Raw genomic sequence first — 143,886 nt, forward strand, 5'->3', positions numbered from 1 at the left:
AAATTAAATGAAGTATTATTAAAATGAAGGAAGCAGACACTGCGCCATGCCTAATGATCACACTGTTATGGCATGTGAAAGCGCATAGGGTAATTTATCAGTTTCCAGATAATTAATGAGTTTCAGAAGAATGCAGCTTACACCGCAATTTAGTGATAGAATGCATACAGTACCTGCAATTTTACACCGAGATAAGCAGGGGAGCTATCATAAAAAAAAATAACGGGAATGAATTGAAGGTTACCGAGAAGTCATGTAGTGTGTGGTAAGTCAGGTCGCGCAACATTCAAACGCAATGGTTAAGCACAGAGTCACTGATAAGGGAAATTAGACGTATACTCTATGCCGGCAGAGCACTCAGGTGAGATTTGTGAGACAAGAAAAACCTTAATTTACAAAACTAAATTCACCGATAAAAGACGACTGCCACTGCACTTTCTAGGTGCTTTCTGTTGTAGTCGGCAGTGGACCACAACGCAATCTGCTCGATATGATTTGAATGGCATTTGCAGAGTAAGCTAACTCTCGCGTTTCCACCTTATCTTTTGAATAATACATTTTGTTCGACTCCATCGTGCTTAAAGTTATTGTATGTCCACGTCTGTTGTGAACAATGAAGATAAGAGAGTTCAATTATCATCAGTATTCCGTACACTCACAATGTTTGCCAAGGGGCAGGCGCTATGCCCAAAAAAAGTGCGGAACTTAAGCAAGAGGGAAAATTCAATGATGAAGAAACGTTCCCCCTCTGCTGCGGGCAGACCACACTACTGGACACGATACAATTCGACCGAGAAAAGAAGTCGTCTTTCACCTTTGAGTCGTCTTCTGTAGACAAATGCGAAAGGCAACATGTGAGCAATTAAGCGATTGCAGTCCTATTTTGGGAAAGGGAATATGGGGGGGGGGGGGCTGATTATAATGTTCGAGGCTGGCCGTCTGTCGTAAATATGGTCGGTCGGGGGGGGGGGGGGCTGATTATAATGTTCGAGGCTGGCCGTCTGTCGTAAATATGGTCGGTCGGTTAGTTCCTCGGTATCTTGGCGCATCCCACTCTGGAAGAGATAGGCCATAAATCAGACGGTGTCTTGTTTAGGATACTACACTTCCTGTAGCGAAAGGTTGGAATGAAATAGTTTAGCCATTACAAATTTACCATATAATATTATCATCATAATAATACGTGCTCTCTTCTAAACTGTTGTCTTCTGCCGTGCGCGCATTTCTCCAGCGTGGGATGAGATAACTCGGATCGAGGACTCAGATCGGAGAGAATGAATACAGAGGGAGAAGGAAAGAAGAATGGGAAGCCCCGCCGTGGTGGTCTAGTGGCTAAGGTACTCGGCTGCTGACCCGCAGGTAGCGGGTTTGAATCCCGGCTGTGGTGGTAGCATTTCCGATAGAGGCGGAAATGGTGTACGCCCGTGTGCTCAGATTTGGGTGCACGTTAAAGAACCCCGGGTGGTCTAAATTTCCCGAGCCCTCCACTACGGCGTCTCTCATAATCATATGGTGGCTTTGGGACGTTAAACCCCACATATCAATCAAGAAGAATGGGAAGAAAAGAGAATTAATGAGGAGGACAGAGAGAGAATGAAAAAGATAAATTTTTTGGCGAGAGAAAGAGTTGTCCTGTATTGTACAGTTGTAAAAAGAGAGGCGAGAAAGTAAAAGCCCACCCAAACCAGGGCTAGCTAGGCGACCAATAGCCCTGCTGTGATCCAGCTTTGCGTGTCTTAGTGCGAGCGACGCCGATTTTTCGTTGGGTACAACCTTAGCCATAACCAACACAATCAAGCCAGGCAGAGTACTGGAGAAGTCAATTGTAACAAGTGTCATATACATGCGTAAAAATTAATGTGGACAAAAGACTACTTGCTGGAGGCAGGAGTTCGGCATGCAAACGTTGAATAACGCCTCCGATGATTTACCACTTAAGCTAAGGCAAAGCTTATCAAAATGTCGGCCATGCCACTTTTAGAACTACGAAAAAAAAAAGCACGGGCCTGTCCAGTGTGGCGTTGCTTAAATTCTCTGTATGTAGATAATATGAATCAAATATAGAGACTGTCATGTGAATATTGAAAGTGCATTTATGTGTTATAATTGAATGTATTTAATATCTTAGCTCCGTTTATTCTTTAAATATATTACTTAACAATCGTCTAAATATCATTTAGTAAAGAAACTAAAGACTGCTTTCCTATAAATGATCTTTTTCATGTATCCTTTTTACTTTTTCACACATTGTACTGCTACATTATTTATGGCCGATCCCCTGTGATGTGCTGAGCATTCTCCCAGTAACCAACAAATCAACCGTGACCCGACGGTACCGCTGAAGCACAAGCTACTTCGGGCTACAGCAGCGCCGCCTTGCAATCATACACGTGAAGCTATTTCTCCTGCTGACCACGCTAGTCAAACCGCGCGCTCTAGGCTGTAGACTTTGCAGGCAACCCAGAAGACATTCTACGAGAGCCATCAATTCGACGATCATTTCTCACTCGGCCGCGGTGGTCTAGAGGCTAAGGTACTCGGCTGCTGACCCGCAGGTCGCGGGATCGAATCCCGGCTGCAGCGGCTGCAGTTTCGATGGAGGCGGAAATGTTGTCGGCCCGTGTGCTCAGATTTGGGCGCACGTTAAATAACTCCAGGGGGTCGAAATTTCCGGAGCCCTCCACTATACGGCGTCTCTCAGAATCATTAGTCGTTTTGGGACGTTAAACACCGCATATCAATCAATCAATCAATCAGTGATCACTTCTCTTCCCAGTTCTCCTATTGAATCCAGTTAATGTTGGCTTGTCACAGATTTTATATACGGTAAGGACCCATTGGTAAGGACCCATCTCAGTACATGGGTCCTTACCGTATTACCCTTCAGATAACGGACGTCACCTATGATATCGTTCACTCTCTGAAGCTACCCCACGTCCTGTCGCACCCATAGACTTACTGCGCAAAGGTTGACTTGTAGCATACCACGCCCCTTCTGACGACCATTATTATAGTGCACCGAGACGACCGTTCGATTTCCGGGACTAATGATAGGTAGATATCGCAATTCAAGCGTAGAGTGAGGTGCTCTGCCTTCAGAAGACAAGGAGAGCAGGCCTGCATGGTTCGCGTGCTGTCCTCCTTCATCAATGCTGTGCGCCTCAGTGTAAATGCACGTTGCAAATAGTCACGCCTCAGTTTACGTAACACCATGTTCGGAAGCCCATTAGAGGAGCACAGCTGGGCGCCTCTGGAGCGGCAGTACAATTACAACATAAAATAACGGAAATGGGCAGAGTGGGTGTCTGTACCACGGCTTTTGCGGCATAAACGTGAGCCTTTTACTCAGTCGCTCACGAGCGGCGGAGTAAATCATGGTTCTCATTTTCCTCACCAACCGTTGAAGGTTCCTGGGTTAAGGTGCGTTTGCAAGAGTTTTTGTTGTTGTTGTTGTTATTGTTGCTGTCTAGGAGGAGAGCTACAACACTTCCATCTCATTAGTGGTAAGTGACGGACGTAATAGAAAGTTGACTGTGCCGGTGAGCGATTACCCTTCGCAAAGGTGACATTATACGTCGGCGGTGTATATCCAAGAACCACCCACAAAAACAAGCGGGATGGGCCGAGAAGGCTATCTCCTATTTGAAGACCACACGATATCCTTGGCTTCCTTATCTGTTGACCTTGCGTGATTGTCTATAACAGAAAATTGTAGCTGTTCACTCTCCTCGTTCGTGGTGCGTTTTGTCCGCAGCAGTGGTGGCACTCGTGCAACGATTTCAATTGCGCTCTCTCTCTATATCTCCATATCTTGACTGGACACCTTGACTAAAATTTCCAAAGAAAAATTGACAGGGCCTAGGCGACCAATATGCATGCATCCCCCGAAATCACGTGACATGAGGCTACCGTGACAGATAAGTTGATCTCGGAGAATTATTGAACGACATGCACAAAAAAATTAAACCATTTCAGCTGTGCTCTTAGGGCCTCTTGACCTTCCAAATTCCTAAAGGAGTGTGTTGTTTCTCTCTCGCCTTCACTGCTCTTTCCGCTGCTTTTATTCTCTTTTCGCCACTTACTTCATGAAACACGTGGAAAAATATTATGCCTAAGCGGTCGGCCGACCGGGATTTGGCGCTTTTCTGCCACACGCTGCCTGTTGTTCCGCTTGCGCAGCCGAAAACGCACAAAACGAAGTGACACCAGTTGCTTGCGCACAATAGTCACGCTAGAGTCACGCACAATGGACGTGTGACTGTATCGCGAACCACCGTAGGTGACGGTTCATCACTGATACCCGGTGTATAATCACTAATCGGGATCTTATTTCCCCAAGACTTCACGTGAACAAACAGCTGTCATTATGTATTGCGCTTAGAAGCCGCTAAACACCGGGAGAGAATCAAACCCTCGTTCACCGTATTTACATAAGTTGTTTGCAGGCCTTTTAAGAGAAATTTTTACACAAGGCGTTCTAACTTGAAACTGAGTATAAAACATGCTAATATTTCTTTTTTTTAAATGTCTACCGATGCAGTAATTGATGGGCTGCCCATGTTTGCGCAAACGTCCTTGCTGTGCAGCTGTTCGGGAAAATTCTGCCAAGCAACAGTGACGTCATATATTGCATATATTGTAGTAGCGAGGGTGAATGGTCACTACGAAATGCCCCTCATGAATTAGAGGCTCTGTGAATATAGCATTCACTGCGTCGATAGGCGATGCTAGGTTGCAGCTCAATCTCAAGTATCCAGATTATATTTGGTGTGCAAATAGTTTCCACATATCACCTGGTTGTGGCCTTTACCTGAGTTTCGAAGTATATGGTTTCATGCTTCGCGAGCTATGTGGTGTAAGTGCACGCGCATTCGCAGAATGAGTAGTAATGGACAGTGTAGTGACGTTTAGCAATCCTTTAATGATACCGGCACGTGAGTAGAGATTCCCGTGGGGCTGGAAGCCTGGCACTTGTGAAACGTATTCTTCAAAGCTTCGCTGAAAGAGAGAGAAAAATGAAATGAACAGTGCTGACCGTTCTGGGTTGCACCACTTCTAATTTTTGTCAAGACGACTTCAGGTGTGAGGCCCTCGGGATGCCTTTCAGCACTTCCTTAGGTAGAGTACCAAGTATTCTAAAACTGTTCACCACTTTTCTTAAACACAGTCGAATACTCACAGTTAGAATTATTTGCAAGTGTTCACGATTCAAACGTGTTAACAGTAATGAAGACAGAAAACCTTACATGAAGCAAATAGCAGATATATACTAAAGCGCGAGAGACTTTCCGCGCTACGCTGTTAAGAGAATACAATGTGTGGCCACTCAAAAAAATAATTTCATAACATAGCTCACCTGATTCCTGTTTTCAAACGATTTAGCAGTGCTGACTAAATGAAACGCGACATCAGAAACTTCAAACAAAACGAGTTATACAAGAAATTTCTAGAAATGATCGCGCCGTAAAGCTGCGAATGTGACCTCCGAAATAGATATTGGCTTTGCTATAAATGTCCGATCCACTGTTATGCCAATGTGACACGAACCGAAGATGGTATGAACGAAAGTACTTACAGCCGGCGCCAGAAGTTTAGATATCACTTAGGCTGAGGAAGCTTTGAATTTTCCGGAAATTTACGACTATTCGGTTTACTGCAGAGGGCAGTTCGTTATTGCGTTTTAGAACAAGCCGAAATTCATGGCTGCCTCTCGAAGTTGCGGGAGTATTCAGCGTGTTCCGTATGCCTCGTTGCCTCTGAAGTTCTGACGCTTACTGTAGAACACTTAGCCCTTAAGGGACGCGTCTCGGTCAAGGAGCACAGTACGTAGCTGTATGCGTCCTAAATCTGTAATGTGCTTTGTTAGCTACTTTGTACAAGGGCGATATTAGGGAGGTAAAAAACTTCTCCAAAATTAAGGTTTTGTTTTCAGCGCTCGTAGTAAGTAAATGCAGAAGTGCGATAGTTCATGTTAAGGCATTGCAAGTGAGGACATCAAGATTTCAAATGTAATTCAACGGCTTATTATTATGATTGACACGATTTGATGTCGGGGGTCTGAACTCTTTCATTTATTCTAAACATTGTTTCATAAAAAATACGACATACAAAGCGTTCTTCGATTACATGACTTAGTTTTGTTATGATAAAAACTTAAGTTTATTGAGTGAGATTAAGTGGTTCGCGTCGATGCATGACTTTATGATGTCTGCGTTTTAATGTCAAGACGCCAGTCGAAATCCGAAAAAAAAAGCAGGAGTCAAGGGAAGATGGAAACTCGTGCTGGGAGCCGCATAATTGACGAAAAGTCCGCTTTTCGAAACCTCGTCTTCAGCACACTACGTGTTGAGGAATTTTTCAAGGCACCGGTGGGCACCGATTATTGAACTTGTTAAATCGGGCAGACGGTTGTCCACAGAAAGCTTCGCTTTATAGCTACCTTGATGGGCTTTGATTCACAATTAAATGCGTGACTATCTGGTCACACGTAGACTTCGATCAGCTGATCGAAGCCATCAGAATTGCAGTGAATACCGATATTCCTTCATGGTTCCGCGTTGACATTTTAGATTCGCACAAGGCTCATTTAAAGTCATTGGCGAAAGTAAAAATAAAATAGAAAACCACACAAAAAGTGAATGTTCTGTTGGTATGTAGGTACAAGGAGAATTCTGTTCAGCTAACAAGAATAGAAACGGTGGGCGTAGCGTGTATTGATAGCGAAACCACATTTGGCTCATCTTGTCGCTGACACTGTTATCCTGAAGGACTAAAGTGCCTTACACTGCGGATCATTCTCTAAGTGTTCATCACAAGGGCTCAAAGAGAATATGCAGCATCTTTCCGAGTTGTCATAGAATCACCTTACTTATGGACTCGGTCCCTTTATGAGTTTCCTGCCACCAAGACATGTAGCTTAATTCAAGTATAAACGGAGTTCTTATGAAATGATCACATACTTTTATACTTTTCAAATGGTGTTCAAGTGCAGGGCAATATTCACACTTAATGTAAGACGATTCCCTACTAAAACATCCCGCATGCCGTTCCAATACTTCCACATTCTTACCGTGTTATACGAATACTTGCTGAAAACATATTACGTACACGTTTCACATATTTGTCGCACAAGATTCCACAAGAAGTGCACTGAAGCATGTGGTGTCATAGGCACGGCATGGAGAAGGTTTGAATGCCTAGTGTGCGAATTCTAGTATTCATAATTATACCAATAAAAACATAGAAAGAACCTCAAGTGCAAATAAGTGAAGGGTCAGAACCTGGCTGGTTGAGCTCCCGGTACTTACGTGGTTGACGGATATGCATGTTCTCTGGAATAATACTTATTGTGCTTTTTTCCCCTAATTTTTGTTCGTTTGGGCACCCTTTACAATTTTAGAATACTCTTGAGGTATTTGTAAAAAGAATCATGCTGGCGGGTACAGGCTAGTTCATTAAAAAAAGAAACGAAATCGAATAGCACACCATATGATTCGACTTCTGAAATTTCGTATGTTGATTCAATCCTGAAAAAAAATATAAGTATGCGTCCGTCCAGTGTAAGAGGCTAGAACAAGGTGACTAATAGTGTTTTTCAAGCACCCCATACGTGTTTGAGCCTCTCTTCAGCAATTCATAATTAACTTCAACATTGTTCCCACACTGTATATAATTTACATCCACATCTTTGAGAAAAAACTTTTGTTGTATCTCTAGTGATCCACCGAATAAGCTTTCGGTTTCGTCCATTCGAGTTTTAGAACACATTTTTCCAGCACTAAACATTGTATAATAATGCTTGTGATTCCTAACATTGTGTTCCTCATTCCATCGTGCTTCGTTGTTTGATAATACCCTTATTGGGTATTGAATACCAGTCATTTATTTTCGTATTTCTCCCTATTTTAATTCCCACCTTCCGAAAATTCATCCATAAAATTGGAGTCTCTCATGAATGGCTGGATGGAAACTGTTCAGCTTCTTACGTCTGTAGCACTTACCTCTCTGTGTATGGGGATGTCATCGGTCTGAAAGAAAGTCGCACTGTAGGGATGTTGTAGCTTAACAGCACTTGTGTGGTCCTGTACTCGATCAGCAGCTTGCTCTCGGCGGTTAGCGGTTTTGATGAGGTAACCAAGAACGTAAAGTTTTGGTGCGGATTGAAATCCAATGCCCTGTGCGAACAAGGTATCGATTAACTGAGTCAACTTCAAGATACCGTGGAGTCTGGCGTTGCTGACATGTACTGTAAATTCGGAAAATCTTTCTGATCAAAGTTATTTTAATGCGAAGAATTTTGTCAAGCTGGTCGGAAAATTTCGCGCGATGCTATAGGTCCCTTTGGACGCAGCTTGTATTGAAAACGAAAAAAAAAAGGTTTGGTACTTTATGAGAAAGAATCATTCACAGATAAGCAGGTAAGGAAAGCCGAAGTATAATAATGCGGCCACAATATTGTTAATATGGCTTCATTTGTAGTTGTTCTTCTTTATTTCATAATTTGGAATTCAGTTTTGTTTTTGTAGCGATTGTCTCAATATATGTACCACCTGCTGCCTTGTTCTAATTTGGCTTGACCATCACGACTACCTCTGCAGCCAACATCACACCACCAAATTACGCACGCCTCACTCAGTAAGCAAATTTTGCTGAAATAAGTATCGTCAAAAGTTACTCTATGGATTTGAATATAAAATACTCCTTTGACTTTTTTAAGCTACTTGTAGTGGTTCATAAGTCTTACCTAGCTTTGTTCAAACTAATTCTTGCGCCAGTGCCTTCCTCTATCAGGAAAATATGGCCCCTTCCGTTGGCATATTGCACTTTTTTACCAGTGCTTAGAGTAACTGCATACTGGAACACTGCAACGACGTGGCAGGGAAAAAAAGACAGTAAATAATTAGGACGACGTCCTCTTCGAACAAAATAGTCGGTATAAAAATGACTAAAATACTCTTAAAAGTTATTCAATAGCAATACTAATTACTTTTTACAATTTTTTTCTGAACACCATTAAGTTTTGTTACGAAGAACAACCGGCCCAAAGCAATGGCAACATACTCCTATTCTTTTTGAAAAGTAAAGAAATTTGTATATATCTACTAAAGTGAATGTTCGTTATTCATGGACTAATTAATGTAACTTGCAGCCAATATGTAACTAATTATGTAACTTCCAGCCAAGTCTTAGATATTTGTTCAAGTGTCTACGCAAGATGTTTGGAACTGATATTAACTTATTTTATTTGTTTTTTGCCAATTTTGTTAACTATGAGGCTACTATACATAATATGTTTCAGAAAAAATAATTGGGAAAATCGTCTGTATACTTCTAGAGCTAGACGAGAAACTTCAATAACGGTAAGTCTGCCTGGTTACTGTAGGTGTAGCTTCGGGTCCCGGAACCCACTGGCTATTGCTGTGCCCTAAGCCCCCTTCAAGTTATTTATTGGACGAAATTTATGACGTTGAATGGTTAATTTATACCTGGTGGCGTAATAAATTGTCATATAACGTTTACCCCGATAACAAGGTAAAGGTAATTTAATTACATTAACTTCATTGCTCTAATATCTGGCTGGTGTTGTCAAATGTTCAATACAATTGATGAGAAAAACACAAGGCAGGGTGAACAATTCGCAAGAAGCTTCAACTTCGCTTTGAAGAGACGAACGCGATATTTAAAGGAACCAAGTGTGTCTGTATGGTAAAGCTTCAAAGTTATCGCAGCTTTGAAGCCTTTCCGTGCAGCTTTGGGGAACACAAGCCCGCTTACAAAACATCGGCTCCTGGACATCGCCCCCCCCCCCCCCCCGCTTCCCGTTGACGAAATTTGTCAACGCGAGGGCCGATCTCAGAGCCCTAAGTTTTGCATTAGACTTACTTCACCTTCAAAGCGAAACCCTTAAATGACTCGTCAAACACGGAAATTGGCCGCTGGTGCATCGCGGCTTAGGCACCAACAATCGTCCTTGCGTAATAAAGACGTTAAAAGTTCTGACGACGTCGTGGCATCGTTGACGTCACATCAAGTGCCGTGACGCGAAAACGTTATCGCGCGACCTCATCTCTTAGAAAATAACGGGCCAATTCTGGAGGTAGTGAAAGACTAGGTTGGAATCGAGGAACATAGCCGTTCACAAAGCACGCACACCAAAAAAGTATGAAGACGACATGCGCTGGGGTCGTAATACTTCTCTATTATTGTGTACGTGATTTTTGAAGGCTGGGTGCCTCGATTCTAAGCTCTGTAACGATAGGCCCAGCGCCAAATTCTTCTAAAAGCTAGGTGATGTGCTGAAAGCCTCTAATGCTTCTGATTTAAGAAGCAATGTGAAACCATGGTAAGCACAGTAAGGTGTTAGAGGGGGGTTGACATGGATAAATAGATTGAGAAGAACACAGCTCTCAATTTCAAGTCATCTTAGACTAACGATTAGCGTACCCTCTTAGTTTTATTGTGCTCGTGTACACAGAACCCCCTCCCCCCTACACAATCAGCGCAAAAACAATTAATGACAAGGTGAAAAAAATATATTAAGGACGTGCCACGTCCTGTCCGTTTTTTTTTTTACCTTGTCCTTTGTCTTTCTTGCGCTTTTTATTCACGTCTGAAGCTGATTCGCCTGAACTAGGCGAAACGGCATCTCTGACTCCACTCACCACAGAACTTGCTCTCAGAGTTCGTCACGGTGAACATTCGTTTCGGCTCGCTCTTCTTGAAGCGTTTCCACTGGACAGCTCGCTCACCCATTGCTGCGCACCTCGAACCGTCCGCACCGCAGTCGGAACACTGTCCCCTTTCGTACGCCTCGATGGAAGGGCACTCGTACGCAAGCGGTAAGCAGTCGTGGTTCCAGATTGACTCCAACATGTACTTCACGGCGCGCTGGTGGTTGCAGCTGACGACATCGCGGACGCCTGGCGCATGAAAACAGAGCGTGAATCCAGTGTCATAAATTATCACCGCCAATGTTAATGACAGAATGGTGACTTACCTAAGGTATACATGATTATATAGAACACACATTACCACAGGTGTGTTGCATCTATTGAAGAAACGAACGACGCAGGCGCTTAGTCTGTGCGAGTGCAATGCGATGGAGTTGTTGGTCCGTTTCGCACCACCTTTACAGTCGCCTGCCAAGCGATCGCATCTCGTTTGATCACTGAAGCGCCTTTAATCATGCCGAATCAACTGGCATAATCAGCTATTTTGGCCTTACCTATGTCTCACCCATAAAGTCTCCTAATACTAACTGGAGGGGTCTCTGGTGCTGCGACCGTTCAGCGAGCCTGGTAATTATGGGTAGTACATGTATTTGCCTATTCTTCGTACTTGCGGGCTTCGAATTGCACTTTTTTCTTCGTCTATAGCTATGTTTTGGTTTCGTTGCGAACAAAATAACAAACCGTTTCGAACATCATGAGCGAATTTGAATCGGTGAGTCAAAAAAATTAAGGTGGTCAAGTTTAACTGATAAACTACTCATCGTCGTTTCATGACAAAGGGACTCCAAGCCAAGCGAAGCTGGAAGGAACGTAAAGTACGAAGACTATGCAAATCCATGTACTACCCATAATCCCCGTGCTCGCTGGAGCGCCGGGCGTTGCAGCTCCCATAGACACTAGCGCCAGAGTTCCCTCTGGTGTATTTATGGGAAACTGTGGCCTCACCTTTGATGAGGCCGTGAGTGAAAATCTTCCAGACACGGTTGACCGAGTCGCACCCGGGCATATACTCTCCGCCGTTTGGGTAAAAGTCGACGTGACCGACGGGGTCCCACATTCCCATGCCTTCGCTGCTCCCTGCACAAACGACATTACGATGTAACTTGCCATCTTTGGAAATGTGGTCGCACTGTATTTCAAGGTGAAAGCATTACACGCTTTATCGAACGCGAAAACTATATGACCGGCGTCCCCCGTGGCCACGTCGACACGGGTGATGAAAAATTCATCATCACGTGATGACATCATCATGACGTCACACGGGGACAATATAACGTTGATCAAAGTTGGGCTGATCCCAGAGGCAGTGCCAAACAGTGAGATGTAGAAAGCGTAGGATGTCTGCGATCTCGGAGTCACTGCAAACACATGTTAGTTGCAGAAATCTCTCGCGGGGTGGCGCTAGGCTCAAGATTAGCAAAGCTTTCACTAATTTGCGCACAAAAGGGGGGAGGGGGCACGTTTCAGCTTCTCTTGTTAATGTTTCGGTTGTCTTGTTGACCGATGGAACGAAAAAACGAACGACCGATGAGATCAGACTGACAAAATAGCAAATTTATAAAACGTCACTTTGTTAACGAACGTGTTGTGTACTCCCTTCTCGTCATTGTGTCACTTTGCATGCAATATTGCCTAATTATCTTGTTAATCACCTGTACAAAATGATTGGGTGTTGTTTGACTGGGTGCCGATCATGATAACGATAATTTTCGCTATCGCTCAATTTCTCGCCTACCAAAGTGTCTTCCAGCAGCGAACGAGGCGTTCTTTGTATCGTGAGAGATGAGTTCAGTAATACGAGAAAGAAATGGGACAGCTATGCGTTGGTGGTGTGAAGACTGTACAAACAGAGCAGCTGGTGGCCATTTCCCCTCCCTTTGGCTCCTCCTCACGCTCGTCCCATTTTCCCGCCCCTTGCTCTGCAATACTACGCGCAGCTATATTATTCTCCACCCTCCTCCTTTCCTTCCTTCTCATGCTCACGTGAATTTCCAGTCCAACTTCTCTTTCCTACCCCCCTGCACTGAATGGACTATACAAGGTTATGTTAACGTTTATCGATCTGTCGTTTTGTCGGTCTTTCATGGTGTCGGACTGTCTGTTGGTCTGTCGTTTCGTCGGTCTGTCCTCTTGCCGGTCTGTCGTACTGTCTCACTGTTTGTGGGGGTGTGACGGAAACCGTTTAACTAAGGTATGCAAAAACTGATCGAACATACAATGTTACGTGCGTTTTTCATGTCATGGAAGGAACGTAACTTGTGTAATAGAGCATTTATAAGAGTAAAATGACAACCAAGCGTCACTAAATGTCAACTGCATAATCAGTGTGTTGTTGATTGTTACCAACCCACTGCAAAATAATCAGCTACAATTATTTATCGCTATCAGGTGGCTAGCGGATAGCATCTCCGAATGTTGGCACTGTGAACAGCTTCCTATAAAAAAAAAAATCGTGATGTATGGCGAAGTGGGCACTTCGCAAATGTACTGGAATTAGTTGGCAATGATTGACGTTAGCATGTTATTTCGCGTGGTTAGAAAGTAAAATGATGACTGGACATTAAACCATACGAATTATGTAACTGGTTGGTCTTTTAATGCTTTCAACCCGATGCAACGCATTATATCACAATTCTTCATGCACCTTCATGGGTGCAGCCAAGTGGCTCAGCTAGCGGGGCCTCCCGTCGTGTTCAGCGACTCACTCACTCACTCACTCACTCACTCACTCACTCACTCACTCACTCACTCTGTGTTATCAAACACCGCATCGAGAGTGCACATGGTGCCTTAGTTATGTGTAGCGGGTACCTCGCTTCTCTGCAGAATAATGAGTAATGGCTTTTTTTTTATTGATATGATATATATAAGATGTTGGCACACAAATATGGTGCCGGCTACTCCTTAACCCTTGAGTGAATCTTGAACACGAATGGCTTAGTGGGTGCTTCCCAAATATCAGGAAAGTTGTGTTGATTTATGGCGATGCGGTGCCATGCTAGTTTATTTGCAGCAGTTGCGCAAAGAACGTTTGAAACGTGCTCTATACAGACTTCCAGATAAGAGCGATCAGCATAAAGGAAACAAAACGAACGTTCCACATAAGATCCACTTATATGTCTCGTTCCACTTATTAACAGTTCGGATCCAGACAAATTTATGTGGATCACCTTTTTTAACTGGAACATGTATGGAAACAAGATTAAGAGTGTAGAAAACCGTTATCCGAGTTTTCGTCGTGACTATTGCGTGTTTTGCGCAGGCTCGTGGCTTTAAATGCAAAGCATTTTTTTTTTTGCGCACTGCAAGCACTTCTGACGTCTATCTACGTATCTATCTATATTGCCGCTTACGTCTCGATGCTCCAGGGTCACCCTCTTAACTTGGCGCGAACCAAAGTTAGTATGGGAGGTAACGATGGTTTGAGGAATATGACACGCTGGTCGAGACAAGAATGTCACAGTCCCGTCGCGCACGGCGCCAAACACTTCCCGCGGGAAAGTGGCACGTACCTGTGGGTGAGTATGTGCCACTGGTATGCAGGTACGTGCCACAGGAGGTTAACACTTGATTGTCGGTCCAGGCAAGACGAGAACATAGGCAATTTTAATGCGTGAGCTTTAAAAAAAAACGCGACGTTGGCAGCGTTGACCCAACCATTGCAAATAATAAAGGTCAAGGTCACAGCAGTAATCGAACCCAAGCATTCTGCGTGGCATTCTTCAAGCATTCAAACACAGAGCCCGGTCTCGAAACTATTAAAATTGACGTTAATGTTCGTGAAACGTGAATCGTGGTTGCAGTGCTGGCTCTCAAAATTTCACAAATATTACATAAGTACTCCTATGATACAGGCGTGACGTCCGGTTAACGTCAATTGTATTTTGGTGCCATCCGCTGGTGTTTCTGAATAAAGCAGTGCCCTGGGCTACATCCTCGCGAGCGCCAGCGCTTTATATCTGCATATTGCTTCTGGTGATGCTAACAGTTATGTTACTGTTGGCATCATTGCGCCAGTGCAAATAACTGCTTATGTACACATCTGCGACAGTTCAACATGTCAGTGCGTGCAAAATTTATACTTCTATTTAGCATCATTTCATAATGTGGCGCTCAATACAAAAATTACGACACCACTTTCCCTCCGCATGCTTCGCTCAACTTTGATTTCCAAGGTACGTGGGATCAGCTGTGTTTTTTAATAATTTTTTCTCTGGTGTTCTTTTAGGGAGACTGACAGTTGGGTGAGACTGCACAGATTCATTGTGACGCCGGCAGTTTTTCGGCTTTTGCTTACTGGTAACAAAGACAGTAGGTCATTGCCAACCTCCACAACTTTGTAACTGCTACTTTTTTTGTTCGTCTCGACGCAAGCGATGAGTTCTACATTGTGATCTCTTACACAACTTGGCGAGATATGGGTGGCTGTCTGTGTGAATGGCGTCCACGAATTCGGCGTCCGAGGGGTCCAGGCGCACTTCGGGAGGCATCTTCTGAAAGTTCGGCTCAGCAGGATCTAGACCTGCGCGAGAAGCAAGAACGGGAAAAGGTTCGACTTTGTTTATGGCATGAGCTACAAGATTGTTGTTTATCTTTCAGGAACTTCCAGTTGAGAGCTTACCTCCGGCTTTCTGAATAATCAGAATATTGGTTAAAAAAAAGAAAATGGGCACAATATTGGCGGTTTTTACATCGGCACTACGAAAATTTTCACATCGTCACTGCATATCATATCGATTACGTCGTGAACGCGTCATACACATACCGCTTGATCGGCGCAGCAACAAGTTCGGCGGTCACAATGACACCAGAAGCGCAGAATTCACGCAGTCGTTAAAATAGGGTAGATTGCTTCATTCATTCTCAAAGAAAAATTTGAAAGGCTTGCGCTGCATAAGTGGTACAGAAAACAGTCACGGAAAGCAGCGCGAAGTTTTCTCAACTTTCGTTTAACATGTAGGCTATAAAATACCCCCCCCCCCCCCATGTAGAAGTGCTTTTCTGATAGAACATTACATCGTTCAATTGGCAAATAAATCAGCTGTGCAGTGACTCATTGGAGCCCATCATATCTAGTCCAGCTCCAATATAAATATAGTAGCAGCCCAACAGACGGCTATATCGTGTCTACACTTGCTGGCTCACCCGTAATTCTCCCAAGGGTGGTGGTGTTGGCACCCGCGTAACCAGCCACATGCGCACCCAAGCTGTGTCCGATTATGTGCATCTTTCGTGGGTCAGCACCAAAGGCCTCCTGCAAGGGACCCCATCGAAACACTTTGCGCAAATGCCTATACATGACGATCACGAATAGGATGTAATTAAGTGAAGACTATATCAAGTGTCCAAAGAAATGCATTCCAAAAGCTTCAAAATTATGGAATTACATTACCTTTTTAATCACGGCAGTTATTCTATAAATCAAGATGATAGGCATTTTGAATAGATGAATAAGGAAGCAGGGTCAGTGGCCCCACCGCGGTGGTCTAGTGGCTAAGGTACTCGGCTGCTGACCCTCTGATCGTGGGATCGAATCCCGGCTGTGGTGGCTGCATTTTCAACCGAGGCGAAGATGCTGTACGCCCTTGTGTTCAGATTGGGGCGCACGTTAAAGAACCCCAGGTGGTCGAAATTCCCGGAGCCCTCCACTATGGCGTCTCTCATAGCCGTATGGTGGTTTTCGGGACGGTAAATACCACATATCAGTAAATCAAGTAGGGTCAGTGAGCTAATTTGAACTCCTTCGTACGCAGAGCCCGTAACTACTTTGATACCCCCGCGGTGTAGGCTAGCAAACCTGGTGCTCGGCTGGTTGACATACTTGCCCTTCCTATTCTTGTATTATTCTCGTCCCTAATCATCCAGTAGAAATTATTGTAGACTAATGAAGTTCTACATAACACCGACAAAATAAAGCTATCAAAGCTTTCAAAGTTATTCGATAAGCGTAAGGTAGCCCGCATCAGAAGGTATAACATGGATAGAATTGAACAGACTGTAAAAAGCGCCAGAAGCCTAAACGCTGCGAAGGCAAACTTGTGCATAGGTAAAAATCGGATGTATGCATTAAGGGACAAGGAGTGTAATGTCATAACCAATACGGACAAGATAGCTGAGGTGGTGGAGGAGTTCCACAGAGCGCTGTACAGAAGCCGAAACAACCAGGATGATATGGTAAGAAGTAATGATAGCCCATAGAAATTCGACATCTTACCAGTAATGACAGGTGAAGTAAGGAAAGCCCTAGGAGGAAGGCAAAGCCCCTGGTCAGGATAAGGTAACAGACCTACTGAAAGATGGCGGAGAAATTGTGTTAAATTGACCAGCTTATATACGAAGTGTGTCTTGACGATAAGTGTACCATAATCTTAGAAGAACGCCAACACCATCTTAATCCATAAGAAAGGAGACGTCAAATACACCGCAAACTATTTGCAAAATTAATAGCTAATAAAATCAAGGCGACATCAGAGCTCAGTCAACCAAAGGACGGAGCAGGATTTCGTACAGACTACTCCGCAATTGACCGTATATATCTATACTATAAATCAGGCGATCGAGAAATGGGCGGAATACAACCAACCCCTATACACAGCCTTCATAGATTACAAGAAGGCGTTTGACTCAGTCTAGACATCAGCAGGCACTTTGGAATCAGGGCATCAACGAACCTTACATGAACATACTGGAAGAAATCTACAGTGGCTCCACAGCTACCATTGTTCTCCATAAAGAAAGCGACAGAATCCCAATGAAGAACCGCTGGTAATCGAGGGTAACTGACTGAATTTCCAGTCTTGAACAGCTGAAGCGCAAAAAAGGGTAACAACGGACCAAGAGAACAACGCTTGTTCCCGTTGTTCTTAGTCCGTTGTTACCCTTTTTTTTTTTGCGCTTCACCTGTTCAGGACGTGGAATGCCAACTAGCCTGCTTCCAGACCTTGCTTCAGTGGATTCCCAGAGAAGACAAACGCATGAGGAGGAGACAGAGTTAATGGGCCGACGATACTAAAAAGTTCGCAGGTATAACGTGGCAGCAGAAAGCTCGAGATCGGGTTGCTTGGCGGATCATGCGAGATGCCTTTGCCAAGCAGGGGGCGTAGTCGGGCTGATGATGATGATACATTAGTGGTGGCAAGCCTGAAGGCACTGCGTAGCCGGGCAACCTTTTTTTTGCTTCTCTTCGGTCTGCTGTTTGTTTCCTGCTTTCTTTCTTTTTGTCTTTTCCAGATTTATTTCAGACTTTTTTCTCTTTATTTCTGGTTATATAATCATTAAGACGAAGTCTTCTTTTAAGTGCGAGCGACTGCTCGATAGTGTGTGTGGTTTTGCCTGTGTTACGCCAAGGTACGGCAGCATACAACGATGATAGCATATAGCAGCGCGGCCTCGCTAAAGTGCTTTGCACTTAAAATTCAGAGCAATCATTGTGCAACGAGACTGACGCCTACTGTGCAGCCAGAACACGTGATCGAAGCGTTAGAGCACGCGATATGTCTTGGCACTTCCGGTTAAATGTGTGCGGTTTACGTGCAAAATTGGTATAATTGAGGCACACCGTAGCGAAGGGCTCCAGCAATTGTGTCGCCTGGAGTTCTTCGACGTGCACCTAAATGTAATCATACTGGCCCCTAGCGTTTCGCCTCCATCGGAATGGGAACGCCACGGCCCAGGTCAAAGCCATGACTCTCGGGTCAGCAGCCAAGCACCATGTATATACCACCACTGGCGCCAGTACTCTCAATAATGTTTCTGTTCTCTTTTCGTTTCCAACCTCGTCTATGAGCTGGCTGAACAAGCGCGCATCGGTTGAAATCTGCCAGGCGCTATGGTCCGAAGGGTCGGCAAGTCTCACTCGCGCCATCCGCACGAAAAAGCTTGCTTATTGACAGCGTACGCCGCCGACTCCCCGGACTACGCGACCGCTTATAAGCGTGCAAGGGACAAGGCCACATGTACCCAAACGTTGCCCTTCACTTCTCTCTTTCTCCTCTTTCAATCCCCTCGCCCCTTCCCCCAGTGCAGGGTAGCAAACCGGACGTGCGTCTGGTTGACTTCCCTGCCTTTAATTTCTTCCCTTCCTACTCCTTCCTGTTTCTAAGACAGCCTTCGTGACCTAATGCTACGTCATAAACTTTCTTTCCTTCTTCCTGCATGCCGCTTCAGCGGCGGGCTGTATAAATGTATTTTTTGATTGTGTAGACCTGAATTTCGTGAATATGTTTGACAAATTTAAGTCACGGACCGAAATTCACTGCGGATGTAGCTTCCGTTTCCCTCCATGATTATCGGCAAAGTTATCCTTTAGTGCATGAGAAGTGGGGCCCACCTTCAGTTTCCTAATGAAGAGTGCCAACTCGGCGCCTACTATCCTCGCGTTTGCGCATGCGCTGTCGTAGATGCCCACGTTGGCGTGGCTCCAGTCGACAATGAAGACGTTCACGTCCGCGCTGTTCAAGTAAGCGTCCTTCATCTCCTGCAACCAATAGTGACATCACGAATGACGTTAAGTACAAAACGAAACCACAGAGCACTATCAATATCTTTGGAGTATGCATACAATCAACAGAGAAGAAACAAAAGAAATTGCTTCCGCCTTCCAAATGAGTTCTTAGGCGGATGGTTGCGAAATCCTGTGACTTTAAATATTTACTCACTTGTATGTGTAAATATAGGGAGGTAGACTTTGTTAGAAGCAGCCATTCCAACAGAATGCAAGTGATTATGAATCATCAATCAAGCAAGATAAAGGAAGAGGGGGAGAAATAGATAATAGAGGAATACAGTGAATTGATCATGTTGGTAACGTTAAAGAACCCCAAGTGGTCAAAATTTCCGGAGCCTTCCACTACGGCGTCTCTCATAATCAAATAGTGGTTTTGGGACGTTAAACCCCACAAATCAATCAATCAAATCATGATCATGTTGGTACTGGCTCATGATGTTGCAGCGCGACAACATCGAGGAAAAAGCTAAGAAACGCAAATGACGTGACACACCACTACAAACTGAAATTGTTTACATATATGTCCACCGCGGTGGTGTAGCAATTAAGGTGCTCGGCTGCTGACCTGCAGGTCACAGGTTCGATTCCGGCCGTGGCGGTATCATTTCGATGAGACGAAATCCTAAAGGCCCGTGTACTGTGGTATGACACACAGATGTTCGAAATTTCCGGAACCCTCCACTACGGCTTCTCTCATAACCATATCGTAATTTCGGGACATGAAACCCCAGGTATTATTGGTATTATCATACATTTTGTGATTGATCATATCATGCGTCGCAATGAAAAGCGCTGGCTTCCACGCTGACATGAATCAGTGTGGCGACACTAAGAGAAAGTGGTATTTAATCAGCAATGTGGAATAAGTCGGTGTCAACAACTGTTACAAGGGCAGTAAAAGATCCAGACTGTTCCGAAACCAGAATGTTACGTGGTTATTGTATATACACCGCACTCTTTCCTCTCTCTATCGTCACCCTCCGTTAGCTCTGTTTCTGTTCCATTTCCATTCTCACCTGTGCTAACTAGCAGGTTCAAGCGCACTGGCTCAAGTCAATATCTTTGCATTTTAATAAGTTCTTTCTCTCTCTATATGGGGTGAACCGGTCAGTGTTTGAAGAAAAGGTTGAGTGAACATCAGCGCAATCCGAAGGGGACCACTGTATTCTCTCACCATATGTGATTCCATGATAACGGGGGCGTCATACGGGGGCGTCTTTACGTTATGATGATTTCTCGCATCACTCGCGTTGACGCAACTACCGCGGGATGCCGAAGGCATTTCACGATAACGTCACAATATGACGACGCCATGGCGCCACAGATCGCCAAATTTTTTTGCATCCTCGTGACAGAAGTATATCACATCACATGTCCTAACGTGATTACGTCATCACATGACATCGTCGCTTGGTCATAGGTGGGCCGATCACAGAGTCAGTGTAAAACCAGGTGAGGTGCAGAAAGTCTGCAATTCCGCCGTTCCTAAATAGGCAGTGCAAAAAAAACTGAAGGACACATTGTAAATCCCAAAGTTGGTTCAGTGAAAGCCTGTGGTCGATCTACTAATTATGCCATGTCGTTTTCTTTTTTTTTTTGTTTCTCACTCTCTCGGCTATCGCGTGATTGATGAGAGTGTGCACGAAGGTGAGGTCACAGCTGTGGTGGCGCAACTGTTGTTCTCTGCCACTGTGCCATCACGTGATTGCTGAGAGGGTGCGAGGGGTAGAGGTTACAGCTGGCATCGTTCCAGGGCACAGACGGAGGAATGGTCGGACGCGGCGAGTATGAGCCATCAAAGGGCTTTCGTCTTAAAACCACAAGTAATCTTAGGGGACGACAGCTTTCGTTCGTGGGTGGGGAGGATAAGTACAACGGCTTAGAAGAAACTTGAGAAGAAAATTGTTTTCGCTTTGGAGTCGCTTTATACAAATGAATAATAGACCCTGTCAGTTTATAGATATATTAGCGCAATGATTTCATTGTTTTTTATCCATCTATGCCGAACATCGCGATAAAATTCACTCTGAGGACCAGACCCAGGTGGGAAACAAAGAGGTATAGGAACATACTGTTTACGTTCTAACATCCATAAACAATGACGTGCAACACTTTCTTCCCTCTGTCCCCGTTACTTAATGTTACAGAACACAATCGATGAGCCGTTAATTCATCATATCATTGTCCTTGTATCACTGCGCACAAGCTGATAAAGATGTGCAATCGGAATGTTCACGCCACCCATCTCTCGTTCGATAAGTATTCTTTGCGTTCATAAGATAGCGCCGTGGGCCGACATCAATCTACGAACAATTTTTTATTGGAACTTTGGGTGCCATGCTGGACATGTTGGGCTCTTACACGAATGGTTTCTTAGTTTTGAAGGTCGTTCACAAAATCAAGTGCCATGAAGCAGAAGAACTTTGAAGGCTTTTTTGGGTACCACTTCGTTAATGAAAACTAGCAGATAATGAAGCTAATGGATGTAAATTGTACGGTAATACTACTGTGCTGAGTATGAATGAAAGTACAAACTTAAGGGCTCTTTTTTTCTTGTAAACACAATAATAATGGATACGAACAGGCAATGACGCCAGGGAAAGTATAGGGGATGGTATTAGAATTGTAATGTAAATGTGAAAACAAAGTGGACAAAAAAATAACTTGCCACAGGCAGCATCTGAAGCTGCGACCTTTTAATAACGTGTTCATACGCTGTCTAAAATGTATTTTAGAAATTGCGATTAGATGTGAAGAAAATCTATGTCCCAATTACGCTACACTTAAGACAGTAGAATTTCTCTCCTCCATACATTCATTGGCTTAGGGTTTGTGTGAACGCCTCTGACTTGCGGTGGCATTCTACATCGCTGCAGCGAATTCACTGCCTTTCTCTCTTTTCCCGCTCACCTCTTCCCTCCTTTCTTTTTCTCATCTTTCTATTACCCTTCTATATTCCACCATTGTACGCTAGCCAACCGAAAGTCCGTCTAGTTGTTATGCTCCCAGCGGATCGTTCAATGCTAATTTCCCACAACTCTCAATGTGAGAAATATGAACCACAAATAGAGAAAGTGAATCCACAAACCGTCATCCAGGCACCGAAGAACAGTCTGTCCAAGTAGCCGTGTACGATGAACTTTGTTTCCAGGGATCTGTTGAAAGGCACCGCACCAACCGCTTCCACGCTCGAGTTCCACCAGAGTTCTAGGAAGCCCGGCCGGTTGCGTCGGTTGTAGAAGAGGAACCTGGTGTTCGCCACGTGACGATCCACCGGCACCAGGTTTCGGGGACGGTGGACGGGGTGGTGGAAAGCGCCATCCGTGTCCATGCAACCGAGCTCGCCGTAGCATTTCACCACGGCGCGCACTGCAGGGACCACAGTTTCCAACATCGCGAGGTGTTTCTAAAATATATGTTCCCGAGACGCCAGAAGATAGAACAAACCACATGATCGCCTTTCAAGTCGGTTTTCATTGCCGAGAGATACGTTCTTGCGGTTTCTGTTGTTCGATATGTAAACTTACCGTCATCACTATTGTCATCGTCATTGTCAGCCCCTTTTAGTTCACGCCCCTCCGTGGTGGCCTAGGGGCTAAGGTACTCGGCAGCTGACCCGCAGGTCGCGGGTTCAAATCTCGGCTGCGGCGGCTGCATTTCCGATGGAGCCGGAAATGTTGTAGGCCCGTGTGCTCAGATTTGAGTGTACGTTGAAGAACCCCAGGAGGTCGAAATTTCCGGAGCCCTCCACTACGGCGTCTCTCATAATCATATGGTGGTTTTGGGATGTTAAACCCCACATATCAATCAATCCCCTTTTAGTTCACTGCTGGATGAAGGTCTCTCTTCCGAATTGTCTCCAGTTCATTATAACCTGTGCCATTTGATTCCATTTGATCCCTGCAAGCTTATTAATTTCGTGACTGCATCTAACTTTCCGCCTTCCCCGACAGCGCTTCCCATCCGTTGATAAACCATTCTGTAGCGCTCACATTCCACTGCTTGTATGTTCTACGCATTACGAGAACAGTCCTGCACGCTTTTTTTTGCTTGAAAATATCCGCATACCCTTGTTTTAAAACTAACGCATTTTGCCGTTCTCCGACCTCTTAATGTTACTACTATTATTTTGTCTCCCAATGCTCACTGCGTGGCCCTCAGTTTTCTCTCCAGTTGCTTTATCTTCTATGCTTTGGTCATACACGGACATAAGCGCATAAGAAGCACCATGAAGAATTGGGAATGTAGCGAGTGGCCATCTGCGCCTGCTTCCGGGGGTACAAGAGTAACACCCTTTCTTCCCTCCCTAAGTTTTCAGGAGGAGGATGTTTAAGACGGAGATGGGTATTACAAGAAGAGAAACTATTCAATAACCATATCAACATATGCCGGAAAATAGAGAAGTAATGTAGTAGTTCGAAAATGAGTTCTACAAACTGAACTCAGTTTTATGAAGTGCAATCGGGCCCCGATCGCATCACCCAATTTTCGACACAGAGAGGGGGGTATTCCGCGAATGACTAGCCTGGATTCATTTCTCGGTGGACAACTCGACCGTGCTGCAAGGAACGAAATGCCTGTGTGCATTACACAGGCAATTTCATGTTATTCTAGAATGCCTACTGCTAGTAAGCTTGTCAATTGCACCATAATTTTTTTATTTTACGATTTCACCAAGTACCTAGTGGGCGTTCGTAAGGCAGCACCTGTGCAGGTGCCCACATTGTTGATGCTGATGATTAATTCTGCCTGAGCACTTTGTTGTGAGTGGGCCTTTACACCAACCACCCGTAGAACAACTCCTACATGTTCACCCCTCGCGGAATTCTACGCCACTGTCATGCAGGGTTTCACGTATAAGTAACGCTCCTCACGCTACAAAGTATTCATCTAGTTCTCCGAAACAATTTTGAGCATCGGTATGACCTGCTTGCCACACAGAAGACCTGGGTTCGTTTGCCTACTCAAGCCGATTATTATTTATTTTATTTGCATCAATTTCAATTTTTCGCTCACGCACAACGCTTGATTTTCGTTCCCAAGCAACGACGCCGACCCCCATATCGAAATTTCTACCATACAAGCTCTCTCGTTAGTAAGTCAACAAAACCTGATCAGCTGGCAGCGTCGAGAAGCACACACCCAAGCTCTCTAAAACAAGCAATGGTGGAGGGCCGTACACGTTAGTCTGAAAAGACCATAACTATTATATTGCTGTATAAGCTTGGGTGAATTGTTGATGCGAATCTTGTACAGCACGAAAAAAAAAACGTGGGACGCAGAGCTGTAAATGGTCGGAAGGGGGTACGTACAAATTCATAGCGCGAAAGAACGCTTAGATAAGAGGAAGTTTGCTGTGGAAGTGTTGCTCATGGAAACACATCTTGTTTAGCTAGTGCTGACAACTTCAGGTCTCCAAAAACATGCAGCAATGTGCCTGGTTTATATTTACTTCTGTGGCAGGCTTAATTAGTGGGCAGCTCTAAAGAGTGTTGCCCGCTTGAATAATTACCGAAGTACACGTATTCCTCGCGCTTAGCTTGAAATGGAACTACAGGTTGATTTCAAGCACAAATAGAGAGACGCTCGCATTTCCCTTGACACGTACCTCTTCCGACGAGGAGTGTGGAACAGCAAAAAAGCAAGGCGGCCGCTGTCGGCGACATACCACGATTCGGATCCTCTGCTGCCAATAACACAACGGTTTGGATGATTGCGAGTGCATCTCGGAGTCTACGCACCCTCGTAATATGAGCACTGAGCCACACCTCTAGCGACAATCGCCCTTGATGATATCGCCTTTGTTCTGCGATAATAATTCCTAGAAGAGAGGTGAACAACGGGAAGATGACGTCATATGGATTTTATCGTAGCTCACGCGAGTTCTGAGAACCACGCGTGTACATAAAGCCCTAAGACTGTACTCCTGCCCCCCCCCCCCCCCCATCCTCAATCCTACCATTCTAATTTATATCTATTCGATTGTACATTATTGCACACAAAAAGTAAGAACAAAGGGAAGTGAAGCGTTGGAAGTGGCTCCTTCCGCATGGGACAGCAGCTGTCGTGCAAGCCATAATTACAAACCGGAACTCTTGCTTCGAAAAACAGGTTCTGATAAAACCGCACCTAATAAGACTGATATCAACATTATAATTTAATTGTATTGCTCACAGCATTCCTTTGTTTTCAAGGCACGTTGATGCTAGTGGAGGGGTATCACCAGACCACCGGATAATGAGGGTACAGTTCTTGTGTATGAAGAATATACTGCCCTCATATGTAATCGCTAATAGGCAGGTGATATTTTACTTTCACTCCTTTTTTGGCGTGCGTGCTCTAATGTAATGCGTTCCTGATATGTCATATCGTCGTCATTAAGTGCGAAAGAGCTGTGCCATAAAACCTTCGAAGGAGCAGCTGGTATTGCAATGACGGTTAGAGAAAATTGAATATAGCGTATCTATTGCGCAGTGTACTGCACCGCAATCTATACCGCCTCATACTGGCGTCGATCAGCGCTTGCATTGAATACAGGTTTACTGATAGCTAGAAACACCACCGAAGGCAGGAGGAAGAATGCACGTCATAAATACTTTTGTGGGGCGTGGTCGATTAAGTGAAGCCTGTGTTTAAAAAAAATTAACGATTTAGGGTACATGGTACTCTACTATGGGAGAGCATAAAGCCGTCCCGTGGGCACCATGTATACTTGATAAGTCCGCGTTGGCAAAAATTATGCCCGAAGAGGAAAATATATAACAGACTTAAGGCAAATAGTGGTTTTCTAAACGGGGAGGGGGGCGGGGGGGGAATAGAGAAAACGGTTAACGAATTTGAATACTTGGTACTATACTGTGTGAGAGCACAAAGGCGTCCCGCGGGCCTCAAACTTGGACGTAGGGGCCGTCTATACTGTGACGTCGTTTAAGAGAATTTTATTTCCGGATATATCTTACGCATCTTATGGGCACACAGAAAAATGGACAATGGTGATGAATGCGTATGTACACTGCAAGCTGTTATATACAGCGAAAAGAACTTATTGCGTATGCAGTGACGTACAATACAAAAATTGTACAACAAGGACAGGACATTCATGACATCGAGATGATTAAACTTAAATAAACAGTAAGGCTATGTGAACAAACAAGAAGGGGGGGGGGATCGTTCACACTGTAGGGTGATGTTTTGCATTCACCTGTGGGGACAGTTTGTTCTCGTGCTCAAGGACAATGTTGCACAAAAAGAACATGTGACGTCGTTGTTGCACATTTTAATTACAGCGGTGGATCTGCACGCGAAGAAACACGCCTTGCAACAGTACAAAACTGCGGCCCTTGAAAGTGCACTGGTCCCGTGCATGTCCGCAGGCGTCGTAGTCGAATAATGCTTTCTTGATCACTGGCCTATTGGTGATCAGCCCTTCCTGATATGGCAACCTGATCTTTTATTGAGGCTACTTGTCACTTTACGTTGCCACATTTTGTTCTTACCAGCATATGCACTCAGTATCGTCGTTGTTATCTGTAGTAACTGAAGTGTTGCTCTGCTAAGGACGTGGATGAAGACACAAATCTTAGCATGGAGGAAGGAAGCAGGATGTATCACTACACTATGTGATCCAAAGAAACAGAGAAAGAGAATAAGAGATAGGGACGGACGTTTAAATGAAATTTGTTTTACGCAACTACGCTGCGGAGTTCAAAAATTGAATTACTTCATGCATAGAGCTGGTCTGGCTCCTCCCCTTCATCGGTCATTGTGTAACAAGAGTGAAACAATCGAACATTATGTTTTATTGTGTAGTCGCTTTAAGTTACTCAGGAAAACCAATATTGTAGCGGCTTTTAATTCAAGCAAATTGAATTTTATTATTTTTAATATTCCCTCATTAGGAGCCTCCTCATTAGGTCATTGTCACCGGGATATCTGTTTTGCTGTAAAAAGATTCCTCGTCGAATTAAGATGGTTTTGATTGCAAACCTCTCGATTAATAATTTTTTTTCTTCTGGCCATTTTTTTATTTCAGTAGATTTAAGAGTATTATGCGATCCCTTGTATATATTACTCGCTTCTTGGCCAATATTCTAGAGTGGGTGTGAGTCATGCATTTAGGTCATCATCATCATCATCACCATCACCATCATCACCATCATCATCATCATCCGAATTTATCACTGCACCTCCCGGCTGCCCGAGCCACTCCCGACCGCAGCTTGGCTGTTGATGGTCCGTGTAGCCAGTGGCACAGCATCAGGACAAGCAGCCCGAGATCTACTGGACGCCATGTCCGACATATTCAAGGGCAAGTCGTTCATCAAGAAGGGCCATAAATCGTTTCCGGCCGACACGGTGCTCCGCGACAAGCAGCTGATCTGCCTGTACTTCGCCGCCCAGTGGTGTCCGCCGTGCCGCATGTTCACACCCGTCCTGGCGAACGTCTACAAGGACGCCAGGGAGGACAACCTGCCGATTGAGGTATATGTGAAGCGTGCTTATAGGCACCCCGTACGCTATTGGTATTTTCCAGTAGGGCAGTAGGGTATAACTTAAGCAAAGAAAAAAACACTTCAAGTTCCACCCCACCCCCCACCCCCCACCCCCCAAAAAAAAGTTACAGTGGGCCTGGCATTCATCTGCGCAAGGTAGCCGTGATGAACGGTTTTCGTTGTAACTAAGAGCTTGTAAATTATACGCGCATTTAAAATGAATTGCTTGATGGATTTGTGGTGTTCAACGTCCGAAAACGACCTTATGATTACGAGAAACTCCGTAATGAAGGGTTCCGGAAATTTCGACCACCTGGGGTTCTTTAACGTGCACCCAAATCTGAGCACACGGGCCTACAGCGTTTCCACCTCCGTCGAATAATGCAGCCGTCACACATTTAAAATGAAAGGTTCGTCGTTGCTGTAATGCAAATGATAATGTAAATGAAAATTATATGCTCACTTAAAATTGCGTAGTTGCTCCTAAAACACACGCTTGGTTGAGCATTGATGTCCGCATCGTCGCTGAAATTTGTCAGGTTCAAGCCCTAGACATAAAACCAGAGGCACGAACGTGTCTAAATGTAAAAGTCCCACTTGAGACATTCAAACCTATGTAACACGTGAAATGAGCTTGACATCATAAAAATGGGTCACTGCGATCTCGTAGTAAGTCGTATATAGTACCCTAAACTGTTAACGATTTGTTCTAAACAAGTGTAATTGTATCTGGTATCTATTAAAGTTTCGTGGGCGTGAGGCAGCAACGGCTTTGGGTGGGACAGCAACAGCTTGCACTCATTCTCAGGTCCTCACCGACTATAGTACCAATTACCTCCCATCAAATTCAACATCACACGCAGAAATGTTGCACGCACGAAGTGGGACATAAATGTAAAGTGTGGCAGCTTGGGCTAGTTGGTATGGCATGACGATAGTTATAGCGCGAGAATAAAACGACACAATTCATCACTGCACCTCCCTCGTGTCTTTCGTGTCCTTCTTGTCCCTGTGTCGTCGTTGTGTTCTCGCGCTATAACTATCACCTGTTCCGTCGGTCTCGAGCTTCTTGCCTCTCGATACTCCCTCCTAACAGTTTCCCTTGGCATCACAGACGTGTGCAGGGTCCACCATTGTGTGATCCAACTTCCACAGCAGCGCATCCCCCCCCCCCCACCTTCCAACCACTTTTGGACAAATCTGAAAATAAGACTCGCAGTCAACAACAAAAAAAGTGATACAGTGAAACAGTAAATGAAACAGCTGCTCACAACAACCTGCATTCTTCCCCCGCATTAACGCCAAAGGTGGAGAGAAAACCACTTTTGAAAGACAATCTCAACGGTCTTCGACCGCTCTTATCACACAAAAAAAAAGCTTCATGGCCCGGCAGGTGCCTATCGCCTTAGTCTTCGTTCATTCTTGGTGACTCTCGTTCTGCGACTAAAGCCTTTTCGAGCGGAGTTGTTACAGAACCGGCTTACAGACTGCTGCAGGGTAAGGACATAACTACGCATACAATCACTTGGTTTGCGGCGCACATGGGGTCAGCGGAGGGAGCCCCGCGTAACCTCAACGAGGTGGCCCACGAGGAGGCACGAAGATTAGTGGGCCGTGCAATCCCTGAGGCGGTTGAGTCTTCTGCTCTTGAGATTATGGACCTGCTGTTAAGGTACAGCGAGATAACCAAACATTATTACTTAGGGCGCAGAGAATTCGCCTTGCCACATTCTCGACTCAACAGGCTACAGGCGGTTACATTAAGACTCCTGCAGACGCAGACGTATCATAATCCGGTCGTCGTGAATAAAATTACTCTGGTCAGCGGGGCTTCGACCTGTTGTAGTAAGTGCGGGGGCCTACTCGTATTTGACCACATGCTCTGGCGCTGCTCGGCATTGACCAGTGAAGCTTCTCACGGTGAACAGTGGTGGTAGACACTGACGTGCTGGCGGTCCAACTCAGGGCTGTCCACAGGGCTCGTGTGGCGGTCGAGGGGCTTGGCCTCTCTGTCCCGGCGTGGAAGCAGCCAACATGAGTCTTGACTGATCCTCAGGACCTTCATGAAGTTATTCACACCATACCATACCTTGCACCATGAACCATTTCGGGGCAGGTCTGACTGCCCAACGATATATATATATATATATATATATATATATATATATATATATATATATATATATATATATATATATATATATATATATATATATATATATATATATATATATATGTATGTGTGTGTATGTATATATGTATGTGTGTGTGTATGTATATATATATATGTATGTATATATGTATGTATATATATGTATGTATATAATCGGCGCCTTCTTGCACCCTTTTTACACAGGCAGCATAAACTGCGGTTAACGTGACCGAGGTTACGTCTAACCGAAGTTCGCCTATGTTACACGGTACATGAAATCGCGGACGTTGTCAACCGAGCTTGACAGCCTCAGCCAGGTGGTTAACCGAGAAAATAGCGGCGTCTATGAAGGATGGGCTATAGGCGACTTAACCGAGGATGCTTTTGCGCTGTGTAACACCGTCGTTCAACGTGGTTAACAATGGTTTGTGGTAACCGCGATTAGCTTGTCTATGTGACGAAGGTATTAGATGCCTGAAGTAAAGGGTCCAATTCCCCGCCCCTTACTTTATGTGCGCGCCTAATGAGGGGTCGTTAACCAGGAATTTGTTTACCATACAGCGTCAGTTTCTGCGTGATAGCTATATTAATGGTCTTACTGGTTTACTCGCCCCTCTTGGGGCTAGGTCGTGTTCATCTCGGCCGACCGGAACGAGCAGGACATGCTCAACTACATGCGCGCCTCCCACGGCGACTGGTACGCTCTGCCTTTCGACGATCCGCTCCACGGGTGAGTGCCGCTCGAGGAATGGGCCAGGTCAAGTTCAGTGAATCGCAATACACCCGTTCTGACTTGTCACCCACAAAACTGTTATGTCACAGAGCTCTCGTGTTCTACGCGGAAGCATGTGTGCCCCCGCTTTTATGGTTCGCGACGTTGGCGTATGAGGCACGTTTAAATTATGGATAAATATTGGCAAGTATCGGCTAATGTTGGGCAAAGTATGGTTAGATTATCGGCAAAGTTCGCAATGCGCCTTCGCAAGACTAAACTAAATAGAATAGACTCGCAGGGTGACTAAGAATCACTTGAGGCAACTTGAAGGTAAACAATATGTTCTATATTTTTTCGCCGTCCATGTACTGACCCTCATGTGGCGTCGTTGCATGACGACTTCCCACGGTGACGTCACCATGCCACGGTGGTTTTTGCATCACTTATGTTCATGCCAACGCCACTGATGGTGGATTCGGGGCGTTTCATGACGCTTGTATGGACGTCACCTATATACCGTTTTCGATCCATCTAGTTCGAATTAGTTTTTAACCATATCATTTGCTCAATTAGCATCCAGTTGCGATATTAAATAGATGTGAGTTTTATCAAAGCGCTGAAGTTGAGCCTATTAGGAACATATCTGTATATCGACCTTTGTTTTTGTTCCGTGATGTATTCAGCGAACTTACAGAGCGCTTCAAGGTGGCCGGCGTACCCACTCTGCTGGTGATGACACCCGATGGCACCGTCGTCTGCCCCAACGGCAAGAAGATGGTCCAGGAGCGCGGAGTGCAGGCGTTTCGCGATTGGCTCAGCCACTAAGACGTCATCGGACGTGCTCTTAGATGTGACGCCCTCCGTGAAGCCCGTTACTATTTCGAACGCTATTTGCTTAGTTTGTGGAGCATTGTGTAACATTGTTCTGATTAGGGGCAACAGATCAACCACTTGTTATTCAGGTATAATAAACGTACTTATTTGATAGTTATCTATTGTGCTTTATTGTGTTATGGCCAGTCGTAGAAAATTTTGGTAGCTTGTGCGCGTTGGTATGGCACGTTCAATATATACAAATCTCCCAGTCTGACACCTACAAAAAGAACACACACACATCAGATACACAGTTGCTATGACCGTCCTTTGTGTTTCTGTCCTCGTCTTGTTGTGCGTCTTTAATTCATTTGACAAGCCAGTGTTAGCCGAAGGGCGCCACGTCATGATACCGAGTGTTGTCGCTGATGTGACTGTTTGGGGCCTAGAATTCTTTGCACTCGTGCATCGTGAGAGCGATTTAAAGTTAGTGTGGCAATGATGAACAACTAGTCTTCACAATGAAATATAACACTGGGGTGGGCCTGGTATCATTGCTTTCTTTATTGCTTACTTTAATGCCTGTGAATGTGGTATGAGAACTATAAAGTTTCTTTAAAAATGATAACATTTTTACGAAAAAGAAAGCTGTTTCTTAATTAGTGAAATGACTGGATAAAGTGGGATTTGATGACAGATTCTCGAAAATATTTCAGAATTTCTTTTATTTCCGGCCATACAACAACATGAACGTTATATTTCGAAAAAAAAATCTTACGAGAAGTGTCCTTCTTCTAGGATGCTTTGAGTTCGCACAGTCCTGGGCCCTTCGCTATGGTCCTTGGCTGGTCGCCGATGACTAAGCAGTCTTTACAAAAGCTCATTCGTGTGGTTTAATGGTTGAATCGTTATAAGCTTGCAGCCTACTGCCGTATATCGATGCGATCCTAGTTTTTCTCCAAAGGGACATTGTGGAGAGCATTGTGTAGAGGTCCATGGGGCCTTTGATTACGTGTAGAAATGTGCTAATCTGTACAGCGTGGACTGGTTTCCAACTCTCTAAATAATGACTTTTGTAGAAGAGCGACCGTACTGTGGGTTAGTTTGTAATACCACGTGATTTTGTGGAAATAAATCCTTTACGTCTTTTAGATGTTTACGTTAATGTGGTCATATTCATCGCATCTTTATTTCGGCATTTAAAACCCGACATAATATTTAATATGGTCATTTTTTTTTTCGGTGTAAAAAAGCTTATATGCATCTGAAATAAAGCACTGAGTGTGCCACTCGTGCTGAACTTGAAGCATAGGGTAGGCTGTGTTTCTCGAATGTCTTTTTGTAGTGGGAATCCCGGTCCATTAGCTAAAACGTTACAAACGATTTCCTAAAAGCTATTATTCTCCTTCATCGTTTAGCCAATTAGCTTGCGGGAATTTCGCTCATAATTATCTAACTGAAATTTAACGCGCACCGAAGTACAACAAGAGCGCATGCCATGGTGTTTCCAAACATTGTATGTACATACGGTGCTTCGAAAACGGGGTGTTGTAAAACGTTTTAGCATTTCATAATTTGACAAAATTCAATTTAAAAGAAGGAGTTAACGATTTAGAGTACTTCGTACTGTACTAAGCATAAGCCGTCCCGTGAGCCTCACATTTGATGAAGCCCTGTCGGCAAAAATTTGTCGTAACCACTTCTGCTTAACGGTCAGCGGACCTGGGCTCGACATGTGCAGGTAGGTCACTTTCGTAAGAAACTGAAGAAGACTGTGACAAATATATACATGATGACACCAGCAATGAGTGCCTATTCTGTGCGGATAGACATATTGAAACTGTCAGAGTACCCCTCATTTGCAAACAAGTGTCTCTCATTTCACAATAGCAGCCTGTAGGCAAATTATGTTCGCAATGCCTAGTCAAGTAAGCTTATGCACTGTAAAAGTGTTTAATGCTGACTGTTAGCAAGAACGACAAAATTGTCAAACACAGATTTGATTTTTCTTTAGTGCTTGCCCGGCATTTGACGGGTTTCTTCAAGGAAACCCCGTTCTCGCTCATGCAGCTTCCTGAACGAAACCCACGTTCCTGAATCATACACTGCTTTTTTTAATGGCAGAAAAAGGGCCATAAATATTGTGTGTGAAAAGCCATTGCACCTTAACTATTCATAGCACTTGTGATGACTACCGTTCATAAAATAAATTAGATTGTTTCGACAGGATAAGTTTTCGCATTGATTATAGGCCATAAATGAAGATTCCAAGTGTACAACTGAATATGAAATTACTGTACTGCCAAACTTGTGGTGTATCTAGATGATGGCACACCGCACACGTAGCCCTGTCGAAATAATTCTGCTGCGGGATACAGAGGCTCGACCTCCCACGCACTTGAGTGCCCTCCACTTCAGGTCGAGGAGGTGACCTCCCCAAAACACATTTCTGCTACGTCACTGCATGAACCATCACGCCAACCTACGCTTGGACAAAGGTCACCGTTATTCATTTCACCATATATAAAACTCAAACCACTACCATCTGTAATCGATATCGTTCAATATGTAAGCCACGCTAAAGGAAACCAATAAGCAGAGAGTTGTCAAAAGAATCGGGCGTGTGTTCACAAAGCCTTGACTCGGCAAGTATCAACAAATCTATGGGCTTGCTATGAACTCGCGCACAGCGGATATAATATCTGAGGGAAGAAATGGTGAAAGTCAACGCCAGCTCGTATCATTGAATTGCGTCCACGAATTGCGTTGGGTTATGGTGCCTTTACAGTCTTGGTCATACTTGTGTTAACTGTAGTGAATGGCCAGGAAGGCTTGAATAGAGAATAGCCACCCACGAGCAAAGTAGCAATAACTACGTTCCGGTGGGTGGTATGCTGCGTTTGATCTGCAAAGCTTCCTTGCAAAAGTTCGGACGGCCTCATTTGGTTAGAAGTGTTGCGTAAGGGGGTGAGCCAGTGTTACGAAAAAACGTATTCGTTCGATATACAATCTTCTGCTGCCATGGTGAAACGTTCACGTGACCTGCCGTGATCGAAGAGGTATCGGGGAGAAGGCTTGTCACAATCTTTTCAGTATGGAGTACGGAATAAGGCGTGGGACTTCTTTATCGTATGTAGATTGCGGTGCACCGCTCGTGTCGACGTCTTGCGACTGTTGTCGTTTCGTGGCGTCGCAGCTCCCGTGTATTGCTGTAACAGCTATTCAGCGCGCCTCTTGGATCTCGTTATCGCGAACGTGGCTAGATCTCCTTCACGCCGTCGTCTTGTTGATGCTCCTAGCTTCGAACTGTTCCGTTGCCCTTGACATCAGCCGTGCTTCTTCGGCAGCTGCATCGCTCACGCTTGAATCGCGGCTTGAGTCGAAGGTAACGTCAATAACGGTTGCTGAGAAACCTGCAAGTATACGAAGTTTTTCTTTCTCGAAAACTAACCAGATTTAAGAAAATCGGTGTACTCTTTGAAATCATGGGAGGCTTACGAACGAGGAATCACGGGAAAAATCACGCGATGGCAAGCGCTGGTTTCTATCAGCTAAGCGTGGCACCCTCCTAATCACACCATAGTTTTCCATGAATCCACTAGAGAGAACTCTGGCGTTAGTTTGTATGGGAGCTACAACGTACGGTCCTTCAGCGAGCATGTGAAACGGGGGTGGTGCACAAAATTTTATAATCTTCGTTCTTGCGGCTCCATTTGGCTTCCCGTGGTTCTGAGCGGCTTTGCCACTAGACGAGAACCAACTTAACCTTTAGTGTCACCAATGCAAACTGGGTGACGAAGTTCACAATTGCTTCGTTCATTCGAAACAAAAGCAAAACACATCAATAAACAAAAACCACGAGTGTCTTCGAAGCCGGCAAGCACGAAGACTAGACAAATTTGAGTACTACCCATCGATAACATGTTGGCTTAACAATCACTGCTTCAGAGTCCCCTAACCTAACCTAGCCTTGTCGGGCGACGGCCGTGACACATGAGGCATCGTAGTATAGAAGTCACAATAGAGCTTCCTCAAATTAACTTACAAAGGAAGACTCTCGCGCTGCCATTGTTCAGCGACCAATGATGGATAGTATATGGATTTGCCTAGTACTCGTGCTTGCGTGCTTCGGACGCACCCGTGACATTGTTTATCGCTGTGTTTTCATCTTATTTTGAAACAAAAGAAGCAACCATTTCGAACTTCGCGAGTCGATTTGGATTGGTGAACCTAAGAAGTGGTGAAACGTAGGCCTTGGCTGACTGTCGTCTCGTGACAAAGCAAGTCCAAGTCAAGCGAAGCCAAATGGAGCCGAAAGTGCGAAGATTAGGCAAATCCGTGCACTACCTATAGTTCCCATGCTGGCTGAATAACCCTGTGTCGCAGCTTCTGTAGCCACTAGCAACAGAGTTCGCTCTAGTGTATTTATTGGAAACTGTGTGAATATCACCCGATGGCAATGGGTGTTTTTCACCCGGTATGGTGAAAAAATGGTGTTTTTCACCCTCCTAATCACAGCCCCGACTTTCCCAAACGCTCGCGGAAAGATCCTATGTAGAAAGGAAAAGCCAAAGATCTGCGACAGAAAGCAAACTTCTTGGGATGTTTCGCAGTGCCTAACGTTCGTAACACCTGAATTGTTCCGGCTTTTTTTTTTACTATGTCGTATACGTGAACGATATGCATGGGTGTGTTCGAAAATAGTTTGATATAAAGGGTAATTCGACTTTCCCGATTTTGACATAGTTGTGTTCCACTGCACTATTATTACGTAGTTTGTAGGTTGTTGTGTTAAAAAGTGTGTTTAGAAAAAAAAACTATCGCAGCATATCGACGGAGTGATTGATGAGGAGCGGGGAGAAATGCTGGAGTATTTCCTCGCTAAACCGTGCACCGAGCGCGAATATCGCCCACTACATCATCAAAGACGTGACAAACATTGTATATGCTTAAACAAGAACTTTTATTATTTCTAAGTGGCAGCTATACGTCGCACGTAGTACGAGGTACTCTACTATGGGAGAGCTGAAAGCCATGTGTTTAGGAAAAAAAGGGTTAACGATTTAGAGTACTTGGTACTCGCCTACGGGACGGCTTTATGCTCTCCCATAGTAATCACACACTTGATGAGTGTGAAACGGCACTCAACACCAAATGTTGCCGTGGAAGAAATGTGTGTAGAAAATTTTGTTAACGATTTAGAGTACGACGTTCTCTACTATGGGAGAACAGAAAGCCGTCCCGTGGGTCTTACAGGAACACTTTAGAAGTAGGAAATGACCGCGAACGGAGTCGACTAAAGCACTCAATGATCAACCACTTTATTCTGGTATACCTCCATAATTGTTCTGGTGAGACCGCCGACTTCTGCAGCATTTCTGGTAATCATTCGCACCGAAAGCCTATCATCTAAGTCAAATACGGAGTCTTTTTACAGTTACTCCGTGTATATTTTTTTAAATGTTCCTCACGTTAGGATAGCTCACCCAACAATAGCATGGAGATGGCAAAATAGTGCCAAAGGTCAGCACTAAAGGTATATATTCAGTTTTTGCAGCTCAACAATCACGAACGTGCAGAAAAAGGAAAAAAACATGGTTGTCCCTCTGTGTTATAAGTCAGTACAATGCAAAATTAACACTAAGTAATACTTAAAGGTGGATTCACACAAAGTAACGGAGGACGGCGCATCACGTGACGTTCGCGTCATCGAAACATGCCGTCCTTGCTTCAACCGCTCTCCCCCGCTAGCGGCACGGATGGAAATGTGTCGCCGCTATTTCGATTCCTCCGTTTGACGGTCGTCTGCTCTCGATTGAGAGAATTAAGCGTCAAATGTGTCAGCATTGGTCGGATTGGCATGGCTAGGATTGGCACTATACTAGGATACTCTAGCTAGGCAGCAGGCAGCCTACGCGAAGTAGTCCCTTTTGGCGCGCGTCTCGTAACGATGTGGAAAGTGACGGGGGCGCACCATCAGCGTTTTATGTATACGTATAGACGCAGGCGCCGCTTAGCATTTGAGGCGCATGGAAAAGGCGGGACTTTCTCACGCGTTCAAAAACGCGAAGTCACAACACATGAATTGAAGGAAATACGAATATCTTGCTGGTGTCAGCTGCGTCCCGTCTCACATAGCTCCACGTACAGAAATTAAAGGCGGAACAAGCGCGCTGCACAAGCATAAGAGTCGAGAGTATGCGCGAGTGGGTGAGTGAAAACATTTATTGAAAAAAAAAAAAAGAGGAGAGGTGCAGCCCTTTAGAGGCTTCATAGTGGGTAAAGTCCTTATTCGGGGACCCCATTGGTGACACTTGCTAACCTAACCCTCTGGACCAGGGCCCAATATGCACGAGAATTCCGTGAGCGTAGCTCCGGCTGTGTGCATGCGACGTGCCCGCTGCTGCACCGGATTAAACTAGTAACGCGGTTATTCGGTCCGTGGAGCAGCGGTATTTCATCCTCGCGTGTGAATCTGGCTTAAGCTACACGTGTCTTTACCGAACGAGTTGAATGTTTACTATACACTGATGTAAGTGAGCTTGCAGAATGTCTGTTGAAGTCGGGCAGCTGTAGCTCCGTTTCAGGTAGATGCACCCATGATGCTTGGCGATACCACTCCGTTCGGACGAATAACGTGCGTGATAAATTATTAAATAGACCCAACCCTTGTTTTGGCAGCTGCATTAGTTAAAGCCGAGAACTGTAACCAACGAGCCGCTGTGGCGACGTCAGGAATAACAAGTGGTTTATTAACTAGCGGTTGTTTGTTTAGATAATCGTACATGCGCGAATACATAACGGTGAGAGCGCACGTAGTGGTGTGACAGCCCGAGAAGCGTCGTTGATTAAACGCTGAAGTTGGGCTAAAGTCGCTGTGTTAGTTTATTGAACTTATTGAAGAACAATCCGTTTCGCTAGGTCAATATTACTAGCCTTAGCGAAACTAAAACCAAGAACAGCCCTGTATTCTACGCGTGACAGTAAACTCTGCCAAGTAACCCATTTCAAGAAACAAATGCAGTCAGAAGGTCCGTATTCCTTAAGGTGGATAACCTTGACTGACCTTCTACTGTGGAAGACTCATCATCCTCCTGTGCAGTGTCCGTGAAGGGCGTGGTACTTTCGGCGGACTTCTGGTCGAGTGGCGCTTGGGACGAGTGCTTCGGGGTCACTGCGGACAATGGTCAAGGAAGTGAAGTGAAGCTACCTAAGTAAAAGAGTACTGAAACAATTTTGAGATCGCAAAAAAAAGGACATTTTTCGTCTCGATGGTATGCACACTCCACACTGGAGTCGGCACATCCGGAAATATATCGTTTGATTTTAAAGATTCTTCACTCAGCATCAGCAGGCCAGGCCGCCGCAACGGACATTATCCCAATGAGTCAACGCAGTTCCATTGAGTTTGTGAACTCTTGCGTCCTGCATGCCTCAATATCTGAAATCGGTGTCCGGGCCACTGGAGACAATCCACTCATCATCGTTAACGTGTACTACGAGCCGATGACAGATCTGCCGCTGGGGCGCCACGAATTGCTACCTTCCTCTGACGTCACACTGCCGTAAAACGTAAGGGAATCTAAACCCGCGATACTGAAACCAAAAATGTATATTTAAGGTAGCGGTAATAAGAATATATCCTCTGCTTTCCCAGGTGCCACAGAAACCTTGAAACCCTTGAAAACCCTTTTGAGAACCCTTGAAAGAACCATCCGAAAATATTTAAATTTCGTGTTAGTACTCTTTTCAATGCGGATCTGACACACTCTAAGAAAACATCGAGTAAAAGGGTGTCTCTTTGTCTCACAACAATAATCATCTATGTTACGTTTTTTTTTTTTTTTTTTCAATCACTATCGCCGAGTGCCCGGCTCTTTCAGGGCACGAACAACATGCGCGTCATCAGGGTTACATAGCGTTCTTGATAAGAATTGAATGGTCGGTGCCCAGTTTTTAAGAAAGCGCAAGCTGGACGACGATTGTTGTTGTGCGACAAAGAACTTCTTTTTACTCGAAATTTTCTTTGAGTGTGCTCTGCAGGGTCTGATGACAGATAAGTGTCCACGTCGCATATGTCGCGTCTAGGCCTCCGAGATGGGGGGCGTGCCACGCACCCGCCATATCTGAGTCCATGATCATGCTCTCGTAATAGATAGAGAGCAAGTGTCTCGGCCACCGAAGCTGCATAGAGAAATTTCCCTATGCACGCTGTTGTAGCCGCACAGTGAGAAGGGTGGCTGGAGCGTAAGTTGGGCTTAAAATCACTGTAGCCGGGCTTTCCCGAGCATGTTTACTCTACAATTCGTCCTCCCTGGCACCAACACAAGTGTAGAAGCTTGAGCTAATTGGTCGGGGTTCGTGGTGGTGAAGCTGCGCAAGCACTCCATCCCTGGTGCTGTCACCGTTTGAGCTTATCACCTGGCCGTGCTGATGGCCAATCGTTAACATATGGTAGATATGACTGTCAATGTATTGATTCCGCGGGCTTGTGTTTATCCTTATCTTTGCGTACATATTTTCAGACTTTGCAAATTAAACCTGTTGGAAGTCGATGCTCCTTTCTACACCGTCCCATTTTTTTCGTATGTTCACGCTCTGTAACATTCCACGCTATATATCGACACGAAAATCGCAAGACATCGCAAAAACTCACCAGGGAAACGCCGGAGACAATCAGCTCTGTAGTTTCTGCAGATTTCGCACTACAGTCACAACTCGATTTCATGAAACTAGATTTACCGAAAGTCCCGATTACACGAAGATACTCCGATTGCCTTTCAGACAACAATAGGTTCGGTGCTTTAACTCACTAGAAATAATGAAAGAAATTTCGTGATCTCTCCAGATTTAACAAACCTTTTTTTTTTCATGAATGATAGAAAGTTGATCAATTTTTCATTTGTTTCGGGCAGAATGCCACGGCAACGTCACAGAGCTGCTTCACCCAATTTAAACACCGCGGTATAAAAACAAAGTTTCAGATAGCATTTACCAGACGACGCTAGCAGCAAAAAGGTTCGTGTCGCATACCCGAGATGGCGCCAGCAATAGTAACGTTTGTGTCGCATGTCTGAAATGGCGCGCATGCTGCCGGTTTTTGTTCACCTATTATTCCCGACACTTTTCTCCTGTGGCTATTCCTTCGTTAAAAATCCGTGCTGTCGTTGCTAACATAACACGAGCAAGCAAAGATCACCGACGTCGGTCATTTTCAAAGGGCGCGCTTTCGTCTTTGGCGCATTTACGCTACGCAAATATGATGTCATAGTATACCTTTCTCGATGCTACCATATCATCGAATGTACCGAACTAGGTGACCGCCAGAGGCCTCATTCCATTCAACGATTTTCGATTCACGCCCCGCCGTGGTGGTCTAGTGGCGAAGGTACTCGGCTGCTGACCCGGAAGTCGCGGGATCGAATCCCGGCTGTGGCGTCTGCATTTCCGATGGAGGCGGAAATGTTGTGGGCCCGTGTGCTCATGTTTGGGTGCACGTTAAAGAACCCCAGGTGGTCGAAATTTTTGGAGCCCTCCACTACGGCGTCTCTCATGATATGGTAGTTTGGGGATGTTAAACCACACATATCATCACTATCAACACTTGATTCGCGACTGCCCCCAATTTCACTACGTCGAGTTTTAAGTGTATGTAACGCTAGTGTGAATTTCCAATACCAACACTCTCCCCCCCCCCTTCACCCAAAAACTCTAATGCTATCATTTCTGTAAATAAAACTTCATTCACTCTTGAAGTAGCACGTATTTGTGACGTCTGCCAAATGATCACATTGAACACATTCACACACGTGTATCGAACAATCAATGTAAGTTCCTTTTTTTTTTTCCACGCCACTCGTATACTCAGACATCAAACGTCGAACACATGAGTTCTATCATTCCGTTTGAAGCAAATATTTTCTACTACAGGTATCCAAGTGACGTCCTACTTACGCGCTGCTATAGCACTGAAGAACCATCCTGTGAAAGAAAAACAATGCAAGAAATTATTACATGTTACTGCTGCTCCAAATAAACGTAACTTCAATTAAAATAATGCTTATTTTCAGTCAGCCCCGCCACGGTGATCTAGTGGCTGAGGTACTCGGCTGCTGACCCGCACAGGTCGCGGGATGGAATCCCGGCTAGGGCGGCTCATTTTCGGTGGCGGCGAAAATTCTGCAGGCCCGTGTTCTCACATTTGGGTGCACGTTAAGGGACCACAGGTGGTCGAAATTTCCGGAGCCCTCCACTACGGCGTCTCTCGTAATAATATGGTGTTTTGGGTCGTTAAAAAACACATATCAATCAAATCAAATCAACATTATTGGCAGTCACGCTGGCTCTGTGAAAGATATGGCGTCTCGAGATAGCGTGTCGCCGTTCGTGGCGCTGTGCGGGCAAACAATGTAAAGGGGTTTTTAAACCAGTTGGGAAGCGACACTGCAACGCCTCTGCACGTGCTGCTCTGTGACGCGGTGTCGGCGTGGCTTGGAGCCACAATGAAGCAGCACGAAGGAAAAAAAATCTGGCAGACGTGTAGGACATTTAGTGGGAAACACGTCTATCGCTCCTACGGGGGAAAGCCCTCGCGTGCACGTGTGATGCAAGCAGCGCTACCCATCATGTAGCGCCACATCACGATTACTCTCTGAACTAAGGCGGGCCGATGGCTCCCGTTGAGAAGCCCGCGTTTCCACTGGCATTGACACAAACAACGGAGGCAGGCGTTGGTCTCGCGTGGCTACCGCGCACGATTAAGCGATTTTGAGTCGTTTCATACGTTTTCGACTGTGCAAGTGGAGGTACCCCAGCGTGTAGCCTTATAATACGAAATTCTGTTATAGCCCGAGCACTTACTGTCCACGTCATCACGTGTTTTATGCAAAAAATAAGCGGCGAAAAGAAGATAGCGCTTAGGAATGGCAGTGTAGGTGTTAAAACAAACGCATAGCCCATAGTTGTTCAAAGGCCATTTGAGAAGAAAGCTCGTTTCTTTTTCGTGTTTTTCGTGTTTCTTTTTCGTGAACGAAGACTCGTTTCTTTTTCGTGTTATGGGCAATTTTCAGGCAAGAGCGATTGATTTCCTTTTTTTTTTTGCGTACGCTTTCTGATTACAATCTGGTGGGTGGCAGTTTCCTCAATTATTGGTGAAATAGTGGTATTGAAACTCACCCTGGTTTGACAGGTAGACGTACAGTATCGTCAGCAGCAGCAAGATGATGAAGACAGCGCAGCATATCTGACACGGTTCGCCTCCGGCCTCCTTTCTCGCCCATTTGCTGAGAAGGCAAGAAAGTTGCGCGCGCTTTAAGCAACCACATAGGACAGCCGCTTTTCTAGCGGTTGTCATGTGACTTTCTGTGCGCGTTCACCAGTATTACGGAAGCATTCAGTCGGCGCACATAAGCCAGGCTAAATACATGATCGCTTCATGCAAGTTGGTACGCCGTACGACTACACCTACACAGCACACACAAGAAACTTCAAAAGAAACTCATTCACAGAACGACATCATGTAATTCGGTTCACTCACTTGTTGACGCGTATGCTTTAGCATATATGTAGACGACGATCTCTAAGGCAGCCAATCACTCAAATAATTGTTATATCTCTACAAGTACTAGGCGTTGGGCAACCAATCAGTCAAATAGTTATTTTATCTCTACAAGTATAGGACAGCTTCAATGGGCATCTACCGGCTTACAGAAATCAGAAGCGGATTGGATGAAAGCTTATGAAATTACTCGGGTTTGGAGGTTAGTATAACTATATACTTCATTATCAATGTAAGGTAGCCCAAATATGGGTTCGCAGCAGTAAAGTGAGCACAAGCGTCTGTTATTGCCTACCATTGATTACTTATTCTTCTACAAAAATTCACGTATGCCCTATATTTATATATTTATTCTAACTGCGAAAATCCTCAGGTCGATACATGAACGAACGCCTCCGTTCTCGCTGTCCTTCAAAGATCTTCAATTGTTCTTGTTTTGTGTTCGTTGAGAAGGCTGCCAGGCTGGCCGAACAACTCTTAATTAATCACGACTCGTAATGTTTAGGCGATTTGGGTAAGACCACGTGTCTGGAAACATTACCGGAGAAGTGAAGGAATGGTACAAAGAGTTTCCTGAAATTGTTGTATAGTGCTCCTCAGCTTAGCGCATTTTACTGAGTATAGATTCAGTCAACTATATTTATTAAGGCGAAATCGACAGATGATATATCAAACGTGCACTTTTTTTTTACGGGCGCCTTTAGCACACGCGCACCGGAAATACTCCCACGGGGCCACCCCGAAACATTTTTGGTGCCTCGTGAAAATATTCAGTGAATTTTCCCCCTTATAGTTTGAGCTCGCGTATTAGTTTGCGAACATTTGAAGCTACACACACGTAACTTATATTTGAAATAGCACGCATGCGACAATGTTCCTGCATATCCTCCTTTCAGCCTGCCTGCTTACGAAGACTGTCAGGCAATTACAACAACGACTGATATGTGGGGTTTAACGGCCCAAAACCACTACATGATTATGAGAGACGCCGTAGTGGAGGGCTCCGAAAATTTCGACCACCTGGAGTTCTTTAACGTGCACCCAAATCTGAGCACACGGGCCTACAACATTTCCGCCTCCACCGGAAACGCAGCCGCCGCAGCCGGGCTTTGAACGCGCGACCTGCGGGAGTACCTTAACCACTAGACCACCACGGCGGGGCAGGCAATCACAACACCGAATACGTCATTCGCGAAAGTGGCTGTGTATTCGCATTTATGTAAGTGAGCAAAGACAAGCAATGAAAAGCTTTGTAATGGAGCCATAGTTTTTATTTTTTTATCGCACCATATTTCATACAAACTGGTAGAAAGAGTTTCTTCATCAAACACTTCTACTCTGTCGCTTATTCGTACAGATTAACACACGAAGTTAGGCACTGAACTACATTTTTGCCCTAGATGTGTGATCTCCTAAAATCGGCGTTTACGTGCCCAACAACCTTCTAGCCGCAAAGAAAAACGTAAAAAATACAAAAAAACACAGGTTTTATCTCTCTTCATTCGCTGAAACGCCAAGTACTTTTGGGAGTGATGTGCGTCCGGCATGTCGTGCTCTGGTGTCCAGATACACCAGCAGATGACTTCACTGCCTCCGTCGCGAACGAAAAGGTATTTCTAGTAGGCGTTGGCCGGAGGGACTCGCCGGGAAGGCGGAAACTATTAAGAGGCCGTGCCAAGCATCGGAAAGTCTCAAATCCCAGCAGTCGTCGAAGGGGGTAAAAAAAAAATCGACTCTGCCGCTGCTAAAGAAAAACATAGTGCCTCCCATCAAGTCCTGCGGAATCCTGCCCTCGAGAACGCAAAGTCTTCCGCCGGAGGCGCCGTAGTAAGCGCAATACTTAAACGCGGCGAGAGCCACCATTTTCGCAAAAATAAATAAATAAATAATAATGACATGTTCTGCGTCGTATACTTATGAACACTAAATTTGTTCTTTAGCGATCGGGGTACAATAATATTCAGCATACGGTGACACATTCAGCATCGTCGGCCTGCCTTGTGACTTCTACTCTAGATTCTTTTATCAGTGGCGAAGCAGAAGACCTGCACCGCTGCTGTGCGGCGAGAGTAGCTGACGCGCAGTTAGTTCCCATCCGATGATTGGCGTGGTCCTCGGCGTTCCAGTTTCTTTGTAGCATTTTGTTTTATTCGCTAGTGTAAGCCATTGTACTTATTTTAAGTAGTCGCCTTACTGCTGTATATATGGTGCCACAGGAGCTGTCATACCGGCGAAGGCATCGATTTCTGCAGGTTCCACGGCTATGACATGTAGATTCATTTTTGCCAGCGCTCACATATTTGTTTTCTGTCGGTGATTTTCTGAGGCCTTGTTGCCACTGTCAGTGTTGTGTATTTACGTACACTACGTATACTACAGTTGCACTGATCCTACGCGTCTCCGAATGCTCGCACTTCGCTAGACTTTTCACTCCAGCTTAATTTCCTTGCGAAAAACCCCACCTCCTTGTGTCCTCGGGCCACACCGTGGTAGTCTAGGGGCTAAGGTACTTGGCTGCTGACTCGCAGGTGACGGGATTGAATCCCGGCCGCATTTTCAATGCAGGCTAAAATGCTGTAGGCCCGTGTGCTCAGATTTGGGTGCACGTTAAAGAACCCCACACCAGGTAGTCGAAATTTCCGGAGCCCTCCACTACGGAGTCTCTCATAATCATGTTGTGGTTTTTGGGACGTTAAACGCAACATAACAATTTATAAATTGTGTCGTCAGCTTGACCGCAGTATGTTGTAACGCGATAAAAACAGGTGGATGTTAAGCCTTGGGCGGCGAAAACAAGAGCTGAAGTTCGAAGTTTCACTGAAGCAGCTTATGCTGATTTTTACGACCGCTTCGTATTGATGGTGCCCACATACGAGACATGCTTTTATTTTCTTAATATTTTGCCTCTGAATATACGAGGGCGTGCCGTTAGCTAACTCCTGGTGGTTTTAACCCGATATATTTAATTACCTTTATTGTATTGAAACAGCATCACTGGTTTGCTGACAATGAATATTATTATCCGTAACCACTTGTTTTAAAGCGCAAGCTGTTGTGAGATCACAACTCGTGTCTCGCGCAGTTGTGATTGCACGAGCGGGTCGTGCAATCCTTCAACCTATTACAAAAGCTTGTTTTTGTTCCCTTTAAACTGTGGCGCACGCCCACTTCAGCGACAAGTCCTCATTATGGTCAGCCACTGCGTGAACAATTGGCACAAAATTCTTTGCACGTGTTTAGCGGATACGACGCTTTTCATAAGAATGACGATAAATAGCATAGCGAATGCGGGCCTACTACTCCGAAAATTTCATTATTAATGCCCTCGTGGGTATCAAGCAAGCGTACTTGCAGTAGTTACCCAATGAGTGCTTTGAAAGGCTCTGAAAGGCCGCTCTTCTAGCTTTCGCTGTGACTGTGCTGTGCCTTTCGCACAGGCCTGGCTTTTTTTTTTTTTACTGGTGCCAGTGGCCAATGTATGCTTTTCGGTTTCACGTAACCTTCGTGCGCACAGATACTGCGTTCCGAAGGGCGCTTTGGCGAGCTGCTGGGCGTATCGACGCGCTTAAAACAAGCGGGTGAAAAAAAAAAAGATAACGAGACACCCATAGCCCTATGCTAGTCTCGGCTTCTTTCGTTCTGTTCAGTTTAAAAACGGGTGGTCATATAGAAGGACGAATCAGCAGAGGCACCCGCCTACGCGCATGCGCACCCAGAACAGAATAAAAATACCAGCCATTTTTTTCTACCTAAAGCAAAAAAAAGAAAAAATCAAGATCTTTTGCTTTCCGCTTCCTGTTTGCGCAGCGCCATCTCTTGGGTGCCCTCGATAGCTCCTGCGCTGCCACTGCTTATTTTTCGTACCGATGTCAAAGCTTCAGTTTCCGTATCTAAACTGGTTCTTTATTCAATGGCCGTGCTGGGCGCTAAGAAATGGACGGCGTAACGTTCGCGGTGCTTGCCGCATTCTGCGTTGGGCCATCAGATAAGATTCCCCGCTTGCTGGGTTATCTTGTTTTTTTTTTTTTTTGGCAATTTTTTTTTGCCATCCTCCGATTGGCTGTGTAGCGCACAAAAGCGCGTCTCAAGATTAGTAAGCTCCGATCCGTCTTCTTGGCACTGCGTGCGTCGTCTCTTGGACCGACGGTCGTCCAGCCGTTGGATACGCAACAGCCGATGGCAGCAGGGACGGCGGTATGGAGCGCGCATCTGCTGGGGTGGCCTTGGCATCGGATCCGGTTTGGTGAGAGCACGGCTTTCTTGACTCGGCAGCATTTGCTTGGTAGTCTAGGTTACTTGTTGATGACATTGCTAATTATAAGTAGTAGATATCGAAGTGCCACTTGTTAACAGCACTCATGATGCTCGCATCTATCACACCAAACCTAGTGTTGCTAGCTGAAGAGTTGGGTCGCTCTGTGCAGAAGTAGATGCGGAAGGCTCAAACTGTCGAATTCGTGAGATTTCACGTCCCACAACCATCATACGATTATGAGAGACGCGGTAGTGGGGGACTTGGGAATTTTCGACTACGTGGAGTTCCTTAGTGCAGCTAAATCTAAGCGCAAGGGCTTCAAGAATTTTTGCCTCAGTAGAAAATGTGGCTGTCGCGCCCGAAATTCGATCCTGCGACCTGCCGGTCAGCAGCTGAGTGCCTTAGCCACAAATCCACCGTGACGGGTTGAAATTATTGAATCAATAAGCACATCAATACGCATGTGCGCAGCAGAAGACAGCGGAATTGAAGAGTGTTGAAAGGCAGTCTCCGAACTACTTGAAGAAAGAGACGTGAAGCTAAAAGAGGTTATGCATCTGCATAACCTTGAACGCGATGACAGTTACGATATGCGCGGATACGTGCTATCTTTCAAGGCAGGCTATCACATCACTTCGTATCTCGAGAACGTATACTAGAGCAGCCCTTGCAAAAGAGACTTGGTCGCAACTACCGTTGACATTACTTCCGATTGAGGCTGCCGACGTAATCGCGACAATGCCGTACGATGATGCGCGTGATTACGATCGTCAAGCTTCAGCTGACGTACACTGCACTAAGAGAGGGTAGTGAACTTACTCCGCTGCTTCTTTGACGCAGTTGGCGTTGCATGTGATAGGTGACGCCACATGCAACTTTAATGGAAGCTTCACTTGCAGAAGCTGCTCGCCACTGGCCGTACACGAGTTGCGACGCGGGACTCTTTGCTATTTGGAACATTCTTGCCTGTATTAACTGTTATTTGACTATAGTGAGGGCGAATGTTGCTCTCGGTTTGTTTTTCTTTTATTTTCTTCTGCGATATAAGAAGCTGAAAGTCGGCCCGATGGCAGCCAACGCACACCGTGCTTTTCTCTTTCTTTTTTTTTTCTGGTGCGATGCACTTCAGGTATGAAGCCAAGTGAAAAAAGATCAAATTTTTCAATGTTGTTTTTGTTTTTATGTTAAATTCGCCATTTATTGCCCGTCATTTTGCTGTCTAAAGCGTCCATCTATAGAAGTGTGGCAGCTTGGGCTAGTTGCTATGGCATGACAATAGTTATAGCGCGAGACCAAAACGATGACACGTGCACAGACAAGAACACGAAAGACACGAGCGCTAACTTCCAACTGAGTTTATTGTGCAGAGCACGAAAATATATAGAGCAGGTCTCGCGCTATAACTATCGTCAGTCCATCTATAGACGCAAGAAATCGTTAAACCATCCACCCTCCGTTAACCCGTAACTTGAAGTGCCATTTTTCTGTGAGCCATGCAATTAGCTTGATATGTAGTATTTCGTAGGTTATTTAGCAATCATATCATGTAAAAATGTCATAATGCTCTAAAAGCGTCGTCCACACAAAATTTTCAATCATAACAGTTGCAAACTTCTCACTAGGTGCACACGTATGTCAGCCTGCAAACCACAAATTGGCTTTCTTCTTTTTTTTTTTTTTTTGAAGACTTGTGACATTTTAAACAGATTGATTTGTGGAGTTTAACGTCCCAAAACCACCATATGATTGAGAGACGCCGTAGTGGAGGGCTTTAACGTGCACCCAAATCTGAGTACACGGCCTACAACATTTCCGCCTCCATCGGAAATGCAGCCGCCACATTTTAAACAGAAGCACATTAGATAATGTTAAGAAAACCGGGAAAGCCCTATACCCGCCATGTATTTTATGTAAATTTTATGTCCCTTCGTTTTCATAACCATAAAAGTTACCGTAATTACTGAACCATCACTGTGATCATAAGCCCTTCTTACTGAAGAATAATCTCTCAAACTCGTAATGCTAACTTGTATTTTTTTTTACTTGAGGCACCTGATTATCACCCGTTAATCGGTATTATATGTCGTGTTAAAGTCCTTCCTCGCACAAGACTTCGACACTTGCTCACACCTTCTCAAAATGCTCGCTGAAATCTGTTTCTAGATGCATTGGTTGCTGGGACAAACGGACTGTAGCGATAAAAATTGTGGAGGTCACAGGAGCGGGTCACGAATAGCACGGCGACGCCTTCTCTTATCCCGATTACCAGAGAAGCTCGAGAATCCTTTTTTTTTTTTTGTTTATTTGCCAGCCTGCGTTTTCGGCCCCTTCAACTGCGTGCACACCGGAAAGCCAGAAAAATCGCAAGGTGTCACTTTTGCAGGCACCCCGGAAGCATCGAGTGATAAGCCACTTTTAGTTGGGCTTGCGTAACGAGCCTATACGTACGCAGCATGGCTACGGGAAGAGAGTGCGCATGCGCAGTACGTAACGCATCTATTCCATGTATGCGTGCGTACGCCCGACAAAAAGACGTGGCGTTCGCAAACGTGACGAGGCGGAGCATGTGACGTGGGAACCAGATGACAAAATGGCAGCGATGGCGTCGAATGCAGAGAGCAACAGAGCCGGCCCAACTCGAGTATATTTCACTTTGAGGGACGATGTTGAGCTGCTAGCGGAAGCACAAACCAGCGATCCGTTCAGCCATCCGGAACAAACCGACGTACACCGTGGATCCAAAATTATTCGCCTTGGTTTGGGTGCTAGTGGCCATTATGACAGCCGCTACCCCACGAGTGTGCTAAAGAGCACCCAAAAGCTGTTTTATTTCTGATAACATACGTCTAGTTGAACCGAACGCATCTCGGTACGGTCAATACGGTGAACGAAAGGTGTCGTTGAGTTCTTCGCACGCAGCGTACGCAACGTATCGTGCCGAGTACGTAGGCTCGTTATTTACTTATTTTATTTATTTATTTATTTATTTATTTACATATACTGCCAATCCCAACAGGGATTATTGCAGGAAAGGCACATACACTGTGAAAGGCCAAGATTTATACAGAGGGTACTCACTGAATTATTATAATAACGAGTGACAGAAATACATTTGATGACTACATCAGTACCACTAAAATACATTCAGTAGCATAAGACATCAATTCCAACTATTACTGGAAAAAAAAAGAATAGTGAGCACTTCTAACAGTGGACAAGAAAAAAACAGAGTTCGTCAATTCTGATGACAATAAATAACATTCGAGCAGGGATGAAAAAGTTTCCAATGATTGACTGTTTGTTATACTGATTGGCAAGTTATTCCACTCGCGTATTGCTAGTGGAAAAAAAGAATATTTCAGACAGTCCATCCGGCACTGATATTCATTCAGTGTCTGAGAATGCTGTTGTCGTGTTGGCCTTGTTTCTTTAAATGACATGTACTTTGAACTGTCTATGTTTAGCTGTTGTGAACTAACTGATATAGGAATTTCTGACGTGCCAGTTTAGCGCCGTTTTTTATTGTTAAGAGACCTGCTTTTTTTAAAAGTTCTGTGGGTGAGTCAGTTATTCTGTACTTGTTATAGACAAATCTTATCGCTTTTCGTTGTATTCGTTCTAGGGCATTTATGAGATGTGCGCCCGAGTAAAACTGTCTGATATCGCGCGTTCCGTTTCATATATGTACTAACTTGCAGAGGCAGTGCTCGGTGCACTCCGCTTCCTCGCCTTCCTTCCAGACGTTCCGAGGCGGCGAAAACACGTATGTGGAAGCTTCGCCGAGAGGCAGCACTGGTCGGAAGTCTTATCGCTTGTGCCGATTAAAAAAAAAAACTGACGTAATGTGCTTCCTCTCGCCACCGCGGAGCCTCTGGAACCAAGGCGCAGAAGGGGAGTGCACTGTTCACTGCCACTACGAGTTAAGATATTTCGTTAGATATTTTGTCGTGATATCACTCGATGCTTCGCGGCGCCTGCAAAAGCGACACCTTGCGGTTTAACTGGCGTTCCGGCGTTCGTGCAGTTGAAGTATGGTGGCTACCATAGTTGAAGGGAGCGAAAGCGCAGGCTGGCAGGTAAAAAAATAAAAAGGATGCGCTTGCGCAGTGTGTACCACGGCCGGTCTGGAGGCGCGCGCTCCAGACTGGCCGTGTGTACCCTCGAGCTTCTGCGGTTGCCGTGAGAGGGCGTCGCGGTGCTGTTCGCGACGCGCTCTCGTGGCCTCAAATTTTTATCGCCACAGCGCCATGGCCTCCGAGATGGCGGGTGCGCGCCCCGCCTTCTCGGAGGCCATGGCGCTGTGGCGCGCGCTCCAGACTGGCCGTGTGTACCCTCGAGCTTCTGCGGTTGCCGTGAGAGGGCGTCGCGGTGCTGTTCGCGACGCGCTCTCGTGGCCTCAAATTTTTATCGCCACAGCGCCGTGGCCTCCGAGAAGGCGGGGCGCGCACCCGCCATCTCGGAGGCCATGAAGGTACAGTACATAGGTACAAAAAAAGCACGTTTTGAGATAATCGCGTATAAAGTGGAAAATACGCTTTCTTAAAAAAAACCGCAACGCAGCCCGCCAATTGAAGGACATTTTTAGTAGGCACTAACCATATACTCATCACCGATATCACTTTTTCTTTTTGTGTTGAGGCGTCTGGCCTGGCGGGGCCTTCTTTGTCGCCTGCTTTGCAGCCCTGACAGCGAAGTACTGTTGAGGCAGGTCAAGTGCGCGTGGTCATTTCACTGGGTAGTGACCTGGCGAAATTCCAAACGAGGTCAGCGCACTCGCACGAGTTATATTGCTATCACTAAACGTGATTACAGCGTCAAAACTGCATATTTTCAGTGTTAGGCGTCCGAGAACCTTTTTTTTTTTTAACGCGCTCCCACATGACATTGTTGAATGACTCTTTGGGGTTTTGAGTTTTCCCATACAGGCATTTCACTATAGCAATTCGAGATTATTAAGTTGTTCCTGAATTTGCTTCATAGCCTCAAGCACAAATGCCGGAAGGTGTTCTTTGTGAACATATGGTTCACCACTGAACTGGTCTTTGTTGAAATCGCACCAGGTATCGGCGTCCTTGGGGGCAAAGGTCGTGGGATGGATTGGTATCCACTGATGCCATGTGGAAATATGTGGCCCCGACAGCATTTCACATGTTCTCGAAGCTGCCCATATTTCTTCTAATGGCTAAACCATGTTACTTTTGGAACTCTGAACAACTCGCGCAAACACGTGCAAAAAAAAAAAAAAAATGTGCCCGCGAAGTATTTTTACCTGCGGCTAAAAAATGACTCGGCAGCTGAAGTATTTGTTGCCAGACCAAATATCATTACCACTAAACTTGTCCGAAAATCAGTGCCCTTCCATTCGGCGCTTTTTTCGCTGCCCACGTGTGCACTCAGCTGAAGCGTACCGGCTTCACCTGAGTGACATAAGTGTGCAGACCACGGGATCACGTGACCGAAGGCATATTACGCGCCATCTAGCGATGTGACGCCTTCTGCGGTGCGCATGCGCGTCCCGTCGAATCACTTGACCTCTCTTGTCCCTCTCTCCGATGCGCTCGTAGCCAAACCGACAACTGGGTGTCGCTGTATTTGCTAGATCAATTTAGTGCCGTTTTTTTTTTCCTTTGTGGTTACCGGCTGCGACAGCGCCGAATCTAGTGCCGGGCTCGCGTCGTTATTTATGCCACCTTATTAGCATATCTAAGAGTAGCGAGCCTCGCAAAACCTGATGAAGCCCTGCACACAGTTAAGTTTTTTTTTTTTCAGCCCAGCTTTCCTTTCTGGCGTTAGGTCAAGTTGAATTTAAAGGAGCCTAATTATGATGAAACAAGCGCAATAAGTACGAAGGAATACTTAAAATTAGTTTTGGATTTTATCAACCTTATTATAGCCCAATGAGACTATATTCAGTGATTAAATTAGTATCTTCATCTGATTGAATTCTCCGAGTGGCGGCTGCATTTCCGATGGAGGCGGAAATGTTGTAGGCCCGTGTACTCAGATTTGGGTGCACGTTAAAGAACCCCAGGTGGTCCAAATTTCCGGAGCCCTCCACTACGGCGTCTCTCATAATCAAATAGTGGCTTTGGGACGTTAAACCCCACAAATCAACCAATCATTGAATTCTCCGAGCACATAGAAATTCAACTTCAATTACGTTAATGGATCTGTTAGAACTTCTTTAATTGCACCGAAGTATAACCAGAACACTTTAATGATGCCATGACCAACCACACTTAGACAGATTTTTCTGTTTACCATGGCGCTGCCTCATTAGCCTAGTTAAGTGTAAATATACTAATTATGCCACGTGAAACTCCTGTTGGCTTCATGTGTGACTGGATATCTGACGAACTAATCAGCCATAACTAGTACCCGTCCTAACGCTAGGCCTAAATGAGCTTAATTCGACAAGGAGTAATTAGTGCCTACCAGGTTTTGGCGCCTCTGGACTCGCGGGGAAGTCGACTTGATTCAATTGGCCGCGATATGATTTGCCTCATTGGAGATAATTTTTCTTGGCTAAATTAAATGATAGCATGACCAACCATGCTTAACCGAATTTGGCTGTACTTGTATTTTCTCGACCCATCTAGGTGCATTGAAGCATCGCTACGCTTAGCATAAAACAGCAACATGGACTGGGCTTAAACTTATGTATACGCCCGAATTTATTAGGTGATACCGCCCTCAATTAGGCTACATTAGATTTGGCTACACTTGCGTTCACTTAACCAGGCTCATATAGGTTCAGCTCGCCTTAACGCGACAAAGGCAAGCTGATCTCAGAAGATTTAAATTTTGGGGGCTTGGCTTCATCGGGTTTGGCCAGGCTGGCTACGCTTAGTTATGAATCGACCGGCTTAAATAACTACGTGAGCCCGGCGTTGGAACCGGCGCCATCGCGGCCGCTACGTAAAAATAAAAAAAAAACAGCATATCCACGGGGTGCGTGATGATGAGTTGGGCGAAGCATCCCTGCGTTTGTTCGTGCGTGCGTCCGTCCGTGCGTTCATCCATGCGTCCATACATCCGTCCATTCATCTGTGAACACTCCATGTACCGCCTTCTCGCATCTTTTCATCCTATACAAGTACCGCCATCCAGTGGGCATTCCAAGGACTAAACGAGAGGTTGCATGGCCGGACTAGAGGAGCGGTACGCGCGCACTGTCTCACGGCCTGCGCTTAGTGTCTAGTTCCCGCCTATCACCGCCGCTAGTTCATGGCACTGCGGCCGAACCCTCGCTAAACCAAGGAGGCTACGTCCAGCGAGTTTAACGTGGCAACATTTTCTGGTCAGATATGGCTCAAAGTGCGTCCTTATGTTACTAGTTTCTTTTAGCAAGCATCAAATTCAAGGCAAATTTTATTGGAGATTAGGTCGCCGATACTCGTCTCTGTGGGTTATTTCATCAGAAACAACCATCTTTTTATATTTGCATAACGTGCGCAGGTGCCCTCATCAATTCAAAAGGGTGCGCACGTGCAGCTCCTCTGGTCTGGCCGTGGAGGTGGCTACCTCCTCCTCCTCCTGCTACTGCTACTACTACTGCTACTAATTGCATGCATCGCGGATGCACGACCCACTGCTTAAGGAGTTTCGCCCCTAAAACGGCACAAGTGGTGATGGAGCAAAGGCAGTGACACCCAGGTGTCGCTCTGGCTACTAGCTCGTCGTAGAGGGCGATGCCAACTGATACGACGGGATGCGCATGCGCACCGCAGCAGGCACCTCGTCGCTAGATAGGGAGCCTTCGGTCACGAGATCCCGTGTTCTGCGCACTTATGCTCACGCCAGTACCTGAAGAGGGTGAAGCAGGCCACCGCAGAGCTTTCGAAATATTCAATTTTCAGACAGAAAGAAGTCATGCTAGAACAAACAAATGACTAATTCTGGTTCAGAAAAGGCTGCAGATTTCAAATGGTGCAAAAAAATGATCTTTTTTTTAAATATTTTTGCCTACATTGAGATCGAGCTGTGTGAAAGCGCCCCGTCGTGGCACTGATGCTGCAAAACAAGCTAGAAGAGAAATTTCAACTTGCCGCTTGGGAAAAGACCTACAGTAGTAAGATCCACGATGAAACTGGCAACAAATATAGTGAATTTTAGCCTTCCTGATCATTCTGTGTAAGCGCTACAACTCTTTCAAATATTTTCTATTGTTTTTTTTTTTCGGAACTTGTATTTGTGGCAGTTTTCTGCACGTGGAGCACTCTTCTGCTACTGAAAATTTTTCATGAAAACCTGGCACGATTTCTTATCATTTGAACAGGCGTACAATAACCTGAATTTAAGCAAAATGATGCCAAAAGATTTAATATGGCTGCCTGTTATACGAAGGTGCCCATAGTTCTAGTGCATGCATTTGGTTATTCAATTACTGTTTTTATCTTTCACCCAGATCTCATTCGTTTTGGTTGCCCCGCCGCGGTGGTCTAGCTAAGGTACTCGGCTGCTGACCTGCTGGTCGCGGGCTCGAATCCCGACTTCGGGGGCTGCATTTCCAATGGAGGCCGAAATGTTGTAGGCCCGTGTGCTCGGATTTAGGTGCACGTTACAGAACCCCAGGAGGTCGAAATCACCGGAGCCCTCCACTAGGGCATCTCTCTTAAACATATGGTCGTTTTTGGACGTTAAACCTAACATATCAATCATCAATCTCGGTGCGCTCCCGCATTGTTTGCAAAAGGACGGTACGGTCAAACGAAAGCCAAATCACCTTTCGTCCAAAGGCCTTTGATTGATGAACCTTTTCATAGATTAGTAGTCAACATTGTGGGACCTTTACCAGAACAAGCGGCGGACAACAAATACATGCTAACACTTGCTTGCCCTGCCACAGGGTTCCCGCAAGTCGTGCAGTTACTCGCATTAAGCTCCACAGCAATCGGGAACGCGCAACTCGGTCTTTTTGCCGGAATCTAATTTCCCATTGAAATTGAAGGTTCTGTGTTTACGAGCGCGCTTACCACTACGTTTAAAAAAGAAGGGGTCGTCCAGCCACCGAATATGCCACAGTGGTGGAGAGGAGGTGACTGGCTGTGACAATAAAGGTCTGACCACGTGCACGTGTTACCGCGTGACAGCGCATACCTTTGTGACGCGGTGCCGTGCGCTCTCCCTGTAGAGAGAGGGCATCGTGCCGCGTCAAAAAGCAACGCGCTGTCACGCGCTAACGCGTTGCTCGCTCGTGACCGCATGCGAGCGAGAGTTCATACGCGCTTCGCGCTTTCCGAAGATGGCCTGACTTCTCTTGCGCCCGAGGAAGACGCTCCTTGTCGCGAGCGGCTGCGAGACTTGGCACGAGGGCGCTTCTCTGTTTCTACAGCTTCCATTGCATGGAATCGGCATTGCTTTTGTGAATGCAGACGCCAACAAGCTCGCTCTAGGGCAAATTGTTGATCAACTACATCCAAGGAATACGTATTCTTGATTACCGAATGTACTTGTTGCGGTATCGGATGTCCACCAGACGACCGCTGGGTAACTTCAGAGCCTTGTAGAAATAACTGCGTGGCATTTCCTTGCGCTCCCGCTCGTCCGGGCCACTCTGGGACGAAGTGTCGCTGGACCTGGATGCGGAAACGTTTATTTGTCCAGTCTCTTTTGTATATGCGCTCTTGTCAAGTTATACTGTTGTCACCTTTGCGTGCAGTCCTGCTATAATAATTAGACGTATACTATGTCATATGAATAAAATCATTGATTGATTGATTGATTGATTGATTGATATGGGGGGTTTAACGTCCCAAAACCACTATATGATTGAGAGACGCCGTAGTGGAGGGCTCCGGAAATTTAGACCACCTGGGTTTCTTTAACGTGCACCCAAAATATATGAATAAAATCGGATATTTTATTCTGGGCAATTGAAGTAACTCGCCAACTATTAGACAATTTCAGAATGACACACAGATGCCGATACCTGATGCCATAGTCAGGAACTATGTTGCAACGCCCCGCCGCGGTGGCCTAGTGGCTAAGGTACTCGGCTGGTGACCCGCAGGTCGCGGGATCGAAGCCCGGCTGCGGTGGTTGCATTTCCGATGGAGGCGGAAATGCTGTAGGCCCGTGTGCTCAGATTTGGGTGCACGTTAAAGAACCCCTGGTGGTCGAAATTTTCGGAGCCCTCCACTACGGTGTCTCTCATATTCATGTAGTGGTTTTGAGACGTTAAAAACCTACATATCATCAACTATGTTGGAACCTCCGGACTGTACTCAATATGAAAAAAAAATGAAGCGATCGACATTAAAACATATGAACAGTGATGAACATCTCCTATGTTGTGGAACTGAATAATAAACTAGCATACAACAAATTATTATATAAGAATGAACTCCATGTTTATGAAGACCATATTCGTGCAGGCACACATGTGGCGAACATCCTATTGTTGCTATCACAAGGCGTGCATTTCGGTGCAAAACGAACTGGGCAAGACTGTGCTTGTAATTCTGTATACACTTTAAAGTAAAATTAACTCTATAGAAAAACACCCGAACGTTGATAAAATCGTATAGGGTTATTGTAGAATTCTCAGAAAGTTTTGCCGTAGCAGATGTGTCGCAGGCCCTGCTCAAGTTGACTAGCTGTGTCGAGTAGTATAAGCTGCGCTCAAAGAACACATGTTCGCTTAAAGACGGGGTAGGTTATTACAATAGTGTTGTTACGGAGAATAAATGCTATTAACTTAACTAAAGAGTGCAGAGAACGAACTAAAATGCGTACTTAGATTCGTCTTCCTTCTTCTTCTTGCGCTGTCTCCTGCAGAGTGAAATGGCAAGACAGCAAACGTATGGCATCTTCGTCACAGAAAAGAACGCTAACAGGATATAGTTACAGGTGAACAAAGGAAAGCGTTCATTCTAGCCCTCGTTCTCAAAAGCGTTAGTGTTGTATTGGTGAGTCGCAAGTGCCGCTACTATGACACGACTTAACCACTTCTGACGAATATACAATAATAACAATACTAATAATGGTGGTGCGTCGTAGTAGACGGCTCCGGAAATTTACACCACCTATAGTGTTGAGTGCTTGCACTGCAGGGCACAGTACACGGACTTCAATAGCATTTCACCTTCCTCGAGATGAAACCCCCGTGGCTGTTAACAAACCCACGACCTTCGAGTCATCACAAAGTACCGTAATGGCTGTGCCACCTCTAGGGATCAATATACAAACTAAGGCAGGAAGTGTAGTATATAGCTGCCACAAAAGATCAGTGTCTGTTCTGTTCTGACGCTTAGCTTGATTCTAGGATCATTTACAGTATGCCTGCAGGAGCGAAATAAAAATGATATCGTGCACTTGGATTTGTGTGTACATTAAAGAAATCCAGGAAGTCTAATTTAACTCAAAATGATCTACTGTGGCGTGTTTCTCAATCTTGCACGAGTATAGTGCAAAACACAGGTTACGTGCGCTCTCCCACACACACACACGGCACAATTTTACAGGCATGCAATTTTCAGGAGGAATGAGATATCTTGCGGCCGAATATGACTCAAGCTGGAAACAAGTTCGGTTTTCGTAGGAAAGTGCTGCTTGTCGCTGAAGACACTTGGCGAACACTGTGCCATCCAGAACTACCCGTCCGAAATGACCATGCATATCTAGTCCCACATTCAATATATTCCTAGTTGGGCGAGATAACGGACGTCGATGAAGGTGGCAATGCACTAAAAATTGCGAGTACTTTCTCGTATGAAAAATGTACGGTGACATCAGAAACTCGGGGCCGACACTGGCCAGAAACTTTTTTTTATTTGTGAGTTAACTGCGGCACACGACGCGCTGTGAGGAACGTTAGGGTAACCATGGGATGGTTTTCGGGTTCAGTCGCCGGCAACGCATCACCAAAGTTTCAACATTATGAATTTTTGTGTATAATATATGTGCACACTTGCACACACAAGCACGAACTTGCATTAAGAAAGGTGGGAACCCTCACTCCGGTACAGTCATTGCTAGGCTCTGCAAAGCACCCGGTTCCAATTCGCATCCTATAAGCGTGACACCACCTATAGTCGTCTAGGGATAATAGTCTAGGGATAACCCTGAGGTTGCGAAATCAAATTCAGCCATGGCAGCCGCATTATCGCTGGAGGTGAAGATGCTTTAGAGCCCTGTACTTAAATTTAGAAGCACGTTTAAGAACCTCACGGGGTAAAAAAAAATTTCGTACAACCACCTACCGTAACCCTGATAATGATACCGTGATTTTGGACGTAAAAGCCCAACAAATATCGATATTAAGCCTTACTGCATGCCATGCTTAAGGTGACTCATACTCGCCTCTTCTTCGCCTCCAGATAAGCCTCGTAGCTTCCACAAGGGTACACGGCAGAGGGATCGACCAGGGTTCCCGGCTTATCACGTGACATGAGCGGAGGCGCGAGGACAACATCGCGATAAGGAATTGAAGCAAGTCGTAGCGGGTACCTGCACCATGAAAGAGCCACATTCAGCAGTTCCGAGAACCCTTGTGAAATATTTTAAAACGTAAAGTATAAGATGCTTCATCGATCGCGAGAGTTGGCAGTCCGCGTCCTACGTCACTGGCTTCATCACGATTGATGCAAAAAAATATCTCGCCTGATGACGTCACCATGCGAAGCACGTAGTGACAAAATCTAGCGTCACTTTCATCACATAACGCGAGGTCACGTGTCAAAGTAGTCGCATGCTGTTGACTCGAAATGCTCAATGCGGTCACGTGGCTCCGCCGCGGTGGTCTAGTGGCTAAGGTACTCGGCTGCTGACCCGCAGGTCGCGGGTTCAAATCCCGGCTGCGGCGGCTGCATTTCCGATGGAGGCGGAAATGTTGTAGGCCCGTGTGCTCAGATTTGGGTGCACGTTAAAGAACCCCAGGTGGTCAAAATTTCCGGAGCCCTCCACTACGGCGTCTCTCATAATCATATGGTGGTTTTGGGACGTTAAACCCCACAAATCAATCAAATCAATGCGGTCACGTGTAGGAAGCTGGCAATGCCTCCGATCCTGGAGTCAGAGAAAGCACATTAGCTGCAAAAAACTTTCGGGTGAGAGTGGTGTGGGATTAGAATTTTTTTTTTTGCCTTCGAGTCGTCTAAGGTTAGGATGATTGCCTAAAACACTGTTTTTTTTGTTTTTTTTTTAGAACACGAATTCATTTACCTTATGTATCCGCACAAGGATACTGGATGCAATTTTGATTCACTGAGCGAAAAATATGGGCCCATCATGAAACCAGTGTAGGTTTTCGAAGCACCTCACTAATTTACGCACAGAACGAGCACGCACTTAGAAGGTAGCTCACCGCGCGGAGGTCCTGGGCATAGGTACCACTGGACGAGACTGCATAACAGGGGCGTACGCCGGACGGTTTTGCCACATGGCTTCTGGATGACCGAGACTGCTTGTCTGTTGAGGCTGAAGCAGGCGGTAGTGAGCCACGTCGCCTGCATATCGTCCCTGGGGTATCATTAGACGAACGTTTGTACAACTCCACCAGGCCTCGTGGAGATCATCTTCTTCAGCTCACAGTGAACAACCTGGCAGCTTCGAGCCAAAATTTCTGTGGCACGTAGACGATGATTATGATGATGGCCTCTGTGATGATGATGATGATGAATCCACAGCCATGGCTCATACCCACTCAAAAGGATTGGCTAAAAATTGATTACTTAATTTAGTGAGCCATTCTTTGTATTTAAGGTATGTACCCCTCCCCCTTATTCCCCCCCCCCCCCCAAAAAAAAAGAAACCACAGATAGAACGGCAGGAGCTTGTTACTTATTATTGGCTTTTGCCCGCCGCGAGGAATTCGCCATGAGACTGGTGGTTACTATATAGGGGTATCTAGAGAGAGAGAAAGAGAGAGAGCGAGATGAGGAACAAAACAATCTGATGATGACTCTTTGTGAGTTCTAACGTCCCAAAACCACCATATGATTATGAAAGACGCCGTAGTGGAGAGCTCCAGAAATTTCGACCACCTGGGGTTCTTTAACGTGCACCCAAATTTGAGTACATGAGCCTACAACATTTCCGCCCCCATCGGATATGCAACCGCCACAACCGGGATTTGATCCCGCGACATGCGGGTGCGCAGCCGAGTACCTTAGCCACTAGACCACTGTGGCGGGGCAACAGAACGATCTCCACAAGAATAAAGGAAAATTTAAGAAATACCTGTCTACTGAGAGTAATAGAATATGCAAAATAAAGAAGTAATGAAAGGAACTCTTTTTGTGTTGGTGAGAAATTCGCACCTGGCTAAGCAGACATTCCTGTTGCTGAATCCTACAAAGATGTTCCAGGGGGAATGATGTTTTCAGAATTCATTGTTTTTGGATTGCAAAACTATGGAACGCCGCCCCCCCCCCCTTTTTTTTTCATTTGAATGAGATGCTGCTGTCACTCGTTAGGCCCTTGATGTAAAATCTGAAAACACTGTAACATTGTTTGCCATATACATGGCATTAAGGTAAGAAGCCGCGGTTCTCTCGGATCTAATGACCAGCAAACCTTCGGATTTCTGTGAGAACCGCTTTTAGGTGAGCAAACTGCTTACAACAATTCGTCTGTGGTGCGTCACAGCACTCAAGCCGGCCTTCGTTATTTTGTAACGTGAGCACTGTTGCACAGTTCATCAGATTTCGACGTTCTAATCGAAGAAAGTTGAACATCTGTTCAATTCTCTTGAGGAACTTGAAGCTATAGCTTCTAAAGCATGGCCTCATTATCTGTACACCGGGACACCACTAAAGGTTGCACGCATGCTGTCCAAGAATAGAGTGGTGCTACGGAAGCACAAACAATTGGGGGGGGGGGGGATGTGATTATGCCATTGGGTTGCGCATATCAATTAGCTTGCCTGGTGACATGTGCGTAAAGAAACGCAATACTGGCCGCATAAAAAGCTTGCCCGGCTCATTTCGGCGGCTTCACCTCTCGCTTTCACTTCGTTCTATTTACTTTATTGACAAAACGTTCTCTTGCCAGGCATTTCTGTTTTTCTTTTACTATAATCTTCCCTTCCCCCATCACTAAAGGCGCTAAGCCGTGCTCCCGTAACGGGAGCAGAAAATAGCTTGTTTGTTTGTTTCCTAGAAATTATGACTCATACCCACTTAAGGGTATTTCTGTGAGCATTACGCCTTTTTCTGTGAGCAATAAAATTGTGTATAAGAATTTGCATTATAACTTGTGTAAAGACGATCAAAGAAAAAAAAGAGAGGGAGATAAAAAAAATGTAAAAGTCAATTTGAGAGATTTCGAGGTTTCAGGTGTTGAGGTGACCCCACAGCTGCCTTACTTCACTCTAACCATTCAGAATAAACACTTTTTGACGATGCACAATAAAAAATATTTGATTGGCGATTACAATGGGATACGTCTGGATGCCTGAATAAAATCGCAAACGGCATTGAAAGCATCCCTGGGGAAATGTCCCAAAGTTCAGTACAGTTTCCGCCATCAATGTGACGCCTATTTTGAATAAGAGAATAGACAGAAGTCTTTTTCTAAGCATAAAGTATCCCGACAAGATAAAAAATTAAGTTTAAATGATTCTATTTCTTTGCAGAATCCACAGAGGGGCGATATCACCTGACCATATTTGTATAGATATAGGTCTAGAGGGGGGGGGGGCGGGGGGGGCACGGCGTCGAAATCTATAGTAATCAAAACTTCAAGCTTTCTAGACTGACTGCACTGGTGTCGCCATAAAAACTGGAGGTGGATATATTCAGTCCATGTAGTTATTGTTTCTATCATATCAGTGCTTATGGTGATTTTCTATATCATATTGCAGTAATATATTCATCTTCTGGCAGTACGGATATAGCATTGGGCCACCAAGCGCGGCTCGTGCTAAGGAATTCGTGCTAAAGAAGCCTTAGTGGGACCACCATGAAATCTTCGAGCATTTATATAAATATTGGCACATGGGGCTGCAGCATATCCTCCCTCAAAAGGGAGCAGCCGAGCGGGGCATTCGCTCCCGCGACCATCGGCACAGCATCCGTTCAGTGTAATCGGTAGTCCAGTGCTGTGGGAAGCATATGAAGTTTCGAGAGTACTTTGCGCCAGCCAATAGACGCATTTGTTAAACGTTGAATGAAGTAAACTCCAAATATTAGATCCCTACATCGATTTCAATAACGATTTCTAATCTAATAAAATCTGCAAACATACGTCAACCAGTCGTGCGTTTTATTATATTGACCGATATAGAAGCATGTATATGATTCTACTGTGAACTTGCATTCGTTGCATAACATCAGCGTTTCAAGCCGACTAACGAGTAAGTCGGGTTCGGTGTGCACGTGAATATCCGTGTACTGCAGCCTGCTTGAGGCTGGGTCCATTTCCCTTCAAGCCAACGCTCGTCTGCCGTTCGGACTCGTCAGACTAGCCTCCTTTTCATGTCGTCTCTGGCGAAGACAACACCGCGCGTTCCAATTCCGTTTTCGGCGACGTTGGTCGTATCGGTGTCGAAGTCTTCCGTAGTGTCCTCTTCGTACTGATCGACCGTCGTACCTGCAGTTACAACGACCGGTGTTAGGTCGTCGATTTGAGTTGCGATTATGCGCCGCATTCATAAAGTCACTCATGAGCTAAGATGAAACTACGTTATCGAGAGACCCTCACAACTTGCTAATGAAGTTGCTCGTGATTGTGATTTAAATTTAGAGAAAAATCGGCCGCGCATCTGCACGCATCGCTGCAAGTGTCCTCGAAAGACTATAGTCGTCTGGCGGTCATGCATAATGTCGCATTTTCAGCGCAGCTTAAGAAACACTAGGGCGGCATTAGTTTTTTTTTTCTCTTGGCAATCACTTTTTGATCGACAATGTTCACAAGCTTGAACACAGCCACCAGTTCAAGAAGATTGGGCATTCAGCACGTGCTCAAACCTTAGCTGGGTGGCTAAATTGTGTCAGACAGGCATGTTTCTACGTTCATATATCCCAAGAGTGACTATTGCCTTTAATAAAATGAACGAAAAGACAATGAGCCGCTGGTAAGGACCCCACCAGCAGTCTTTGGATAACTCGCCCGATGCTTTCCCAATCGAGCCGTGACAGTGGTTCGCCTCTAGTCCACATCATTCGGCATTTCTGAGCACGTAAACTTGGTAGGGCATCTGACGCGTAAGCTAACGGTTGTAGGCTAGGGATCAACGGAAACTTGCCTTTTATTCACTTTAGTTATATTCATGTCACTATTACATCATTACAGTTGAAGAGCTGCAAATCCTTGCTCTCCTTGGCTTCATTGCTCTCCTGCTCTCCTTCTCTTGCTTGCTTGCTCTCCTGCTCTCCTTGGCTTCATTTGTCTGCTCGTTTCACCGGGTTGTACAGTAAGCCACAAAAGTTTGCGAACCGCGAAAGCGTGTGCCGAACTGACGGTCCATGGATGGATGGATGGATGGATGGATGGATGGGTGGATATGGCTGTACCCTTTAGATCGGGCGGTGGCTAGCGCCACCAAGCCGTAATACTTAATAAAGCAAAGACTAGATTTATTTTTTTTTCTTTAAAAAGTGAGTTTGAGGATTCGTACTTTCCAGTGAAGGGTTTAATTTTCACTCGTGCCTTGACTTTAGCCACCAATCAGATAACCTCCTTCTAGTTAAGTCTACCCGCTTAAAGTCTATTTTGCCCTCCCGGTCCCTAAACCCCAGTGCTTTGAAAAACTCTGCGCCATCATCCCGAACTATAGGGTGAAGCCCTTTACAGAACATTATCAAGTGTTCGGCAGTTTCTTCTTCCTCTCCACACGCACTGCATACTGTGTCTACCCCTTCGTATTTGGCCCGATATGTCTTGGTTCGCAGTACTCCCGTCCTGGCCTCAAACAGCAGAGAACTACCCCGAGTATTATCATACACGCTAGCTAGCTGTGCGCCATCTACAGTTGATCGCAGTTCTAGGGCGAAAACGGCACTTATTGATGACTAGCCCTTTCATTCTGTACTTCCGCGTAGCGCATTGGTAATTGGCAGTTTTCACGCAGAGGGCTTGCCTGGACCATCGAATTTCTGTTTTCATAGGCAGCATCAAAGCTATCACGGCGTGCCTCGACCGGCGTTCCTTTGGCCACCTATCACTTTTGTGATAAACGTTGCCACTGATATCAGTTATGTGCATGGACTGCTCTCAAGGTAGCAGCACGTAGACGCAATGCCAAAAAGCGCGTCGCGTTGGAAAGTGGAAGGTGAAAAATGATTTAGCCTAGTCGGAAAAGATACAGGCCATAGACTCGAAGAGGGATGCTGTGAGGGCGCAGCGGTGCTTTCGATAACCGCTGGCGTAGCGTAATTGTTGCGACGAAGCTTTTGGCCATGCGCTTGCATGTTCTGTAAACTTTTGTGGTCGACTGTAGAAGGCGTAAAAAATGAACCTTTGGTCGAGTTCCCTTTGTTCGCTTACTTATGAGTAGATTGCATTGCAGCAGTTATCTTGCCTTCGCGCTACGTGCCCAATAGACTCTTCACAGACGTATGCGATTGTACTCCGCAACCACCGAACAAAGCTGCAACCACTTTTATGTAGACTTTGATACTTTCACGTTGGGACCGACTCTTATGACAAGAGGGTCAGCCATTTCTTGGTACACTGCACCCCGTGTACTCAGATTTGGGTGCACGTTAAAGAACCCCAGGTGGTCAAAATTTCCGGAGCCCTCCACTACGGCGTCTCTCATAATCAAATGGTGGTTTTGGGACGTTAAACCCCACAAATCAATCAATTGGTACACTGCATACACTTCAAGGGTGTAAGCGAAAAAAATTCTTTCGGGGAGGCACCACTTTGTTTTGAAGTAGGGATTGGGCAGGTGTATGTGGTCGAGTGTCATCTTGTGCTCTGCATGCTATGGCGAAAAATATTCAGGCGTGGGGAGGGGGGCAGGGGGGGGGGAGTTGGTTGGCACGGGCCCGGCAGGCCACCCTATATGGCTACGCCAGCGATACGCATTACACCGGTTAAACCACAGCGGGCTCGGTTATGCAAATGTAGGTTTGTGAAGTCGCTTACCAGCCCTCCATTGAACGTTCACTTCCTGTGGCAGGCTAACCCGCCCTTTTTGCTCTGTGGTGCCTTCAGCGACGTCCCGCACTGCAAACACGTACAAGTCTTATAAACAATCACTCTCTCGAAAGCGATAAAGAAAAACACATATGCGGCAAGTTTCACTTCGCGAACACAGTCGAAACAGCAAAGATGGTGCACCCTTCGTCAGGCTGACCCTGACCCATATAAGAATGTCTCCAATCGATTCATCTTTTCTGCCGGGCAGTGCCCTTGCTCGTCATGACGCAGCACAGTACCCTTCTTTCTAACAAGTTCCACTCTAGGCACAGTGCAAGGTCACGTGATCAGGTGCCAGCCATCATCGCAAGGCTCGACCAAGAACGACTTAGCTGTTAGAAAGAAAAATATATATCCACTCGCACCCGAAAACTTTAGGTTAGCGTTTCTCTGCTGATGTTCATTGCGAGATGCACTGTGGAATTCCATTTTCGGTCCACCCCAGAAGAGCCTGCAGTGGTTCTTTAGCATTGGTGCCTCTAATTCTGCTAACTTTTTGTCAGTCTTTTTTTAATGCTGCCGGCTAAACTTTGTCATATCTGCAATTTTCTCTTATGTGCCGTATTCAATTCGGATTTTGTTTTGCATTGCAGTTTCTGCTATGTATTCGTGGCATATAATTTTATTCCCATCAGGCTAACGTCCCTGTGAGCGCTTTGTGTATTGTAACTTAATAACTATCTTTTTAACCATTTAATCCCTGAATTAGGACACTGCCGAGCAAAAAGAAATTATTTTCATTTCCTGGTTCAAAATAGCAACCACAAATTGATTCCGCAGTCAAAATATCTCAAACCCAACTTTATTGCACCACTCTGTGTGTCGCGGATTATCCATATGCGGCAGAACCGAGGACCTTGCAGCGAAAAACGTAGCTCAAAACATCGCACCATGTTGTGTGCCACCTCTTGGGTGACCTAGTAAACCAAGTTATTGAAGAGGGAATTTACGTCACCCACTGAGCGAGAAATAACGAAGTGAAAACTGTTGCAAGCACCTCGCGTTCTCAATCATCAACTACAGAACAATTTCTGCTAGCATAAAGTACCGCCCCGCCACGGTGGTCTAGTGGCTGAGGTACTCGGCTGCTGACCCTCAGGGCGCGGGTTCGAATCCCGGCTGCGGCGGCTGCATTTCCCATGGAGGCGGAAATGTTGTAGGCCCGTGTGCTCAGATTTGGGTGCACGTTAAAGAACCCCAGGTGGTCTAAATTTCCGGAGTCCTCCACTACGGCGTCTCTCATAATCATATAGTGGTTTTGGGACGTTAAACCCCACATATCAATCAATTATAAAGTACCTTAGACGAGATGGCGCTACGTTTTTCATGCTGCAAGCTACGTTCCGCGTGAATACTTAACAGCCAGCATCAAATATGGCACATAATCCGTGGCTTGCTTGCTCGAAGGTTTCCGGCATCTAGTAAATGGTTAATTAGCCAACTCTGGCTATACATCTATAGTACTCGCAATGCAGCGTAAAGTGGGGCATTTCCAGAATGCGATTGCTCTTTAAATGTGCATTACGATCAGATGGAGGTTATCGCACGAGCGTCGGCGAATAGCTTGAAACAGCGCCAGATCCCAGGATACTCTTTCGAGGAGAGAGAGAGAGGGTGGTATCGCGCTGCAGCCTTCACTCACTCTACTTGCTTTCTCACTGTCCCGTCTCAGGATGCTGATTAAGCGGATTGCCAAGCACCAGCTTTAACACATCTTTTCCGGCGATTTTCGTGATCACCTGCGGAGATAAGAGCGCACTTGATAGCAACGATTGGAAAGCCAAATGTTGAGAGAAAGGGCTCAGTTTATCGTAGGGGACAATTGTTGTAGCATGAAACAGCCAGCAAGGAAGAGAATAATGCGCAATTCTAATTCTCACCCTTCGGAAACGTGTCGCTTGGCCCCTGGGACGCTAGGCAGGTCGACGCTCGTGCAACAACTTCAATATTGCCCACGACGGTACTCATAGCGTGCGTTTTACAGAAAATAGCAAGAACTAAAATAATTTTTTGTTTATTGGTAATAGCACAACCCATATGTATTCTATTGTGCTAACAAGTTCTATTTTCCGCCTTGTTTCGGTTTACGTCAGTAATGGAATAAAAGTTTGACAGATCCCACGTAGTGGAAAAATCGTTGCAATGCGATGCAATCAGGGAGTATGGATGCGCACACGGCATAGTTTTTTTTTTGGGGGGGGGGGGCAAATTAAGGCGTTCATCATGCGAGCGTACCATGAGCACGTGACGTAATCTATATGCCGTGCGTAACAAGCATGTCTGGATCTTTCAATTTACCGTCTGCATTACTTTTTATTATAAATAGCCATACCAAGCCACATGAATTGTGTTGCATATCAAGCCAGCTAAATGGCCACGAGCGCACCATAGACTTGGCATCCAAATCATACCTCACATGACATGCGCATCTTGACCTTCATGTACCATCTGCCATTCATCCAATAATGTCATGCCATACTAATTTTGGTATACATTTTATTTAAGCAACGGCCACGAGAGCACATTTGTGGGCGGCTAGATAGACAGACACGTTGAAAGTCCCAGATATTATCTAAAGAATTCTTCGCATTTCACAACATATTGGACACAACGCAGGCGCACTCTTGTGGGAAAAACTTATAGCCATGCACCTCCCGTAAGAGTCTAATGATAAGTATCATTTATGCGTTATTTGTTTCAAGTCGTCATGACATGGCTGTGGTGGCTAAGTGTGATGGCTCACACTTGGCGGGCGACTATGCGTAGAGCGATGGTTTTCTAGATCTCTGGCACGAATCTTTCTTCACAACGGTAAGAAAAGAAGTACTCACATCCGCTGAGAATGTTGTAGAGCCAAGCTTGAGCCAGGAGACGATACGACATGCAGAAAAAAGTTTGACAAATGTTATATTCATCGAAGGATCAAAATAATAGTTGAACTGAAGGCTGGTTATCAGATTAAGCTTTGGTTCACTACAGTGATATCCTTATTGACCACTCATCTGAGAGGAGACGATAAAAGGGTAAATCACGTTTTCTTTTTGTTGGTAGCTTGTTGGTTGCCAGTCTTTATGCAATAAAAAGTTTTTTATGCCCATTTACTCGATTGAAGTAGAATATTAGAACAAAACAGAGTAATAGGAACACGCAGTGAATATTTTTACTTTATTTTAATGACATAAAATACCGAAACTTGGCCAACATCAGCCATTATTTGGCAGGCAATAGCGAGCAGTATATAGCACTCGGTGCTATAGCGGACGTTGACCAGACCAGCCCCGAGTTATTTGGGTAACTTAAAAATTTAAGTCAAATCGAAGGGTTTAAATGACTTTTTAATTCGCGTGAGCGTCGACAACTAGGCATGGTATAACGAGATTCGCCACACGAGAGTCGCCACACCATGCGCAATTAAGCACAAAAATGCCACTCGTGTGTGAGTGTAATCTGCTTCGTTGTTTACTTTGTGATAAGTACCCGCTATCAGCCTTATACGTGCAATCATGTTCTCAGAAAGCCGGTGTGATGTTGATCGTCGAATCACTCACCTAATGATTCTCGCGGGTATTAGAAACTACGATAACCTGAGGTTAACGTTCACAAGATGCATGAAAAATGGCCAGGGTGTACATAAATTCAGGTGCTCGTAGTAAAAGCCCGGGTAATCCTTACATTTAATAGTGTATTGCTATTCTATCCGTAGTACTCCGGATCTTAAATATGTCGTTAATTGAGGAACTGCCATGAAATGTCATGCGAGGAGTGCGCGCTTGGGCGCATTCGCCCCGACGGGGCCATAGTTAGAGCGTTCTCGTGGTTAGCCTGTGTCGCAAAATTTTCAGCAGCGTGGTCCAACACTAGGCAGTTTTAGAAAATGGGTTGGGAAGATACATTTCATTGCGTACGCACGCTATTTCCGCCATATAACGAAGGTATGCAACATGATAGCGTAAGACGCGTGTGCAAGGGCCACAAATGCTAGCGCAAAGCTTTGTGCACCCTATTTTAGCGCTCTGTATTTGTAGAAGAGAGCTCGCAAGGCTCCACGCTTGTAATTGTGTGTCATTCCTGGGCACGCTTCATACGCTAACCATTCTCGGTGCTATGTAGTCAAGCGTTTAACGAAAGTTGGTTCAAGTGCCATGACAAGGATGAAGATGCAATCACTGATCAAAGAACCCGTACGGACCCCAAAATGTCTGTTTTTACCTAGAATCGATCAGAGTGGTATCAAGGAACCTGTACACGTTGTAGCGTCTGTGTTTCGGGACCTGTACAGTCATGCACATTATGAAGGTTACCGCACAAGCGTAGCCCTGCGTAACGTCCCTGGCGCCTACCGGCACGTTTCGGAACTGTAAAAATCAACATTGTGCATTCTGTTCTCCCTCTTTGGCTCTTTTTTGCTACAACAATCGCCGCTACAACGAACTCTACACCATTTTTTTTTTATGTTTTGAGCATTCCATTCGTTGCGATCAAGTGTATTCTTCGTCGGCTTTTACCTCCGCATGCAGTTAGAAAATGGCTTGGAAAGATGTGTTAAACCCGATGCTTGGCACTGCTTCGTTTAATCGGCTTTCTAATACAGAAGTGATCACCAGTAGAGGAACAGCCAAAAGATAGTAAAGCTCGCGCAATACAACCCTCTCCTCGAGAGTATTCTGGGGCGTGGCGCTGCTGTACTTTTTGGTCGAAGCTCGCGCGATATGAGGATTTTACCTGTCAGTGACTGCATCTTCATGCTCGCCCTCGGCGTTCGCATTCCTGTCACTATCTTACTAAAAAAAAAAACGCGTGCACAGTGCGTTTTCGGTAGTGCAGTCAGCGACACCTGCCTACCCCAACGCAACGCTTGGCACGAGCGCAGTAATTCATTCATTCATTCATTCATTCATTCATTCATTCATTCATCCATCCATCAACACTAGCAACACCTAGGAAGTATCTACACTTACCCACCACATACTTGATGCACATGTGAAACTAAACAGCCATATAAATATATCGGTGCATTGTGAAGTTAAAACCAAATCTGTTGTCACATCACAAGTATACACAAAAATGGGATGAAAATTTTTCCATGCATGCTACGCCATTCTACGATTACCTTGACCGTGTAGTAACACTTAATCTTTTTTACTGAATACAAGAAGAGGGGAAGCCATCGTTCAAAAGTTGATTGAACGTTTGATGGCCATGTAACTCAAAGGCTGTGTACAACCGTATGTCCCAGGGAAGGGTGCAGCTCGGCGTCCCTTGGATCATGCGTCCTTATTAGACAGATTTTATTTCAGGTTCGCTAAAGACATACTAATGCAGTTTTGTTTAGGTCCACGCCAAAGTCGAGTTAATCTGTGTCGTGGTTCTTAGTGCGCGCCATTTCTCCCTGCTCGGAAGATGTATACTGCTCACGGGTTCGCACGCGAAACAGGCCACTACGCATATACTAAAAAGTAGCACTCACGCATGTTCTTCTTGTAGGCGTATATCAGCAGGCAGATCAGCAGAAAGATGCCACCGAGGACGATGAAAGGCTGGTATGAGGTCTTGACCTTCTTGTCTCGCCACTTCCTGGGGAATGGCGTATTAGGCGGTCAGTGAAGCCGAAGCCACGAAAGTACATTTCGAAACCTGTTGCACCGAAACGGCATAAAGAAACTTGTGCGCCATTCTTGTTCTGGTGCCGGTCGTCGTGGTCACATGCCCTTCAGCGACATGCCCTCCAGCCAGAAACCCACACGGCGGGCGCCTCGGCGGCCAGAACCTTCCGCCTCGGCACCACCCAAGTCCACCAGGCGGGCGTCCCGGTGGCGGGGATCAACAACATCGGCACCGCCACCGGTCCCCAAAATACCAGGGCGGAGCGTAGCCACGTGGGCGCGGCAGGAGGGGCAGGAGGTCCCGCGCTACTTCGTGAGCGACGCACCGTGGAGAACACAGCGGCGTGTTCGGCGCGACCTGCCGCTGGACCGTGTCCCGTGGCCATTCCGGGGCTGCCCGCTGGCGGAGGGCGAGAAGGCAGCCGGAGGCGCCCAACTACCTACCGATGCAGCGGTGGGGTTCTGCGCCACGTGCCGCGTAACCGTGCACTTCAAGTGCCACTACAAGGGTGCCATGCACGTGGCGCGGACAAAGGCGGCCGCCGAGGGGATGGCCACCGAGAGGAAGGCGCTGGATCCAGCCCCGCTGAGCCAGCGCTCGGACACGGACCTGGCAGCCCTGTGCCGACAGCGAATGGGGGAGGGCCCCCATTTCGCGGCACTGCTGTCAGGGCTGCCACCGCCCGCAGCCACCGACGGACCACCTATGGACGGCGTGGCCACCATGGACGTCGACCGTCTTTTGGAACTATACGGCACAGCGGAGCCCCCCCCCCCCCCCTAAGAACGCTGCAGCAGGCAAAATATATGTTTTTTGTATTTCTCATGTGTATTCTGTGTTGTTTTATTTTTTTCCCTTCAGCAACAGTTGCAGAGTGAGGCTGAGGCTAGCTGTTGCCCATTGCATGACGCCTTTGTATGTATGGGCGACGACCGGCTGCCTTTGCAGACCGGTATATAGGGTGAATTAAGGAGAGGAGGATGTGGGTATCTGAGGCGCGCCTGCGACCATTTCGCGGGCATTCCGCCACACGGCCACACCCTTTTGCTTTCCTGTTCTGTTAACACCACGTGGCGATAGATGGCGCCACGTGCGGGCACGGCACGCGGTACGCGCGCGCCGAGGGAGCCCTCTCTTCTCCGTGGTCGGCGCCGGGTAAGCACGTGTTTTTCCTTCGTCCGCGTCCCCTTTGGGAATCGCCGGACTGTAACCTGCCCGGGGTGGCCTTGGGCACCTCGGCAGGCGTGTTTACTTGAGTGCTAGCTTCGGTAGCGTACGCTAAGCCCACAGCGGTGCCTAGTGCTTGAAGTGGTCGTACCACAACGAGCCGCACTTGCCGTAGGCCTACGCGTACGAGGTTTGTCCTAACACTCGCGACCAGGCCCAGTGGCCATCGTGAGAGTGCGCAGCATAGCCGCGAGAGACCTTTTCCCGACCGGCGTGTCAAAGCTCGCCATTGCCAGCTGCGACGTGCTCGCGGTTTTCCCCTTATTGTGAACGTCCGCGTGCGGGTGCCTTTGCTACCCGCGTCCCGGGAGCGGACGTTGTACTGTTGTTCGGGGTGCCGCCAGAGGCAATAAAGTGTCGTGTACTTTTGCATTAGAACACTGTCTGTCTGCCGCGCCGCGCTAAACGCCTTATCAGTTGAGCGCGCGCGGAGCGGTGCGCTACACGCGAGTAAACGGAGTAGCGGCCCTGTGGCTCGCTAAGCGTGAACCCGCGGTGATCGTCCGCTGCAGTTAGGAGCGGGGTCACCATAAACTGTACTGAACTATCAGGTGCCAGAAAAAAAAAAGGGGGGGGGGGGCTGAAAGAGCATAGGTTCCCTCGATTTCAGTGTTGAAAACCACAGTTGGGGGAGTTATTTTCCTATTTTTTTTATTATCCGAGAAGGCAACACACACTTGTCTAAAATATGATATAAGGCTGGTTCAAGTTCAAATAAAAAACATTCAAAAGGTGTACCAAAAACATATGAACAAATGTTTATTGATGGCTATAAAAATTGTCGCCATCTTGTGGAATTTCCTAATTGTGAATTTTTAATTTGCCATCTGAACTTGGATATTTGGAGATACAAACACGGACTGACGCTTTCTTTTTTTTCTCTCTGTTTTTTATCATATGGTGGTTTTGGGACGTTAAACCCCACATATCAATCAATCAATCAGCTTTATTTTCTTTTAATTTTTGGTGAATGCGCTACCATACGTGGCCTTTCGTTGCGCGCTAAAACTGATGCAGCATGCTCCTGAATTGTTTCGCAGCAAACGATTGATCGTACGAACGATTGATCTCCCTATTCTCGGCTGCTTGTATTTGTCTTACTTCACTGTAGTTCCCTGGATATTGAGAAGAAAACTTCATACGGTCCCTTATGCATTCGCGTAAGACGACTCGATGGCGAATACCATCCTTCAGATGCGACGCATCTTTCTCGGGTTTATGTCCCGCGGCGTCGGTGTCCGTACTCGCACTACGCATGCGCCCTCCCGCTCCTTCCTCTCACAATGCTGACGCAGGCAGCGTCTGCTAAACTACTCTCGCTCACACCTCTCTTCTGGGCATTCCTCTCGACGGCGTTTACAAGGCCAGTGTGCATGCACGTCCCCTCCCACTCGGGCGCTGCGCCGTGCTCCCTACCGGGCCGCATAAATTAAGCGCCTTCTTCCTATTCTAACCACTACCACCACCGTCCCCCTCTGTCTCCTTTCCTACGCTCCCGCTCTGCCGCCTAGCAACGCCGACCCAGGCAGAGTCTGCTAGCGAGTTTCTTGATTGAAAAAGAAAACCAACGGCTTGCGCTGCACAACTGTTCACCCTCTATAAGCATTGGATCTCGACCTCCAAGGTAGTGCCGGTGGGAGATTCTTCTGCATTGTTGAACTATAAAAATTCGCAGCGTGCACTTTAACTAAAAGTGGACAGTGGGCCTCTGTGTCCAATCGGGGTCTTCTGTCCCTCATTGCCCATTAGCAGCGATCGGCACGTTCCAGTAGAAAACACTGGTCCACCGTTGCGTGCTTTATGCCTCCCCAGGTTACTGTCCTGCACAAAGTCGCGATCAGCGCCAGTGTCAACAACGCCGCCAGTGTAAGATAAGAGTTGGCGCTCGCTGCTTCGCATCTACACATGGTCTCTTTTAATGGGAAATGGCGTAAATTTTTATCTTCTCACTTGATTGTATTGATGGTCCTCCGCGCCCGACTGCTTTCTTCCACCCAACGTGGTTTTCAATTGCCTCTAAAATCGGAGGCATTTGAACGTTCCTACACCTCGCACAGTTCTGTAGTGCCTCCGGGATTGTTTCCCCATTGACCAAAAGACAGATTTCATGCAATGACAAAATATAAGGCCCCGTTGCGACTTGAGCGTCTGAACTGAAGTTGAACATTATTTCGCATCTATGCATGGTGAAGCTAGCAGGGGAGAGAGAGAGAGAGAAAGATAACCGTTTATTTCGAAACAGTGTTCCGAGCGATGCCCGGTATTACACTAAGGTGGGAGGGTTCCCTAGCCCAGGAACCTTTTAACTTCGACTGCCCTCCCTTTTGGCCCTGGCGACGAGTTCTGCTGAACACAGACACAAAGTCGCATAGCGACTTGACGAGGTCTGTGACCCCCCCCCCCTCCCATTTTTCGGCAACACAGTGGACGGTCAAAATCAAAAGTACAATGTAAAAAGGGGCTCATGCGCATAGAAAAAAGAACTATGCTCGTAAAAGACGTGGCTAAACTGAACTCAATCCGAAAAAAAAACGTGTTTCTGCAGATTTCAGGAAATTTTTTTTTAAAACATGGAAATAGTTATTTGAAAAAAAAAAGACGAATCAGTATATGGATGAGTTCGATGTTTCGATGTTTGAAACGCGTCGCTTCACATAATGCATAATAAATGTAGAATCAAAATTAATATTCACTAATGAATACACAAGTTAAAACACATGTCGACGTGTACTTTAAACATAATGTTCACTGAAAGAACAAGATGCATGATCGGCACATCCACATCCTTCGAGAGAGGAAGTATGGCAATTAATGAAAAATGAGTCGTAATAACAGCGCCCAATGGTGACTCCACCGCGTCATGATATTTCGCATGAGTCGTGTTGACACCGACACCGGTGGTTACTTTGGTGTTGTTCGGGGAATCTAAGGTCTTAATAAAAAAAAATTGGATAAATCAGTTGAATAAACATGAAGAACGTGAAATTTCCGTCGAAGGCCAGCACAGACAGTCATTTTCTTGTGTGCTTCTGTCCTTCTTTCTTCGAAGAGGCTGGAAATTAATCGGGGGTACTTAGCGTGGGTGTGCACCTGAGGAAATAGTTTCGCCTGGTGATGTCCACTCGACGTCCGCTGGGCAGCCGAAGCTTCTTGTAGTGTGGGTGCGCCTTGGAGTAGTGGCCGGCTGGCGCCTCTGGAAGCGCGCGTTGTTCGTTCGCGCTGTCCTCGTGGCTAGAGTCGTCCATGTTCGAGTCGGTGAACCTGGGCGATTGCGATGATGAGGTATTGATGAAGATAGCGATACTCTGTCCCTAGTGCGTACTGAGTTCAAAGGGACTTGTGTCAATGGAGCTTTCGCATACGGCTGCTTTCTGTGTAATGGGTAGCATGCTTTAAACCACGGTCAGTTATGTGCGACGTAGAGTTTCTCAAAATTAACTACAGGACACTCTGGAGCTGCGATCGTTCAGCGACTATATATGGGAATGATGGGTAGTACACACATTTGCCTAGTCTTCGTACTTGCGGGTGGCGAATTGTACTTGCGGCCTCGTTTATTGCTGTGTCTCGATTCTGTTTTGAAATGAAGATTTAGCCCTTTTGAACTTCGTGACCCGATTTGTAAAAGCAAGTCTAAAAGAATGAAGTGGTGAAGCACAATCGCAGAACATTTGCTGATTTTTGTTTCGTGAGAAAACAGCTCCAAGCCACACGAACACACACGGAGCCAAAAGCAGGCCAGAAGTACGAAGATTAGACAAATGTGTGTAATACCCAACATTCCCATGCTCACTGAAGCGCCGTGCGTCGCAACTCCTATAGACACTAGCGCCAGAGTTCCCTCTAGTGTATAATAGGAAACTCTATGATGTGCGTAAAGTCTTTTAGAGCTTGGTATGCACCCACTACGTGGGCTTAAGGGAGAATGCAAAGTAGCGTGTGTGCCTTTTGAAGAGGGTGGCCCACTTCAAAACGTAAAGCCATCGTAATCGCATGTTGTGACGCCCGATCGCATTGCACGCTTGTAACACGCGTTATTAGTCAGATATTACATGTTGCATTGTGAATCATGTGCACAGGACGAGTGTGGTTGTAAATTACGCAAGGTGCTTTCGCTGCATTTAAAAGAAGGGGAAGTTATTTTCTGTGTTTACAAGCACACACGTCACTCTGTGGTAGAACAACCACTTGCCACGCAAACCAACTGGGTTCTACCCCAACTCGGACCCAAACGACCCGGATTCGTTTCGCACTCTTACCCAGGATTTTCTTTTTTATTTTTATTTACATCGTTCTCGATTTTTCGGTCATGCATAAGATGACTTTTCGCGCTCAACCAGCACCGCTGACGCAGACACCGACGCCGTAATTTCTACAAAACGGGCTCTTCAGCACGCTATCGTGTTAAAAGAGTGTGGTGCTGCGTCTGTGGATATGTTGCTATTATTTTTGGGTGTTTCACATTACGTGCCCAGATTGTTTAGAGTGACATATAGGTTTGAGGACAGCAAAAAATTGCCGCCATATCCACGAAGTAAATGATGATGAGTGAGCGAAGCTCCGGAGGTAAACCTGTCAAACCATGAATCCACCGTACATTTTGCCCACTCGATTTTATTACAACGCTCCCCCTAGCGTACGTCTCCGCACTAAATCGAACGATTGCCTTCCACCAATGACACGCGCCATATGTGACATCATTCCTATTTTATAACATCTCGCATCTTTCATTCTCAACTACAAGTACCGCCGTCCAGTTTATAACATCTTGCATATTTTCATCATCAGCTACAAATACCGCCATCTAGTGAACACTGCATGAACTAAACGAGAGGTGGCTACATACAGGGGACGCACAGCCCACGCCTTAAGGAGCTTCGCCCCTAAAAAAATCGGGAACAACGAGATCGGGGGGGAGGGGGGCAGTAGCAAGCGCTCAACATGATTTTATTTTGGTCGGGTCTATTGTTGATGCGTCTCCTTTTTTTTCGTGCTCTTTTGCAGTTATAAAACCTAAAGGTCATTTCAAACTATCTGGACAGGTAATGTGAAGCACAAAAAAAAACAACAGCAATGCAGTAAAACAGATAGCAGATCGAGTTAGTATGTCCATATTATAACTTCTTTGAGCGCATACAAAAAACAATGCGAGAGAGAGCTAACCGTTTCAACCATATTTAAAAGAACCAGAACAGCGCATGTACAAGTCATGTGCCAGACAAACATAAAAAGATATGGCTATAAACATATCTTTAAAAAAATATTCTCCTGATTTGTTAGAGCTACCTAAAGTTGACATACATAAGTTTGTTTGTCCACCTATTCGTATGGAACGCTTCCGTAAGTTAACGCGTTAATCTCTATGTGAGAACAAAATATCTGTATCGCGAGACACTGGATCACAATGGCAAGATTTACAGTGATCTGGCAAGTGCGAAAATGTTTTTTTTTGTTAGTGAGTTATTATCCTCTTTTAATCGTGTATTGATGCAGCGGCCAGTCTGTACACATTTGCATGGGTTAGTGGTATCAGATGTGCCACCCATTCTCGGCATTTTATGAACCTTGATTATCCTTTTAGGCGACAGCTACGTTTTCTTTCCCCTGTTTTAAATTGTTTGCCAACGACCTGATACAAATGGTGCGCCTTAATAGGGGCGCTAAGAACATCGACTTTTCTTAATCCGTGAGAAAACATGTGGATGGGGCAGAAGTGCTCGTTGTTTTTATATTTACAGAAGCGGTTCATTAAAGGTGACGTCCGCACGTCTTTCACTGTCCTTACAACTCTGTCAACAGCTCTGGTGATAGCCTGTTCCAGGAATCCTACTGAGGATAGCCGTGCTACTTGTTTCAAAAAGCTTATTTTTTTCATTCCGTGATTAGATTTTATAGCCACTCAAAGACAAGACGCTGCCATTCCATTTTTTTCAATTTTTGAATGACCTGACTTGTGCTAGAGAAGGGTTTTTTTCCAATCTAGGACTGTAAATCCGGCACACGTGGTTATATGAAAATTTTATTGATAGGTCTAAAAACTGTCGCTGGTTGTCTTTTGCTATCTCATGGGTAAACTGGTGTCCCAGGCCACATTAAAAAAAAACTTCGAGTACATTCACAGCAATTAACCCATAGTTAAACCCATCAAATATGATAAAAACATCCTCAATAAAGCGGAAAATTCTTTTATTAATGCCTTGAATGGTATGTTGAATTTTTTGATCCACTCTTGCAGAAAAAATATCACTGAGTAGAAAGGCTACCTTAGAACTATACATATGCCAATTTTTTTCACATACACTGCTTCACTCGATCCTAATGCACGACTAATCAATACACGACTAAAAGAGCATGTTCGGAACACACTAAGAAAAAAAACATTTTCACATTTGTCAGATTGTTGTAAATTGTGCCATTGCAATCCCGTGTTTCGCGATGCGGATATTTTGTTCTCGCATAGAGATCAACTAACACGTGAACTTAGAGAAGCCTGCCATATAAATAGGTGTATAAACAAATGTATTAATCAACATTTGGTGGCTCTAACAGATAAGAAGTATATTTTTAAGATCTGATTATAGCCATACTTTTTTTATATTTTTGCCAGTCACATGACTAGAACATGAGCTGTGCTGGTTCCCAGGTACTTATGTTTTGTTCCTTTCAAAATAAATTGCCTGTGAGTTAGAGCGCGACTGTTGTTTCTTGTCCTGTTTTTTGTGCGCGCTAAAAGTTATCCATAATATAACAGTAAAGGTTTGTTAAGCAGACCTACGTGACGTGGCGCTGTTATGTTATATAATGGACACTCGTAGGAATCCATTAAATTTACTTATGACAGTACAGCTGTTCGCAGAATTGTTGGGAACACCAGACTGGTGGTCGCTCGCTGGTGGAGCGTGCCGACAGAAAGGTTAATGCCAACATCTGAACATGTGCAGCCTCCCTAGCAATAAAGCCTCGCTCCCTGATGCATAAAGGGTAATGTTGCCTTGCACAGAACTACTTGCATTAGCTGCTCCTTAGGGCTAAGCAGCACACAGGAATTGATCTGCTCAACCAGACCTTGTGGAACAATGCAACACCTGTTCTAATGCACTGTGGAGGAAGGCACCACCAGAGTGTTCAGCAGCTGGAGTGGATGTGTCCGGCATTGCAGATTATTCTGTGAGCACATGTACATCCCGCTGCTTAAGTCCTGAAAAACGCGATTATTGCTAACGCCACTCCATAGATCGACAAAGTTTTTAAACGAAGTCCGTACGTTTTTTTGGTTCCTTAATCGGTATTGAATAAGAACGCAAAGTGAATGACAGTTCACTTACTGCTCCAGGTCGCGTCCTTCGTCGTACTTGCGAAGCTTTCTTAATCGCTCCCTGCGACGTTTGTTGCTGCGAATGAGATAGCGTATGGATTTCTTCGTCACGAAGACGTTGGGAAGGCGGTACAGCATTAAGCTGCCTTATCAGCGATGGAAAAAATGAAGCGATTAGGGACGTGATACGTCTAGGGCGAGCAGTTATCTCGAGTATCTATCATTTGACCATCTCTGTGACCTGTCATTACCGTCGAGGTAGCTAGCACAATCATCGTTACTCGCTTCATGTTTTATATCTACTTCAGTACAAAGGCCTCTCCCTTACATGTCAGGTTTTAAGTTAATTTCACAAGTTACGTGTGGGGAAACTTCTGAAGAACCAGTAACTTATTCGTTTCTAGCCGGAGCAACGCAGCACCCCCCCCCCCCCCCGCGCGCACACACACATACAAACTCCTCAGGAACCATTAGAAAACACGGCGCTTACGGAGACGAGAACAGCGCACACCCGTGTTCTTGTCTCGTGTGTTTTGTTCCACCGTGTTTTCTAATGAATCCATACCAGTGAGTTCGCATAAAGTCTTTTAACCCCTCAGGAACTCGCCGCATGGGCGTTTTCTGCTATGGAAGGCGACCGGCCGGCACTTTCACTCGCACACAAAACATATCGACGCACAGGATGATGTTCTCGCCTTTATACTTTATAAAGAACCTCACGGCCACACCAACGCCGACGGCAAAAATGTACCTAGAGGGTCCATATCATTGTTATCGCAACAACGTTATAACAAAATGACGCTCCTAAAGAGGTATTAGAGCAGCTTACGTCTCCTTGAGGGCCTTCTCGTCCAGCTGTGGAGGAGACATGGCGAAGGCGAATGGCCACCACCGCTCCCAGAGCGTCTCGGGTTCCTCTTGGCGCTGAGGCCTGCAGCGCGCAATTCAAACCCACCAGTGTATCTTAATAACTAGGCTTTACTACATGCTGAAGTCGGCAGCTTGGTCCACACGCAAAAAATAGTTTGTTGCTTCAGTACTAGAGCCTAGCACGCACCTATGAGTGGCGAAGACGATAGTAAAAACGCTGTACAGTTAACAATACTAATACATGCGTGAGTAACGTTATCTGTCAAAAATGGTGATTTAATCTCCAAATTAACGTTCTACTGTAACGACGCAAGTGCTTACTTTGGTTGTAATCGGCGACCACCGCTGTCTATGTCTTGGGCTTCACCGGCTGCTGCAGTCCCTTCGCCCGTAACAGACTTCTTGCCACTTCTGGTACGGCGGCTTCCTCTCTCCTTTGCCGGTGGCGAAACGCCTCTCCTGCAGTATTCCGAATGTTAAACCTGAAGTCGACATTGTACAGGCATTTCCTTTTGTTTAAAAATAGTAGCACAGTCCCCGTGAAAGGGGTTGGGTACAAAATCACAGCATGTTTACGAGGTGAATGATGACGAGTGGGGCGAAGCGGACGCACGGACGCTTCGCCCCACTCCTCATCAATTACTCCGTAGATATGCTATTACATCGTTTTTAATGGCATGTAATTCAAATGGCTACTACGACGACTACGACGACGTGGGACATATGACCCACAGCGTAAGGTGATTCGATCCTTTAAAAAAAATGTTGCAGAAGACCTGTGAGCACATGGTTACGAGATTCTATTTATATTCTTGAGAGCTGAGAACACGAAAATGCACCCTGTAGATAAGATAGTAACATCTTTCTTTTTCTTCCTTTGTTTATTTCTTTCTTTCAATTGCGACTTGCGATTATTTACTTGTTGCCTGTAAAGCGTGCACCACCTTTGACAACCGTGTTACGTGGCAAAGCACCAGTTTAAATTAAAAAGAAACCTTTTTAAGAGTCGCTTGTAAAGAATGCACCACAGTTGACAATTATGTTATGAAGCAAAGCACCGATTCCAATTGAAAATAAAGCTTGTTTTTTTAAGAGCTTGCTTCTTTTTGCTGGGGGGTTGTCTGTCGTTGTGCCGGTGTGAACGCTAGTTTTCATTGCCCCCGCTAGAGGCGCAGCTGTGCTCTTCGTGTCAAGAACGTGCGCCGCCGCTAAGGCGACGCTCGCTCGACTCTCGGCGCGCGCTTTAGTTTGGTAAGAGACCGCTAGGTGGTCGCGCCTATATATAGCGCTGCTTGCTTTCGGTGCGCTTCATTTCTTTCACCGGACATCCCTTAGTGCGCGTCGATAACACTACCCACTATGAACACCGCAGAAGTCAAGGTGGTGGTGCGGAGGGTGCGCAAATCATTCATGGTTTACTCGATTTAACATTTGGAGCAAGCTCCATCATCATTCACTTCGTGAATGTGCCGAAATTTTTTTTCCTCATATAAAGAGGCTTTCAACTTTTATACACCAAAAGAAGTCATACAAGCACTCCAATGTGCATCTGCGAAATGACGCTTGATGTTAGCGGCAGGTTGCATGCTTTAAAAAATAAAAAAAGGGTGTATAGATGATTATCCCTGTCAACATATCGTCTCTGTGGCATAAAACCGGCACTTTTATATTTATTTTTAAATATTATGCGCAACTAAATGTACTGAATTCTAATCAAACAGCACTGGCATCATACGCGCAAGTTTTTCTCTGCTTTCGCCAACGCCTGGCGTGCCTTTTATCCACTCTCCCCAATATCACATGTGCTCGCGTGTGCGCTACCAGCGGTCGACTCTTTTCACAGACACAGCAAATCACACTATTGCTATTTCCTCCTCCCCACACCACTTGCTCCATTCTCTTCGTAGTTTTACCTTTGCTATCATTCTGTATACCCAGCTTCATCGTCTGCACACCACTACCCCTCTTCTACCAGGCCTAAGTCGCCACACTAGTTTTATTTTATTCTTTATTCTTATAAATCCCCACTTTGCCTCGAGGCGTTACAGCAGGGGGGTTACAGAGTTAAAAAAATACATTTTCATTGACACTGGACACTTGCACAGATGTCAAACAATTCCATTGGTTGATAGTTTTTACAAGCAACAAATTTGCATACAGGTTCGTCCTGGCCCGACATGGCCTTACTTTGTGTTCATGGTATGTGCGTTGAGATATATAATCTGGCTTTTAAAGTAAATGTCACCGTCATTTCCCATTTTTTATGAAATATCTGGCATAAAAGCTTCAGACGCAATTTTTACGACAACTTACAACTCTAAACAACTTAGCTTTATCCATGCTCTCGCTCTCCTCAGGCTTATCTGTCGCAATGGGGGCAAAACTTGTGGTCCAGAGATCCCCAGAGATTTACATGTACTTGAAAGGCGTCGTGACAGTGGCGCAGACGGAGGGTGGCTCGCGAATCTCGTGCCCCCCCCCCCCAAAAAAAAAAATTCTCTCCGCCCCTGCGGCATGGTACCCGATTTTCGATCACATGCGTTATCTGAGTTAATCCCTCTGCGTTCAAAAACGAGCTGGCGAAATTTAAAACGTTTGCCGACAGATTCATAAATGAACTTCTGAGCCAAAGACAACAGCATCCTGACAGTTTCCCGTGTCCAAATCACCACCGGGCTTGGGACACTCTCGCGATCAGGGACGTAACAAGCTGCTTGCTGTGCGAGTGTGTGCATTTCGACTGGCGATTTTGCTCCGTGGTCAACTGAGTGTGCAATCGAGCTATGTCAGCTTTGCGATGAAATTAAATCTGCTGCGGCTGAATTCTCGTTAGAACACGACGGCTCCTCTCCATGTCACACATGGCGGCCCACACGCCATGGCAAAAATTATTTCACCGGCGCTGGACGGGTGTTATCGCAGGCGACCTCTAGGGACTATTCGGCACTGAAGTCATTTACTCAATAATTTACTTATGTGAACGCGCGAGAGACCCTCTTTTGTTCTTCGCTGAAAACGCCGAATTTTTGAATGACTGTCATGGCCCCTTTATCACTCCGCTGCTTAAAGAGACCCTTACTAGCCTCACAAAATAAAAAAAAAACGAGCACAACATTCTCTCCTGGTGTTTCTCCTCATGCGCATTTCGAATAAGCGTAACAGTGAATCGCGGCATGTTTATAGCGTAAATACTCTCGATAGGTCCTTATATGCGTAATATCACGCCTCATTTGTCCCCAGCCCTGCATATCCAGGCAGCCGCCCATCCGTTTTTTCTTGTCTAGCATTATTCCCGTCTTGAGGCACTGCATAATAATAATAATAATAATAATAATAATAATTACTTTTAGAGGCTCTCTTCCCCATGACCGCAAAGCACACGCGAAAGCTAAGCGATGCGCCAGAGCAGAAAATGGCTAGAGGAGAGGATGGTGACCGCGTCGATCGGGAGCATCTAGCATCGATAAAATGGAGGAGGCGCTGCATTGTAGACGTGCTTTTAAGATAAAAGAAAAATGGCGAAGATACATGGCTGGTTGGAAGGCAAGTGAAAGAGAGTCGGAAACCAGTCTCTTGCCTTTGAACGCGGGGTGGTGGGCTCATTGTTCCCATCTACACATTTCTACAGCCATTTCAAACGATAAAATAACACTCCTACTCCCCCCCACCCACACGCAACGCCACCTGGATAATTTCACGCCTGCTCACTGTTTCTGACGTGGGCGCTGACGTCACTTCGTTTTGACTATCGTGTTTCGCTGCATCTGCGTTTGCTTACGCTGCTTGGAAGAAATGGATTGCCAAGCCTGACTGACAAACGCTCTCGTGCTGTGCTTGTCGGTGACTGGTGAAGACAGTGCATGTCTCTGAACTGCGGCTTGTACTTGGGACGTGCATTGCACACTGGATGTTCGCATAGCGCACAGTGGTGGTCAAAATATTGCGGACCACGTGAGCGTGTCATACAGCACCGTTCGAGGCGTCTTTTGACGACTGCCTGTAAAGCTCGAGAGTGCGCGCGCGCACTCTTTTCTACCTCTCAGACCACTCGTTCCCTCTCTTCAACAGCGCGCGCACCAGAACGCCAGAAGAAGCGCGAGTTGTCACTCTTGCTGTCGCCGCGGAAACACCCAGTGATGATATCGTTACGAAAACGCGTAATTTGTACTGGCAGTGCACGCCGCGATCTGCGCCTTGGTCCTAGACATTCTGCTCCGTCGACAACGTGCATACCGCGGCAGTTTTTCGAAAATTGGCCTTTGTGATAAGGTTCGCGCGCTGACAGCCGGAGTTGCACCTTGCGCTTTTTCTAGCGTTCGGGTATTCACTTCTTCTAGCGTACACGACCAGGCCGGTAGGTAAAAAAAAAGGGGGGGGGGGGCGCAGTGTGTGCTTTTGAGCTTCGCAGGCAGCCGTCAGATGGCACGCGTTCCCGTGGTCAGCAAAATTTCAGTGGCCACTGTACGGCTCCAAATCCGAACGATAGGGGTGGTGCTGCGTGTCCAATAATGGACCGAAGGTGCGAGTGTTCACCTTGACTAGAAACGATTGAAGATGGGGCGCGCCGTCCCTCCAAATGACGTCTACATCCGTTCACTTCATGACCCGAAAGTACGTGTGCGTCCGCACTACATATTTCTAGGTCGTTCCGATGACACCATCGCCTGCACATTCTGTTCTTCCTCTGAAGTGATGTCGTGTGCTGGTCAACCGGACAGCCATTGACCCCATCTGCAATCGCTGAGGTGTTCGACTGGCATGCTTCGGTCATCTGGGTGGGGCATGCCCTGACTTCGTAAGTAGTATCTGACGTTTTAAAAACGATAGTCTTTATTCGAATGCTTTAACAAAAAAATTTTGGTCATTCTGTGTGTGTGTCTGCCGAGAACGTTTTACCTCCTAATAGGATACGATAGTGGCCATGGATTCACAGGCTCCTGCACGCGTGCTCTCTAGGCCTTAACGAGAGACATCGTGGCTGCCGTGAGCAGGTTTGAAAATGTTTTTTCTATTCAGTTGCAACTTTTGTAGCAGTCTGTGGACTTTCTTCCTCAATGGCACATGCACACAAACCTGCAGCAATGGACCTTTACTTCAGTCTGACGGCATCAACTGGACAGCCGTTAACCATGTCTGCAGTCGCTGAGGTAATCGGCTGTGATGCTTCGGTCGTCTGGGTTGGGCCTCCCTCGACATCGTAAGTGGTATACTACTATCTAAAGACGAGTGGGTGATACGACTACAGACTGAACGTTGTAGTGGCGTTTGTTGCGCTTACGCTTGCGCTTTTTGTGGAGGATCGGCATGTTATGCGCGTAGTCTGCACATACCTTCAGCATGGCACAGCCATCTCCTTCCAGTCGAGTCCCACTCTTGCCACACAGCAAGGAAGCGGGACCAACTCTGCGACTAACAGCTTCGTTATCAAAATTGATCGCTTACCTCCCCGGTGGCGCAGCCGGAACTGGACTCCGCGCCACGTTGAAACGAAACGCGGGTGATTGAGGCATGCTAGCAGAGACTGGGCCCGCGGCCGCTTGCGCCGCAACCTGCACAAGTGACTGTCGGTGTGGAAACGGCGCCTGCGTTGCTGCTCCGACTGCCATAGGTGACGCCACGGGAGCTACCATGACGCGCCTGGAAGGCGGGACCTGCAAATGGTATGGTGTTTTTAATTAAGGAACGTGTTCGGTGCGGGATACGCCAGTATGTAAAAATAACAAAGCTTGTGTTCAAGGGGAATGAACCGTCCCTCTGGGGGCAAAGCAACAGCTGAAACAGGAAGAATGGTGAGCTTGCAACAACGTTAGTTTTTTAAAACGTGTGACCAAGCAAACTAACAAAAAAACGAAAACGGCCCAATGAAACGTCTATTTTACGTGATTTGGCGGACGGAGAATAGAACATCAAATTACTATACGACCACCTAACAATGGCAGTAAACGCGAAAGTTCTTCATTGTGTTGCATAAGCATCACCATATTTCTGTTATCACTGGATCACTTTTTAACCCACTACGGTGTCCCCGCTACAGTGGTCTAGTGCTAATGGCACTTGACTGCTGACCGGTCGCGCTATCTAATCCTGGCCGCATTTTCAATGGAAGTGTAAATGCTTGAGGCTGGTGTACTCGGACTTCGGTGCATTTTAAAAGAATCTAGGTGGTCTAAAATTCCAGATTCCACCACTACAGCGTCACTAAACAATCTTATCGTAGTTTTGGTCCGTTAAACTTGAGTCTTTATTGTTGTTGTTGGCCCATATTGGATGGGGTCAGTAACCTGCGCCGTGCCGCATCGAGGTTCTGTCCCTTTTGCAAGCATCACTTGTGCCGAAACCAGGGTCCACAACAACATACTGCTCTACAGTGACGTCGTACATGCCGTTTACGTTTAGGTCACTTGGATGTGAACCTTAAGAGCAAAAAGACTCTCCGCCTTCACGAGATATCTAGAGCGCCGGAAAAAAAATGGACAGAAAAGAAACCATACACGAAATGCTCCCTGCACACTCTAATTTACTGAGGGAAACAGATTATAATGTAGACGTGGCAAAGAAATTATAAACATAGCGAAAATATTTCCCGTACATAATCGCTGACACTCCTGCACGATGCGAGAGCATGAGGTTTTTTTTTTTTTTTAGCCGCAGCAACATATTGTTACTCTCCGAGATTGGGACACAGTCTAGCCCTTATCGCATGTTTCCATTATCTCTGACTTCAACTTGCAGCAGCTTGGCTGTACCACTCTGCGCTTCGTATTTCATGTTTCCTCTTCTGTCCGCGTTAATTTTTTTTTCTGCGCCTAATATATCTCGATATGAACAACCAACTTGCTCAAGGCATCACTGTTCCCCACCGTTCGCATGCTTACACGCCACCTCACTCGAACCTCTAAGAGACCCGCGCTACAGTTGCTTCTAAAAAAACTTTATAAAGGAAACTACGCCAAATCAAAGCAAGCCAAAGTTTAATAGTACGTACCTGAAAGTCCGCCCATGTTGAACTCTGCACGGGTGGCTGAGGAACCTGCGATTGGGCTGGCTGGTCTGAAGGGGCTGTAGGCAACGGTGGCCTCGTTGATGTCATCCTGTTGAAGATTAATAATATTTGTTGAGGTTTAACGTCCCGAAAGTACTATATGATCATGATAGATGCTGTTGTGGGGGCCATCATAAACTTTGACCACCTGGGGTTCTTTAACGTGCCGCTTAAGGTACACAGATCTTAAGCGATTTGACCTCCCTCAATAATGCGACTATGGTAGCTGTAATTCATCCTCCGGTCCAAATGTTAAATTTTAGCAGAGACCAAGAAATCGTATTTGCTATAGATAAACAATTGCATTAGAAGAAAGAAAATGTGCTTTGAAGAGAAGCTAGTTTCCACGGCTCTTTGACAAAGGTGAAAGACCAATGCAACGTGTGGAGATTCTTTTTTTTTTTCCTTGTGCTTAGAGTCAGGTGGAACAGTGCCCTTGAGACTGGTGCACACACACACTAACACACACAAAAAAGTGCATATGCACACACAGCAATTATGTGGGTGTGTGTGTTTGAAGTTGCCTTCTTTATGCTCCTGTTTCTAAGGCGCTCTTTATCGCTCTCAAGGATGGACTGTTTGCAGGCCCACATTGCCGCTATGGTGAACTTACGGCTTTCACTTTTAGTAGACCTCGTAGTCGAATGCTACATGAACGGCGCGCTGTCTTCCCTCGTCGTGGAATGTGTTCTTGTTCTCCTTCAACTGTAGCTCACACCCACTGTGGGGGATTGGCTTAGAAGTGAGTGGTCTAGAATGGAGATTTAGAATACGAACATTAAAAAACCTATAAGAAATGTTGGTTCGCCCTCAAATGTACATAACTTAATAGTTTTTTATGTAATGGACACGTTTTCCGAAAAAAAATAGGCAAACGAAATTGAATCCTACGCACGTGGCGAAAGTCCTCATGACATACGGCCGGATATCTTCTTCTTTCTTGTTTCTCTTACCATGTTTTTTTTCTTTTTTGTGTGTGTGTGTGAGCCTGCAATCTAGCAACGCTAAGACAGTTGGTGTTGCGGATGAGTGGAGAAAAATGGTGACAAAAGCTAAGCGTAGTCATCGAAATTTTCTTGGTTCCAACCTAAATCTGAGCTTGTTTTTGTTTGTTTATACGAGTGAAGCTTTTCATGCTTTTTGTTGCGTGCGCGCGGTAGCACGAGCAGTAATTATGATCACCATCGATAGGAACTGGATGAGTTCGTCCTTTTTAACGTTTACTGAACACCCACAACAATTGCGCCAAGTTGTCGAGAGCTGCGATAACTGAATAAAATAGCTATGCTGCCCGAGACTTTAACGCGACTAAAGATCACGTTAGGTTACGTAGCAACTACAGTAGTAAAATCACTTAACAGCTAGTCATGCAATTCATATTCACGTAATAACGAGTCACATGACTAAAATCGCCTAACATCACGTGATTGAGAACGGCAGCAGCAGCGTAGCTGTATGAAAGAGGATGAAGGCAACGGCACTTCTTGGCTATTACGGGACTGGCACCATTTTGTACCCCAGCACTTATTATAGTAAACGGTTGGTTAAACAATCTACTTGTAAAACTATACGGGGGGATAACACGTAAAAACGTTCCACGTGACTGATATCATGCAACTTCACGTCACTACTCGCGGAACTATAATCGCATGGCATCTAGTCTGTGTGAACCGGCTAACCAGAGATAGCATCACGTGTTGCATGTTGTGGTACGCGTGGCCTACCTGCGCTCTTCAAAAGGGGCCGTGGGTGGGCTGTCCAGTGGAGAGGTGCTTTGGGCTGCCACGAAGAGCGGGTGCTGCCACACGCTGCTGCCCGGAGATCACGGTCGACGCACCGCTGTCTCGCGTCCCTGGGCCGACCCTGCCGTATGCCGCGTTTAGTGCAAAGGTAAATTGCTGTTTGTATTGAGCTGAAGCCTCTGTCACCCTTGCTTTACCTACGCATGGTACGCAGCAAGCCTCACAGTTCGTGCCCAACGTTGTTTTGCGCACGCCCATAGGAATAGCGCGGCGGACGTGAGTCCAGTCCTTTTGTTTTGATTACCGATTTTCCGTGGGGTAAGTGCAGAAATATATTTTTTTTTCTCGGTGGAATTTTTGTTGCACGATGTTTTTTTCTTACAATGGTACAGGCAGGCGGACAGCAGCTCCAATCCGGGACAATGTTGCTACCGGCGGCAAGGCGTATTCACCACTCCAGCTGGCGGAACCGCAGCTGGCACTGCAGCCGGACACATTTCAGCGTGTCTCTCAGCAGTCCGATATGGCCATGGACTGCGTGATCAGTTTGGCCCTGGAGCCACCTAGGGTGAGTGAGCCATAGCTCTGAGCGCAGGTCGAGCTACACACATATACGGGCCACGGTAATGCAAAATGAATGGCCGACAGATGGCAACAGCTACGCCAGAGTTACTGGTGTCTCGGAAGCGTACGTGATGGCTTGAATCTTACCGCTGACTTTACGCCATGCCCCAAAATGGTGGTGGAGGCTACGATCACCTTCTACCACTTAGGCAGAGAGAAGGAGAGGGAAAAGGAAGACCGGGAGGATAACCAGATATTGGCATCCGGTTTGCTACCCAGCAATGAAGGTGGGAAAATCGGGGCAAGAGGGGTAGAGAGCGAGAGAGAAAAAAAACGCACGTGCCCTCTTGAGAACACAAACGAACACAGGGTTGCGCAGTGGCGGTGCGCGTCTCCTGCTTGCGCTTTCCAAAAGGGGCAGCCTGTGTGCTTCCCAGTCGAGACAGTGTGCCTCGGCTGTCAGAAGGAACGGATGCTGCCACCTGCGCTGGCCAATCGCTGCTGCCCGGAGATCATGGTCGCCGCACCGCACTCTAGCGTCCCTGGGCCGACCCTCTCGCATGCAGCGTTGAGCTTTACTTGTAGCCTCCGTCACCCTTGCGTTAACTACGGACACGACACGGCAAGCCCGATGCCCACGAGTCGCAGGACTAAAAAGCGCGTAATGCCAAGCAACATATGGTCACGAAAATAACAATCGCGTAACGTGTCAATAATGGTGCAACATTTCGTAATAGATAGTCACGTGACACATCACCGCCGAAAACCACGACGCAGATAGTCATGCGACCTGTCTCGCCAAGTAGAGCCATATAATTAGTGCGATTATATAGCTAAATCTTTGCATCTTGAGCAAAAGCTTATTATTACTGACAAAACGTAGTTAGGTCGAACACTAGATCCGGATGCTTCCAGTCTTGGGCCACTATGGCAAGCAGCGGACTAAGTGTCGAGCAGTTAGGGGGCCCGGCTGGTATATGATGTCGCCATCGCTTGGTGTAACGCAGGCAAAGCCACAAATAGCATAGCCACTGTGCCAAGAAGAAATATTTTTCATCTTGGTTATCGAGCAGCATGACATTGTTATCAACGAAAGCAAAACATATACCATAGCCAAAAGAAGCATAACGAGCGCTCGCTCGCGCCAAGAAGTGTTCTCGATGATGGCCTAAATGTATCGCTCACCCAGGCTCTGGGGGACTGGCCAAGAAACGTGTACTTCGAGGGGAACCACATATGAATTGTAAGTATATTGAATTATAAAATGTTTAGAAGAAATTAAATTTTACTCATAGAGGGATTTGCCATCAAAACCATCTTGGTTCAATTAGGAATCTTTCTACAGAAAGAGAGAGAATAAAACGTTTGATTTTCTGCGTGGGTATAGATAGGCGAGTGGTATCCTTATTCCGGGATCCCATTGGCGCGGGCCGCGGTCCTCGCACGTTTCACGGGGGCCTTTTATGTCTTCGGAATCGAGCTGGACAGAGCTGCCTCCCACCATTCCATGTTATGTTATGTCCTTCCATGTTGCGTTGTCGCCCTTGTCACGAGCTCTCGTGACAAGGGCAAACCTGCCTGAAACATTTTTTAAGGGGTGTGAAGTGAACGACGAGGAAGTGGGGGCCCTCGGGTACGAGCTCTTTGATGAATTGCAGTAAATATTTCTTTCATTCAAACCGTCCAATAAGTCATTAGTCAATACATATGTGATTACTTCTATCTATAAATTATTCGTTTCAACGACCAAACCTGGGCAACCCAGAACGCCCGTGACGCGGCGTCGAGGCAAGCCCTTGACGTCCCCTCATGGGAGGCCTAGGCCCGGCCACCTAAACCTGCTGGTTTCTTAAAATAAAGTTTATGCCTCCTCCTTGGCCAATAACCGAGAATTGGTCTGAGCCATACATAAAGGCCATAATCATCGTCCTCTTCTTCTTCCTGCAAGTCCGAAGAGGCAGCCGGGAAGTCCTGGGCAGTGGAATGCTGAGCACAGGTGAACGCCCAGTGATGCCATGAACGCACCTGGCGCACCATTTCCACTGGCGGCCGATCATGGCGTTCAACAAACGACCACGGTGCTTTTTGCCTCAAGGCTTTGGATTTTATGAAGGCGCCCCGGAACCATCTGCTCAACTGGGAAAAAGAACGACGGGGGAAGACCACACTGACCACCGCGACTGGTCAATGGGGACCACATCGCAATGCGGTACCGCCCATACCAGATAACGTTGAGACGACAGGCGCGACAGACACGGAGCCTGCCGGACTGGAGCAACATTCGCTTGCCTACTGACCGGAAAAAAATGTATCGAGAACATACCAGGACTGCGCAGAGATCGCGTCAAGAAGTGGATGCCTACCGGGAAGCCAGCAAGATTACCGCTACAGGACGTAGTGTTCCCAAGCCAATATTTCTCGTGAACGAAGCCAGCCTCACAGAATTTGTAGCAAAGACATTCGAGAACCTCAACTCGAGCTCGTCTCTGACCGCATTGCAGGCCCAGTGCTGGTTCGTAGCGCTCAGTGGTAGAGACCTTGTTGTCATTGATTGCACAACCTTCAAATGGAAGTCGCTGGCGTTACTCGTTCCAGCCGTCACCCACGCACAACACCAGTGGTCTGTACTTGAAGATGGCTGAACAACGGTGTTAGTGCTGACAGTGACGCTGGAGCTGGCTCTGCAGTTTCGTACACTTGTTGAGGAGTTTAGCAAGGGATTCAGGATTCGAACGATGTAGCTCTTGTCTTGCAAACCGAAGAACCCGCAGCTGGAGGAAGGCGCTGATATTTGCGTCGCGACCCCAGACCACCTCAGAGCCCCTTCATCTAGCAAAGACAGGTCGATCTAGGCCGCTGTGCGTCGCTCGCTATAGATGAGGCGGACCACACGCTGGAGATGGGCTTCGGCATAAATCTTCGGGCCGTCGTGGAATAGATACGTCCGGATCGCCAGACTCTCGTGAGGCTGACATGCGCAACGAAGGAGTCGTGGAAGCTAGCCCGGGAATTTACGAAAGATGCCGTCAACGTAAGCATCGGCGCGGTGACAGATGAGCAGCAGAATCGGCGTGTAGAGCACAGCGCCATCGTCTGCGAGAAAGCCGAACAAGATCGTCACCCTGTTAAAGAACATTCTCGGCGACGAGAGTTACCGGACCATCGTATTTGTATACAGGCATTAAATGGTAGAATATATCGCATGGTCCTTGCGCTATCAGGGCCTGCCGGTCGTCGGTATTGACGGGTAAGAAGACGAAACAAGAACGTGAGTGGGCGTTGGATGCATTGCGGTCTGGCAAGGTGCCCGTGCTAGTGGTGACCGCGGTGGTTAAGGGGGCCATGGGGCTGGACAACATTCGTTTCGTCGTAAGCTGCGACCGCACGTTACATTCGAACGACCATCCGCGCCACGTAAGGCTCGTGGCTCGACAATATCTTGTCGATAAGACAGACAGGATGTGCACGTTCCTCACACCCGACGACCACGTGCGTGCCAGGAAGCTCGTGCGGTTTTTCCGAGAAAACAAACGGCCACTTCCGCCAGGGCTGCATGAAGTCGCACGTCAGGCAGCACAAAAATAGGCTGTAGGTTACGGATAACGTTGTGTTAAACATGCCGCGTCAAGAGAAATGTGTAAAAACGTCCCTGCAACGTAGTCCCAGTGAGGCGACCACTCGCCATTCACGGTATCAGGCCCGCTACAATAAAATGTAGTGCTTGTCATTCTCTATGCTTGCTTGCTATACCCTGCCGAGCATTCTGGTCTGGAACAAAATAAAGTGTTTATCATAATCATCAACAGTGCTCGTCATCCTCAAAGCTCGCTTGCTCTGCCCAGTATCATCATGATCATCATCAGCAACAACAGTCTGACTACACCCGCTGCAGAGCAAACGCCTCTCCCGTGTTCCCCAATCGACCATGTCCCAGTGAGGTGACCACTCGCTAGTCATAGTATCAGGCCCGCTACAATAAAATGTGCTTGTCATTCTCCATGCTCGCTTGCTATACCCTGCCCAACATTCTTCGCTGGAACAAAATAAAGCGTTTATTATCATCAACAGTGATCGTCATCCTCAAAGCTCGCTTGCTATTCTCGGCCCAGCATCATCATGATCATCATCAGCAACCGCAGCCTGACTACACCCGCTGCAGAGCAAACGCCTCTCCCATGTTCCCCAATCGACCCTGTCCTAGTGAGGCGACCACTCGCCAGTCACAGTATCAGGCCCGCTACAATAAAATGTAGTGCTTGCCATTCTCCAGGCTCGCTTGCTACACCCTGCCCAACATTCTTCTCTGGAACAAAATAAAGTGTTTACCATCATCATCAACAGTGCTAGTCATCGTCAAAGCTCGCTTGCTATTCGCTGTCCAGCATCATCATGATCATCATCAGCAGTAGCAGCCTGACTACACCCGCTGCAGAGCAAACGCCTCTCCCGTGTTCCCCAATCGACCCTGTCTTGTACTTTCTGCTGTCCCGCTAGAGCTGCAAACTTAATCTCGTCTGCCCACCTATTTTCCTGTCTCCTTCTCACGCGTTTGCCTTCTTTTGGAATCAGTTGGTTACCGTCAATATTCAGTGGTTATCCTGCCTACAGGCTACGTGCCCTGCCCATATACATTCCTTCCTGATTTCAACCATTTCATTGATTCAACGACGATTCAACGCGATTTAAACTACGATGCGTACGTTCACGGCTTCTTTTAAAGTTGCGCAGTGAATACATCTGAATTGCGGTGGACGTGCGTTTGCTCTGCTTTTTTATTGTATTGCTTTTTTTTTCAACGGCAGCTACTATTTCAAACTCCCAGTGCTTGAGCTGTCGCATGCAATGCTTCATTGCCGAGATAAGCGTACGGTAATGAATTTCATGGGCGCGCGTGAGAAGGTTGCCTCGATCAAAAAGTATCAAAAGCGCACCCACCAAGTGAGTGCATTCGATCCATCTTCCGAACAGAAGTAAAAGATAAATTCTCCAAGGAAGTCGACCAACGCTCCGTCCTGTTGTTAGCTGGTGCAAACATGTTAGCTAGGTACAACGCTTGGCGGCGCTCGTGTCAACGGAAGGTCGGAGCCGCTATAACGCGGCGGAGCATTCGAGTTGAGCGTGCTTACGCCTGTTCATACATACTTCTCTCTCTCTATTTTTTGAATCTGTTTCATTTTGCCAGTTTTTCTTTTTTTTCTTATGCAGTGATTCTTAGTTGAAGAAGCAGAAGCGAATGAAAGACTGGTGTCTTCTTCCATTTATTCATGACGATGATGATTGGATGATTGAAACCTACCCACTTAGGGGGTCGATCAAGCATTGGATGGATCATATTGTTTGAAATATGGTCTATATGTACATTCAGATCTTCAAACTTTTGCTCCCAACTACCCTAAGCTACAAAGGCTAGAAAAAGGAATAATTTAATATTCTGTTTTACAAAACTGTTATCGGAAATATTTGGAAAATAGCGGTGGATCGCATCGATTACAGTGTCATCTTGTTCGTCTCTTCTTCTTTCACGTGTATTACGTTCAATTTCTTCTTTGGTGTAGTGAATTTAACTAAGAAACTCACTTTATTTCAATACTCGTTATTTTTCCGCTATTTGGTGTCTTTTTATGTTTTAATTGTGAAAATCCAGGTTCGAGAGTAATCTAGGCGGCTTTGGCAAACAACAACAGAAAGCGTCGTGTGGCGCGAGCCTCTATCGGCGCATGCGCAGAGCGTAAGCGGCTAGAGGGGGCATGGAAGAGCGGCTACACTGCAAATCATTTCACACCCTTAAGGGTGGAATTTTTAATAAATCACCCATCTTACACCTATTATTTCTGCCAAACTTAGCCGCATGGGTGTAACTTCTGCAATTCCACCTTTTGTACGCCCATTTCTTATTTTTAGGTGTATTATAGGTATATGTTAGCAAATTACACCCAAGGGTGTTTCCTTGAACGTTACACCTATCATATATGTATATAGTTTAGAGCATCAATACATATCACATCTCAACGGATGCAATCAAACCGCATGCCAAAAGTCTGGTGAAAAGATCAATGTTGCGGCATTCGTTTTCATTTCCCATAATTCATTCGCCAAAATATATCGTGCTATGTATTATATTTATTAAACCACCCCCTATTTATTATATTCAAAAGATTCCTCACATGTTCAATGACTTAAATCATGGGTTAACTTTTTGGGATTCCTACTAAAAATATTTTGCTGCCGCTTATGTCCATTCTTCCCTAATTCTCACAGAGACATCAGAAAAGAGATTATGTTGCACTTAAACATAACATGAAACGATTACACACGGTTTTCGACAAGCTATCGTGCGCGCTTTCTCATTTGAAATCACACTAAGTTTTTTGTACCAGAGGTCCTGATTTATTAAAGACGATAGTCTTTTTTGGGGACCTTCAACGCAAAAATTTTGGTCTGTCTGTCTGTCTGTCTGTCTGTCTGTCTGTCTGTCTGTACATTTGTCGGTTTGTCCACTCTATACGGCATCTGGTACTTGAAATGGCCGACCTCATCCACAGCGCCCACCAGTGTCGCTCAAGATTGAGCGTTCATGCTTGTGCAATCGTCAATTAAAAAGCCATGATTGCGCATGTCTGTGGCACCATAACAACACATATATTCTGCATGTGCGTCTTTTACTAGAAAAAGCATACATTAGTAATATTAAGGGCCGTAGCGCTTATCACGCTGCGCTGACCATGAAATGCTTGCACGGAACAGGGAGTGTTTCCAACGCTTTGCTAAGGTGGTGGAATCTACCCGTCGCCTTGCGTTCTACACCTTATCACCTCTGAGATGGGCGGGCACACCCCTATCAAAGCCTCACGCTTTGTTTTCTAGGAAGACTGCCAGATGGCGCTCATGTCTCACGTGCGACATGATTTGATGTTCTTTTTCGCCTTAGCTGTACGCTCGAGGCACTCAAACGCAGTGCCTACAGAGTACCACTCACCGACTTTCTTGTGCAGAACACCAAATAAATGTCCTGTTCACTCTCTCCACACGCAAGATTATCGTCTTTTGACGACATTTGCAGAAACATGGAGATACGGGGCCAATGTTTTACAATGTAAGTCCATATATTTCCTCACACTGAAGTATTTCGCATCAATACACGGGTCCCTGATTTATTCAGTGAGTTATATTTAGATCTATGAACATGGGTCAGTTCAAATTGAATGTTTGTAGTATTCGCATTGCCACGGAACTAGGCATGTTTGCAATTAACAGGCTAAGCTTACTCTGATGCAGCTGCTGTGCACGCATGCTGCGCCGCAGGACAAGCTTGGCGCACATACGCTAAGCACGGGTGAACTCTTCCAATGGGTCGCACCACTCTGTGGGCACTTAGTGCTCTTTTTATATTTACTGAAATGCACGCTTGCGCGTCGTATAATATACACGTGAACGATCGTAGACAACACTAGCGCAATGTTCCCGTGCCACAAAGATGGAGAGTAGTTGACTAATTGCAGCATTGTAATTGACAGTTGTTACTGTCACGTTACAATGTACTGATAATCGCACATTGGTATGCTCACACAAAATTTAAGACTTCAAATAAAAGCAAGCGTCCTTCATACTTTGTCGGTAAAAAAAGCAAAGCCCCCGGTTCTTGCTGATTGGCAGAGTGTTATTTAAAAGAAGGTAATAGCACAGCAGGAATGTTGCTAGGATTTATGCGTGCAAGGGAACAGAAAGAGGAAAAAAGGGGGCCTGGCGCAATTTGTATGTAAATTTTTGCCTGTAGTTGCATACGTGCGGATCCGAATCACAAGCTTTCTGTTTTTTTTTTTGCGAAATGGGCCAAATCCTGACCGGAAAGTAGCTCAAATGACACTCAATTGGCTCATACATACGTTCACGTTTCCTCTAAAACAGTAATATTAAAACATTATTTATAAATATTACTGTTCTAGAAGAACGTTGATAGTATGTATATGTCAAGGCAGCGTTAGTTGAGCTTGTTTCGGTTCTAGATTTGCCCCATTTTGAATTCAAAATATCTCCTCAAACGAACATAAAAAAGGGTGGGAGATGTGTAAAATATGGAACAACCTCCTTGCCACCCTTCCCTAACTTTTTATATCTATGTTCCGCAAGTAACAAATTTTGACTCCGAAATGTCGAAACAACGCCGCAATAACACCTCACCCGGGAAAAAAAAATGTACATTACGAAGGCTACGCATTGGCCACCTGCACACGTCAGTGGCAAAAAAAAAAAGACTTTGAAGCTCTGCTAGCAAATAAATATGTTGTCAAGCATGAAATATTACACTATACCTTGGAGGCTTGACATAGCTTGGAAATTATATCATAAAACGGTACTGCTATGTGTTTCAGTTTCGGTTTCGGTTTTGAGGTCTCGGGGCAACTGCACATCGCCATCGTCAACAGGCAGACTTTGAATTGGGTGATAACATGTCGTGTGCGTGTTTGCTGCAGGCTGACGGTAGTTTATTATTTTACTATTCACTTGCTTTGTCAGGAACGCGTACTTATACGGCTTGCACAGTTTAACTTGTGCTAACAGTAGAAAAAGTACGTGTCACTGCAATCTGTGGCGTGTCGGCTAGTACAGAACAACTTCGGTGCGGCGGAGCGTGTCCTCTGTCAACGGCTTTCGTTGAAGCTTGTGCCCGCCGTAAGCAGAGTGTTTCCGATCAAGCAATCAACGGACTGTACGCTGGGAGCTACACGGAGAATGCTTTTGGATTTCGTACTATTGCTTAAAAGGTAAGCTTTCGTGTATGCGAACAACTAAGTGCAGAAGTGCGTGCCTGCCTGCCAACTCCCGATTTGCCCGCGATACTCGTAATTGCAGGAAGCGACCGTCTCATGGCGTCGGTAGCTTCGTGACCTTCGCTCGCTGTGTGCTTATCAGCTGCGATGACTCAACAGTCGCAGTGTTCGTGAACCTCGCTTTGGGGCATGGTTAAAGAAAACTGGGGGATGTGCCCCGCGCAGATAAAGCTTACGGCATTCTGCAGCGGGTGAGAAAACAAAGGGGGGGGGGGGGGTGCTGAGCGAGCCGAGGTGGGCGAAAGAAATGGCATAATAATAATAATAATAAAAACGAAGCAGATCAACGGTAAAAGAGGCGCCAGTTGTCAGTTAGCGGGACTGCAGTGGACAAATGGGGCGCGTTTATTACGCGGGAGAAAAAAAAATCCAGATTTCAATGACTGAAGATAGGGGTGCGTTTTTAATGCGAGTAAATACGCTATTTAAAGCAACAATTGAAAAATACTTAAACTTTGTATCAGTACTCCTTTGATGCCTGCGCTTTGCAGCGGCGTGACGTGTTTTGTTAAAAATCGTGCAGCCAACCAAAGAATTTATATGTACCTTGTTTAATCAGTGATTCGCGCTTTTTATGCCTTGCTAGGTTTGTTTATATTTATACTTGTATATCGTAAATAATCAGGATATAGAAATATTGATCTGCTTTAATAAGGGATTGAATAGCCACACTCAATTGCACACATCTTTTTGCATTTTTGCACCATTGTACTGCGGCACATAGAATATTGTAGAATAGAATATTTCTGTATATTTTGGTGTAGGGTTTTGCGATGTGGTTACATATGAAAGCTTAGCCAAAGTGTACCAACAAACACGCACACAAAACTTTCAGTTAGACTGATACAGCACAGATGATAATGGTGTAGGCATAGTTAGCCACTAAAGAACACGCTCGCGAAAAACAAAATGAGGATGGCGACACAGGTGGCTGTAAATGAAAGCAGGCAGACCTAACAGCTCTTTTCTGTTTCATGCATTTTGTCTGTGCAGGTTTCATCCTTACGAATGTAAGGACACTGATCCAACTAATAATCCCTCCATGCATATATTCCTGTTAGCTACTTCTCCAATATGTCGTGCATTTTTTAAATTACACATATTTATGGTCCAACAGTTCAGAGCTTATCGAGCATATATTTAACTTACTTGTGATACATTATCTGTTGCATGGCTGTTTTTATGAATTAAAAAAAATTCAACTGCGAATGAGCTGCTTATGCATGCACTCGAAGAATAGGGTTAGCACGTCTTATTTATTCTTGAGAGTAGTCAGTTTTACTCGTGGCCTAAAGTAATCATTTTGTTGACCAATAAGCAACCTGTGAAAGACATAAAATTATCGAGTACACCAAATTTATGCAACTGGAGAAGAAATTTAGAGATGAGCTTCCACAAATACACAGTGCTGTTTTTCCAGCAGCAGTTGTCATATTGTAAGTGCTGTTGATCCTTCCATATTGGGGCTTGCTCGATGTTTTACACTATTTTCACACAGTAGATTGTACATCTGTGATGTGTACATGTCTACACAATGATCCTTCAAAGTAAATGATAAATATTGCTACTTTTCTGTCTGAATGGGTTTATATAATTTTTTGTATCAACCATTGTAGTGGCCTATTGGTTAGGGTATTCTAGCTTAGCAAGAAAACTTGGTATAAACGCTGCAATTTGAGCTTCCCAGTATATTTCAAGCTTCTTGGTAGGTGCATGATTCAAGAGAGAAGCACTTTTTCACCACCACCACGGTAGTGAAAAAACCATACTCAAACATGGTACTTGCATTCGTACACTAATATGCACAGATGCTTGTAAACGTAAAAGTGAATAGGTGTAAAGCTGAAAGTGGAGAAGCTGGAGCTTTTTATTATATGACACATCATAATGAGGTTCTGATTGTTCCCAGTATTTTTTAAATGCTTAGTTGAATGTTGTGCATCTCTTACATGCAGAATGTTGAAAGGAAAGCACACTACGTCTTCTACGATGGACTGGGTGCTGACAATGCAGTGCACTCTTCATCATAACCTGAAAGCAGCTGTTCCGGGCTCACGACCTCACTCAAAGGGTCGCAGCAGTGGTGGACGCTACTCATAGGGTGCACCAAATATCTTGTACATTTTAGGAACATTCCTCTGATGGGAAAGGCTTCATCTCAAGCTATGTGTCCTATATACCTATTTATATTTTCAATATAAGTATCAGTTTGCCATCAGATCAACAGCAGTGCGTGTAGAAAACTGTGTACAATGCATAATGTTACAGTTGTATGAAAAACTGGAGATGGCCTAGATGTCGCCAGCTTAAAAGGTTGATCCACTAATGGATCAATCCACGCCAAACATCCCAGCTATTTTAGCGACCATCTCAAATGTATTTAAAAAAATTGTGATGATTTACTGCATTGAGAACAGTGAAACAGTAAAATAATTTCAAAAGAAAAAAAAATTTTCGGTCACGTAGTTGCCTTCTGAACTTACTGGAATGTAGTTTCAGTGTGGTTTGTGGGAAGGTAGTTTAAAAGTACTGCTCATTGCTTCGATACCAAAATTTGTCTACATGTTAAGTACAAGTTCATGTGTAAAGTGTTTGAAGCGCAGTAATATTAGTGCAATTTCACTGGCACATACGCCTCCAAGACTAACAATGTGCTTGATACGACTGGTTGGTGCTGTATGGTAGACAAAGAAAGTGCTTAACAGCGCAAAGGACAAGAAGGGAAAGAAGAAACGAGAACAGAGCCCTGAACAAACAATCAAAGTTTATTGCAAACCAACTGCAATATATAGAAAACAGAATCTGCGCATAACCACGCATTATAAGCTGAATTGCACATACATGCACCATACGGCCTACCTTATCGACAACTGGTCATATAAGTGGACCCCAGATAACTAACTTCACAGCAGTTAAAAAAATTGAGGGTGCGCTAAGACAGGAAGCGCCAAGTTCTTGAATATAGAAAGCTTCACTAATCTCGTGCTCGCGCCGATATTTATATCTCCCGTGATCAAACACTTGTCAAGAATCGGCTGACAACAAGACTTATTACAATCGTCTGCCAAGTGGCTGGGAAGGAAACCTTTTAGAGAATTAGCGTGCTCCCTCAACCGATCATTCATGCATCGCCCTGTTTGGCCAACGTAACCATGCCCAAAAGTAAAAATAGAGAATCGCTAAAACACATTCAACATGGCACGTAGCGTGTTTCTTAGTGCATGCTTCTTTCTTAGGTCCTTCGCTGTTGACCCTGCGACATAGCCCAGCGAGTTTATCGCGTGCGCAGAACATAACTCTTACACCTATTTTGCCAGTGACCTTCTTTAGCCTTTGGGAAACTTCGTGTACGTAGGGAGTAACAGCCTTGCTAGAATGAGGCTTGTTGAGTTAGCTGTTGCTTTGTCTTTTATCAACCACTCTTAGTGACGTTAGGAGAGTCTCGGCAATGGAAGTTAGCTCGGAATTAGAAAAGCCTCCTTGTTGAAGGCAGTGAACTTGGTGCGAGAAACTGCACTCTATCTGGCGGTGACAAGAGCCAGTTAAAATTGCCTTTAGGCAGGAAAAAGCGATGCTTCACTTGACCAGCTTAGAATGGGCGGACGTAAAAAGGAGGTTCTTTCTTGAGCATGACTCGTACCGCCAACATACATGATGAACAAAAAAAAAAAACATTTCTAATTCTAGACATCGTAGCTTGTCGTCGGAAATAAACTCCGACGTTATTTCTAGTTTCTTCATTTCACACCCGAAAACGTCAAATATCTCATCGTTGGTTCGCCGAGGGTCAGATTGATCAATGCGGTAAAGCACTAAAATGTCGTCAACGTAGTCGAACACTTTAACTGTACTCGTGTGATCAAAGTTAGCCATGAGACTTCTTTCATACCGCGCGAGTAAAAAGTCACAAAGAACCGGTGCTAAACTTGAGCCATTGCACACATCTGCACCGGTGAGATATTTGACATTTTTTGGCGTGAAATGATGCAACTGGAATTAAAGTCGGAGTTCGATTCATGATGAAGAGTCACGATGCCTTGACTTGGAAATGCTTTTTTGGTTGACCATGTATATTGGCGGTACGAACCTTTCTCAAGAAAAAGCCTTTTTTTTACGTCCACTAATTCTAAGCTAGTCAAGCAAAGCATCGCTTTTCCTGCCTAAAGGCAATTCTAACTGACTCTTGTCACCGCCAGATAGAGTGCAGTTTCTCGTTCTAAGTTCACTGCCTTCAACAAGCCGGCTTTTCTAATCCCCTGCTAACTTCTATTGCCAAGACTCTCCTAACGTCACTAAGATTGCCTGATGAGACACAAAGCAAGAGCTAACTCAACAAGCCTCATTCTAGCAAGTCTGTTATTCCCTACGTACACGAAGTTTCCCATAGGCTAAAGAAGGTCGCTGGAAAAATAGGTGTAAGAGTTGCGTTGTGCGCACGCGACAAGCTCGCTGGCCTATGTCGCAGGGTCAACAGCGAAGGACCTGAGAAAGAAGCATGCACTAAGAAACACGCTATGCACCATGTTGAATGTGTTTTAGCTATTCTCTACAAGATATTATTTACCTGTGGTCATCGGCCAAACAGGGCGATGCATGAATGATCGGTTGAGGGAGCACGCTAACTCTCTAAAAGGTTTCCTTCCCAGCCACTTGATAGACCATTGTAATAAGTCTTGTTGACAGCCAATTCTTGACAAGTGTTTGATTACGGGGGATATAAAAATCGGCGTGAGCACGAGATTAGTGAAGCTTTCTATATTCAAGAACTTGGCGCTTCCTGTCTTACTTAGCGCACCCTCAATTTTTTTAACTGCTGTGAAGTTAGTTATCTGGGGTCCACTTATATGACCGGTTGTCGATAAGGTAGGCCGTATGGTACATGTATGTGCAATTCAGCTTATAATGCGTGGTTATGCGCAGATTCTATTTTCTGTATATTGCAGTTGGTTCGCAATAAACTTTGGTTGTTTGTTCAGGGCTCTGTTCTCGTCTCATCTTTTCTTTCTTGTCATTTGCGCTGTTAAGATCTTTCTTCGTCTACTACGCCTACAAGAACTTAGCCAACATGTGTTATGAATGTCTGACTGATGAATACTAACTACACAAAAGGTATATTTTGAGGAAATAATATTATGAGACTTCTCAAGCTGCTAAACATTACGAGAAAAAATTACGAGTTTCGCAGAATCGTCATTTTCGTTTATATTGAGACCCGATTTGCACTGTGGAGTGGTCCAAATAAATATGACCTTCAAACCTAAATCGAAAGGAAAAAAAAGGTATTTTCATGTGCCAATTGTTATCATTGCATTTTTTTGTTTTAAGGAAGAAAATAAGTTTTGAACTTTCCCATTGATGAAAATAGGAAATTTCAAGGTGGCAGCTGTCGTATGACGAAATGGGAAGATAGGCACCAAAGGGAATGCTAAAAAAATATTTTCTTCCTTAAAACAAAAAAATTCAATGATAGTATATGAAAAGAAGTGTTCATTTGCTTTCAATTTATGTATAAAGGTAATTTTTCTGTTAAGCCACCACATGGCGTAAATCGCATCTGAATATGATCAAAAATTACGATTTTGTAGAATTTATGATTTTTTCTCATAAAGTTTACCAGCTTGATAAGTCTCAAATATTTTTTTCTCAAAATATACCTTGCGTGGAGTAGGTATTCACTACACAGATATTCATACAAACTGCAGTATTGCAATAATGAAATTGCAAACATAGCACATTTTGGATAAATTCTTAGAAGCATATGTGCCAGTATAGTTGCAATAATATTACTGAGCTTCAAACACCTTACACAAGAACCTTTACTCAACATGTAGACCAAGTTTGGTATAGAACGTACTTTTAAAATAAATTTTTTCACACACACCCAAACGACATCCCGGAAAGTTCCGACGGCAACCTTGCGACCAAACATTTTTTCTCTCCGAAATATCCTACCGTTTCACTGCTTTCAATACAGTTCATCAGCACAATATTTTTCGAATGCATTTGAGATGGTCGCCAAAACGGCTGGGCGTTTAGCATGAAATCACCCTAACAGTGTGTAATGAACACAGAAAAAGGTCCTATGCTTATTAAGCCCTTTATTTACCAAAAAATATACTGAAAGTGCCTCCTCTGAGGCACTGTATAGTGCCGCTTTTTTCACAGTTCTAAGGGAACTAACTGCACGTGCTATTGTTGTTTACATGTGCAGCAGTAGCATTAATATGTAGTAGAACTTGCTGTTGGGATAGTTGGTGCATGTTTGCATTAAATATTAGTCAATTTTGCGCCAAAATGACGACCACACAAACGAAGAAAACACATAAACGGAATGGGCACTCCTTTGCAATTGTTGATTTCTTGAGGAAATAGGCTGATATAAACCCACTTTTTGTCAACGCTTGTGCAATCTACTCGGGCCGTCCCTTACCTAATCACGCTATAGGACACATGATCGCTAGGTACCGTGCTTCCAGCTCATACATGATGAGTGAAGTTTTGCTAACGCAATTGATACCCCTTTTCTTTTGTGAAAGCCCATCAAAATGGCTCTTGGTGTGAATCCACATGAAGTGACATGTGCTCTTGAATGGGCACCGTCGTTATTCTTTGCCGTAAGGGCGTGTTCCCTCGCTTGATCATTGACGCAGCGCCTCGTCGTCTGGCTAACATGTGTCTTTCTGCAGGATAGGGGTATTTTGTAAACCACTTCAGTGGCAGACTTCGTGAATGGCCACGCATGCTTCTTTTTACAGCCTTTCAGCTGCTCAGCATGATTTTCAGCGATGCACTGGCGCAATTTTTCTAGTTTGTTAGGGGCACGAACACGATCAGTACTTCATGCCGGCTCGCCACCTTTTTAAGGTTGTACGTATGAATATATAGTACATTATGAATATAAGGTACAAACAGCTGCTAGTGAGCACCCGTCCTGGTCATGTGTTTTCTTTGTGCGGTTGTGGTTTTGATGTGAAATCGACTATTCAATTCAGGCATTCATGTCTATTCACAGCACATGTTTAATGTCTGTAGCAAAATATTACATGATATTTTCGTATTCATATTTGCATGTTCAAGAGAACAACAGCCGTGCCAATTGTGTCAATTGGATACAATTTCCTAATTTTGCTCAAAACCATTATGAAATGCCCAACCAGCCTCAATTATTTATCAGTATTGTTAATTTTATCAAGAAACATAAAATCCATTATTCAACTTTAGTTTGAACATCACCATCCAATTGATTGATGTGTGCAGTTTAATGTCCTAAAGCCACCATTTGATTATGAGACGCTTTAGGGGAGGGCTCCAGAAATTTCGGCCGCCTGGGGTTCTTGTGCACCCAAATCTAAGGAAATGGGCATACAGCATTTCCGCCTGCATGAAAAATGCAGCTGATTACTTTGGCGACTAAACCATCGAGGTGGGGTCATCATAATCCAATCTAATACAGATGTGCCAACTGTAATTATAACTTTTAATTGACTATATTCTAACCTCACAGCAAAAGAAAAGAGTAGAACGGTTTAAAAGAAAATTCTACCCCCCCCTTTCTATGACGTCCATAACGCTTTTTAAGTCGCTTTTGCCAGAATACGCTTTTGCTCTGCGGAAAAGTGCTTTTTGATTTACAGGACACAAAATATTTTTGTCCCTATATTACTCTGCCATGCAGATGCCATTCAATAACGAGTACTAGTAGAAGTGCTGGCCGTCTTTCAGAGTGATTTATGAGGTTTTTGCAGCCTCAAGCGACGATAAAGAAAATCGTATGCCACTTTTTTTCTTTTCGCCACCCCCTTGAGCTCCTCCTTTACGAATATCTGGAATTTCTGGGTCGCCTGTCAAACAGTTGGACAAGCTCACCAAATGCTACTGCGAGTTTTACACCCGTATTTTAGAACGTCCCTTCACTAAATGCTTCACCTTGACTTGAGAAAATTGATTCCAGCGCAATCTCTAGGCAGAGCAAGTCACTCAATATCAGGGATAATCTGCTGCGATTCTCAAGAAATGCAGCGTCATTTTTAGACAAGCGGTGGCGCTGTGCTCAGCTAGTACAAGTGAAGGATGAGATTCTAGTCGAGGAGCGTTCGTATATAGGGAGGATAGCATTGTTTGCACTGTGGAACAGTTCAAGAGTGCTTTTGTTGAAATAGCTGCACTCTCGGGTATTTTGAATGAATTAGCGTATGTCCAATAATTTCTACATATACTTTTTTGTGTGTGTGATTCAGTATAATTTGTTGCACTACAGTAAATTTGGAGCCCCACCGCGGTGGTATAGGGGCTATGGTACTCGGCTGCTGACCCCCAGGTCGTGGGATCGAATCATGGCTGCGATATCTGCACTTCCGATGGAGGCAGAAACGCTGTAGGCCCGTGTGCTCAGATTTGGGTGCACGTTAAAGAACCCCAGGTGTTTAAAATTTCCGGAGCCCTCCACTACGACGTTTCTCATAACCCTATGGTGGTTTGGGGACGTTAAACTGCACATATCAATCAATGCTGTAAATTTGAAATTTCAAGCTCAAAAATGTTGTGTTTGTTTTTCCTGAAACCTGCTCCAAATTTAGATTTTCTCCCTAGAAAAGCAAGATATGATGCTCCAAAATATTGCTCCAGATGATAGCTTGGCTGCTCCACCTCTGCTAGCTGTAAGTGGTTACTCTTTCACCCTGCTTTTGTGTGCCCATTTTATGTTCTTTGATGTTGCATTGTTTCAGGGGGACATATTATGTGATGCGCTTGATATTTTACATCTTTAAATCAATTATTCTTTGTGGTTAGTATCTAGTGACACTGTTAAGCTATTGTAATTTTGCCTATTGTTTTCACTCCTGTATTATTGTTTCCCCAGTATTCTGAATGTCTGAACACACAAGGGTTATTGTGAAATGAAAATGCCATTTTAAGACTGTTTTGTCATTACATTCATTAGAATACCACTAGCCTTGCATAATATGCGTAAGGCATGCCACAACACATGCAAACTATGGCGTATCATTGTGGTAATTGTAGTGTGCATTGATATATTATTTCAGTATATTGGAGAAACAAGGCATGCTGCATTGCCCTACTCTTCCTGCTGTTTGTATGCTTCACTGCACTGTGCTTTTGTGCTGCATTGAAGCATGTTAAAATTAGTTCTTCATTCTTAAGTGCAAATAAAGGCTCTTTTGTTGTACTTTGATATGCATGCATTGGTCGTTAGAGCTCCATGCCGTACCATTGACGTCTGATTTCCGGTCTTATTTTGTAGCAAATGGCATTCTGCTTTGCACTATTGAAAAAGGCTTTTGATTAAGGTACAATTTGTCTCTGAATCCTGTATGTTCTCTGTGTCTAATAAAATAAAGCTTGATTTCGTTTTGCACAATGGCATGACTTTGTGTACGTTGTGTTATGTGTGGCAGCTCATTTTGAGTGATGCCTTTGCATTAAGCTAGGATTACGTGTTATATGCCGTGCTTCATATATGCACCATAAAAGCTGTGCTAAGGCCAGGATTACCACACTGTGGCAGGAGCCACTACAATAGGACATCTGCACATGAAAGGTCTAGCTAAAGGGTAAGCTTTCACGTGCTTCCACAGGGGCTTACTGGAAAGGGGTAACTTTCGAATTATGGTATTTTTTGCATGGGTGTTGGGGCATTATTCAGCATGAACACCCCCACACCCTTTTTGCTGTTTGAGCAATTACACCCCTACACTACTTTTGTTTTTTAAGGGTGTTAGGGTGTCATAGCAATATTACGCCCTTACGCCCTTAAGATTACTTGGGAACATTCGCTTTTACACCCTCACTCCCTTAAGGCCACTTGGGTGTACATTTGTCTTTACACCCGAAGAAATGTTTGTGCCATAGGGTGTAAATTCGGAAATCCGCCCCACGATATAGGTGTAGCCCTGCTTGATACACCCATTTCGTGGGGTGTTGGGGTGTGAGTTATAGACACTATAAAACACCTATATGGGTGTAATTTGGTTTACAGTGTACTATGCTACTGCGTCCAATGTTTTTCCGAATTTTCCCATAGGTACTACGGCCAGCCGGCTTGGACTTATAACACTCGTGTGCAACAGCCATGGAAACCCCCGAACAACTGCACCTGCGCAGTTCATCGCCGAGCGATCAGCCATTCTGTCGGGTGCCGGAATTTCAAGTGGACGCGCCTGTTCCGGTTTCTTCGTGTCCTAAGATGGCATCTCGACCGAAGCATTGTGCTTTGAAATGAAGACCCGCTACCTGTTTCGCCAGTGGGCCTGGAAGAGCGGCTAGTATGCAGACGCATTCAATGTTTTTCTGCATTTTTTTATAAAGGTTACCTCTCGTCAATCTTTGTACTCTAAGCGTTCTAGTAACGTCAAGTTACTGTTCCTTTCTTCTTCTAATGTTGTCGCATGGAGGATTCGTGAATGTGTGCACGTAATGAAGCTGTTGTTGTTAGGCGGTGACGTGAAACTTAACCCTGTGTCTACGAAAGCAAACGAATGAATAAAATCGACTGAAAAAATCAATCTCTTTCAGTGCAATAGAATCTCGCAACCTACGAATGTCGCGTAGAATTTTCTACCAACTGAAAAATAAAAAATATCTTGTTCTATTGTCAACTTCTAGACCAAGCCATTATTCGGCATTGCCAAATATTCTGTCCCACCATGAACTTTCATTATTGTGCATATTCTGTGTCTGTCGACGACATTTAATTGTGAAATCTAGGTGTTCTTATAGCTTCTCGACCTTCTTTCCCATCCAGTGGATGCTACGTCCAAACCCGCATTGCCTTCTACGTCCGCCTTGTGCCTCTTGGATGGGCAAGGCGATCTTCGGGATACCCCTGTACTGCGGCCATGCTGTGTGCGAGTCCCCAACGATTCGCCTCCTGTTCCCTGCCTCTTGCTTGCCAAACCCACATTGCCTTCTACGTCTGGCTTTTGCCTCTTCGATGTGCAGGGCAATCCTGCGGATACCCCTGTACTGCGGCCGTGATGTGTCTGTGTCCACAAGGGTTCGCCTCCTGGTTCCTTCCTCTTGCTTGCCGAACCCGCATTGCCTTTCACGTCCAGCCTGTGCCTCTTCGATGGCGAAGGCTATCTGCCAGATACCCTTGTACTGCGGCCATGGCGTCTCTGCGTTTATAAGGCTTCGTCTCCTGCCACCCCCCCCCCCTCAAGCTTGCCTTCTGGTGAATACATCCCACAAGATACTATATTGCTGTGGTCTGCCCTTCGGACTTCACTTTGTGTGAGAACTGACTGTCTTCAGCGTTGCTGTTCGTCATAACTCCGCTGTGACTACCAGTGGATGAACAGTGGGTGACAGACTGCATCTTGTGTTCGCTCTGTGAGACGTGCCAGCGACTTCTGGATCTACCCTGGGCTACTAGCTGCACTTCAACTGCTGCGCAACACCTCCACATCGGTGATTTACAACCTATTATAGGAAATAGATGTTTAAATGGTAGTCTGAAGGCCTACAGAATCTAATGCACCTCAAAACAGTATGCTGTTCAGTGGCTACACATTGAATGTAGTATTTTAGCGACTGTGTCAAATATAATTGAACCATATTGTGGATTTAATCACACAAGCCTAAGAATGTATAGAATTGTTTATCATCATCCTCGTATTTTATGACCATATGCAACTGCAGTGCGATTTATAAATTCATGTGCACGTTTTAAGCCATTATAGAGGCATCCGTTCACATTGTAACATATCGGTGCTGGTTAGCACCAAACTGCATGAAAAACTATAGGCAACTAGGTACAAATTACTTTCTCTAGAGCAAGGAGGCTCCATTCTGTGTGTGCACCTGTGTTTTGCACGTCTTGGGCAACACTTTCATTTCAGCTATACACGGCTCGACTCGGCGCTTTTTTTGGTTCGGTCTTGAGGTTATTGTGCGGACCCTCTCGGCACGTTCTTTGTAAAATTAAGTAGTTCAGCCGAAGCATCGCCAATCGTTGAGTGTGAGCTATAGAGTCCTCACTCCTTTGGAATCCGTTTGCTTCGGGCATCCTGGTTGAACGGCATCCGGAGCATTGGTATGTGGTCTGATAACACTTTGCCACGTGTTTATGGTCGGCGACTGCATCCAAAGGTCCGCTGTATCTTCTTCATGTTTTGGTGGTATATGCTTTCGAGCTTGGTAATCAGAATTGCATGTTTTGCCCTGTCAGTTAACTACTTGTAATAGCACAAATATGCCAAAAAAGGGCGCAGTACGACTGCAGGGGTATGTTGGGGCGGGCCATAATCATGAAAAAAATTGGTCTGATAAGAGCTTCTTTCAACACGTTTGACTCGTAACGCTTTTTTTTTTTAGGTAGTCTGTTCTTGCTATAATTTTCTGTGATTTTGTAGGAAACATGTACAGGGACCAGGGGATAGTAAGCACAGTGTGGCAGCAAAGCTGGGTTCCCTGCTCGTAGAGTGAATACTATTGTGTGTTGAAGTTCCAAAATGTTTATAGGTTGCACATCGGGTAACTCTACGTGCTTTCCTTGATAACTGAAGTACAGCAGCCAGTAGCCTTCGTGACTAATAAAGTGGTCATATTCATGCACACGGCAATGTTTTCCAACAGGTGAGGTCTTCGGCCCTTCAACTGCTGTTAGCCTGGAGTACATACACAATGGTGCAGACTTGTTGCCTTTAACGAGGACATGCTGAGGTCTCCTGAAAAAGCAATGTTCAGTCTAGTAGTGTGGATAGATTAATTCAAGGCCATTATTAGTGTGACATCAATCAAAATATTTATAAATGCTGTTTGTTTTAAATTGCCTTTTATTTGTTGCTCTGCAAATGTGCTCCTTTACATTGTTCTTTTCTAGTATTGCTCCAGATTTATCAAGTACTTTTATGATTCCACAATTTTATTTGTGTTCTTTCTTTTCGCTGAGAATTGATGTCGCTACGTGGTTTGTTCGATTGGAAGTATGCATCACTACGCAAATATTTTGTCGATTTCATTTCAAAGTGCTATCATATGTCGTCTTTGCCCAGTGAAGTGCGAATTGTCATGGAGCTAGCATATTTGTGTCCAGACTGACAGCTTCCCAAACTACTTTCTGAAAGTGCTTCTGCTGTCGTGATGATTCGCAATGTTTCTGTTTCAAAAATAAATTGTGGTTGCTGAGGTTTGCTGAAAAAACTACATTCTGTATTATTTTTCTTAATTCGTGCTCTCTGTTGTTCAAATCATGGAGCACTTCTCTGAGCAATAGCACTTCCCATGCTATATATGGTGACAAACACTTAGCTCTTTAACGAACTATTCTATGAATGACATTTGTAACCTATAAAACGATACATTGCTAAGACACAACGATACATTACCAAAATTTAGGTTCAAACAAAAATTTCTGAAAATGGATGCTATGGAGATCTATATTCAACACGGAAGGCTTCAGGTGTGATTTTGAAAGAATGTTAGTCTTCATGGCAAGATACCTGCAGTCTAAGGGCAATATGTACTATGCTACCCCTTATGTAGAAGTGTCAATTTCTCTACCTACTGATTCAAGTTCTAAGTGTGAAATGTCAGATACTGATTTTCAGTGGGCAATTCTACAAGTGAAGGTACAAATGCGCTCTGCCTGTTTTCAATATACATTTTTGCTGTGTCACAGTATATAGGCATTGCAAAATGTTGCCAGGTGGGCCACAGTGGTCACTTGTACAGCTATGAAAAAGCATCTGCCTTTTGGGACTCGGTGTACTTGAATGTTCCCTTCTGCAGATCACGTTTGATGTCATACAGCTCTTCCGTACCTGCTTGGATCATTACCGAAATCGGCGATTTCAGTGCGAGAGTAAAGTGGATGGAGGTTCTGGTATTCTGAAAGGTTCGAATGAAGTTCGTTACGATAACCTAATGGAGTACACAGTAGCTGACAAGCAAATAATGCTTGAAGTAATGTCTCATGGGCTATTATGTACCCAAATTGCACAAACACAACAGTGAATTCACGAGAAAGATTTTACAAAGGCAAGTTTGTTCACCCATCGTTACTGTCCGTTACACATGGTAGTTGCCGCCAGTAGTTTAGCAGTTGCCCCGAGATCACAGCAGGCCGCATTAGTGCCATCTCGAGTCCCCTCCAAAAAACAATGTGCATAATCAAAACTGCGAAAAAGTTCGAAAAGTACATGACCCTCTCAGGACTTTATAGCGGGTACCCCCGATAAAAAAAATCCTCATTCTACCCCTGTATGTTCCTTAGTGTATACTCCTATATATATTGGTATACCCTTGTATATACCTTGCAATTTCGTTGCGTGAAAGAGCTCTATCCGTTTGGAAACGGCACAACTCGGAGCTTGCGCATTCTTTACGCAGTAAGACACAAGGTTTTCCTCAACGGTTTCGGCGTAGCGATCTATGCGATAACGAGCGTAGTACTTTAATTCAAACAAACCTCTATGTCTCCCGTTTCCGGGTGTTTCCGGCAATATGAGCCCACTAATGTTCGTGATCGTTTCCATAAATACGCCCTACTTGTACTCCTGACCTGTTCAGATGGCGATGCTCCTTGAGAGCGAGTGCCCCTGCTTTCGTTCCACCGTGCACCGTTGTTGGCGCTAGGTAGAGCCACCGAAGTGGCAGGTGTGATCGATGGAAGAGCCCGCTGAAACCTTTAGATCAAGCGGCCAGTAGCGCCACCTAGCCAAAATGTTAGGTACTATCACTTTGATGGCTATGGCCTTTGGTGGGTATAGGTGGGGCCACTACAGCAAGCGGAAAACCAATGGAAAGAGGTGATGGTCTCATCAGTCCCGATAAGCCCAATCTTTTGTCTCAGGGCACACCGAGGGTTTATGGAGCTAACTGCGTACTTGGTTGCGATTCTTGGTACGGTACGTACCGAATAAATGCAAGGTTTTTTCTTCTTAAATTTCGCGCCACCGCACCCATAATGCATCACAATGCAAGCGGTTGGCTTCTCCTCATAACAGACCGTGTGAAAATTTTTTTGCCCGTTTCTGACACCTTTCGTCGAAAAATGAACAAGAGAGCGTTGTGCAATTTGAATTTCCCGCTTTCAAGCCCAATCTACGGAGATTCACACAGTGGAATTAATCAATATAAGGACCCTGTAAAGGTGTGTTTAGTTAAAGGTACTGTGCTGATAATTGCGTTGTGTAACAACGACTACGCCGTTATCATGCTGCTTGTATATTCTTTGCGTGAGCTTGCTCTATATATATGCTTCAAGCCGGCACAAGCCGGAGGTCGCTTAGTGAGGGCTATATATAGCCGATCGCGACTATATACCTTTTATCACTTTTCCTTTTGAACAATAAAACGTGCTAAAAACGCGTTAGGCTTAGCGTCAGAGTTCGAAGCAATAAAAAGATAATACTTGCTTTCGGCTATATATACCCCCGCCTAAGCGACCTCCAAGCGGCCCCGGTTGCGTCAGTCGCGGACGCACGCTTTACGCAGAAAGGACACAAGCTTTACCTCAACGGTTTCGGCGTAGCTGATCTATGCGATAACGAGCGTAGTATTTTAATTCAAACAAACCTCTATGTCTCCCTTTTCCTAGTGTTTCCGGCAATATGAGCCCACCAATGTTCGTGATCGTTTCCATAAATACGCCCTACTTGTACTCCTGACCTGAATAAATGCAAGGTTTTTTCTTTTTAAATTTCGCGCCACCGCACCCATAATGCATCACAATGCAAGCGGTTGGCTTCTCCTGATAACAGACCGTGGGAAAATTTTTTTGCCCGTTTCTGACACCTTTCATCGAAAAATGAACAAGACAGCGTTGTGCAGTTTGAATTTCCCGCTTTCAAGCTCAATCTACGAAGATTCACACAGTGAAATTAATCAATCTGGGGGCTCTGTGGAGGGGTGTTTAATTAAAGGTACTGTGCTAATAATTGCGCAGTGTAATAACGGCTAGGCTTCATCATGCTACTTGTATATTCTTTGCGTGAGCTTGCTCTATATATGCTTCAATCCGGCACAAGCCGTAGGTCGCATTGTGAGGGCTATATATAGCCGATCGCGACTATATACCTTTTATCACCTTTCCTTTTGAACTTTAAAACGTGCTAAAAACGCGTTAGGCTTAGCGTCAGAGTTCGAAGCAATAAAAAGATAACACTTGCTTTCGGCTATATATACCCCCGCCTAAGCGACCTCCAAGCGGCCCCGGTTGCGTCAGTCGCGGACGCACGCTTTACGCAGAAAGGACACAAGCTTTACCTCAACGGTTTCGGCGTAGCTGATCTATGCGATAACGAGCGTAGTATTTTAATTCAAACAAACCTCTATGCCTTCCGTTTCCTGGTGTTTCCGGCAATATGAGCCCACCAATGTTCGTGATCGTTTCCATAAATACGCCCTACTTGTACTCCTGACCTGAATAAATGCAAGGTGTTTTCTTTTTAGATTTCGCGCCTCCGCACCCATAATGCATCACAATGCAAGCGGTTGGCTTCTCCTCATAACAGACCGTGGGAAAATTTTTTTGCCCGTTTCTGACACCTTTCATCGAAAAATAAATAAGACAGCGTTGTGCAGTTTGAAGTTCCCGCTTTCAAGGCCAATCTACGGAGATTCACACAGTGAAATTAATCAATATAAGGACCCTGTAGAGCTGTGTTTACTTAAAGGTACTGTGCTGATAATTGCGTTGTGTAACAACGACTACGCCGTTATCATGCTGCTTGTTTATTCTTTGCGTGAGCTTGCTCTACATATGATTCTTTCCGGCACCAGCCGGAGGTCGCTTTGTGGGGGCTATATATAGCCGATCGCAAGTATATACCTTTTATCACTTTTCCTTTTGAACATTAAAACGTGCTAAAAACGCGTTAGGCTTAGCGTCAGAGTTCGAAGCAATAAAAAGATAATACTTGCTTTCGGCTATATATACCCCCGCCTAAGCGACCTCCAAGCGGCCCCGGTTGCGTCAGTCGCGGACGCACGCTTTACGCAGAAAGGACACAAGCTTTACCTCAACGGTTTCGGCGTAGCTGATCTATGCGATAACGAGCGTAGTATTTTAATTCAAACAAACCTCTATGTCTCCCTTTTCCTAGTGTTTCCGGCAATATGAGCCCACCAATGTTCGTGATCGTTTCCATAAATACGCCCTACTTGTACTCCTGACCTGAATAAATGCAAGGTTTTTTCTTTTTAAATTTCGCGCCACCGCACCCATAATGCATCACAATGCAAGCGGTTGGCTTCTCCTGATAACAGACCGTGGGAAAATTTTTTTGCCCGTTTCTGACACCTTTCATCGAAAAATGAACAAGACAGCGTTGTGCAGTTTGAATTTCCCGCTTTCAAGCTCAATCTACGGAGATTCACACAGTGAAATTAATCAATCTGGGGGCTCTGTGGAGGGGTGTTTAATTAAAGGTACTGTGCTGATAATTGCGTTGTGTAACAACGACTACGCCGTTATCATGCTGCTTGTATATTCTTTGCGTGAGCTTGCTCTATATATGCTTCAAGCCGGCACAAGCCGGAGGTCGCTTAAAGAGGGCTATATATAGCCGATCGCGACTATATACCTTTTATCACCTTTCCTTTTGAACTTTAAAACGTGCTAAAAACGCGTTAGGCTTAGCGTCAGAGTTCGAAGCAATAAAAAGATAACACTTGCTTTCGGCTATATATACCCCCGCCTAAGCGACCTCCAAGCGGCCCCGGTTGCGTCAGTCGCGGACGCACGCTTTACGCAGAAAGGACACAAGCTTTACCTCAACGGTTTCGGCGTAGCTGATCTATGCGATAACGAGCGTAGTATTTTAATTCAAACAAACCTCTATGCCTTCCGTTTCCTGGTGTTTCCGGCAATATGAGCCCACCAATGTTCGTGATCGTTTCCATAAATACGTCCTACTTGTACTCCTGACCTGAATAAATGCAAGGTGTTTTCTTTTTAGATTTCGCGCCACCGCACCCATAATGCATCACAATGCAAGCGGTTGGCTTCTCCTCATAACAGACCGTGGGAAAATTTTTTTGCCCGTTTCTGACACCTTTCATCGAAAAATAAATAAGACAGCGTTGTGCAGTTTGAAGTTCCCGCTTTCAAGGCCAATCTACGGAGATTCACACAGTGAAATTAATCAATATAAGGACCCTGTAGAGCTGTGTTTAGTTAAAGGTACTGTGCTGATAATTGCGTTGTGTAACAACGACTACGCCGTTATCATGCTGCTTGTTTATTCTTTGCCTGAGCTTGCTCTACATATGATTCTTTCCGGCACCAGCCGGAGGTCGCTTTGTGGGGGCTATATATAGCCGATCGCAAGTATATACCTTTTATCACTTTTCCTTTTGAACATTAAAACGTGCTAAAAACGCGTTAGGCTTAGCGTCAGAGTTCGAAGCAATAAAAAGATAATACTTGCTTTCGGCTATATATACCCCCGCCTAAGCGACCTCCAAGCGGCCCCGGTTGCGTCAGTCGCGGACGCACGCTTTACGCAGAAAGGACACAAGCTTTACCTCAACGGTTACGGCGTGGCTGACCTATGCGATAACGAGCGTAGTATTTTAATTCAAACAAACCTCTATGTCTCCCTTTTCCTAGTGTTTCCGGCAATATGAGCCCACCAATGTTCGTGATCGTTTCCATAAATACGCCCTACTTGTACTCCTGACCTGTCCAGATGGCGGTGCTCCTTGAGAGCCAGTGTCCCTGCTTCCGTTCCACCGTGCGCCGTTGGTGGCGCTAGGTAGAGCCGCCGAACTGGCAGGTTGGATCGATAGATGTGCCCACTGAAGCCTTTAGATCAGGCGGCCAGTAGCGCCACCTAGCCAAAATATTAAGTACTATCACTTTGATGGCTATGGCCTTTGGTGGCTATAGGTGGCACCACAACGGTGAGTAGAAATCAAATGGAAAGACGTGATGGTCTTATCAGTCCCGATAAGCCCAATCTTTTGTCTTAGGGCACACCAAGGGTTTATGGAGATAACTGCGTACTTGGTTGGGCTTCTTGGTGCGATACGTACCGCATAAATGCAAGGTTTTTTTCTTTTTAAATTTCGCGCCACCGCATCCATAATGCATTACAATGCAAGCGGTTGGCTTCTCCTCTTAACAGAGCGCGGAAAATTTTTTTTGCCGGTTTCTGACACCTTTCGTCGAAAAATGAACAAGACAGCGTTGTGCAGTTTGAATTTCCCGCTTTCAAGCTCAATCTACGGAGATTCACACAGTGAAATTAATCAATCTGGGGGCTCTGTGGAGGGGTGTTTATTTAAAGGTACTGTGCTAATAATTGCGCAGTGTAATAACGGCTAGGCTTCATCATGCTACTTGTATATTCTTTGCGTGAGCTTGCTCTATATATGCTTCAATCTGGCACAAGCCGGAGGTCGCATTGTGAGGGCTATATATAGCCGATCGCAAGTATATACCTTTTATCACCTTTCCTTTTGAACTTTAAAACGTGCTAAAAACGCGTTAGGCTTAGCGTCAGAGTTCGAAGCAATAAAAAGATAATACTTGCTTTCGGCTATATATACCCCCGCCTAAGCGACCTCCAAGCGGCCCCGGTTGCGCCAGTCGCGGACGCACGCTTTACGCAGAAAGGACACAAGCTTTACCTCAACGGTTTCGGCGTAGCTGATCTATGCGATAACGAGCGTAGTATTTTAATTCAAACAAACCTCTATGCCTTCCGTTTCCTGGTGTTTCCGGCAATATGAGCCCACCAATGTTCGTGATCGTTTCCATAAATACGCCCTACTTGTACTCCTGACCTGAATAAATGCAGGGTGTTTTCTTTTTAGATTTCGCGCCACTGCACCCATAATGCATCACAATGCAAGCGGTTGGCTTCTCCTCATAACAGACCATGGGAAAATTTTTTTGCATTTCTGACGCCTTTCATCGAAAAATAAACAAGACAGCGTTGTGCAGTTTGAAGTTCCCGCTTTCAAGGCCAATCTACGGAGATTCACACAGTGAAATTAATCAATATAAGGACCCTGTAGAGCTGTGTTTAGTTAAAGGTACTGTGCTGATAATTGCGTTGTGTAACAACGACTACGCCGTTATCATGCTGCTTGTATATTCTTTGCGTGAGCTTGCTCTATATATGCTTCAAGCCGGCACAAGCCGGAGGTCGGTTAGTGAGGGCTATATATAGCCGATCGCGACTATATACCTTTTATCACCTTTCCTTTTGAACTTTCAAACGTGCTAAAAACGCGTTAGGCTTAGCGTCAGAGTTCGAAGCAATAAAAAGATAATACTTGCTTTCGGCTATATATACCCCCGCCTAAGCGACCTCCTAGCGGCCCCCGTTGCGTCAGTCGCGGACGCACGCTTTACGCTGAAAGGACACAAGCTTTACCTCAACGGTTTCGGCGTAGCTGATCTATGCGATAACGAGCGTAGTATTTTAATTCAAACAAACCTCTATGTCTCCCTTTTCCTAGTGTTTCCGGCAATATGAGCCCACCAATGTTCGTGATCGTTTCCATAAATACGCCCTACTTGTACTCCTGACCTGTCCAGATGGCGGTGCTCCTTGAGAGCCAGTGTCCCTGCTTTCGTTCCACCGTGCGCCGTTGGTGGCGCTAGGTAGAGCCGCCGAACTGGCAGGTTGGATCGATAGATGTGCCCACTGAAGCCTTTAGATCAGGCGGCCAGTACCGCCACCTAGCCAAAATATTAAGTACTATCACTTTGATGGCTATGGCCTTTGGTGGCTATAGGTGGCACCACAACGGTGAGTAGAAATCAAATGGAAAGACGTGATGGTCTTATCAGTCCCGATAAGCCCAATCTTTTGTCTTAGGGCACACCAAGGGTTTATGGAGCTAACTGCGTACTTGGTTGGGCTTCTTGGTGCGATACGTACCGCATAAATGCAAGGTTTTTTTCTTTTTAAATTTCGCGCCACCGCATCCATAATGCATTACAATGCAAGCGGTTGGCTTCTCCTCTTAACAGACCGTGGAAAATTTTTTTTGCCGGTTTCTGACACCTTTCATCGAAAAATAAACAAGACAGCGTTGTGCAGTTTGAAGTTCCCGCTTTCAAGGCCAATCTACGGAGATTCACACAGTGAAATTAATCAATATAAGGACCCTGTAGAGCTGTGTTTAGTTAAAGATACTGTGCTGATAATTGCGTTGTGTAACAACGACTACGCCGTTATCATGCTGCTTGTATATTCTTTGCGTGAGCTTGCTCTATATATGCTTCAAGCCGGCACAAGCCGGAGGTCGCTTAGTGAGGGCTATATATAGCCGATCGCGACTATATACCTTTTATCACCTTTCCTTTTGAACTTTAAAACGTGTTAAAAACGCGTTAGGCTTAGCGTCAGAGTTCGAAGCAATAAAAAGATAACATTTGCTTTCGGCTATATATACCCCAGCCAAAGCGACCTCCAATCGGCCCCGGTTGCGTCAGTCGCGGACGCACGCTTTACGCAGAAAGGACACAAGCTTTACCTCAACGGTTTCGGCGTAGCTGATCTATGCGATAACGAGCGTAGTATTTTAATTCAAACAAACCTCTATGCCTTCCGTTTCCTGGTGTTTCCGGCAATATGAGCCCACCAATGTTCGTGATCGTTTCGATAAGTACGCCCTACTTGTACTCCTGACCTGAATAAATGCAAGGTGTTTTCTTTTTAGATTTCGCGCCACCGCACCCATAATGCATCACAATGCAAGCGGTTGGCTTCTCCTCATAACAGACCGTGGGAAAATTTTTTTGCCCGTTTCTGACACCTTTCATCGAAAAATAAACAAGACAGCGTTGTGCAGTTTGAAGTTCCCGCTTTCAAGGCCAATCTACGGAGATTCACACAGTGAAATTAATCAATATAAGGACCCTGTAGAGCTGTGTTTAGTTAAAGGTACTGTGCTGATAATTGCGTTGTGTAACAGCGACTACGCCGTTATCATGCTGCTTGTATATTCTTTGCGTGAGCTTGCTCTATATATGCTTCAAGCCGGCACAAGCCGGAGGTCGCTTAGTGAGGGCTATATATAGCCGATCGCGACTATATACCTCTTATCACCTTTCCTTTTGAACTTTAAAACGTGCTAAAAACGCGTTAGGCTTAGCGTCAGAGTTCGAAGCAATAAAAAGATAATACTTGCTCTCGGCTATATATACCCCCGCCTAAGCGACCTCCAAGCGGCCCCGGTTGCGTCAGTCGCGGACGCACGCTTTACGCAGAAAGGACACAAGCTTTACCTCAACGGTTACGGCGTAGCTGAACTATGCGATAACGAGCGTAGTATTTTAATTCAAACAAACCTCTATGTCTCCCTTTTCCTAGTGTTTCCGGCAATATGAGCCCACCAATGTTCGTGATCGTTTCCATAAATACGCCCTACTTGTACTCCTGACCTGTCCAGATGGCGGTGCTCCTTGAGAGCCAGTGTCCCTGCTTTCGTTCCACCGTGCGCCGTTGGTGGCGCTAAGTAGAGCCGCCGAACTGGCAGGTTGGATCGATAGATGTGCCCACTGAAGCCTTTAGATCAGGCGGCCAGTAGCGCCACCTAGCCAAAATATTAAGTACTATCACTTTGATGGCTATGGCCTTTGGTGGCTATAGGTGGCACCACAACGGTGAGTAGAAATCAAATGGAAAGACGTGATGGTCTTATCAGTCCCGATAAGCCCAATCTTTTGTCTTAGGGCACACCAAGGGTTTATGGAGCTAACTGCGTACTTGGTTGGGCTTCTTGGTGCGATACGTACCGCATAAATGCAAGGTTTTTTTCTTTTTAAATTTCGCGTCACCGCATCCATAATGCATTACAATGCAAGCGGTTGGCTTCTCCTCTTAACAGACCGTGGAAAATTTTTTTGCCGGTTTCTGACACCTTTCGTCGAAAAATGAACAAGACAGCGTTGTGCAGTTTGAATTTCCCGCTCTCAAGCCCAATCTACGGAGATTCACACAGTAGAATTAATCAATATAAGGACCCTGTAGAGGTGTGTTTAGTTAAAGGTACTGTGCTGATAATTGCGTTGAGTAACAACGACTACGCCGTTATCATGCTGCTTGTTCATCCTTTGTGTGAGCTTGCTCTACATATGATTCAATCCGGCACCAGCCGGAGGTCGCTTTGTGGGGGCTATATATAGCCGATCGCAAGTATATACCTTTTATCACCTTTCCTATTTAACTTTAAAACGTGCTAAAAACGCGTTAGGCTTAGCGTCAGAGTTCGAAGCAATAAAAAGATAATACTTGCTTTCGGCTATATATACCCCCGCCTAAGCGACCTCCAAGCGGCGCCGGTTGCGTCAGTCGCGGACGCACGCTTTACGCAGAAAGGACACAAGCTTTACCTCAACGGTTTCGGCGTAGCTGATCTATGCGATAACGAGCGTAGTATTTTAATTCAAACAAACCTCTACGCCTTCCGTTTCCTGGTGTTTCTGGCAATATGAGCCCACCAATGTTCGTGATCGTTTCCATAAATACGCCCTACTTGTACTCCTGACCTGAATAAATGCAAGGTGTTTTCTTTTTAGATTTCGCGCCACCGCACCCATAATGCATCACAATGCAAGCGGTTGGCTTCTCCTCATAACAGACCGTGGGAAAATTTTTTTGCCCGTTTCTGACACCTTTCATCGAAAAATAAACAAGACAGCGTTGTGCAGTTTGAAGTTCCCGCTTTCAAGGCCAATCTACGGAGATTCACACAGTGAAATTAATCAATATAAGGACCCTGTAGAGCTGTGTTTAGTTAAAGGTACTGTGCTGATAATTGCGTTGTGTAACAACGACTACGCCGTTATCATGCTGCTTCTTTATTCTTTGCGTGAGCTTGCTCTACATATGATTCATTCCGGCACCAGCCGGAGGTCGCTTTGTGTGGGCTATATATAGCCGATCGCAAGTATATACCTTTTATCACTGTTCCTTTTGAACATTAAAACGTGCTAAAAACGCGTTAGGCTTAGCGTCAGAGTTCGAAGCAATAAAAAGATAATACTTGCTTTCGGCTATATATACCCCCGCCTAAGCGACCTCCAAGCGTCCCCGGTTCCGTCAGTCGCGGACGCACGCTTTACGCTGAAAGGACACAAGCTTTACCTCAACGGTTACGGCGTAGCTGACCTATGCGATAACGAGCGTAGTATTTTAATTCAAACAAACCTCTATGTCTCCTTTTTCCTAGTGTTTCCGGCAATATGAGCCCACCAATGTTCGTGATCGTTTCCATAATTATGCCCTACTTGTACTCCTGACCTGTCCAGATGGCGGTGCTCCTTGAGAGCCAGTGTCCCTGCTTTCGTTCCACCGTGCGCCGTTGGTGGCGCTAGGTAGAGCCGCCGAACTGGCAGGTTGGACCGATAGATGTGCCCACTGAAACCTTTAGATAAGGCGGCCAGTAGCGCCACCTAGCCAAAATATTAAGTACTATCACTTTGATGGCTGTGGCCTTTGGTGGCTATAGGTGGCACCACAACGGTGAGTAGAAATCAAATGGAAAGACGTGATGGTCTTATCAGTCCCGATAAGCCCAATCTTTTGTCTTAGGGCACACCAAGGGTTTATGGAGCTAACTGCGTACTTGGTTGGGCTTCTTGGTGCGATACGTACCGCATAAATGCAAGGTTTTTTTCTTTTTAAATTTCGCGCCACCGCATCCATAATGCATTACAATGCAAGCGGTTGGCTTCTCCTCTTAACAGACCGTGGAAAATTTTTTTTTGCCGGTTTCTGACACCTTTCGTCGAAAAATGAACAAGACAGCGTTGTGCAGTTTGAATTTCCCGCTTTCAAGCTCAATCTACGGAGATTCACACAGTGAAATTGATCAATCTGGGGGCTCTGTGGAGGGGTGTTTCATTAAAGGTACTGTGCTAATAATTGCGCAGTGTAATAACGGCTAGGCTTCATCATGCTACTTGTATATTCTTTGCGTGAGCTTGCTCTATATATGCTTCAAGCCGGCACAAGCCGGAGGTCGCTTAGTGAGGGCTATATATAGCCGATCGCGACTATATACCTTTTATCACCTTTCCTTTTGAACTTTAAAACGTGCTAAAAACGCGTTAGGCTTAGCGTCCGAGTTCGAAGCAATAAAAAGATAATACTTGCTTTCGGCTATATATACCCCCGCCTAAGCGACCTCCAAGCGGCCCCGGTTGCGTCAGTCGCGGACGCACGCTTTACGCAGAAAGGACACAAGCTTTACCTCAACGGTTTCGGCGTAGCTGATCTATGCGATAACGAGCGTAGTATTTTAATTCAAACAAACCTCTATGCCTTCCGTTTCCTGGTGTTTCCGGCAATATGAGCCCACCAATGTTCGTGATCGTTTCCATAAATACGCCCTACTTGTACTCCTGACCTGAATAAATGCAAGGTGTTTTCTTTTTAGATTTGCGCCACCGCACCCATAATGCATCACAATGCAAGCGGTTGGCTTCTCCTCAAAACAGACCGTGGGAAAATTTTTTTGCCCGTTTCTGACACCTTTCATCGAAAAATAAACAAGACAGCGTTGTGCAGTTTGAAGTTCCCGCTTTCAAGGCCAATCTACGGAGATTCACACAGTGAAATTAATCAATATAAGGACCCTGTAGAGCTGTGTTTAGTTAAAGGTACTGTGCTGATAATATCGTTGTGTAAACACGACTACGCCGTTATCATGCTGCTTGTTTATTCTTTGCGTGAGCTTGCTCTACATATGATTCATTCCGGCACCAGCCGGAGGTCGCTTTGTGGGGGCTATATATAGCCGATCACAAGTATATACCTTTTATCACTTTTCCTTTTGAACATTAAAACGTGCTAAAAACGCGTTAGGCTTAGCGTCAGAGTTCGAAGCAATAAAAAGATAATCCTTGCTTTCGGCTATATATACCCCCGCCTAAGCGACCTCCAAGCGGCCCTGGTTGCGTCAGTCGCGGACGCACGCTTTACGCAGAAAGGACACAAGCTTTACCTCAACGGTTACGGCGTAGCTGCCCTATGCGATAACGAGCGTAGTATTTTAATTCAAACAAACCTCTATGTCTCCCTTTTCCTAGTGTTTCCGGCAATATGAGCCCACCAATGTTCGTGATCGTTTCCATAAATATGCCCTACTTGTACTCCTGACCTGTCCAGATGGCGGTGCTCCTTGAGAGCGAGTGTCCCTGCTTTCGTTCCACCGTGCGCCGTTGGTGGCGCTAGGTAGAGCCGCCGAACTGGCAGGTTGGATCGATAGATGTGCCCACTGAAGCCTTTAGATAAGGCGGCCAGTAGCGCCACCTAGCCAAAATATTAAGTACTATCACTTTGATGGCTATGGCCTTTAGTAGCTATAGGTGGCACCACAACGGTGAGTAGAAATCAAATGGAAAGACGTGATGGTCTTATCAGTCCCGATAATCCCAATCTTTTGTCTTAGGGCACACCGAGGGTTTCTGGAGCTAACTGCGTACTTGGTTGGGCTTCTTGGTGCGATACGTAACGCATAAATGCAAGGTTTTTTCTTTTTAAATTTCGCGCCACCGCATCCATAATGCATTACAATGCAAGCGGTTGGCTTCTCCTCATAACAGACCGTGGGAAAATTTTTTTGCCCGTTTCTGACACCTTTCATCGAAAAATAAACAAGACAGCGTTGTGCAGTTTGAAGTTCCCGCTTTCAAGGCCAATCTACGGAGATTCACACAGTGAAATTAATCAATATAAGGACCCTGTAGAGCTGTGTTTAGTTAAAGGTACTGTGCTGATAATTGCGTTGTGTAACAATGACTACGCCGTTATCATGCTGCTTGTATATTCTTTGCGTGAGCTTGCTCTATATATGCTTCAAGCCGGCACAAGCCGGAGGTCGCTTAGTGAGGGCTATATATAGCCGATCGCAAGTATATACCTTTTATCACCTTTCCTTTTGAACTTTAAAACGTGCTAAAAACGCGTTAGGCTTAGCGTCAGAGTTCGAAGCAATAAAAAGATAATACTTGCTTTCGGCTATATATACCCCCGCCTAAGCGACCTCCAAGCGGCCCCGGTTGCGTCAGTCGCGGACGCACGCTTTACGCAGAAAGGACACAAGCTTTACCTCAACGGTTTCGGCGTAGCTGATCTATGCGATAACGAGCGTAGTATTTTAATTCAAACAAACCTCTATGCCTTCCGTTTCCTGGTGTTTCCGGCAATATGAGCCCACCAATGTTCGTGATCGTTTCCATAAATACGCCCTACTTGTACTCCTGACCTGAATAAATGCAAGGTGTTTTCTTTTTAGATTTCGCGCCACTGCACCCATAATGCATCACAATGCAAGCGGTTGGCTTCTCCTCATAACAGACCGTGGGAAAATTTTTTTGCCCGTTTCTGACACCTTTCATCGAAAAATAAACAAGACAGCGTTGTGCAGTTTGAAGTTCCCGCTTTCAAGGCCAATCTACGGAGATTCACACAGTGAAATTAATCAATATAAGGACCCTGTAGAGCTGTGTTTAGTTAAAGGTACTGTGCTGATAATTGCGTTGTGTAACAACGACTACGCCGTTATCATGCTGCTTGTATATTCTTTGCGTGAGCTTGCTCTATATATGCTTCAAGCCGGCACAAGCCGGAGGTCGCTTAGTGCGGGCTATATATAGCCGATCGCGACTATATACCTTTTATCACCTTTCCTTTTGAACATTAAAACGTGCTAAAAACGCGTTAGGCTTAGCGTCAGAGTTCGAAGCAATAAAAAGATAATACTTGCTTTCGGCTATATATACCCCCGCCTAAGCGACCTCCAAGCGTCCCCGGTTGCGTCAGTCGCGGACGCACGCTTTACGCAGAAAGGACACAAGCTTTACCTCAACGGTTACGGCGTAGCTGACCTATGCGATAACGAGCGTAGTATTTTAATTCAAACAAACCTCTATGCCTTCCGTTTCCTGGTGTTTCCGGCAATATGAGCCCACCAATGTTCGTGATCGTTTCCATAAATACACCCTACTTGTACTCCTGACCTGAATAAATGCAAGGTGTTTTCTTTTTAGATTTCGCGCCACCGCACCCATAATGCATCACAATGCAAGCGGTTGGCTTCTCCTCATAACAGACCGTGGGAAAATTTTTTTGCCCGTTTCTGACACCTTTCATCGAAAAATAAACAAGACAGCGTTGTGCAGTTTGAAGTTCCCGCTTTCAAGGCCAATCTACGGAGATTCACACAGTGAAATTAATCAATATAAGGACCCTGTAGAGCTGTGTTTAGTTAAAGGTACTGTGCTGATAATTGCGTTGTGTAACAACGACTACGCCGTTATCATGCTGCTTGTTTATTCTTTGCGTGAGCTTGCTCTACATATGATTCATTCCGGCACCAGCCGGAGGTCGCTTTGTGGGGGCTATATATAGCCGATCGCAAGTATATACCTTTTATCACTTTTCCTTTTGAACATTAAAACGTGCTAAAAACGCGTTAGGCTTAGCGTCAGAGTTCGAAGCAATAAAAAGATAATACTTGCTTTCGGCTATATATACCCCCGCCTAAGCGACCTCCAAGCGTCCCCGGTTGCGTCAGTCGCGGACGCACGCTTTACGCAGAAAGGACACAAGCTTTACCTCAACGGTTACGGCGTAGCTGACCTATGCGATCACGAGCGTAGTATTTTAATTCAAACAAACCTCTATGTCTCCTTTTTCCTAGTGTTTCCGGCAATATGAGCCCACCAATGTTCGTGATCGTTTCCATAATTATGCCCTACTTGTACTCCTGACCTGTCCAGATGGCGGTGCTCCTTGAGAGCCAGTGTCCCTGCTTTCGTTCCACCGTGCGCCGTTGGTGGCGCTAGGTAGAGCCGCCGAACTGGCAGGTTGGATCGATAGATGTGCCCACTGAAACCTTTAGATAAGGCGGCCAGTAGCGCCACCTAGCCAAAATATTAAGTACTATCACTTTGATGGCTATGGCCTTTGGTGGCTATAGGTGGCACCACAACGGTGAGTAGAAATCAAATGGAAAGACGTGATGGTCTTATCAGTCCCGATAAGCCCAATCTTTTGTCTTAGGGCACACCAAGGGTTTATGGAGCTAACTGCGTACTTGGTTGGGCTTCTTGGTGCGATACGTACCGCATAAATGCAACGTTTTTTTCTTTTTACATTTCGCGCCACCGCATCCATAATGCATTACAATGCAAGCGGTTGGCTTCTCCTCCTAACAGACCGTGGAAAATTTTTTTTGCCGGTTTCTGACACCTTTCGTCGAAAAATGAACAAGACAGCGTTGTGCAGTTTGAATTTCCCGCTTTCAAGCTCAATCTACGGAGATTCACACAGTGAAATTGATCAATCTGGGGGCTCTGTGGAGGGGTGTTTCATTAAAGGTACTGTGCTAATAATTGCGCAGTGTAATAACGGCTAGGCTTCATCATGCTACTTGTATATTCTTTGCGTGAGCTTGCTCTATATATGCTTCAATCCGGCACAAGCCGGAGGTCGCATTGTGAGGGCTATATATAGCCGATCGCAAGTATATACCTTTTATCACCTTTCCTTTTGAACTTTAAAACGTGCTAAAAACGCGTTAGGCTTAGCGTCAGAGTTCGAAGCAATAAAAAGATAATTCTTGCTTTCCGCTATATATACCCCCGCCTAAGCGACCTCCAAACGGCCCCGGTTGCGTCAGTCGCGGACGCACGCTTTACGCAGAAAGGACACAAGCTTTACCTCAACGGTTTCGGCGTAGCTGATCTATGCGATAACGAGCGTAGTATTTTAATTCAAACAAACCTCTATGCCTTCCGTTTCCTGGTGTTTCCGGCAATATGAGCCCACCAATGTTCGTGATCGTTTCCATAAATACGCCCTACTTGTACTCCTGACCTGAATAAATGCAAGGTGTTTTCTTTTTAGATTTCGCGCCACTGCACCCATAATGCATCACAATGCAAGCGGTTGGCTTCTCCTCATAACAGACCGTGGGAAAATTTTTTTGCCCGTTTCTGACACCTTTCATCGAAAAATAAACAAGACAGCGTTGTGCAGTTTGAAGTTCCCGCTTTCAAGGCCAATCTACGGAGATTCACACAGTGAAATTAATCAATATAAGGACCCTGTAGAGCTGTGTTTAGTTAAAGGTACTGTGCTGATAATTGCGTTGTGTAACAACGACTACGCCGTTATCATGCTGCTTGTATATTCTTTGCGTGAGCTTGCTCTATATATGCTTCAAGCCGGCACAAGCCGGAGGTCGCTTAGCGAGGGCTATATATAGCCGATCGCGACTATATACCTTTTATCACCTTTCCTTTTGAACTTTAAAACGTGCTAAGAACGCGTTAGGCTTAGCGTCCGAGTTCGAAGCAATAAAAAGATAATACTTGCTTTCGGCTATATATACCCCCGCCTAAGCGACCTCCAAGCGGCCCCGGTTGCGTCAGTCGCGGACGCACGCTTTACGCAGAAAGGACACAAGCTTTACCTCAACGGTTTCGGCGTAGCTGATCTATGCGATAACGAGCGTAGTATTTTAATTCAAACAAACCTCTATGCCTTCCGTTTCCTGGTGTTTCCGGCAATATGAGCCCACCAATGTTCGTGATCGTTTCCATAAATACGCCCTACTTGTACTCCTGACCTGAATAAATGCAAGGTGTTTTCTTTTTAGATTTGCGCCACCGCACCCATAATGCATCACAATGCAAGCGGTTGGCTTCTCCTCAAAACAGACCGTGGGAAAATTTTTTTGCCCGTTTCTGACACCTTTCATCGAAAAATAAACAAGACAGCGTTGTGCAGTTTGAAGTTCCCGCTTTCAAGGCCAATCTACGGAGATTCACACAGTGAAATTAATCAATATAAGGACCCTGTAGAGCTGTGTTTAGTTAAAGGTACTGTGCTGATAATATCGTTGTGTAAACACGACTACGCCGTTATCATGCTGCTTGTTTATTCTTTGCGTGAGCTTGCTCTACATATGATTCATTCCGGCACCAGCCGGAGGTCGCTTTGTGGGGGCTATATATAGCCGATCACAAGTATATACCTTTTATCACTTTTCCTTTTGAACATTAAAACGTGCTAAAAACGCGTTAGGCTTAGCGTCAGAGTTCGAAGCAATAAAAAGATAATCCTTGCTTTCGGCTATATATACCCCCGCCTAAGCGACCTCCAAGCGGCCCTGGTTGCGTCAGTCGCGGACGCACGCTTTACGCAGAAAGGACACAAGCTTTACCTCAACGGTTACGGCGTAGCTGACCTATGCGATAACGAGCGTAGTATTTTAATTCAAACAAACCTCTATGTCTCCCTTTTCCTAGTGTTTCCGGCAATATGAGCCCACCAATGTTCGTGATCGTTTCCATAAATATGCCCTACTTGTACTCCTGACCTGTCCAGATGGCGGTGCTCCTTGAGAGCCAGTGTCCCTGCTTTCGTTCCACCGTGCGCCGTTGGTGGCGCTAGGTAGAGCCGCCGAACTGGCAGGTTGGATCGATAGATGTGCCCACTGAAGCCTTTAGATAAGGCGGCCAGTAGCGCCACCTAGCCAAAATATTAAGTACTATCACTTTGATGGCTATGGCCTTTGGTGGCTATAGGTGGCACCACAACGGTGAGTAGAAATCAAATGGAAAGACGTGATGGTCTTATCAGTCCCGATAAGCCCAATCTTTTGTCTTAGGGCACACCAAGGGTTTATGGAGCTAACTGCGTACTTGGTTGGGCTTCTTGGTGCGATACGTACCGCATAAATGCAAGGTTTTTTTCTTTTTAAATTTCGCGCCACCGCATCCATAATGCATTACAATGCAAGCGGTTGGCTTCTCCTCTTAACAGACCGTGGAAAATTTTTTTTGCCGGTTTCTGACACCTTTCGTCGAAAAATGAACAAGACAGCGTTGTGCAGTTTGAATTTCCCGCTTTCAAGCTCAATCTACGGAGATTCACACAGTGAAATTGATCAATCTGGGGGCTCTGTGGAGGGGTGTTTCATTAAAGGTACTGTGCTAATAATTGCGCAGTGTAATAACGGCTAGGCTTCATCATGCTACTTGTATATTCTTTGCGTGAGCTTGCTCTATATATGCTTCAATCCGGCACAAGCCGGAGGTCGCATTGTGAGGGCTATATATAGCCGATCGCAAGTATATACCTTTTATCACCTTTCCTTTTGAACTTTAAAACGTGCTAAAAACGCGTTAGGCTTAGCGTCAGAGTTCGAAGCAATAAAAAGATAATTCTTGCTTTCCGCTATATATACCCCCGCCTAAGCGACCTCCAAACGGCCCCGGTTGCGTCAGTCGCGGACGCACGCTTTACGCAGAAAGGACACAAGCTTTACCTCAACGGTTTCGGCGTAGCTGATCTATGCGATAACGAGCGTAGTATTTTAATTCAAACAAACCTCTATGCCTTCCGTTTCCTGGTGTTTCCGGCAATATGAGCCCACCAATGTTCGTGATCGTTTCCATAAATACGCCCTACTTGTACTCCTGACCTGAATAAATGCAAGGTGTTTTCTTTTTAGATTTCGCGCCACTGCACCCATAATGCATCACAATGCAAGCGGTTGGCTTCTCCTCATAACAGACCGTGGGAAAAATTTTTTGCCCGTTTCTGACACCTTTCATCGAAAAATAAACAAGACAGCGTTGTGCAGTTTGAAGTTCCCGCTTTCAAGGCCAATCTACGGAGATTCACACAGTGAAATTAATCAATATAAGGACCCTGTAGAGCTGTGTTTAGTTAAAGGTACTGTGCTGATAATTGCGTTGTGTAACAACGACTACGCCGTTATCATGCTGCTTGTATATTCTTTGCGTGAGCTTGCTCTATATATGCTTCAAGCCGGCACAAGCCGGAGGTCGCTTAGTGAGGGCTATATATAGCCGATCGCGACTATATACCTTTTATCACCTTTCCTTTTGAACTTTAAAACGTGCTAAGAACGCGTTAGGCTTAGCGTCCGAGTTCGAAGCAATAAAAAGATAATACTTGCTTTCGGCTATATATACCCCCGCCTAAGCGACCTCCAAGCGGCCCCGGTTGCGTCAGTCGCGGACGCACGCTTTACGCAGAAAGGACACAAGCTTTACCTCAACGGTTTCGGCGTAGCTGATCTATGCGATAACGAGCGTAGTATTTTAATTCAAACAAACCTCTATGCCTTCCGTTTCCTGGTATTTCCGGCAATATGAGCCCACCAATGTTCGTGATCGTTTCCATAAATACGCCCTACTTGTACTCCTGACCTGAATAAATGCAAGGTGTTTTCTTTTTAGATTTGCGCCACCGCACCCATAATGCATCACAATGCAAGCGGTTGGCTTCTCCTCAAAACAGACCGTGGGAAAATTTTTTTGCCCGTTTCTGACACCTTTCATCGAAAAATAAACAAGACAGCGTTGTGCAGTTTGAAGTTCCCGCTTTCAAGGCCAATCTACGGAGATTCACACAGTGAAATTAATCAATATAAGGACCCTGTAGAGCTGTGTTTAGTTAAAGGTACTGTGCTGATAATATCGTTGTGTAAGCACGACTACGCCGTTATCATGCTGCTTGTTTATTCTTTGCGTGAGCTTGCTCTACATATGATTCATTCCGGCACCAGCCGGAGGTCGCTTTGTGGGGGCTATATATAGCCGATCACAAGTATATACCTTTTATCACTTTTCCTTTTGAACATTAAAACGTGCTAAAAACGCGTTAGGCTTAGCGTCAGAGTTCGAAGCAATAAAAAGATAATCCTTGCTTTCGGCTATATATACCCCCGCCTAAGCGACCTCCAAGCGGCCCTGGTTGCGTCAGTCGCGGACGCACGCTTTACGCAGAAAGGACACAAGCTTTACCTCAACGGTTACGGCGTAGCTGACCTATGCGATAACGAGCGTAGTATTTTAATTCAAACAAACCTCTATGTCTCCCTTTTCCTAGTGTTTCCGGCAATATGAGCCCACCAATGTTCGTGATCGTTTCCATAAATATGCCCTACTTGTACTCCTGACCTGTCCAGATGGCGGTGCTCCTTGAGAGCCAGTGTCCCTGCTTTCGTTCCACCGTGCGCCGTTGGTGGCGCTAGGTAGAGCCGCCGAACTGGCAGGTTGGATCGATAGATGTGCCCACTGAAGCCTTTAGATAAGGCGGCCAGTAGCGCCACCTAGCCAAAATATTAAGTACTATCACTTTGATGGCTATGGCCTTTGGTGGCTATAGGTGGCACCACAACGGTGAGTAGAAATCAAATGGAAAGACGTGATGGTCTTATCAGTCCCGATAATCCCAATCTTTTGTCTTAGGGCACACCAAGGGTTTATGGAGCTAACTGCGTACTTGGTTGGGCTTCTTGGTGCGATACGTACCGCATAAATGCAAGGTTTTTTTCTTTTTAAATTTCGCGCCACCGCATCCATAATGCATTACAATGCAATCGGTTGGCTTCTCCTCTTAACAGACCGTGGAAAATTTTTTTTGCCGGTTTCTGACACCTTTCGTCGAAAAATGAACAAGACAGCGTTGTGCAGTTTGAATTTCCCGCTTTCAAGCTCAATCTACGGAGATTCACACAGTGAAATTAATCAATCTGGGGGCTCTGTGGAGGGGTGTTTAATTAAAGGTACTGTGCTGATAATTGCGTTGTGTAAACACGACTACGCCGTTATCATGCTGCTTGTTTATTCTTTGCGTGAGCTTGCTCTACATATGATTCATTCCGGCACCAGCCGGAGGTCGCTTTGTGGGGGCTATATATAGCCGATCGCAAGTATATACCTTTTATCACTTTTCCTTTTGAACATTAAAACGTGCTAAAAACGCGTTAGGCTTAGCGTCAGAGTTCGAAGCAATAAAAAGATAATACTTGCTTTCGGCTATATATACCCCCGCCTAAGCGACCTCCAAGCGGCCCCGGTTGCGTCAGTCGCGGACGCACGCTTTACGCTGAAAGGACACAAGCTTTACCTCAACGGTTTCGGCGTAGCTGATCTATGCGATAACGAGCGTAGTATTTTAATTCAAACAAACCTCTATGTCTCCCTTTTCCTAGTGTTTCCGGCAATATGAGCCCACCAATGTTCGTGATCGTTTCCATAAATACGCCCTACTTGTACTCCTGACCTGTCCAGAAGCCGGTGCTCCTTGAGAGCCAGTGTCCCTGCTTTCGTTCCACCGTGCGCCGTTGGTGGCGCTAGGTAGAGCCGCCGAACTGGCAGGTTGGATCGATAGATGTGCCCACTGAAGCCTTTTGATCAGGCGGCCAGTAGCGCCACCTAGCCAAAATATTAAGTACTATCACTTTGATGGCTATGGCCTTTGGTGGCTATAGGTGGCACCACAACGGTGAGTAGAAATCAAATGGAAAGACGTGATGGTCTTATCAGTCCCGATAATCCCAATCTTTTGTCTTAGGGCACACCAAGGGTTTATGGAGCTAACTGCGTACTTGGTTGGGCTTCTTGGTGCGATACGTACCGCATAAATGCAAGGTTTTTTTCTTTTTAAATTTCGCGCCACCGCATCCATAATGCATTACAATGCAATCGGTTGGCTTCTCCTCTTAACAGACCGTGGAAAATTTTTTTTGCCGGTTTCTGACACCTTTCGTCGAAAAATGAACAAGACAGCGTTGTGCAGTTTGAATTTCCCGCTTTCAAGCTCAATCTACGGAGATTCACACAGTGAAATTAATCAATCTGGGGGCTCTGTAGATGGGTGTTTAATTAAAGGTACTGTGCTAATAATTGAGAAGTGTAATAACGGCTAGGCCTTCATCATGCTACTTGTATATTCTTTGCGTGAGCTTGCTCTACATATGCTTCAATCCGGCACCAGCCGGAGGTGGCTTAGTGAGGGCTATATATAGCCGATCGCGACTATATACCTTTTATCACCTTTCCTTTTGAACATTAAAACGTGCTAAAAACGCGTTAGGCTTAGCGTCAGAGTTCGAAGCAATAAAAAGATAATACTTGCTTTCGGCTATATATACCCCCGCCTAAGCGAACTCCAAGCGGCCCCGGTTGCGTCAGTCGCGGACGCACGCTTTACGCAGAAAGGACACAAGCTTTACCTCAACGGTTTCGGCGTAGCTGATCTATGCGATAACGAGCGCAGTATTTTAATTCAAACAAACCTCTATGTCTCCCTTTTCCTGGTGTTTCCGGCAATATGAGCCCACCAATGTTCGTGATCGTTTCCATAAATACGCCCTACTTGTACTCCTGACCTGAATAAATGCAAGGTTTTTTCTTTTTAAATTTCGCGCCACCGCACCCATAATGCATCACAATGCAAGCGGTTGGCTTCTCCTCATAACAGACCGTGGGAAAATTTTTGGCCCGCTTCTGACACCTTTCGTCGAAAAATGAACAAGACAGCGTTGTGCAGTTTGAATTTCCCGCTTTCATGCTCAATCTACGGAGATTCACACAGTGAAATTAATCAATCTGGGGGCTCTGTGGAGGGATGTTTAATTAAAGGTACTGTGCTAATAATTGAGCAGTGTAATAACGGCTAGGCCTTCATCATGCTACTTGTATATTCTTTTCGTGAGCTTGCTCTACATATGCTTCAATCCGGCACCAGCCGGAGGTCGCTTAGTGAGGGCTATATATAGCCGATCGCGACTATATACCTTTTATCACCTTTCCTTTTGAACATTAAAACGTGCTAAAAACGCGTTAGGCTTAGCGTCCGAGTTCGAAGCAATAAAAAGATAATACTTGCTTTCGGCTATATATACCCCCGCCTAAGCGACCTCCAAGCGGCCCCGGTTGCGTCAGTCGCGGACGCACGCTTTACGCAGAAAGGACACAAGCTTTACCTCAACGGTTTCGGCGTAGCTGATCTATGCGATAACGAGCGTAGTATTTTAATTCAAACAAACCTCTATGCCTTCCGTTTCCTGGTGTTTCCGGCAATATGAGCCCACCAATGTTCGTGATCGTTTCCATAAATACGCCCTACTTGTACTCCTGACCTGAATAAATGCAAGGTGTTTTCTTTTTAGATTTCGCGCCACCGCACCCATAATGCATCACAATGCAAGCGGTTGGCTTCTCCTCATAACAGACCGTGGGAAAATTTTTTTGCCCGTTTCTGACACCTTTCGTCGAAAAATGAACAAGACAGCGTTGTGCAGTTTGAATTTCCCGCTTTCAAGCTCAATCTACGGAGATTCACACAGTGAAATTAATCAATCTCGGGGCTCTGTGGAGGGGTGTTTAATTAAAGGTACTGTGCTAATAATTGAGCAGTGTAATAACGGCTAGGCCTTCGTCATGCTACTTGTATATTCTTTGCGTGAGCTTGCTCTACATATGCTTCAATCCGGCACCAGCCGGAGGTCGCTTAGTGAGGGCTATATATAGCCGATCGCGACTATATACCTTTTATCACCTTTCCTTTTGAACATTAAAACGTGCTAAAAACGCGTTAGGCTTAGCGTCAGAGTTCGAAGCAATAAAAAGATAATACTTGCTTTCGGCTATATATACCCCCGCCTAAGCGACCTCCAAGCGGCACCGGTTGCGTCAGTCGCGGACGCACGCTTTACGCAGAAAGGACACAAGCTTTACCTCAACGGTTTCGGCGTAGCTGATCTATGCGATAACGAGCGTAGTATTTTACTTCAAACAAACCTCTATGTCTCCCTTTTCCTAGTGTTTCCGGCAATATGAGCCCACCAATGTTCGTGATCGTTTCCATAAGTACGCCCTACTTGTACTCCTGACCTGAATAAATGCAAGGTTTTTTCTTTTTAAATTTCGCGCCACCGCACCCATAATGCATCACAATGCAAGCGGTTGGCTTCTCCTCATAACAGACCGTGGGAAAATTTTTTTGCCCGTTTCTGACACCTTTCGCCGAAAAATGAACAAGACAGCGTTGTGCAGTTTGAATTTCCCGCTTTCAAGCTCAGTCTACGGAGATTCACACAGTGAAATTAATCAATCTGGGGGCTCTGTGGATGGGTGTTTAATTAAAGGTACTGTGCTAATAATTGCGCAGTGTAATAACGTCTGGGCCTTCATCATGCTACTTGTATATTCTTTGCGTGAGCTTGCTCTATATATGCTTCAATCCGGCACAAGCCGGAGGTCGCATTGTGAGGGCTATATATAGCAGATCGCAAGTATATACCTTTTATCGCTTTTCACTTTGAACTTTAAAACGTGCTAAAAACGCGTTAGGCTTAGCGTCAGAGTTCGAAGCAATAAAAAGATAATGCTTGCTTTCTGCTATATATACCCCAGCCTAAGCGACCTCCAAGCGGCCCCGGTTGCGTCAGTTTCGGACGCACGCTTTACGCAGTAAGGACACAAGGTTTACCTCAACGGTTTTGGCGTAGATTATCTATGCGATAACGAGCGTAGTATTTTAATTCAAACAAACCTCTATGTCTCCCTTTTCCTGGTGTTTCCGGCAATATGAGCCCACCAATGTTCGTGATCGTTTCCATAAATACGCCCTACTTGTACTCCTGACCTGTCCAGATGGCGGTGCTTCTTGAGAGCGAGTGTCCCTGCTTTCGTTCCACCTTGCACCGTTGGTGGCGCTAGGTAGAGCCACCGAAGTGGCAGGTGTGATCGATGGAAGGGCCCGCTGAAACCTTTACATCAGGCGGTCAGAAGCGCCACCTAGCCAAAATGTTAAGTACTATCACTTTGATGGCTATGGCCTTTGGTGGGTATAGGTGGCGTCACTACGGCAAGCGGAAAACAAATGGAAAGTGGTGATGGTCTTATCAGCCTCGATAAGCCCAATCTTTTGTCTTAGGGCACACCAAGCGTTGATGGAGCTAACTGCGTACTCAGTTAGGCTTCTTGGTTCGATACATACCGAATAAATGCAATGTTTGCAACAGGCCCAGATGGCAGTCCAATTAGGCAGATAAAGACATTAGGTCCGAAGTCTAAGCAGGCTTTGAGAGAGGCAGTGAGCAAAATAATAATCGATGGTGAAGTTCCCGATGGATGGAAACTTAGCAGGATGAGCATGATCTATAACTGTAGCCTATCAGTCGTGTATTGCTTGCCGCTAACGTGTGGAAAGGTATACATCGGCCAGACGGGTCGATGTTTGAACACCCGACTTTTAGAACACAAGCGATCATTAAGAACTGACATTCATTCTCACATAAAGAGACACTGTTCCCAGTGTGGCTGCTCACCACTGTTCAGTGACACGACCGTAGTCTTCCGTCATGAAAACCAACTAAGCAGAGAAATTGTCGAAGCCTTCCACATTAAAAAAAGAAAAGAAGGATGCATTAGTCAGTCATCGGTTTCGTTAAGTGACCGAGAAGCCAGCTACCTCGAAGGACTTAATTGAGATCAGTGTTTGCATGTGTCATACTCTCCTTTTTGTCGTTTCAAAATGTTGTTTCAAACACGTGTGAATTCCCGCAATTTTTTTTTGTTTTTTTTTTATTTGATGTTACCCAGGGCTGTTTTTAGTTATGTCATCTTAAAGTGTAAGCGTAACTGCCGTGTACTATCGCTTGAGTCTGCGCAAAAGCTTCTGTTGGCAATGATTCAATGTTCGTAGTTCTTTTCTGTGTCGCTAGGGTTATGGGTTATATATGATGTGCTGCTTCTGAAATAAAATTAGTTGCGAGTGTAGCGAGTGTCGTGTGTTCTTGTTCTCTTTGTCCCCGTGAAAATTGCGGTACTACGCCATATGGTTAAATGATGTCTCACCAACTAGCCCAGCTCTCAACCCTACTGATCTATAAAGGAAAGGGGTACAAAGCTGACATAAACAACTACCGTCCTATAACAGTGACATCAGTGGTCTACAGGCTGGCGATGCAGATTATAAAGGAAAGACTGCAGGCATGGATAGAGGATGAGGGGGTGCTGGGGAACTGCAGAATGGGTTTCGGAAACACAGGAGCTTGGAAGACAATCTGTTCTCACTGACGCAGTGCATCGAAATAGCAGAAAAGGAACACAGGCCCCTGTGGCTAGCATTTTTGGATATCAAGGGAGCCTACGATAGCGTGGTTCAAGAGGAATTGTGGGGAATACTGGACACACTAGGCGTGGAACATGTGGTCACTAATCTTTTAAAGGGTATCTATAAAGGTAACAAGGTAGTTATAAAGTGGGAAACACGGGTATCCAAGCCTGCAGAGGTAAAACGGGGGCTTAGGCAGGGGTGCCCCCTGTCACCCTTATTATTCATGATGTACCTACAAGGATTAGAGGCAAAATTAGAGGGAAGTGGGCTGGGCTTCAACCTCTCTTTAGTCAAACAAGGAAAACTTATTAATCAGGCACTACCAGCATTAATGTACGCAGATGATATAGTGCTAGTGGCCAACAACAAGGAAGATTTGAGAGATTGATGGACATCTGCGGTAATGAGGGAGATAGGTTAGATTTTAGATTCAGTAAGGAAAAATCAGCAGTCATGATTTTCAATGACAACGAAGGTAGTGAGCTTAGAATACAGGAGGTCATGCTAGAGATAACAGATAAATACAAATATCTGGGCGTATGGATAAGCAATGGGACCGAGTACCTGAGGGAACACGAAATATACGTGACGACTAAAGGTAACAGGAATGCAGCACTGATGAAAAATAGGGCACTGTGGAATTACATTAGGTATGATGTTGTGAGAGGAATATGGAAAGGGGTCATGGTTCCTGGGCTGACGTTCGGCAATGCGGTCTTGTGCATGAGATCAGAAGTTCAAGCAAGATTAGAAATTAAGCAACGTGGAATAGGTAGGCTTGCTTTAGGAGCTCACGGGAATACACCAAATCAGGGAGTACAAGGTGATATGGGATGGACATCATTTGAGGGCAGGGAAGCTAGCAGCAAGATAAAATTTGAGAAGTGATTGAGAGAAATGGGGGAGGAGCGTTGGGCTAGGAAGGTTTTCAGCTACTTGTACATGAAGAATGTCGATACAAAATGGAGGAAGCGAACCAGGAAGTTGACTGGTAAATACTTAGAAAACAGCAGGTGGCCAAACCAAAAAGAACTATCGGTTAAGAAGAAAGTGAAGGAAACGGAGACTGACATGTGGAGAATGGGCATGATTAAGAAGTCCGCACTAGAGATCTATCGAACTTTTAAGCAGGAAATTGCCAAGGAAAGGATCTGTGATAATACTCGGGGTAGTTCTTTACTGTTTGAGGCCAGGACGGGAGTACTGCGAACCAAGACATATCGGGCCAAATACGAAGGGGTAGACACATTATGCAGTGCGTGTGGAGAGGAAGAAGAAACTGCCGAACACTTGATAATGTTGTGTAAAGGGCTTCACCCTATAGTTCAGGATGATGGCGCAGAGTTTTTCAAAGCACTGGGGTTTAGGGACCGGGAGGGCAAAATAGACTTTAAGCGGGTAGACTTAACTAGAAGGAGGTTATGTGATTGGTGGCTAAAGTCAAGACACGAGTGAAAATTGAACTCTTCACTGCAAAATACGAATCCTCAAACTCACTTTTTAAGGAAAAAAAATAGTTTTTTTTCATTAAGTATTACGGCTTGGTGGCGCTAGCCACCGCCCGATCTAAAGGGTACAGCCATATCCATCCATCCATCCATCCATCCATCCGAAGTGGCAGGTCGGATCGATGGAAGCGCCCACTGAAACCTCTGGATCAGGCGGCAAGTAGCACCACCTAGCCTTAATGGTAAGTACTATCACTATGATGGCTATGGCCTTTGGTGGCTATAGGTGGCGTCACTACGGCAAGCGGAAAACAAATGGAAAGTGGGGATGGTCTTATCAGCCTTGATAAGCCCAATCTTTTGTTTAATTACTTATCGTGGTCAGCCACTACATGAACCATTGGCACAAAATTCTTCGCAAATGTTCAGTGGATACCACGCTTCTCAGAAGAATGATTAACAGTAGCACAGCAAATGCCGGCCTACTACCCAAAAAAATTTATTATCAATGCACTAGTGGGTATGAAGCAAGTGTGCTTGTAGTAGTTACCCAAGGAGTGTTTTGAAGGGCTCCGAGAGGCAGCTTTTCTAGCTTTTGCTGTGACTGTGCTGCGCCTTCCACGCAGGCCTGGCATTTTTTTGCCTCCTTGATTTTAGGGGGAAGTATTTAGTCGTCGGAAAACTTCGTTTTTGTGGGTTGTTTTTTTGAATATCCTAGTGTTGACAAAATTTGATCATTTTTCATTTTCTAAAGAGTAGTACTTGAACCGAACGCAGATATACACTGATGGATCGGTCTCGTCCAGCAGCTCATCAGGTGCCGCTGTAATTCCGGCTGCAGCAATGATAATCAAATTTAAGTTGTCGCATACCACTACGTCTACGGCATCAGAGCTTGCTGCTATAAGAGCCGCTTTACAATATCTCGTTCAAGAGCGTCCAGGAAGATGTGTCATATTCTGTGATTGCAAGGCAGCACTTCAGAGTTTGCAATTTGCCATGTGTAAGAGGAATCGTGAATAATCGCTACAAGAAATAAGACATTGCCACCATGAATCGCTAGCACGAGGACACGATATTATATATCAATGACTGCCTCGACATACCTGTATTACTGGAAATCAATTAGCCCATGATGCAGCCCGCTCAGTCCATGAAGGAACACGTGTGGTCCCGATTTCTTTATCAAGGACTGATGCGGCAAGACAACTTCACTTGCTTGCTAGAGATCTTACGTGCACATTCTGGTCGTGTACCTACTTCCAAAGGTGTCACTTATATAAACTGGATCCTTTGCTCAAGATATACCATCACAACTTTCCCGCTCCGATGCCACACTTTTATGCCGCCTTTGGTTGGGTGTTGCATTCACAAATGTGTACTCCTTTCGCATCGGTATGGCAGACACCTCTACATGAGACTCCTGCGGAACTGAAGAGCCCATCAAAGACGTCCTGTGCAGCAGCACTTGCTACGACACACAGCTCCGGATGGTTTTGAACCAACTGAACTCTAGACCATTTTCTGTGCAGAAGATTCTGGGACCTTGGGCGTCTGCCTCAACTGCGCAGAAAGCGACTAAAGCACTCGTACATTACTTGAAGACAACAAACCTGAGCGACCGCCTGTAGACTGTGTGTGCTCCCCCGGACTGTGCTCGTGATTGTGTGTACCTTTCTTATTTCTCTGCAACCTCTTTTCTCCCCTTCATCCCTTCCCAGTGCAGGGTAGCAAACGGGATGCGTGTCTGGTTAACCTCCCTGCCTTTCCTTGCATCTTTATCTCTCTCTCTTTTCTAAAGGGTAGGGTCTTTGCAAAATTTCAATCTTCCAATTTCTTGAAATTTCCCAACAGGCCAACAAGATTGATTTGCTTCCTACTACTAGTAGGTAACTAATGTCCCAAGTACAACCTGTTCAGCCCAATCAAGTGAACACTTGCACACAAGTTTGCAAGATTTTAAACATTATTTTTATTTGGCACACTTCTGTACAACAAGTGCTAGAAAGGCAACAGACCTTTCGACTTCACTTAGCCTCTCGTACTGCCAACAGTGTGTCCTCTATCAGTTTGAGACACGAGGTCAACACAAAAACTTCTGTCTTAAATTGACAACAGCTTCTGGCAGTCTTGGATCATTCGAGAAATACCTCTCCTTAATGCAGAGACACAAAATGTTTTTTTCTCCAAATAACTTAGGCAATGATTGGGATCACAGAACAGCAGCAAACATCTGTGCAGGCTCATACCGAAAATATGTTGAATTGATATTCCGAGACAAAAGCTGCTGTAGATAGCTAGTGTACTTCAAATTTAAGGGGGTTACAGGAATGTTTCAATGGGAGCACTATTCAAGATGCAATAGGTGACAGCACACTTTGATGATCAAAGATGATGTGAATGCTGCTTCAGCCAAGCAATCTGTTTTCCCTTTATTTCACTTGGCCTTTGTGCTTCCAGAAATGCATCTCATATGACACCGGCAATAGTTAAGTTGGGCAGGTCACGCGTTGCAAGCCAGACATGCATGCGCAAAAAGTGGCAGCAAGAAAATAGAGTGTGCGACCAATGCTTCAGCCGTTACACTATGTACAACACTGTCAGTGATTTGGTGACGCTTTTCTTGTAGAAGCGGGTGACTTATGAAACTGCGAAAATAGCTCTCACACGCCTTATTTACAGAACATCAACAACAGCAAAAAAAAAGAGCCTTGGCCTGGGTTCACTTGCAATGTTTTCCTAGAGGAATAAAAAAAAGTACACAACACAAAACAAGGACGTTTAAATACGTGAAAAAAGCCTAGATTTACATTGTACTTACAGCAAATAATTAAAATAAATGTACAAAGCCGTCGATTTGACCTGGCTTCATAGCAAAAAGCACCACTCAGTCTCTCGTCATTTTCTTCTTTGAACTAAAGTAGTCGAGAGACATCCGTGCCCTAGCTCCGATCACGGGCGGCGAGCAAGAATGGCTGCACCAATTCTGCTCTCGCCAGCGACTAGCACTCCTCCCTTCACTCTTGTATTCGACGACTAGATGCCTAGGATTC

The 143,886-nt window shown here is 45.3% G+C and overlaps 7 protein-coding genes across 12 annotated transcripts in view; 2 read left to right on the plus strand and 5 right to left on the minus strand.

Annotated features, from left to right (window-relative positions):
- Positions 1-4,901: 4,901 nt before the first annotated feature.
- Positions 4,902-24,992, minus strand: LOC119180754 (pancreatic triacylglycerol lipase). Of its 2 annotated transcripts, XM_037431887.2 has the most exons (10): positions 24,845-24,992; positions 22,325-22,605; positions 19,060-19,206; positions 15,876-15,984; positions 15,133-15,252; positions 11,676-11,807; positions 10,662-10,919; positions 8,744-8,861; positions 8,001-8,174; positions 4,902-4,998 (listed from the first exon to the last, which is right to left on the minus strand). In XM_037431887.2, the coding sequence occupies exons 1-10, from the start codon at positions 24,900-24,902 to the stop codon at positions 4,908-4,910; spliced, it is 1,488 nt and encodes a 495-aa protein (XP_037287784.2). In that variant the 5' UTR covers positions 24,903-24,992; the 3' UTR covers positions 4,902-4,907. The 2 variants fall into 2 exon arrangements, with proteins under 2 accessions (XP_037287784.2, XP_075731186.1); XM_075875071.1 differs by lacking the exon at positions 11,676-11,807.
- Positions 24,993-27,460: 2,468 nt separating this feature from the next.
- Positions 27,461-31,586, plus strand: LOC119180752 (nucleoredoxin-like protein 2). Its single transcript, XM_075875074.1, has 3 exons — positions 27,461-27,717; positions 30,507-30,610; positions 31,279-31,586. Exons 1-3 carry the CDS (start codon positions 27,466-27,468, stop codon positions 31,418-31,420), a joined length of 498 nt encoding a protein of 165 aa, XP_075731189.1. The 5' UTR covers positions 27,461-27,465; the 3' UTR covers positions 31,421-31,586.
- A 6,552-nt stretch (positions 31,587-38,138) lies between these two features.
- Positions 38,139-60,674, minus strand: LOC142774866 (uncharacterized). Its single transcript, XM_075876011.1, has 7 exons — positions 60,496-60,674; positions 59,524-59,670; positions 57,958-57,993; positions 56,664-56,798; positions 42,584-42,690; positions 41,363-41,389; positions 38,139-38,582 (listed from the first exon to the last, which is right to left on the minus strand). Exons 1-7 carry the CDS (start codon positions 60,672-60,674, stop codon positions 38,416-38,418), a joined length of 798 nt encoding a protein of 265 aa, XP_075732126.1. The 3' UTR covers positions 38,139-38,415.
- Positions 47,070-72,735, plus strand: LOC119180753 (uncharacterized). Its single transcript, XM_075875075.1, has 2 exons — positions 47,070-47,208; positions 71,794-72,735. Exon 2 carries the CDS (start codon positions 72,013-72,015, stop codon positions 72,694-72,696), a length of 684 nt encoding a protein of 227 aa, XP_075731190.1. The 5' UTR covers positions 47,070-47,208; positions 71,794-72,012; the 3' UTR covers positions 72,697-72,735.
- A 3,464-nt stretch (positions 72,736-76,199) lies between these two features.
- LOC142774867 (uncharacterized) lies at positions 76,200-81,436 on the minus strand. The gene is made up of 3 exons (XM_075876013.1): positions 81,285-81,436; positions 80,466-80,531; positions 76,200-76,401 (listed from the first exon to the last, which is right to left on the minus strand). Exons 1-3 carry the CDS (start codon positions 81,323-81,325, stop codon positions 76,200-76,202), a joined length of 309 nt encoding a protein of 102 aa, XP_075732128.1. The 5' UTR covers positions 81,326-81,436.
- A 5,264-nt stretch (positions 81,437-86,700) lies between these two features.
- Positions 86,701-92,710, minus strand: LOC142774868 (uncharacterized). Its single transcript, XM_075876014.1, has 5 exons — positions 92,582-92,710; positions 90,092-90,230; positions 88,981-89,072; positions 88,311-88,416; positions 86,701-86,976 (listed from the first exon to the last, which is right to left on the minus strand). The coding sequence occupies exons 1-5, from the start codon at positions 92,708-92,710 to the stop codon at positions 86,837-86,839; spliced, it is 606 nt and encodes a 201-aa protein (XP_075732129.1). The 3' UTR covers positions 86,701-86,836.
- Positions 92,711-142,781: 50,071 nt separating this feature from the next.
- LOC119181497 (latrophilin Cirl) overlaps positions 142,782-143,886 on the minus strand; it is a 721,750-nt gene continuing 720,645 nt past the window's right edge. For all 5 annotated transcript variants that reach the window (XM_075875081.1, XM_075875080.1, XM_075875079.1 and 2 more), the window contains one exon: positions 142,782-143,886. This exon is cut by the window's right edge and continues 1,204 nt beyond it. The gene's annotated coding sequence lies outside the window, so the exon portion shown is untranslated.

The sequence above is a fragment of the Rhipicephalus microplus genome, chromosome 10, assembly GCF_043290135.1.
Source record: "Rhipicephalus microplus isolate Deutch F79 chromosome 10, USDA_Rmic, whole genome shotgun sequence".
NCBI classification, from domain to species: domain Eukaryota; kingdom Metazoa; phylum Arthropoda; class Arachnida; order Ixodida; family Ixodidae; genus Rhipicephalus; species Rhipicephalus microplus.

Bases quoted from the DNA above. Each gene is read 5' to 3' on its own strand.
- LOC119180754 (XM_037431887.2), bottom strand. From the start codon at position 24,902: ATGTCGCCGACAGCGGCCGCCTTGCTTTTTTGCTGTTCCACACTCCTC. The intron at 8,862-10,661 runs GTGAGTGGAGTC...ACGTCGTTGCAG, and splicing joins CTCTGAGAGCAAGTTCTGTG to TGTTCCAGTATGCAGTTACT. The intron at 4,999-8,000 runs GTAAGTGCTACA...TCTCTCTTTCAG, and splicing joins ACATCCCCATACACAGAGAG to CGAAGCTTTGAAGAATACGT.
- LOC119180752 (XM_075875074.1), top strand. From the start codon at position 27,466: ATGGTCCGTGTAGCCAGTGGCACAGCATCAGGACAAGCAGCCCGAGAT. The intron at 27,718-30,506 runs GTATATGTGAAG...TCTTGGGGCTAG, and splicing joins AGGACAACCTGCCGATTGAG to GTCGTGTTCATCTCGGCCGA. The intron at 30,611-31,278 runs GTGAGTGCCGCT...TGATGTATTCAG, and splicing joins TTCGACGATCCGCTCCACGG to CGAACTTACAGAGCGCTTCA.
- LOC142774866 (XM_075876011.1), bottom strand. From the start codon at position 60,674: ATGCAGGCGACGTGGCTCACTACCGCCTGCTTCAGCCTCAACAGACAA. The intron at 57,994-59,523 runs GCGAGTATGAGT...TTCACTCTGCAG, and splicing joins TATCTGGAGGCGAAGAAGAG to GAGACAGCGCAAGAAGAAGA. The intron at 41,390-42,583 runs GTGAGTTTCAAT...TTTCTTTCACAG, and splicing joins CGTCTACCTGTCAAACCAGG to GATGGTTCTTCAGTGCTATA.
- LOC119180753 (XM_075875075.1), top strand. From the start codon at position 72,013: ATGCCCTTCAGCGACATGCCCTCCAGCCAGAAACCCACACGGCGGGCG.
- LOC142774867 (XM_075876013.1), bottom strand. From the start codon at position 81,325: ATGTCTCCTCCACAGCTGGACGAGAAGGCCCTCAAGGAGAC. The intron at 80,532-81,284 runs GTAAGCTGCTCT...TCTCATTCGCAG, and splicing joins GAGAAGGCCCTCAAGGAGAC to CAACAAACGTCGCAGGGAGC. The intron at 76,402-80,465 runs GTAAGTGAACTG...GCAATCGCCCAG, and splicing joins GAAGGACGCGACCTGGAGCA to GTTCACCGACTCGAACATGG.
- LOC142774868 (XM_075876014.1), bottom strand. From the start codon at position 92,710: ATGGTGCGCCAGGTGCGTTCATGGCATCACTGGGCGTTCACCTGTGCT. The intron at 89,073-90,091 runs GTAGGCCACGCG...TGTGAGCTACAG, and splicing joins GCCCCTTTTGAAGAGCGCAG to TTGAAGGAGAACAAGAACAC. The intron at 86,977-88,310 runs GTACGTACTATT...TACCATTTGCAG, and splicing joins CAACATGGGCGGACTTTCAG to GTCCCGCCTTCCAGGCGCGT.